General features: G+C 46.6%; 1 long non-coding RNA gene across 1 annotated transcript; it reads right to left on the bottom strand.

The window, feature by feature from the left end:
* Positions 1-26,439: 26,439 nt before the first annotated feature.
* LOC144149915 (uncharacterized) lies at positions 26,440-122,705 on the bottom strand. The gene is made up of 2 exons (XR_013318387.1): positions 122,435-122,705; positions 26,440-26,567 (listed from the first exon to the last, which is right to left on the bottom strand). It is a non-coding gene; the product is annotated as an uncharacterized LOC144149915 (long non-coding RNA).
* Between the last annotated feature and the right edge of the window lie 21,474 nt (positions 122,706-144,179).

The following is a 144,179-nucleotide window of genomic DNA, read 5'->3' as shown; positions in this document are numbered from 1 at the left end:
TGGTGGTTTGACCCAACAGTACGCCTCCTGGACATCTGCAATGCCTATTGCTGTCGATTGCTGGAAGTCTGCATCACGTAACGCTGCTTGCTGGGTGGGGATTTTTATGCGTGCCAAATTATCGAACACACGGACGGTCTTGCTTCTCGCCTCAATCAGAAAAGTTGCCGCCACGGCTGGAAATGTAAACCGCATCCTTGTGCTCAGCAGTACAGCCCCATACCCACTGAGCCACCGCGGCGAACATTTCGGTTTTCATGGTGGAATTTCCAAACAGGTTATTCCTATCCCGCAGAAAGAATTCCGCTTCTACTTGCAAGGAATACACACTAGACAAATGCTAAGCGCACCAACAACGCGCGGAGTTAGGGTTATTATCTAGATATACAAAATCCGCCTATATATTCCGTACAGATGGTAAATCAGCTGAGGTTAACCTGCGGCCAGTGATGGAAGTATTATGTTAGCACTTCAACGCTTCAACAACCATAAAGTACCGTTCCTCTGGTAGCGCCGCCGCTGCTCCTACCAACCGTTACTGCTTGAACGGTTCTTTATGCGGTAGCTATGGGCATGCGCTCTAGTGATAGATAGACTGTTTAGGGGATAGCATTATCAGCCTCATTTTTAAAATTTTCTGTGACGGTTAGCCAACCATATTCGGCCGTGCACCGAAAGCGTTTGTGGAAATACATCACGGCTGCCAACTGGAAGATACGACCAAACCAGGCTGATGCGTGAGATCACCCGAATCTGGCACACGCGCAGCCGCAACTGAAATGCGAAGAGGGCAATGATTTTATGGTCGAAACAAATGTTATGTGAGTAGATGGTTATGTGATGGTTATCTGAGTCGATCCCCTGGAATGCGTGTGCCGGGAAGTTGTACGCTCTGGCCGTGGTAGAATGCTAAGCTGAATGTCACAAACTCCAGCGTACGACGTCTAAAAGTACCGTATAAATTTTTCATTTTATTGTACAGCGCCTAATTCTTCTTGCAGTCATCCGATTCATTCAGTTCGGTTCTATTCGTACCGAGACAATGCAGAAACTTCCTCGAACGAAGGAGCGGTAACACGACCACTCGCTGGCTCGCCGGCAAGAACATACCAAAATAAAAGCTCCGCCACACAGCTTACACCGAACCTTCGAGCACTCTCGTGGAGGCACACGTGGCCTTGCCAGTGCTAAAGCGTGCCGAGGATTCTAGAAGGGAGAAAGAGGGAAGTTATTCACTGACGGCGGCGGGCGCGTTGTGTGTTGTGCCCTCTCTCTCCGCGCCGGCGCGGTTAAAAAAAAAGAAGCCGCGCCTAAGCCACCAGCTACGTTTGGAAGTCGTGATGTGACCACGGCACCTGCTAGTATGTGCATCACACCATCGGCGACTGCGCCCTGGAGGACTCCATCGTACTCCCGGGACTCGAATCACCGTGATCGTCTCGGACGGCCTGGCCTTCAACGAAGTTACGCTTCGCAGGCAGCCGAATCGCCTCCGACAGCGGTGCATCGTCCGCCAGGGTCGGTGAATATTGTGGGACTCTGTCTCTCATATGCATCGAACTCTTCGTTTCTTTTTTCGTTTTTTCTGTTAACTGCTCCACTTCCTAATATTATTTTGTTAACGCTCCTGTTTGTTTCATTTTGCATAATTTTGAACTGTCTATTGCATTTGAATTCGATCTAAGTTGTCTGTCATTATCGATTCGTTACCTCAAGTTTGTGCAGTATTTTGCCGGTCTAAATATAAGTCTCTGTGCTGTTTTCGTTCAGGGCTCTTGCTCATTCTTGCCGCTCTGGTCGGCGAAAGCCGCGCACCAGACGGCCACCACCTTTGTCACCTGTGCCCTGTGGATTCGGTGGGGTTTGTTAGCTCTCTTAAGTCGACTCCCCATATCTTCTCACAGTGCACCCTATTAAGGAGATGGTGACACTCAACATCTCCAGCCATGCAAACAGCCTATTTGGGCAGACCAAGTGGCCCTCTCACCATTACTACTACCAGCCGCAACATTGTCTCAGGAAGCTAAAAAAATATATCGTATTACCCAAGTCACGCAATGTCACCGATGCAGAGTTCGAAAGGCTTCGTGCCATACGCTGGCGAGTAGCAAGAAGAGCGGGCAAAACTTTCGGACATGAGGACATTTGAGCATCCAGACGCGTGCAGAAGCGCATTTAGCGGCCCATGTGCAAATTGGCTAGGCGTAAATACACATCATCGTGCTCAAATTTGGACCCCAGAAAGCCGCTTACTAGAATATGGAGCCTGGTCCGAAGGCTTCGCACAATACCTACATGTTTCCACCAATTTGATTATATTTCATTGTGCAACAAGCTCCCAATACTAAACGTCACAGAGATGTTCTTTACAAAAATAGCGGCTGCATCAACGTCGCGTCCATTACTTACGCTCTGATATTGAACGCCTATCCGATAAAAAGCCCCTTCTTGATGACCCATTCAGAAGGTCGGAAATCGTCATGTGTTTATCATGGGTTAACAAGTCTTCTTCCCGTGGCTCCTGTGGCATGGCCTACACAGCACTCTCTCATTTAGGGGATGCGGGGAAGAGATTTCTTGTGGACATTTTCAACCAACCTGGATGACTAGTCGCCTTCAGCCCACCTTGAAGACTGCTCGCATTGTGCCAATATTATAACCAGGCAAAGATCCAGGAGACCTTCAATCGTACCGACCTGTAGCACTTTTGAGCTGTGTAGGCAAGCTCATGGAAATAAATAGTGCTGGTTCAATTAGATTGGGACTTCACCACGAGAAATGTTTACCCGCGACAGATGTCCGGCTTCGAAAAGGGGAAGAGCAGTATGGACAATGTTATCGCCCTTGCAAACTGTGTCAAGTGCGAAAAAGCACAGTGTAATCCCGTCATAGCGGTGTTTTTGGACGTGAAGGCTGTGTATGACTCTGTAATGCTTGAGGCTATTTGCTTTCTAATGAATGTATTAGGTATTGGAGGCTGTATGTCTGACTGGCTGTCGAATTATCGCAGCGACAGAACCATCTGTATGACCACCTCTGACGGTGACACACAGAAGAAGAACGTATCTCGTGGCGTTCCGCAAGGTGTAGTATTTAGTCCAGCATTATTATTGTCTCCCTCATCGGAATCAAATAGTGTTTGCCACCACCTGTCACGATATCCTGTTGTAATCCGGCAATAGTGGCGGGGGACAATCCCACGCGATGGACATGTGCCGGCTGAGGATGAGGAAGTGGCGCGAGAGGAGCGTGGATGGAACATGGCGGACTCGGCTGGGCGACGTGTGTGCAGCCGGATCGGCTGAGCGGTGTACCTTGGCGTAGCGGGACTCCAAGTAAAGGTGTGATCGAGGGGGCTCAGTGTCCTTCTGGGGAACCGCGGCCGGGTGCAAGAACCCCGGTACCACATTTGGCGCCCTGAACGTGGGGCCGGCCGTGGTTCCTGGGAAGGGCATTGTGGTCTTCTTCCTCGTTTTCGTGTTCCGCGGCGAATGTGACCGACAGCTCGCTGAAGATGCGGTCAGACACGATCGGCCTGGCGGACCAGTCTCTGGTGGTGGACATCTCGGATGCCCTCAGCGAGAGGGACAAGGTCAAGTTCACTGTCCACACCAAGACGACGCTGTCGGACTTCCAGAAGCCGGAGTTCTCTGTGCTTCGGCAGCACGAGGAGTTCATCTGGCTCCATGACGCCCTGGAGGAGAGCGAGGACTACGCCGGGATGATCATTGCCCCGGCCCCTCCGCGGCCGAACTTCGACGCCTCGCGGGAGAAGCTCCAGAAGCTCGGCGAGGGCGATGGCTCCATGACCAAGGAGGAGTTCGCCAAGATGAAGCAGGAGCTCGAGGCGGACAGCTGCTGACGACTGCGCCGGACACCACCCCCGCGGAGCAAGGCCCGCGGACAGGACCTTGCCACGTTTGGACCTTCTGCAAGGACCCCCGGGTCTTAGGAGGCCACCTGTGGCACCGGTGTACTGCCATCCGGGCTGAGCCGTGGGAGTCCCTCGAGAGTGCCGACGACTGCAGCCGAGGGCAGCCAGCGTCGGCCTTTTCTTCGGAGGGGGGGAGAGTGTGGTAATCCGGCAATAGTGGCGGGGGACAATCCCACGGGATGGACATGTGCCGGCTGAGGATGAGGAGGTGGCGCGAGAGGAGCGAGGATGGAACATGGCGGACTCGGCTGGGCGACGTGTGTGCAGCCGGATCGGCTGAGCGGTGTACCTTGGCGTAGCGGGACTCCAAGTAAAGGTGTGATCGAGGGGGCTCAGTGTCCTTCTGGGGAACCGCGGCCGGGTGCAAGAACCCCAGTACCACAATCCCTATGGCCGGTATTCAATGGCGTGGAATGCATGCAGGCAACCATGCGAGTGCACCGCCAAATCTGTGGCCAAGCGTCTGTTGCTAGGCGACGTTGTCCGCACGGCCCCCCCATCAGGCACCCCTCTTCTCCTCCATGCAACCGTGTGAGTGCGCCGTCACTCGTTACGTCGGCCTCCGCGGGATAGCGGTACTTGTCCATGTCCGTGGCATATCAGCCATGTCTGCTACCGTTTCCAGTGTTGCCATGCGAAGAAATTGACCGCTAAACTTTTCAACGAAAACCATCTATACGCAGATGATATTACCGTATGGTGCACCAGGCGTAATCGGTATGTGCTCCGAGCGAATCTTCAGCAGAGCTCATCTCATCGTTCCTTGCCGCGCAAACTCGAAATCTTCACTATAAAATTAGCAGCGACCGCTTTCACGAAGCGAGACGTTACACCTTATGAGCTCACTGAATTGGGAATCCCACTACCGTACATCGCAAATCCCGAATTTCTGGGCATTACATTTGACAGATTATTGACATCGACACCCCACATCTGCACTTTGAAGGAAAGGTTCTTAGCATTTTTCAACATCTTCCGAATGCTTTCTCGCCACTCTGGTGGCTGCACAGTGTACTGGCTTCTTCGTCTCTACGATGCTCTCTGCGAAGGTCTACTACGCTGCAGCCTTCCTGCCTTGTTTCCTCTTGCAGGAGTAAATATAAAGGCTATAGAAAGCATGCAGGTGCGCATACTGCCTGTGTGTATTGGAATCCCAAAAACGACATCCACTGTGGAGACTATCATTGAATGTCGACATTTGATGCTGATAGCGCTGCGTGAACAGGAACTGCTTTTTTCGCGTTTACGTTTCATGACGAGACAACCAAACCAACCATTGGCTGAGACCAGTGCTCCATATCTGGAAGACCTCTTCCTGCAACAATGCAAGGCCCCATCTGTGCCGTCGTACCCGCTATGGTTGCTTCCTCCCATAAGCATTCACACAGCCGTGCCAGAAATCAAGCAAAGAGCGGATTTTTTTGCTCCAGCTCCTAAGGTATTTTCTCTGCAACTGCTACATAGCAAACACGTATGCCATACCCACATATGTAGCGATGGCTCAGTCACCGAAGGTTCTTCCACGATTGCTGTTTATATTCCGGCGTCACGAACCACAAACACCAAAATACTCAGCCACGGGACAGAGAGAGAGAGAGACAGAGACAGAGAGAGAGAGAGAGAGAGAGAGAGAGAGAGAGACTTTAATCACAGTTTAAGTGAGCATATTTGGGGTCGGGGTCTTCGGTCCGAGACTCCGCCGACAGGACATTAACTGCCGCGACTGAGCTCGCCGCGATTCGTGGAACTCTTCAATACATCACCACCCGGCCAGCGAGTCAATGGGCTGTTTTTACAGACTCCTGCATAGCCATTCAATGTCTTCGGTCTTTTCCTAATCAACAGCTGCAATGGGACATTCGGTTTTTACACTATGAAGGCATCAGTGCTCACCACCTCGTCGAACTTCAGTGGATTCTAGCTCAATGCGATGAATCGGACTATTCTACAGTAGACGCTACAGCTTCCAAGGCTCACAATCATTATGTTCCTATTGCGGCCGTACCGTTATCCAGGAAAGATGCGGCCGAACTGGCGACTCGGGTTGCGCGGCAGGTACGGCTTTCCACATAAGCTGCTTCATTACGCCGCTACGCACCGCTCTTGTCTCTTGATGCAGCATGTATTTTCAAGTTACTGCCTGGTCTCAACCAATGCAATAAAGCTGTAATACACCTTATGGTACCGAAATCTTGGAAGAACGCGAACATCATCCTAATCCATAAGAAAGGCGACATGAAGGACTTGAAAAATTACAGGCCGATCAGCTTACTGTCAGTCGTCTACAAGGTATTTACCAAGCTAATCGCTAACCGAATCTGTGCAACCTTAGATTTCAGTCAACCTAGAGAACAAGCAGGGTTTCGTAAAGGTTATTCAACATTGGACCATATTCACACTATCGATCAGGTGATAGAGAAGTGCGCGGAGTATTGAGCCTTCATATTGAGCCTTCAGATTATGAGATTGTGAGATTATGAGCCTTATGAGCCTTATGAGATTATGAGATTATGTTTATGAGATTATGATTATGAGATTATGAGATTATGAGCCTTCAATTGAGCCTTCATAGATTATGAGAAAGCATTTGACTCGGTCGAAACACTAGCAGTCATTCAGGCATTACGGAACCAGCGGATAGAGGAGCATTATGTAAGAATACAAGAGGATATCTACAATGGGTCTACAGCTACCATCATCCTCCATAGAGAGAGCAGTAAAATACCCATAAGGAAGGGTGTCAGACAAGGAGACACAATCTCTCCAATGTTATTCACAGCATGCTTACAAGAAGTATTCAGAACGTTGGATTGGGAACAGGTGGGAGTAAGGGTTAATGGAGAATACCTCAGTAACCTCAGATTTGCTGATGACATTGCCTTGCTAAGTAACTCGGGGGACGAATTGCAAGGCATGCTTTCCGCACTGGGTTAACAGAGTAAAACCGTGGGCCTGAAAATTAATATGCAGAAAACTAAAGTAATGATCAATAACCTCGGGACAGCACAGCAGTTTGAGATAGGTGGCGAGGCAGTGGAAGTTGTAAGCGAATATATCTACTTAGGCCAAGTTGTGACTCCAGATCCCAACCATGAGGCAGAGATAATTAGAAGGATCAGAATGGGGTGGGGTGCATTGGCAGACATTCTCAGATAATCAATAGCAACCCACCATTGTCGCTGAAGAAGAAAGTGTATGACAGCTGCATCTTACCGGTACTCACCTACGGTGCAGAAACTTGGAGGCTCACTAAGAGGGTTCAACTTAAATTGAGAACGACTCAGTGGGCAATGGAGCGGAAAATGATAGGTGTAACATTAAGGGACAAGAAGAGAGCGGAGTGGGTCAGGGAGCAAAGTGGTGTTAAAGACATATTAGTAGAAATTAAGAAGAAGAAATGGACGTGGGCAGGGCATGTAATGCGAAGGCAAGATAACCGCTGGTCATTAAGGGTAACAGAGTGGATCCCTAGAGAAGGCAAGCGTTGCAGGGGGCGGCAGAAAGTTAGATGGGCAGATGAGATCAAGAAGTTTGCGGGATAAATTGGTCACAGTTGGCACAGGACCGAGGCAATTGGAGAATAATGGGAGAGGCCTTTGCCCTGCAGTGGGCGTAGATAGGCTGGTGATAATGATGATGACACCTTATACGTCTGAACGTCGCTTACACACGCCTTTTCCGTTTTAAGCTGCAGCATACCAGGTCACCCTTGTGCGAAGACGGCCACTTTCCAGAAGACATCCACCATATGTGTGTGTCAACGATATGATACACAAATACTCTCGAGCTTTCCCTGGTTGCAGCTATCCCTGGCGTCCAAGTCACGGCATATGCCGATGATATCACTATATGGACCGAAGCTGCGGATCATTCCTCGATAGAAAGCGCTGTGCGTAGTCTGCAACAAGCTCTTAATACGTCCACCAGTCTCCTCCCCGCTACAGGAATGGAGGTTTCCTTGGCAAAAAGCAACTTTATTGTAATTAGAGGTAGACCAGAAGAGCAAGCCCTAGTTGCTACCACTATGGGAGGTCAAACACTTCAGCGGGCCCCAGAACGGTGGATCAGAGTGCTGGGCATTCCAATCCACAAGTCCGGAGGAGCTTCAGAATAGCTTCGACAGTTGAAGGCGCAATGGACTCCTCTGCTAAGCTTAATCCGAAGAATTTCTAATACCTTCGGTGCAGCGTCCCAAAACATCGCCCGCCGACTAGTTCAAGCCATTCTTGTGAGCAAAGCCTTCTACGTGGCTCTGTGCTTCCGTCTCACGAAACGTGAGACGGAACAGCTCGAGACGCTTTACAGGGCAGCCCTTCGAGTCATCACGGTGCTTCCCCGACACACGAAGGTCACTGAGCTGTACCGCTATGCTGGCCTTCGTACTCTCGAAGAAACGGTCGTTGCCGGTCCCTAGGAGTCTCCGATCGCCACTAGCTCACACCGCAAGGGCGCCGATTACTGACAGCTGATGGCCATATTTAACCGGCGGACACGCCGCTTATAACGAAGCATATCCCGCCATGGGAGAACACGCTTGTTACAGCGCAACAAGCTGCACCCTTTAAAGCTCAACGCCGGAGGCACATGTCGCTGCCGACCTTACTGTTTGTAGCCGGTGCTACTTCTCCGAGCACTACAACACTCGATATAGCTGTGGACTCGTCTTTGCAGGCCGAGTCCTGCATGGCGGCAATAGCCACTGTGTCCAACTGCGATGAACTCCAAAGCATTCAACTAATTTCGCTGGACGCCGACCCCGATATAACGAAACTTGAGCTTTTTGCCATAGATGAAGGTATTCACCTTGCACGCCCGGTTGTCACCGATCACCCAGAACGGCGTTAGGTCCAGGTGGAAATATTGACTGACTGCACTGAGGCACTGAAATGCCCCATTGTTCCACCCTCGGCCACTCTACTCATCTCATGTCTTACGTTCCATGATGTGCTTGCCCCTAGTCATGTGCTGAAACGGCCTTATATGTGACGAAAGCCTTTCTCAGCTACCTCCGTAGTTCTGGTCTAGACAACACTTTAAAAGTGTTGACAATCGATGATACGTCTGATATAAGACCACGTTCCTTATCTTTCAACTCCTAACCTCTGTGGAAAATGAAAGTGCACATTTGCCGTGTGTGTGTTTAGCATGGCTGATATCGTAATGCTGAAAGTGCCGCGTTTTCCTGAGGCTATTCCGCGGTTTCAGAACTGTGTTCAACTTGAAGCGAACATTTCCTCGAATATACTTTAACATTTCCTGTATACCAAACTACTGAACTTGGTTGCGACTCCAGTTCTCATTATGCCTTTTTCTTATTTTTATTTTTTCTTCTTTCTTGCTTTTGTTTCTGCTTTCTTTATATTTTCTTGTGTTTCTTTTCTTTCTCACTCATTTCATTTTTTTATCTGCCACAGCATGTCAGGCTGTTTGCTGGACAAACGTCGTCAGTATCATTAAAACATTCTTTCTCACTCTTTCTCTGAAAGTGGTGCTGGATAATATAGTCAGAGTCTAAAAATCGGAGGAAGTCCTACATTAACAACCAAAGTGTCGTAAATGTATCCCAGTAAGAATGAAATCCGAGTATCTATCGCCAATTCAAAACAAACCTTAGCTTAATTTTCGTTGTTCCTCAAGTCTGTCACCGCGGCAAGGTGTCCGAGAGGAATAAGTGATGGCAGCCAGCGCAAAGTAAAAATAATTACCGAAACGTATTTAATTCTTCTCCCCGAGAACACCCTCTTCAGAAAATTTCGTACGGCGCCACTAAGACGCTGTCGAGAGATTTAAATCCCCTAAGTACAGAAAACCTTTAGCAAACTGCGCGATAATGTAAAGTGTTTAACAAGGGCAACAGGAGGATATCAAGAAGAAATCATAACACTGGTGTAGGGACTGAATATGACGAGTATATTGTACAGCCTGCCGTACCACAACTTATACTCGCCCAGCAACACAAAATAGAGGCCTTCGTGACGACAGCAAATTAGGAAGACCTCAAACTGGTAATTTTATGGGTCCCGTGAAAGATGCTAAAATATGGCTTCACAACTTTGTTGAAAACATTGAGGAAGTCACTCCCCCAGCGGTAAAGAAGCGAATGAAAAAAAGATCAAGACGGGCTATCTCATTCAAGATGTTCATCTCCACTTTATAAAAGGAACTGGACAGCATAATGAATATGGCAATGTTCCAGCGACGCCTCATAACAAGGACTTCCCTACCAAAATCTTGCATTCAAGACCCGCTGAGATACCAGGGAGAACCATGAATATGTGTTTCCATTATAATACTGAAATCATACACACACAACATGCACAGACTTCACAACAAATTCAGACATCGATTATCGTGCCAGCATACCATTTCAGCCTTCTTTGTTACTGCAAGTCACCCCCACCGAAACAGAAAGAGAAGAAGTAAAACTTGGAGCAATCATCTTCACAATGAAGCAGTCTAAACTATGATAAAAAAACCACCATCATTAAAAAAACCACCGCCAAATGGTGATAAAAAAACCACCACCAAAATACGTTACCCAAACCACGCATCTCAATAGGCGTTTAGTCCGCCGCACGCCGACGGGTCGTCGCAATTCGCTCGATCAGTTGAAACGAAGCCAGGACACGTTTGTGAATGGAAGAATGTGCCTTTCTTTACTTGGTTTGTTTGTACACTGTATCTAGCTCCAAGTCAAGGTCGCTTCACACAAGCGCTGCACAAGCGCACATGCGACGCTTCGCTGACTGGTACGCCAGTAGGAAAATATAAGGCTTCTTGAAGGCGGAAGAAGAGTCAGCGAAGTCAATATAGGTACTAAGGAAATAAAATCAACTGATATTTTTACCGTACAGCTTAAAACTAGGGCGCGGGAAGAACTTTTTTGCGCTGGGCGAACAAGCACAGCGGTCAGCAGCACGACTACGCATCTGCGAACGCTTTTCCGTCTACAAAATGCAATTGCTAGACGTGAGCTACTGTGGAAACTCGGGCGACGCTTACTGCACGATCGCAGTACAACAAATAGTCACCTAAGCTGCTTGAAATGCCAAAACTAAATAAAAGTGTAAACTCGTTATACAATATATACCCTATATTAGCACGGCGTTCGCGTCCCGCTCCGTGGCTCAGTGGTCTGGGGCGCAGGTGTGTCACCGCAAATGTTTTGCAAGTCACGAGTTCGAATCCCCGCGGGTACGTGCTTTTTTTTTTGTAAGTTAACTTTTTTGTTTTCCTCCGATGTTTTCTATATTGAGTTCACCTTTTTTTGGGCCGCAACGTTCATGGCTACACGAACTAGTTCACAAAACGCGCGCAGGCTGGCACTGGCGCGCTAGCGAGTTCTCGTTGGCGTGCTGTTGCCATAAGCACCGACTGCTTGCAGGCAGTGGGCACAGGCCAGAAGGAACAGACCCTTGGCCTGGTGCGAACACGCTTTTTACGATACAGGCATGAGGGGGACAAACTCCAAATATGGGGGAAAAGCGCATGACATTTGGGCGGCTGCGGGTACGCGGAGGGCGTTCATGCACTGCGTAGGTCTCGGCTAGTGAATGCTACGACTACAAGCCGTCCTGGGAGGCTTATCTTGTGCATTTTACAGCCGACAACATGGCAGAAGCGTGGTACGATGATTACTGAGATATTGAGAATGCCCATCCAACAATGCCATTGGTTATGTTTTACAGAACCGAAACCGAAACTTGTGTGATTGCTAATCTTGGGCATCGTCCAATCACGGCGCCCCTCCTCCCAACGTCACAGCCTTAGTTGGTGCGGCCGCCGCAAACCGCGCATGGTAGTTTTTCTTCTTTCGCGCTTTGTAAAATAATTACTGATTTGTCAACCGGATAAACGATGAAAAGTGTGCTAATTTGAGCCAGTCTACGCAGTGCAAGCAAAAACGGGAGCTTCACAAATTCACTTCAGTGTCCCTTTAAAAAATAGGGAGAACATCGCCTCGTTCTATGCATAGGAGCATGACCCTATGCGTGCAACAAGGGGATTTTAAATATAAGCATTCGCAAATTGCCCGCAGGACATTAACCCAATTTTCTATCCACAAATCTCTATGGGTATCGGTGCATGGATGTACAAAGCAGAGTTTAATTTAAAAGACGGCTTAGTTGAAAAAAAAACCTGCGTGCTCTTCTCCACAATCTAGCCATGCTTATGGACGAATAAATCAAACAATATATCTTACGTTTCTCTCAAGAAATGTGCGACATCTTTGCCTAACAATTCACTAACCATTACTAACTCGAGAGCACTGTGAGCTGATTGAGAGGGCAGGTAACAAGTTGCTGGATTGGGTACTCTGGGTTTGGCACCCACCCTGCCGTAACACCTACACTTTATTACTGAGCATAGTTATTCTATTTCTCTTTCTAGGCAAATGACCAACCGTTCAGACAGGCCATGGCATGAGGAAATAGGTACTTGAATGGTTGGCGACTCACCAACAGCAATCAGTCGCTACTTTTCACGGCCACATTCTAAGCAGCCAAACGTAGGTGGTCTCTGTCTTTACAATGCCACGCCCTTTAAATCTTCTGATGCCGGCTTTGATCTCCTCACTGAACTGCAGTATACTTCGACATCAGAAATCGTGAACGCAGAACTTCCTTTCAAACACACTCATCGGTGTCGAAGTAACACTATCGATTCGTGCATGTTAAAAACTAAACATAGATGGCATTGCAACTCCTTCCTTCCATTCGTTGCGCCGTTTTCACATACCGCTGCCGGTAGAATCAAGACTATGTTGTCACGCGTAAACCTAGCACATCCTTCTTTGTATTTCCCCTCCAACCTGGTTTTTGCGTCTATGTAAATGGCGTCGCCCTGGGAGTGTTTTCCGTGAAGATGTGCTCACGGTAATTTCCGTTAGCATAGCCGCATGAAGCTCTCAAAAGCAGGAAAAGTAGCAGGTGAAAATATCAGACAAAGGAGTTTCATCAGGGCAATTCAGCTCAGTTGGTAAAGTTCTTTGTACACTGTCTGCTACAACGAATGTATGCAAGGACACAAAACTTCTGCGAAGCTGAATATCGGTTTCAAAACGTCCTTCTGAATACTCATGCGCGTACGATCACGGCAAAATTAATGTCTGGTAACCATGTAAAACATCCCTTTGTAACTACGTCACCTTGCGTAACTTGAAGAGTGAATCCAGCGAATATTCTTGCATCGCGGCAGCTTGGCCGAAATTCAAATGACAGCTTTACCATCGTCAGAGCTCGTCCACGCGTGTAGCTCTTTTCTGCCATTGTCTTCTCGTTCATCTGCCAGAAGCCCCGCATCAGGGTAAGTCTTGTTGCTTCCTTCACTGTGCTGGGTTAGGCCATAAAAGTGCAGTAGGTGGTTGCTCTGGCGAACGAGGCTCAAATACGTATGAACTCAAGTGTTTTAGCTGTTTATTTTTGCTTAGCATAAGCTATCATTTTAAAACCATTGATGTTGTTTCTGACGATGACTACAGTATCAATAGGCGCCAGATTTTATCACAAAAGCTAAGCAGCTGGGTACAAGAAATTTGGTTGTTCTGCATGACAAAATACAACTGCTGTGTTTTTATTTTATTAGAGACAAGCAATTACAAAATGGCTTGAAACTTTTTCAAAATACCTTACGAATTACAATGGAAAATAGGTCACCTAATATCTCCATGTTTGAGCAATCGGTAATACCGTAATCGGTAATACCAAGCAATCGGTAATACCACCTTTTTGTAGTCGCTGAGCGGATATTCCAATGTGAAATCGTGGCTTTTCCATTCCTGCGCAAATTACAACCTTCCAATGGACATAGGGCATTGTGTCGGAGCGGGAGGGTCTATGTGCTGATCGTTACGCAGCACCACACACATGAAGAATGTTCCAAGGTAATATAGCCTACGTTAACCTAACAGAATCATATGGTGACAAAACCTGAGCCTCACCTGAAGATCCCCAAACCTCAACAAAACGCATTCGGGCATAATCTAAAAGCTATTTTTTCTATTTAATTTCGCCGGAAGGAGCATCATGCAAAGGCGCTACTCGCTTAAGAACGATCTCTTTCGGCGTGTACTGTTAGGGAGTAGCATGGTACACTCGAAGGCAACTCGAGCAAAATACCCTCGGTACTTTGTGTTCACATGATTCAGAATAGTTTGAAGAATTGTAACTGTACCTCGCGGCGAGTAAAAAACTAAGCATATACGTTACACCGAATATGTTTTGAAGCTCCACATCTCTGTAGTAAAACCTAAGTAAAAGAAATAACAGACTATTCAAAATACAAGAGAAGACCTATTCTCTCTTCCAGTAATCGCTAACCGAAGGCCAGGAACACTGCCGCAAACTTCTTCAGATAAATATCTTTCGCCATCTGATCAAACTTCGCCCTTGCAGTACTTCCCGCTTTTTAAATTCTGCGCTGCTCTTGGAAACTTCGAATAAATTTTAAAGGAGCGTTCACCCAAATCGAAGGTTGTCAATATGCCCACTTTTACGCTGTTGCGCAAAAGATCGAGCGGTGCTGCTGCAGACTTTACTCTCACTTTCGTCGGTGGAGAAGTCCGTTGGAGGAGGAGTCTCTAAGGAGGCCCTGAAGTCAGGACATTACTGGGCATTTTCGTGCTCGCAGCAGTCTTTTCGAAGCTTGCATAACGAAATGGCTGCAAAGTCATAGCGTTTAACATTCTGTTCAGATTCGCGTTGAAGAAGAAGTGAAACCTGTGACATAATCGTATTGCATTGTTTTGAAAGGAGCAAGGGTACTACTTACGATCTCGCATGTGCTTTCATTACAGAATAACGAACATTAGACCTAAAGCTACGTCGATGGACCACAGTACATATATTAGGCACCAATTTGTCTTATTTACAATAAATCTGTTGCAAAGTATACAAACCAATTATTCGCTTTTCGAACCGAAACGTAAAACATTTGGTAATCAATTGTTAAATCCCGAATTTCGATCCTGCAGTGCAGCTTGGGAAACAAAGGGTCAGTCTGGTGTTTGATATATAAATGGTCTCTTTTTTGAACACTAGGACAGTTTTCGCCTACTTTTGGGCAAAATAATAGCAACACGAGAAAAAATTATCATTCGCTCTGCAATCTGCAAAAAAACCCGGCGTCTCCGAACAAATATAAAAAAGATTCCTCAACAAAATGCCAGATTGGAGCAGAAACCCAAATTACGAAACAAATGGTATAGCGTGATACACTATTCTTTGTTTTATTTCATTCTACTCGCATACTCTGCAGGAAAATATCACATGAAGCTATAAGCATGCATATGAACGCCACGCCCTCTGTATACCCAGAAAGAGGAATGTATTCGGAAGAGAAAATGAGCTGCCATTGATGTGAACGCTTTTGAGAAAACCGCTTACGGAGAAGTTGTTCTCACTTCGCAAAATATTGAAAGTTGTCTTTATCGTTTACCCGAGATCTACTGAGTTTCGCAGGTGGCTTCGAAGCCCGCCTGCAGCAGGTAATATTTTGCACGCTCTTCTTTGTGCACTGGATCATTTAGTAGGTTTGATAGGACGATTCATAGAAAGCGTTACTTTAATGCTGCCCTTTAAAACGTTCGTCGCACATCGGCGCACTTTGCAGCATATATATCCTAAAGACGGTAGTATTATGACGCCTCTGCGAAGGAAGTGGCTCTTTTCTCTCTTCCACCCACGTCCGATGCTGTACCTCTTTCTTTCGGTCACCCAGGGCAGCCCTAAAGTAGATTTCCTAGATTCCATTCAATTTTCCCCGTTCCCCATCTCACGCGCATTCTGTTGTAAAGATGAGTGACGGTTGAATCTGGAACATCACCACGTTGTGATAACTCCTAGCGTGCTGTATTTATTTTAGGTCAAATTATTGTTTCCGCCGTGTTTTTTCGCACTTGCAAATACAAATCGCATAAATTGTTTTCAATAAAAAGACACCGCGAGTACAATCAGTGCCTTCACGTTAGCTTGAAACACGCCGAGTGTTTCCCATTTGCTCACAAATAGCAAGTATAAATTATGTGTGCAGACTTGTGGTTTCAAAACAATGTATATATACTTCTCCTTGCGGAATTCTTCAACTTTTGGCACAAAGATTAAATCAGGGTCTGAGAGAAAGATGTACGAGCGGATAGACAGATGTGTCGGAGTTAAAATTGCTCAAGAAATTTTATCGTCTTTAAAATATTCTTGTCATTTAAACGTGGCCCCCTTTCTGTCAAACAAGCAGTAAGCGAAAGGCTATTTGTTACTGCCATTTTCAGTGTCAATGCTCATTCCACTGTGAATACGATAACGATGGGGTGCTTGCACTTCTCAGCCTTACGCAATGCAGAAACCAGCCAATATTGTGATGCGAAGTTCTCTTTTGATAGAACCGAATTACCACCAAACAATTATTTGTTTTTAATGCATTTTCGGGCATGCATATACTAATAGCTTCCGTAAAGAAGTCGGTGAAGCCTCTCGAGACATCGTGTAGTTCCTTGCGTTGACTCTCATGGATGGGCCAGAGCATAGCCACATTCAGCTCGTCTCCCCGCTTGCAAGTTCGAAGTGACACTTAAAGACAGTTGCGGGGTATTTTTGTGTTTTAATACATTTTGACGACATGGTTTGCCGCATGTAATTTCAGGCACAAAAGTGTGTTTCAAATTCTTTGCCGAATAAAGGACGACATTTTGCGGATCCTGTGGAAGGCTGAAAAGCCCTGTCTATCAGAAACGGTGCTAGTGTAAGGCGCTACTCAAATGCCTGGCTATCGATTGGGCACACTTGTGCCGTATTGCCTTATCCCGATTGCAGGGAAGGGCGAATGGTAGCGCGCGCACCCTTTTGCGAACGCATAACCCGTTACTCAGCTCTATAATGTAGCAAAATAAATTTGAATGAAACATACTGGAATGGGATTTACAATAAGAGTAGCGGTGTCAAATATTCAAGATATTTATTTGGTCAGCAGATATTCCAGCTATCATAATAATCCCGCTGCACACATTCGGGAGATAAAATTCCTACTACCGTTCTACGCAACCCTTCGACAATGGTAGATATCAAATTATCCTGGTAGACAGGGGCGAGCACAGCACCGACCACTCTCGTAATAGAGGCCACTAAATTACCAGCACCCACAAAATAGACGCTCGTGGATCTGCACCACAGAGGATCTATGTTGAGTAGTCGTAGTGGAAACTCCTTACGCTCATCTAAAACTTCCAACGTGAAAACAACTTCTAAAGTATTCGCCGATGCACCCACTCTTGCGGCAATGTTGTCGCAAAATTCAAAACCAATCTCCAATCCAATGGCAGATTTTGAGCGCATTGCAAACTCAATCATCTGGTTTCCTTGCACGCAGTACGTCCGTATGGGCCCTACTCGGCGTAAATACGTGAAGCCCGAGATTATCATTTTATGAAATCTCAAAGGAAAATATCTACCAATAGTTCTCTCTAAAACTATTGAATAGAACTCAATCTCGGTCGAGTCTGGAAGTTTAGACAGAAGGGAGTTCACAGTGCTTTCCAAGAGTTCATCCGGAACCGGGCTGGAGCATGGCTCTGCGAAAATATATCAGCAAAAGTGTAAACATACAGTGTGGAAAAGAGCTGCGGCGTCTAGTAGTCAAAATACAGCAATAAATTTGCAGGTTCGAAGTGCCATCAGGCTTGGAACAGAGGCATCCGGTAATTGCCACAATAAAGGGCGCAAATAAAACGTAGATATGTTACATTACCAGCGCATGAATGTGCACTACGTATTCTTTTTTGTTGCTGTACATCACGTATTATACTAAGAAAAAATCTAGCACTGTTTTTAGCCTTTAATTTTTGACCTTATTTTCGTGAGATTAATTCGTATGCCTTGCTACAGTAGATAATAATCGTACATTGAGAACCAGTTCCAAGTGTACACCATTGAAACGTTTACGACAGACGACCAGTGCAGTTCTTTTCACAACATTTTACATGTTCTGATTATAGCAGAACGGTCATAAAACAGAAATGCGGCTAGTTGGTGAAAACACCAGTCCATTTGGCTTGCTCTCAAATGCTTATCATTAAAAAGATTGCCTAAGTCGCACCAAACTTTAACAATGTTTAGTGATACCCTTTCAAATTACACATTCGTCTGAGCGGATATTTCGCTTTAGCACGTATTTCTTCTGCAAAGACAAATTTGGTAGGGCAGTACATAAGAATGTTCCGCTTGTGTTCCTTTTCACTGCAAGAATATTCACCCGATTGTAACCTCGGACGGAATTGCAGAATTCGCCGTCAACCCGGAGAACACCGCTTGAAGCGACGAGTCAGCTTTGCCCACAAGAAATCGTAGAGAATGCAGAAAACCCACTGCAGCAATAAAATTGAAAAATTTCTAAAATTCTGCGGCAATAGCAGCTTTCTAGGGCTTCTGATATTGATTTTTCCGATTACCTCTGTTCAACAACCCACCAAATCAATGGCACGTGGTTAGATGCAAAAAGTGCGTTAAGTACAAAGAGTTTTTTGGAGCATGTGACCGAGAAAGCCAGGGGTCCCGAAAGTGTTTCGAAGGGGGGGGGGGGGCACTGAAGCAGCAGCAGCTAAAGACAATCAGTTATGCTGATGTCGATGGTTGCGGTGCTGGCGCTGGAAGTAATGGTGATAATCATATTTTTAGACTGAATGATGCACACAATATTTTTAAAGCCGAAAGCCACAATTTTGTTGGTTACATGTTTCGGCTACTAAGATTTTATACTGGCCAACCGTTCGTCTCTCTGCATCTCGTGGTTCCCGAAACAAGAGTGCGGCGTTTTCGGCTCCTGAATCATTTTTTCACGGAGTCAGGTGAGTGCTTCCAACGGAGACATCGTAAAAGTCGGCTTTTCCAAAATTAACTTTTTTTACACCGTTTATTCCAAACACCAGCTTTTTATTCACTCTGAATGTGATCCACAATTGCTTCATTTTGAACCTTAACTCGCACAATCAGTAGGATGGCGGTGGGGAACTGAGCTAATTTGTTTGAAAAAGGGGGAAGAAGGCAGTGACTGGAGCGCCCTCTTACCCTCCTCAGCCGGAGCGTCCAGCGATGGCTTCCATCACACAGTGCTATTCAATATCAATTTAATATCCCATTTTTATACAGTGACACGTTGGGCGAACGCCCGGCCGCCGAGAAACAATGATTGGAGTTTCTCCGTGGACGAGGATAGTAGAAAGAAATATAAAGGGGAATCTGCGTGTTTTTGTTTCAAAATGAAGGCAGGCATGACTGTCTCCGAAGAGGGACACCGACATCCGTATAAAATTCTCTCTCGCATGGCAGTCTGGTTTGTCTTAATCGTATTTGGGAGAATTTCATTTTCAAGCCATTAGGTATTAGGTATAATTATGCATAAGCCATTAGGTAGCCATTAGCCATCAAGCTATTAGAAGCGCTTCATCTCATCGATGTTTTTTTTTTCTTGCCCCGGGTTTATTTTGCACTTCCGCCAATGCCATTAGGTAAGTGGTGACAACCCCAAGATTGAATAGCCTACTTACTTTCCTGGGCAAAAGCTGCCGCTGCCATGACCACCAGATATACCGCTTCTTGGCAAGTGTGAGACCACGACATTCTTGAATTTACTTTCCACACGCTGGAAGCAATGTAAATGGTTTTCTGTTTATGTTCGATAAACGTCTGAGCGTTCATCGTGGAAAAGCATATAACTCGTTCTTTCACGTCTGCGTTGTAGTGTTTCATACGCTTTAATCAAAACCATATTGATACGTTACAGAAACAGTTGGTTCATAAGCCATCCTTTTGGACAATCCTAATCTTGGCGAACGCTCACAAAACACCTCATCGTTGAGCACTGAAGAAATCCTTCTCTAAGACGGACTGTAAAATCTTTGACGAGTTCCTATCAGTGGTGCTTCTAAGTACAGAATATTTTGAACAATTTATGCGAGAAGATTGTTCACCTAATAAAACAAGATTTAACGGCTTTAATGGGCTGCTGTTTTTTTACTACTAGTATATGTAGGAAAACACCGGAGGTGTACCGCCTGTTTAATTTTTCGCAAAGAGTACGCAACAATAGTAGAGGGAAACAATTGGCAAAACTAAAAAAGCTGTAACGAGGAAGCATTAAACTGGGGAATGAATGTCACTTCAAATAAAGGGATCATAGAAAGCTCGTTGCGAGAAAACGTATACAAGAGCATATTCCCAGGTATAGGAGTACGTATGGGAGAACATCTCATTGTCATGCTCACAAAATACGCCAAAATAGCCAAACATCGCCTCGCATGCGTCAGCCCCCAAATGATCTCACGATATCGTCGAACCACACCGCACGGTTAACACTGCTGGTAAAAACATACGAATTTCTGCGGAAGCAGTGGGGCACCAAATTCAGCCGCCGAATGGCCGTGTCGGGCAGGTTGACGAACTGGCCGTTATGTCACAATGCAAATTCTATCCTTCCCATAACCTGAGTAGTTCTGCATGCGCTGTCCAAGCCGGTATAGTTGGTCACAATGAATATTGACGGAGCGATTGACAGTTGTGAACAAAAGACAGCACGAAAAATAAACAGTTTGACCTCTTCAAAGAAAAACAAGAGTAATGCGAAGTCTACAGATCGGAGGGAACAAAATTAGTGCCATTGCACTCTGTAAAGAAGGATGACCTGCGAAGCTGGATGCTGTGCAGTAAATGCACGAAACAAAACGCATTTGTTTGTAATTTGCGATCCAGCATGTAGCCCTTAACCAATAAAACTTTGAAAGACTCGAGATACATACTAGTTGGCAAACATGGAGCTGTCTCTTCCCTTACCGACTCGCAGGCGTGTTTCTGCATGTGTACCACACCAACCTTATCCGCTCGACCACTGAGGACATCGGAAGGTTGGAATCGAGGTGGTGGACGTGCACTGTCTAAACCTCCCGCCAGCACACTGGACATGTCATCAATGGGGGCATGAAACCTATATCTGTGTGTGCATGCCGCCCCTACCTCAACTCCCCACTTGCGCCTGATACACTGGCAACCACTTTTGTGTGTGCACTTAGAAGTGAAACGCCCAGCCATAATTGTCGTTCTGAAGGCCTTTCAAGCTGAACAAGAAATATTGGCTCACATTAACGTTGCTGTTAATCTGGGAAAGATTCCCAGCTTCTCGTCGAGTTGGAACGTAAGGTGGAAATGAGGGCATGAAACCTATATCTGCCCGTGCGCGACTTCCCACTTCCCTCCACAACCCCACTTGCGGCTGATACAGCGGCATCCAGTTTTGTGCACGCGCTTAGAAGTGAAAGGCACCGCCAAAATTGTCGCCCTGAAGGCCTTTCCAGCTGAAAAAGAAATGTTGACTCACGTCGACGTTGCTGTTCATCTGGCAGACATTCCCAGCTTTTCGTCGAGTTGGAACACGCAGTGGAAATTAGGGCATGAAACCAATATCTGATGATTATGATGATGATGATTGCTATTGGTTTCCCGTATGTAGCCGGGTGATGAGAAGTCATCTCAACAAAAAGGACTAATATACCTTAGTTTTATACACTTAGTTCAATACTAGCGCTGATTAGCGCAGGCACAAAGAGCTTATTATTCGCAAAATACTTTTTTTTCTGTTACAAGTGGTAACTGTCCTAGGCAATATCCCCCTCTCTGCTTTTCGCCATGCAGCATTCTAATATTCCTTTCGTCCCCTCGACAGCTTTGAAGTTAACTTCCTCGTGCTACCCTTAAATCCTAAGGATTCTGGAAACCGAATATTTCCCTCATGTAGACTTGGATAGATGCCATCATTTTCTAACACTATGTGCCGCACATTTTCGGTTTATTTTCCACAGACCACACATAACCAATCATTTTGTGAATACTTCCACACAAAGCTCTCACTTTGCAAGCAACCTGCTCTAGCCTCAAAAGGCAAAGCACTGCCCTCCGTAGTTCTGTAGAAATTTTCCTTTCTGATGTTGAATTTCGAAGCCCTCTACATCTGTAACAACGTTTTAACTTCCATTTTTTCTCTCCAGTTATTCGTTTTGCCTCGCCTCTTCTTAGCTTACCTTGGTTGGTTTGGATCCTGCACTCTTCTTTTCGTATTTCATCATTAGCCGTATAGTCTTCCTTAACAACTACGTATCCACGCTTTTCGAGTATAGGTACCAAAAACCTTAGCTGCCCACCTTAAATGACCATTGCTGTCCACCTCAAATCAAAACATATTTTACTCTGTGCTTCTCTAACTTCGAATTACGCCCAGCCCACATCTCCATGGACTGCTTCGTTAGTTGTTTTTCTATGCGCGCCTAAGGCCAAACGTCCTACCGTACTCTGGTTCACTTCAAGGCTTGATATTTTGCAGTTCCCCAAGTATTTCATTTTCTTCTAAGCGTGATTGAATTTCTGATGTTATCACCTGCATTACGAATATATACACCACTGACGTTACTGTGAGTGGTCCGTATGAACGAATACTGGCTTTCTCGCCTCTGCCTTTATATACTAAATTGGTCCTACTTTCTAGCCAGTCCCCTGGTATTTCTTTGGTTTGTATCAACATATCTGTTGCCCTCATCAAGGATTCCTTACTTTTAGGACCAAGCAGGTTTATCGGTTGCATTGGTATTCCGTCCGGGCCCACTCCCATCTTGGGGGAAACCTTTTGCTCTGCTTTTTTCCAATCTAGGTTGCTCAAACCTATTTCCCTTTGTGATGTCTTCTGTGGTGCTGATGTTATCGATGCAGGCTTCCCTACCACTGTTGCCCTAAACGTCTCACTAATAAGTCCACGAATATTCGCCAACGAATGCTCTCCGTCTAAATGTTTTCATTCTTCATCAATAACAAATTTTGATGGATATCGTTTTTTGAGCTTAGTAATTTACTTGGTTCCAAAATTTCTTGAATGCGCTTTTGTCCTTCTTCCGTATTTCTGTACTCCACTGTTCGCTTTTCTGCTTGATCTTTGCTTCCACTATGTTCTGCACTTCTGTGCGTGCATGACTCGCCCCCCCCCTTTCCTTACACTTCCCACTTGTGCCTCATACAGCGGCAACCAGTTGTGTGCGCACGCTTGGAAGTGAAAGGCACCGCCAAGATTGTCACTCTGAATTCCTTTCACGCTCAACAAGAAATATTGGCTCACGTCGACGTTGCTGTTCGTCAGGGAGAGATTCCCAGCTTTTCGTCGACTTGGAACGTGCGGTGAAAATGAGGGCATGAAACCTACATCTGCGTGTGCAGCCCCCTCCCCGCTTCCCTCCACACGCCACTTCAGGATGATACCCGGAAACCAGTTTTGTACGCGTGCTTAGAAGTTAAAGGCCCACTAAAATTGTCACTCTGAAGGCATTTTAATCTGAACAAGAAATGTCAGCTCACGTTGGTATTGCTGTTCACCCGGAAGAGATTTGCGGCTACTTGTAGAGTTGGAACGTGCAATGGATATGGTGGCAGCAGCGGATTTGTGTTGTTTTCGCAACTATTCGCGTTTCTGTTCCCCAAGACTACCTTTCGATTCCCGCCGTGCTTCCTCCCAGCGAACATCACGTATCTGTCCATATGGAGGTAAAATCTGGGAAGGACTCGAGCTTTATTGTAGTGGGCGCACATGCGGCTGTCTGTTTCCGTTCCACGTCATAGGCATCTCACTCTCTTTGTGACACACAAACCCGCACCCAAACTGTTTGACTATTGAAGAGAGCTTGCAGGTTGCATTGAGCCACGACACTTCCACATTTACATTTCCCGCCAGCCCAGCGCGTATATCATCGGTAGCCGCATGAAGACAAGCTGTGCATGCACGCCCACCCCCAAACTTTAAACCGCCAACCGGTGATGGGCTTGTGCTTAGGCGTGAAATACGCTGCCGAAAATGTCGCGTGGGCGCATTTCACACTTAAAATGAATTATGTGCTCACGTAGGCATTGCAAGCGGGCAAGTTGCTCTGGTAACGTCTGGTGAGAATGCTACCTACGTTATCCGCCTAATGCGAAGCATCTGAAACAGGCATCGCTGGTGGCAAGCCGAACAACAGTATTGAAGTCCGTGTCTGCGGTTGCTATGAGGAGTGACGAAGCGGCGCCGAGTAGATCGGCTTAGCCGGAATTAAGACTATAAGACTAGGGTGCCTGTACATATACTGCTTGTCCGTGAAAAGTATGGATCAGCGAGATAGGGAAGTTCAAGCAAGCGAAACAACATAAGTGCATGCCATAGTGACAGGAATAAAGAAACGGCAAAATAAAAAGGTTGATTTTCTGGAACGATTTTTTTTCAAAAGGTGGATTTTCTGCAACCTTGCAGTTCCCAAACAACGAAGCTGCTCGCTCAGGTTCAAAACTGTTAACACTACTCCCAAATGCGTGTAGATTACGTTATTAAAGTATCGGAACAGTTCGCTACAAAATTGTACGCTGAAAAGGTAGGGCCGATAAACCAAGGAATACTATCGGTAGATTTAATCAGTTCGCATGTATGCAACAGTTATAAGAGGGGATGTGGAAAAGACGATAAGGAGAAAGACGGGGACAGCTGTCGAAGATAACAGAGCAACCTTTGTTGCCTGAAGTTTATTGTACACAGGGGATCGAGTGCCGCTACATTAAACGCTAGCACGGCGAAATCGTTTCGTGAAATGCCGGTTACCGCTGGACGCTTTATCAAGGATGTTATATTCGATTAGTTAGAACTGAGCAAAGGTGACTTCTCTGCTTCCATGGATATAAAACAACTGTGATTTATTTTTCCCCAGAGGCCCGTCATCATCGTGCAGAGCTTTCCATGCCCGAATAAATGTTCAGCTGCTTAATTCAAGCCTGTGTACAAAGCATAAGAAGAAAGAAGGATTCACTTAGTTGGTGTGGAACGGGCATGTATACACTTGCGCGCATTAAAAATAAAATCAGCAACAACTACGCCTTAATAGAGAAAGCTTTATTTAAATGGCTACACATTCGCATTCGACAGGCGCGTAGACAGGAGGTTATACTGGCAAATTTTAGGGCTACGTTAAGGGTAGGCGTCACTCTGTAAGAAGGTAGTAATAATCACTAGGCGATCATGGATATGCAGAAGACAGAAACCTACCCATTTTCTTCTATGACCACGTAGGATATGGGCTACAGAAAGTAATATTTTTTACTAATGCTATCCCACAGGAAGAGTATGTATTTTCTAGTATAGCCAGATACTGACGGCAGAGGCACTTCCCTATCTATACGGGTATACATAGGTTTTCTCGTTTCGTAATAAATCATTTCTGACTCATCGGAATTGCAAAGTTATTTCTGTTGAGGTCCCTATATTCTTCAAAGATGCATGAAATTTATTCATCACAAATTTCAATTCCTGCAAACACTGTGCTCGGAATGTTTGACCTCAACTTCTTACTACCGATGTTGCATTATACGGATATCTTAGTATACTAATGCCCGTTCTTCGGCCCTTCACTCTAGCGGCACGGAGCAGAGGGGAAGAGAGAAACAACTTTTATTGAGCCCATTTTATGTGACCCTTGCCGGTGTCAGACGGGTTGGAGCCCTATTCGTGAGTCCATACCGGGGCAGGGGCATTTGGAAGTCGATGGGAGAGGTCTTCGTCCTGAGGGGTATCTAGTGGGCTGTTGTTGCTGATGGTGAGGCTATGATGATAACGATGGCGGATGATGATGATGAATTATCGAAGCTATGCAGCACCCGCACCTTGTACCTACTTTGAAACTCAAACAGCTCATCGCTTTTTACTAAAAGCACCTCGTGAATACCCGGAACAGGAACAAAAAGGCAAACTTTACCGCAAGAAGTATCCGATGAGTTTTTTCTTGGTGGCGGTTCGCTCGGGCTGTTTATCGAGTCGACAAATCAAGCGCCAAGACCTAACAAGTTTTTGTAAAAGGCTGTGGTGGCTTATATACCCAGACACACAACACTATTCTACAGAAAACAGAATCGACGAGAGACACGATGTATGGCGAACTACTGCACTCTTCGTGACCTCCTTAACGAAGCTTTTCCTTGTTTAGTAACGTAATCTTTTGAATTTCCGGCCCTTTGTATAGCTGGGGCCCAAAACCATTGCGGCCGCAGTTGCATATGTGGCTGAAATACTTTTAACGTCCTCGTATATGTGCATGCTCTCCTTTTTGAACGGAAAGCATTCAGAGCCACGGAACGAAGCGCACGCAAACACCATGGTTCCTAAAGGGCGCGATTTTACATATCCTTACTCAATTTCAATAGGACCCTTTTCCCGCCCAGTATTAAAACTTGGAGAGAAAGAGCTTGAGGGATTCCCATTTCCAGTATTAAGAACTTCTCTGCGTTCGAAACACCATGACCGTCTGATGGCTGTGCTACGGAAAATGTCGCATTCAGGGGACGTGCTGAAAGTGAACAAAAAATGGGGAACCTATTCGTTGTTTACCTAAATGCGTGCTGCATCAAAGTCGTATACAAAGCCCAGGAGGCATCCTCACCTTTTTTGCTGCACAGTAGATCGTGCACACGCAGTATCTGCTATTACGTCTCTGCCAGCTGCTTCAAGCGGAACATCATAGATGGCTACTTTGTGTCCTAGGTCGCGGCTCAATCAGGATTCCCGTGCAACCAAACTTCTCATGGTGTTTCGTCGCAGCACAGAACTGGACAGATAATTGTGAAAAAACGTTTGTATGCGACACGGATATTTCTCCGTAACATTCGACGCTTTGCAGATGAAAAAGGTTACCTAGCGGGAGCACACGACGACACAAACGCAAAAAACGACAGTACAAAGCTTTTCGTCCTATTGCTTCTTGCTTTGTGTCCTCGTCTGCATGCTCTGGCAACCGTTGTATTATGCCTCACCAACTACCCTACCATGTCATTTCTGTGGACGTCTTTTCATGTTGGCGAATACATTTTGCTATTTATTTTTCTTCTCTATTCTGGGGAGTAAGCCCGCGGAATGGCTTCGCTAACATTACAATTTTCCATGAACTTTATTTTGTCTCGCCGTCTTAACTGCGACACCAGCAGCGCTATCGACCTATTTCACGGCGCTTACATAGGGTAATACATGAGGGTAGAAATACTTAGTGCGAAATTCACAGTTTTCTTGAGGTGAAAATATAATTTGTCCAACCTAACGCACGTCGTCAATGCAGAAAAATCCACACTGAGGATGCAGACAACTCCAAAATATGTTTACCGTGGTTCATGATTAACAAAGGTGAACACTCAAGATAAGCGGCACTCCCAACTTTACGTGTCTTTGGTATTGGCTTTATCGGATTTCATAAAAAACAAAGGCACGGATAAGAAATTATCTCGTGAAAAACTCGCTTCGAGCAATTCATTTCATTGGTAAGCGTAAGACAAAAATGGAGCTTCAATCAAGGACGGCAACGGTGGAATAACTTCCATACTACTTTGCATAGCACCCGACCACACCCAGAGCCAACGGGAGTCAGCTTGCCCAGATAATTTCAGCGTTGTGCCTGGGCGGCCCATCATGGGCGCTAAGTTTATTGTTTCTCTTTGCCAGGTTAGCTTTTTTTAAATGCCGAGCATTTCAGTAACTCACGATGTCACTCGCGTTGACGTCCGTAGTCCGCACCGCACCCCTCCCTACTATATAAAAAAATACTATCCGGCGCCCGTTTTCGATCCCTCTACCCTGCGGGCGGAACGCAATGTACATGGTGCTCTACCCACTGCGCCACAAAGCCGACACAAAATGGGATCTACGAACGCGCCTTATATCGTTGACTCATTCAAATTACTGCTGACGCGCGCTCTCTCGTCAGCAGTTGCCACAAGTGCAACAACATTAACGTTACGCAAACTACTTAACGTCGTGCGCCCCCGGAAATGCTCTGCATTTGATCATGCGCCTCGCAAGGGGGATGTTTCACTGCGTCTTCTCTCGGTCGCGGGACCCGTGGCGCCATCTGGCGGAGGCGCGGCACAACTCGTAGCACTTTCTTTGAAAAAGCGCCTCGAAAGCGAGGCAAATATGAAATAGGGATGACGCGCTTTCGAGCCAATCCGCCGACGCGGCTGCTTTGTGTACAGACTCGGCGGCCAGCGTCCCGGGATTTTGCAGTGTGGCCGGTGAACACCGGTCTTACTCCAAGCCTTGGTTAAAGAAAATACCGCTCAGTAAACCTAGAACGCGCAGTAAAAGCGCCTTTCTACTAGAGCGATACATTCACAAAAAGAACAAGACAGCCTACGGCTTCCAGTGGACGCAGCGTTACTTGTCGAAGCGCCACGTAGGCGTGATACAAATTAGTAGTAAAAGTTTGCATAGAACTTGAAAAACGAAAGACCATCGTTCGGGCCGTAATTACTATTTGTGCTACAAATGCTTTCGACGCCACTTCATGCGACTCTTATCAACGTTTTCCTAAAACACAAAACAACCTAGCACCTTCGTATGGGGTTACAATCTTGTGAACATTCCGGCAGATGTTTTGTGGAGATCTCCGCATAAACATAATAAATAAAAATAGTGTATTGATGCTTGCGGTTTTTAGCATACCTGCTCAGCTCCTCAACTAATCAAGCGGGCATGCATAGATAGGAACCGGCGGATGTGAAAGAAATAAGAACACCCTGCTTAAACAAAGTAGCCTCTAGGCCCAATTATATTGCAGCGCAGTAGGAGCAGCTCATGGAACATGCAATGCAACTGTACGCTCAGCATTGCCAAATGAGAAAATAAATAATCGGGGGCAAATTGTCACGATCATCGTAGGGTGGTGCGAGTAACTTTACGACGTTTCTGTCGTATCATTTCCGTCAGACAAGCCTTGATGGCGTATCACGGAGGCGATGTATTGCTTGGCTTGCGTAATTGGGGTTTGATCCCAGTATGTTCGGCGACAAGTTTCCATGGTGGTGAATAGTAAAATAGGCAGCGGAGCAATATGCTCCGCCTGTCTCGGCCAAAGTAGTTTCTTGCCAGTTAATTTAAATTTCAGTATTTGGCGTGAGAGATACCAATATCGGGTCAGCTATATGTACATGTGCTGAACTTCATGTGAGAGGCAGAACGCAAATGGGTTGATAGACCACGTCTAAACATTACACCGAACTAAAGATATCCAAACGTTGTTATATACAAAAATAATGCGGAGAATGGAGCGAATAAAATATTTTACAATAAAAAAACACCCTGATGAGGATGCAGAGCATGATGGGAGTTCCGTGTGGACCCATGGTGTTACCGTTATGTTGAGTACGCTGGTGTTTAGTAGCGCCAGAGGGAATTCCACGTCCGCGTCCACACCGGTGCCAAAGGCACGCAGGTACTGTTGTGTGACGGGGAGTAGGCTGTGGTTCTCCAGGCGCGAAACTTGTCCATCATGTTCTTGTCAATGTTGTCGTCTCTGCGGTAGAATCAGTAGTCTCCATCAGAGTTGGTGAGGTAAAGGTTGTTGACGTTGGTGCACCGGCTGAGAGCAACGTACACGCCCTCCTCTTCGCAGCTTTGTCTTCTTCTCCTTCTTCTTCTTCAGCGGTTCCCCTACGGGAAGATGACGACGGTGGTTGAACGCGAAGCTATGTCACGATGAATTAGCAACGTACACGCCCTCCTCTTCGCAGCTTTGTCTACTTCTTCTCTCTTATATTCAGCGGTTCCCCTACGGGAAGATGACGACGGTGGCTGAACACGCAGCTATCTCGTAATGGATTTTTTGGTTGGCCAATCCCTAGGGGCATCCGGCCACAATCTTCATCAGAGGCACTGCGGACGGGGCATGGACAAGCGACATCACCCCGACCAAGAGATGCTCCGCATCTAAAAAACGCTCCCCGCAAGAGAACTAGCAGTGCTGTATTTCTAACCCTGGGCGTTCCCTCCAGAACCCAAGATAATATCACTAGACTACTCAGGCGCAACCCCTGGTTTTTACTAGTGCCTGCTTAAACCCAAGGGACATCGGAGGAGGTTGAAAACATTATCAGAAAACTCAGAAAAATCACTTCTGGAGGCCTCCGGCCATATATAGTCCGCGATGGATACGTGTACTGGAAATTGTATTCGTGGCTCGTACGAAATCGTCACAGCACTTTCTTGTGAGCCGTCTCTAGCGTTTTTTTTTTGTTCCAAAGATAACCGCAGCAGATAGGATTTTAGCCTTTCAGCGTGCTCACGGGTAGGAACATTTACAGAAGTGATGACGTCAGCGCCAGCTACTTTTATCAGCAAAACCAATTCGAATGTGTTTTTTATTCTGCATCTTCTTGGCGATTTCCTATAACCTTTCGTATCACTCTATCTATGTATGTTTGACATCAGGGCGCCTGGTCCGTGGTGATACGAACCGCCAATGAGTCGTCTGCAGCATATCACAAAGTGAAAACTGCTTTGAAGCATGATCTGCGCCCTGAAAAATATTCCCCCATTTTGCAGCTTCTAGGGCCATTGAACATAGTAGAGCTCATGAAATCAACATAAATGAACAATAATGCTTATGCAATCATTAAGCCGCGTTCAGACTGTTCCTGCAACGGTCATAACAACGTTAAAGAACAAATTCACTTCCCGTCTCAGCCAACCGAGTTGCCTAACATGCCGTTTCTTTATGTCCAAAGATGACTATATGGCTTTGGCGTCGGTAGTCGTAAAATAGCCCTACAGTGGCGTTACGACGCTCCGCTGACATTGTTTGATTCAACATGTACTTACGTAGCATACACATATTTTTTTTACAAATTCAAATTGTTTATTATCAAGGAGTACATACAGCGGTAATGTTGGCCTGAATTGTGCAATACCAAATAACATCGCAAGCTTGGGAACATGCTGCAGCGAACCGAAACCACAACTTTTTCGTACAACACTACAAATATATAGCACACGAACTTTATTCTGCTTTACAGTAAATATGGTTCTTCACAAAGGAACTAAAGTGTTTCACAAAAATAGTTGCGCTGCTGAGCACGAGGTCGCGGGTTCGATTCCCGGCCGCGGCGGCCGCTTTTCTGATGGAGGCGAAAAGCAAAAACGCCCGTGTGTACGAGATTTCGGCGCACGATAAAGATCCCCAGGTGGTCAAAATTAATCCCGAGCCCTCCACTACGGCGCGCCTCATCGCCTGCGTTGCGTCGGCGCGTTAAACCCCCCAATCAGATCAGATCAGTTTCACAAAAATAACATGCCGACAAATGCAAGTGCTTGTCTATGAAGGTTAGAATCTTGCACGTACTCTAATAATATCGCAAAACGACTTGTAATCTTTACACCTCACTGCTCTGGTTGTTGTAGCCGCTGCAAACGTCGCATGGTAGTTTTATCCGGCAGATCCGGCTAGGTGAATGTCGCGAGTACTGCTTGATTTGAGTTCCATCAGGACAGCGTATCAGCATTAGTGAATCGTTCTGAAAGTGCCGTGCGCTTGACAAGGCCAACCAAACAACCCTAATATGTCAATTTTACATACTTGCGTTGAAGATGAGGGGTCCGAAAGAGATTGCAAGTGCAGTGTGATTTTAAATGTTCTTGAAAAAGACAAAAAAAAAGTTTCTACACAAAAACATGAATATTTTTAAAAAGTTGTTTTATAACTTATAATTTTGTTTGTTTAAGAAACATACAGAAACTCCCCTTTTAAGCTTTAATTCTTTTTAACTAAAATCCTTGCATAATTTTTAAATATTGCGTATGCAAAAAAACAAACGGAAAATAAAATAATTAATGCTTATGCTCTAATCTTTATGTAGGATGCAACCCCTAATTTTATCAAATTGAATGAAATAACACTCACATACGAGAGGATAGCCTTTGCACAGGTTTCGCTAAGTTGACTTCCGGTTTCATTCCCACCGACTTGGAAATCGGTAAATCTGCGCCCATCAGCGTAGTGTCGGGTCATTGCTCTCTTGGCAGAATCTCTTGTGTAGACATTGATGTCTTGTCAACGTCGGAGGTGCACATGAAGAGGTTCTTCAATGAAGTAGTCCTAAACTGCGATTGTTCCACATGTTGATGCGCACCGAGTCAAGCGCAAACAGATACGTAGGGGTAGTACCTTCGCAGTTTGAAGCACTCCTAGTGATGATCGCTGGAGTTTACAAAGTATTGGTGCTCTGTACCGTAAATAGCCAATAAAGAGCGCCTGGTAAAGGTGTAACAGCCACGAAACCGATGAACCCCATGATTTCTCTGCCACATGTTGAAGGACGTGGGTAAAACTTTAATCCTTCATAGTGCAGAGGCATGTTTTGATTGCGAGAGATCTCGATCAATCGTCGCGCCGAAAAATTTGTGGTGTGTGATCCACGGGATAACAGCACCTAGCTTCGATGTTTACCGGGTAGCATATCAAGGGTTTTAAGGCAAATGGTATTCTGGAACTCTCGTCCGTTGACCTTTCAAGTCCGTGGCAGCGTACGTACATCAAAGTGTCCAGTACAGTAAAAGCTGGTTAATTCGACACCCGTGAATTCGGAGATTCGGATAATTCGAATGGCTGTAGAGGTCCCGGCCAAAGCGTATGTTGGTCTAAGGGACCAAACCTTCGTTAATTCGTCAGAATTCAGCCCCGCACCGCTTAATTCGGGCAAATTCCTATAGCTGCCGCTAAACAAAAGTGTGGTAATTTAGCAGCGCTGGCGTCACTGGAGTAAAACGGAAAGCTTATAGGCATCGCCATCGTCATCAACTAGTGGGGGCGATCGCAGCGTCCCCGAACCTCGGTATCTTTTTTTTTTTGCTCCACTGCCTTTGCATGCCACCAGCATCGTGCGCTACAGTGATGGCAACACCGGCAAAGCGGCAGAAGTACGGAGCCAAGTACTTGAGGACTAAAGTGGAAATTTTGCAAGCTCTGAAGAACGGCGAATCGCGACAGCACGCTTTGACGAAGTACAACGTGAAACGGAGAATGTTGGGAACGTACGTTAAAAATGAACAGATTCTTCAGGCCTTCGAAAGCGAAAAGTTTCATGCATCAAGAAAGCAGTTGCGAACCGCAGCTCATCCCCAGCTGGAAGAAGCTTTGCTGCGGTGGATTACTGACTATCGCAACGCGAATCTGCCTGTGAGTGGACCTCTCATCATGGGACAAGGTGAGAAGTACGCTGCAATGATGAACATTGAATCGTTCTGAGTGTCATAAGGTTGGTTCGCGAGGTTTCGGGAGAGACACGAAGTGGTCTTGAGAAGTGTGTGCGACGAAAAGGCACGCGTTGACGAAATCATGACCGCCGAGTGGAGAAAGTTGACGCTGCTTGGCACATCGTCGCATAAGAACCGCGTGACGTGTTCAATGCAGACGAAACTGCTGTTTTTCTGAGCTCTTCCCGACAAAACTGTGACATTCAAAGGGGACCCGTGCGTTGGTGGGAACAAGTGCAAGCAAAAGATAACAGTGCTTCATGTCGCCAATGTGACTGGCCCGGAGCGTTTGCCAGCTGTTGTCATCGGGAAGGCGCATGAGCCACGTTGTTTTAAAAACATCAAAAGACTTCCTGTCGAGTACACAGCGAACAGGAAGGCTTGGATGACCTCGGACATTTTTCGAGGCTGACTGCAGCAGTTATACCGGCACTTCTTGTCTAAGAACCGCAAGATAATTATGGTTGTTGACAACTGCAGTGCCCATAACTGTACAGTGAAACTGAAGCGCGTCAAAGTAGCTTTTTGCCGTCCAACACTACATCTGCCCTTCAGCCGATGGACCAGGGTTTCAATCACTACGTGAAGTCAAGGTACCGCAAGCACCTGCTAGAGCGAATGATATTATTCTCAGAAGTTGGAAAGTTGTATCAAGTGGACTTAGTCGGCGCAGTGCACATCATTGCCCACGTGTGGGAAAATACACCTTCGCAAGTCATCGCCAACTTTTTTTGGCACACGGTTCTGGGAGGCGCGATCATGCGGCTGTAGCCGGCGTTGGGGACGAGGAGGTGTCCGCCGAGTCAACCGGCGATGACTGCCCGACCTTTCATGCTGTCCTTCCCACAGATGTGACCCTTCAGGACCACATCGCGATTGATGATTGTGTCGCCACGACTGGTCTCTTGACCAATGAAGAAATTATTAATTATGTCACGGGCACCCAGGAAGACCACGATTCTGACGAAGAGTCATCCGAGGAGGTGCAGCGGTGACCTCATTGCACCTCACGAGAAGTCTCGGAGGCGCTTTTGATATTGAAGGACGTTTGCCTGGGCAGTTTCGATAGTTTGCTTGCTGTTGGCCACTTGGAAGTGTTAAGAAAAATTGTAATATCAGCCGGAATCTGCGCGAAAAAGCAGACGACTATTACAAAATTATCCAAAAAAGGTATGGTATGCTTCTCCAACGTGATTTTAATGTTGTTTTTTTCTGTTCATTCATTATTTCGGCATTCGGATAATTCGGACATTTTTCCCGGTCCCGTGAAATGCGAATTAACGAGCTTTCACTGTACTGCTTTCGTAAGTCGCGCATGCACGTGAAGTCGCGTACACCTGTTGTCCAAAAGCATACATCATCAACATAACCCGATATTGACACTGTTTTGGGAAGAACTGTAGTGATACATCCCAGAGCCAGGGTAAATATCAGAGGACTGAGTACTCCTCCTTGTGCAACGCCATGAGTGACGGTGTGATGGAATGTCTCAGCCACAATTGTGGACATAAAAACGATCCGTCCGCGGAGAGAGCTGGCTATCCACTGATGCAACCGTGCCCCAATAGCCATGGGCTCGTGAGATACAATATCAAATACTCTCTTAATGTCTATAGGCACACGAAATCTGTCAGACAACAGCCATGTTTTTTATTCTCGACAAGGTCAATACCACTGTGTATCGATGAACGTCCTCTGCAGAAACCTGTGATGGTGTCTGGGTTCAAGCCATGCTTTTCCATAACCCATTCCAGATGAGCGAGGATGATACTCTCCATCACTTTGCTTACACAGCTCGAGAATTTTCCTGGCCCGTAGGAAGAAATATCTCATAAAGACTTACCATTCTTCAGTACAGCCACTAAGCGTTTTCTTTTCCAGTGGCTTGCGACAGACCCAGAACACCAGTAGAAGTTGTTGAGGGACAAATAAGCTTTTTTCAACAGCCTGCCGAGATGTCTGAGGGCAGAGGAAGTAATTTGATAACGCGCAGGACCTGTAGAACGAGTTGAAGCAGGCAGCGCTGCAATGAGATCGGGCAGCGTAAAGGCACGTCCAGGCGGCTATAAGGTTATCTAGCCTTAAGGCCGTCGACATGCTTTTCATGCATGCTAATTCTTTCTGATCCTTCAAATAATTTTTATTTTTACTTTTACCCTTTGTATTTATTCATGGTTTGTTCACCCATTTTTTCTTTCTTTCCCGTTGTCACCTCAGCAGCTTCCCCACCATCGTATGTAGCAAACCCTGTCATTAGTGATGATAACTTCTTCTGCATACATTAAAGCATTCCCTCCGTCCCTTCGTTTCACCTCCGGCTTCAAACACACTGTATGGGTCTTCCGAATTGCCTTTAGCAGTTCATTTTAGGGATGCTATTATTCTTCTTTACATGAGCGGTAGAAGAAAAACATATACCACCACCATTTTTCCAATTGTTCGGGGCATTTGGAAGGTATAGAAAGCGTCAATGTACTTTTACTGTGAATACAACAACGAACACTTAGGTGCTGTTGTCGGCGACGGGAAGACGACGTCGAGACACACAATTATACCAGGTTACCTCAAGCAAACGCAGCGGCACCGACTCGTTCTCATAAGGTGAATTTCTCTCCCTGCAGGTAATCATGAAAGTAGACAAAAAACTGAAACTTAGCTTTACCAACAGTTCGTCACTAAATTCTTATTGCCTGCTCGTTTAAAAAAATCACAGCACATCAAATGCAGCGACCCCAGTGACACTACAGATAGCATGTAGCAGCAGATATTGTACTTGAACGCGTTGTCATAATGAACATTTCAGCTCGCGACTCCACAAATGTAGAACTTTTTTTTCTTACGTTAAAAAAATAGTTGATACCTTTAGACTTCAATAACAACTATTTTTTGCGCTTTTCCTTTTATATACTTTAATGCGTGTTTTATGTCTTTAGAATGCTCTCTAAAAAGGCGAATTTAGTTGAATACCAAAAAGTACAGGATACAAATTGCGTCCCAAATATGCTTTATCACGATACTACAGCACTGAAACCACGGGTCGTATACGAAGGTCACCTCCCTGAGTATGTCTGGTCATTTCCCGTTACGCTTTCTGCAACATCCGTGTACTTGTTCGCACATCGGCATGTATTAGGGATTTGAAATCATGGAGAAAAAGTTGGGAACCATGCCACTTCTAGAACTCATGTGTAAGGTTTTTTTTAAACCCGTTGTTGTCCTTAATCATAAGCATTGCCATTTCTAGCTAGTTTGAAGCTGTTTTTATTCTAACGTAGCCCAAGTCTACGCAGGTTTGCCCAAGGAACAAATTTTATTGGAGCGAACTTGTTCTCTGCTAAAACTTAAATAAAAAAATGTTCGCCTTGCAATTCTTGAAAATGGATTCCAGCAAATGTGTTGTGAACCCCTAAATGTTAATAAATGAGGGTATGAAACGTTGCTGAAAGTCTCGGCAGGCTTGTCGGGAGGGCTCGTCTAGTGTCACTGGATAAGGGTACCGAATAGTTGCACTGTTTCCTTTTATCGTTCCATGCCGCCGCAATGATCATTGGTCAGTTCCAATTACGTGGCGTTTGTTCACGCTCTAAAAGTTCATGGGGACATACATTATGTTGTTTATCGGCTTTTGTCGGCCAGCGCTGGTAGACTTAGCTTGTGCTCCCTGCTCTGCGGCTGCGAGCGACTGACGTTATTCCGAATGCCAATCAAAAATTACTCGGGTAACATTCTTTCATCAGCTGGTGAGTGTCTAGAGGTGCAGTTGTGCTGGAACTTCGGTAGTGTTAATAAACGACCTGGTCGAAAGTAACGGCGAGGCCGTAGATGCGGCTATCTCACAACACTAATCACAACACTAACCATTTTCTCACTGAAATTGTTTTTGCCAACGGCGATGAAACCGTTGTGGTAGAGGTATACACTTTGGTATTAAAGAATACAAGCGGTGTAGAGGCCGTCAATGAAGTCACGTGCGCTGACTGCGGTCGGCGAAAAGAATGCAGTGGTGTTTGCGTAGCGAGCATTTATACCTGGGTGTTAAGCAATCGTGAACAATCGGTTGAAAATGTAAGAAGGTGGGCGATCGAAAACCAACATTCTTTCTACTGATAACAGCCGATACACCCATACTAAAAAATAGGTGCCCTTCCACTCCATAAAGGAGGATGACCTGCAAAGCTGGACGCAGTTCATGGAGTGAACGGAGCAAAACACGTTTGTTGTATTTGCGATGCAGCATACTTTCTAACCAATTAGCTGAATGAACTCTGAAAGATCCAACCGTTGTGCTTGGACACAAATATTGAACTCCGGTGTCTCAGCCATGTCGTAAGCATCGTACTGTTCGTGCAACACACAAACCCAATCCGCTTTACCACTAAGTATTCCGGGCAGGTACCATTGGGCCGTTTAACGTCCATGTTTAAACCTCGCAGAATTACAACGGAATGTCATCGATCAGAGCGGGAATGCAACCTATTGCTGCGCGTGTACACCCTTCTTCTCCCTCCCACTACTCTCCACACCAAACCTGCGCACTCATAAGCCGCAACCGTTCATGTGTGTGGGCTTAGAAGAGACAGACGCGGCGGAAAGTGTCTATAGAAAGCTTTCCGAAGAACTGATATTGGCTCACACCGGCATTCTGAACGGGAAAGTTGCTGTTCACTGGGGAGGGACTCGCCTCTATTCGAGGAGCTGAACTTGAGGTGGTAACGGCGGCCCTAGCACCTTTTGGTTGTTTTTGCTCCCATTCGCACTTCTGTTCGTGCCAACACTTCAATTCTTGCTGTTCTTCCTCGAAACGAGCGGCATGCATTTGTCCCATAACGATTTAAAACCTGGAAGCCCTTGAGCGCTATTCTCGCGTACAAACCTGTGGCTGTACGTTTCCCTTCGCCCTTGTAGGCATCTTACTGTCTGTGTGAGAGGTTTGTGTAACACATCAACCCACTCTCAAACACCGCGATTAAGGATCCCAACCGACTAAGCGCATTTAGCCATTCAATTTTGACCACTAAATCTCCCACTAGCTAAACGGGCATTTCATCGGTACTGGGATGAAGCCTAGCTGTGCGTGCCTCCTTTTTTGCACGCGCAAATCACGCCCGCATATACCGGCAACCGGTGATAGATAGGCGTGAAAGACACCGACGAAAATGTCCCTCGGAAGGCCTTCCAAGCTGAAAAAGGAATATTAGCTCACGCCGGTGTTCCAACTGGGCACGTTTCCCTTCAACCGGAAGGGATTCGCACCTACTTCGCCAAGTCGAATTTCAGCAGAAACGGGGACGGTGAATTTCGGTCGTTTTAGGGGGCAGCCCTTTGGTAGCCTTTTCCTGGCCCTCGCAAGAGCGGCGTCTGTTTATGTCAGCGTAACCTTGTGAACGAAGGCAGCCGCGACGAAAGAAAAACACCCGAGAGGAGTGTCTATCGAAGGGTGAAATGGAGTACCACAAGTGCGGCGAGGGCGCCAACTTTCTAAGTGCCTGTCCCTACACATGTCTCATGCGCCACCACCAAAGAGTGCCCTTTGGTTCTATTTTCCGCAGTTCCATCCTACGGTATCCCATACCACGTGGAATTTGCGCGGGAGGTTCACACACCATTTGCAACTACATGCTCACTGCACCCTCTTACGGTTCTTATCCGAACCACGTGACATTTGCGCTGGAGGTTCAAACGCGATTTGCAACTACATGCTCGCTGCTCCCTCCTACGGTTCTTATCCGAACCACGTGAAATTTGCGCTGGAGGTTCAAACGCGATTTGCAACTACATGCTCGCTGCTCCCTCCTACGGTTCTTATCCGAACCACGTGAAATTTGCGCTGGAGGTTCAAACGCGATTTGCAACTACATGCTCGCTACAGGAGAATAGAGAGAGCGCTGCAACTACAGGAGAATTGAAGAGAGCGCGGTTGGTTTTTTTTCCGCGTCTTTCACGGCGATTTGCGCGCTTACCGCTCCACGTGCACGTGTAATATTGGGCTTGGGTGTTCCTAGAAGTCCAATCTAAACGTCGCGCAGGTTTACTTGCACTGCACGAAGAGTGTTGCAGGGTCCCTTTAAGCACTGGAGAAGAGGAGAAGAACGAAATAAACAAATGCAAGCCGAGGCAGCACAAAAGAGCAAAAAATGAACAAAGCAAATGCAATTCTAAGAGGCAGTTAGTCACGAAAGCTTGCCACGAATGAACAGACGCTTAAGGAGAATTTTTTAAAAATTAGAAATTACGTACCCTATTTACGTCATTTACACACAAAATCAGACATATTTTAGTGATTTTTGGCAAGATGGAGCTGAAGTAGCCAAATCAGTTCTTGCCTTGAAGAAGCAGATTGAAGTGAATAAGAGAGAAAAACAGTCACGGGTGCTGAAGGCGTGTTACCTGCATGCAGCATCCTTCGTTTGCCCATTTTGTCGTTTTACCTGGATGTTTTATGCCTCTCTTTTTTTCGCACGTGGTGCTTTCTTTGTACTGGCCATTTCCACGCCATGTTTTTTTTTCTCCCGAATTTTTTATCCTTAATTTTATGCCAGTCTTTTCCTGTCCTTGCAGGTTTCCTGTTCCCATTTCTACATGTAGCACAGCCAGCAGGGCAGTTCTTCTTTCCTTGGTTAACCTCCCTAGCTTTCTTCTACAGTTTCTTCCTTTCTTTGAAGTCGCACATTAGGTCATCTTAGCCTTGCTCTTACCATCACAAACTTCCCTAGAGGTCTGGTGGTATTACTGATGGTGAAATAAAATTTGTTGGATAAGAATTGCTTGTACATATCACCCTCTTGCTTTTTCTGTGTTTATTTTTGCTTATGATACACGGGCTAATGGCATTGCGATGGCCCATTATTTTTGATGAAAATAAGAATGCTGATGACCACAATCTGAATGAGCACTAGCCAGAACGTTCATAATCAGCTACAGCATTACTGGAACCCAGCTTCGGTAATGCAACTTCATCATCATGCTTGTTGCTGTGAGCACGCTGGAATACAAGTGTGGAAATTCCACATGGTCTGGTGTGACACCTTTGCGGCCACCGGTTTAATGTTGGCATGAATGAGAAGGCTGTACTACACATATCGAATTCCTTCCTTCTATCACGTATCGCCTTTGCATATCGCATTCCTTCCTTTTATATTGTGTATACAGCTGAAGAATGTCTCCAGGTGGCACTGGCTGAACCGATACGTGCAGATGTAACTGTCGCTAATATTAAAGTTGAGAGTTCAATTTTTTGTCCGCTTTCTTAATGACTGTCTTATGCGATACACACTAAGTGCCTGAATACTCTATATTAGCGATTGATAGTCTCATGCTAGGCAGTCTGATTCACCTGCAATAGTTATGTTTGACAGCTGTTTCAAAATTAACCACTATGATTGAACTAATGAGGGGAAATAACAGTTTTGAGGTAGACTCAAATTATTTACTTTTCAAGCGAGACGTATATCCTTCATCAACGTCACCTTGCACAAAATACATAACGGTCCATCGCGACCCAAGAAAGCATATATCTGTGTTACCGCAACATGCTTCCTAGACGGTTTCTGTAGACAGTTTTTTGCGGCCAAACCGGCAGGCATTTCAGGCAAAAGCTCCTGCAGGCGGGGTGGTCCTGATAATTTGGCGTGAATAGAAGTGGCCGTTTCCGTTCATTTGCGAAGGCACCCAGGGAAGGACAGAATAATTTTTCTTAACCCCCTACCACACGGGTGCCCAGCTCACAGAATGAAGTCTACTCCACCCCTTTCTCGTCTGTGCAGGTATATACATGGGCCATATGAGACTAGAGGTGCAAGTAGACATAATAAAAGAACGTCGCTGATCCACCGAGTTTATGAAATGTGCCACGCAAAGCGTCAAATATATTCTCGATAATTTCAGATTGCGTGTTTCAGCGATCGAAGGAGCATGCACCAATCGCACACACGCATACAGGATATTTCTGCACCTACATTCGGTATTACCTTTCGGCTTCGCCTTGTCCTCCTCTAAAAAACCACCTTATTGTACAATTAAAGTTACCATTATTATTATTAGTTGGCGGTTGTTTTATCTCTCACTCAAGTAAAATACCGTTAAGTGAAAGTATAACAGCACTCGTAAACAAGAGCCTAGTTATACGCTAGCCATGGTAAAATGTTTCGTACATTTGGTTGTTTTTAATTTACGAATCATATACGTCAAAAGGAGCCGATCTGCCCAGCAATGTCTAGCGTAACATGATATGACCGGCTGACGGCGAGTTCAAATCGGCAGCAGCCACTACGGACATGTAGAGAAGGTGTCCTTAAAGATAGGCGGCGGCGGCGGCTTTATTCCGTATCGTCGGCAGTCTTCGCAAGCTTGTCTTCGCAAACAACGAAGTGACACAGCAGAAACTAAGGCGTGTTAGAGTGAACCTTCATAAGTTACCCCCACATGAGTGACGCTCCTCACAAAATACCGAAACTGACTTTGGCGCCTCAGCCCGGCGTCCTCGAATGCACTTTATAAGCGACCCCAAACCATCCACCGCCGGCGGCGTTGGCGTCCGCAGTGCCCCTCTATATTTGAAAAAGAAACAGCATCCGGCGCCAGGTTTCGATCCGAGAACTTTGCGGCCGCAGCGCGACGCGCTACCGACCAAGCCACGGACGCGACGGTGATATCAGTGTTAGACGCGCCTTATATCTTTAACGCATTCAAACTACGTCGTCAGCGGCGTGCGTTGGCGACTCAGCGGCGTTATAGCGGCTTGATAACTGCGTGGTGTACACGTGATACTACAAACCCGATGGAAGAGATGGAAGAGAAGGCGGTGAGGCGGTGGGCTGCGGGGGCCGAGCGCAAGCGCCGCAAGCGGGCCGACAACCGTGCATTCGCACTTTCACATTCTCCCCCTCGGGGAAATGCGGGGGAATTTTTTGCCTAATATTTCATTTATTTTTGCTCGTCAAGCATGAATACTTCGAGAAAACTAATAAAAAGCATACAAACTCGGACAAAACTCAGTTATTGCCATAAAAGTTGCCTAATTTTAGCTTAGAGCCTTAAATTTGTGCCTCCTTTTCAAGAAAAATTATTAGCCATATCTTCAACTACTGATCTGGCAACTACAGCGTGGTATCATGGCGGCATTCGTGTTTAGACACAATTTTGAGACAGCTTTACCCGCCTTGTGGCAGCCGTATTCCAACCTGGACAGAAGTCGCGGACACGTCTTGTTTTGGGTACCTGTCATGAGGGCACTATAGCATTATCTTATGTCGTGTCGGTGTTGCACGCTGCACAGAGCCGAAAACAAGCTTGCTGAGCCACCCAACAACCTATTTTTACGTATTTTAAACCACATACTAGTGCGCAGTGACCTGGTAACAGCGGTGCCCTAAAAAAACAGATAAAAATCCAATCATATCCCGAATACAGCGAGCATTAAACAGAATACAAGACGAACGATGGAAAATCCATAACCACTAATATAACATGTGTTCGCAGAAAAAGTTCACAACAAACTTAATGCGTGCATGAGCCACACAGTTCGCTTTAGACGTACTACTACTCCCCTTAAATTATGTTAATGCTTTACAAGGTGAATTCACGGCAGAGGAAAGGTGTTCGAAAAAAAAACACAATTTCAAATAAGTTCTATTTTATTGTAGTCTCAAGAATGGGGAGAAGCAGATTGACCTGTTCAATCCTTACTCGTTTGCAAAACAATAATTTGTTTGTTGAATATTTACAGCGCACAAAAAGGCGAACACAGAACTGTTTTTTTGGATTTTCAAAGTGTTTGCAAAGTTTGCCTGGCCTTTAAAAATAACTAAGGAAAGTTATTGACGCCCCTTCTATATTTAACAGCCAAGCGTTAGTAAAATGCACATTGTCACCCATGACTATAAGTAACCGGCAATACGAAAGAAAACCTTAAAAATATCTCGCCATTGCACATATCAGTTTTATTCACACCAGTTAGAAAATCCTGAGAACTGCGCCCATCAGAGTAATGCCTGCCAAAGTGATGGGCTGCGCGAACCACCAGTAAAATCTGTACTGGCTTAAGGACTATTGAATTGTGACTAGACAGCGGAATGTAAGCAGAGGGGACTTGCTGGCGGTGGTTATCCCAGAAGTTATCACGCCTCATTCGAGAGTTTTATCATCATTTGTCCGTTGTAGATAAATGCGCAGTTCTTGAAGTCGTAATAAATTTCCCGACTGCAATTAATCAACGAATGAAAGATTTATTTTATGATCTCGATTTGTTGCCGGTACAGGTACCTTCGGCACGCGAAATACCTATGGATCTGTTGTGGCTTCCATGGCGGCGCCGTAGTACTGAGTGACATGCGTTGAGTAAATGTGTGCGGCTTGTCGGCGGTGTTATAGGCGATCGGCAATTCGTAATGACGGCGTTCCAGGTGGTACTTGGTGAAGGCGATGAGGGCTATTTCGTCTTTCCGTTGCGAAAGTCCCACAATGGTTCCTTCTTCTTGTAACAGGTGAGGATGGCCCACAATCCCTAGTATTTCGAGCATTGTGGGAGTGGTCTTAATTGGTAAAAGGCAATTCGGTCTGGTGTTAGGAGGTTACCCGTTTGTGTGTTGTTCTATTCTGCTGTGTATGTGTGTGTGTGTGTGTGTGTGTGTGTGTGTGTGTGTGTGTGTGTGTGTGCGCGCATGTGCGTGCGTGCCCGTGCGCGCGAGTGTGTTTGTACGTGTGGGTGTGCGTGCGTGTGCGCGTGCATGCGTGCGTGTGTGTGTGTGTGTGTGTGTGCGCGTGTTTGCGTCTGTGTGTGTGTATGTTTCACTCGAAGGGCATTTTGGGCCAATGAATTAATGACCGCAGGGCATTTCCACGAAGCGCACCGGTATTCCGTCTGAGCGCAGTTTCTTACTTTTGACAACATTGATTACTTAAATACTACACAGCAGCTGTTTATGTGTAGACTTCGAACACGATTTCAGGTCGCGTCCAAAGAATTCTCGCGATCGTCGTGGAGACTCCCATTCTTCATCTAATGGCACTATTCGTGCTATCAAATGGTCTTATTCGAGCAGTATCGATAGCGACGGGTCTTCTCCTTTTCCTGTAACAACGCCAAAAAACTACCGCCCACTCTATCTTACCGCACTTCAACCTATCCAATCCTGAAACCTACTCTGCCCAAGGGGCCTTAAAGCCCGCTTACCAAAAAGGGCTTATAATTCTCTATATCGCTCTCTCCTTCAGAGTAAGGCATGCTACAGACCGAAGCCTCCCATATGTAGCATGCTCTGTACCTTGGCGGCAGCCGATGAAGTAACGTAGCGGCCGAAAGGACCCAGGCGAGCGAACAAACCGGCAGTGGAATCCACCATCACCGCCCAATTCCAAATACACAACACAGGAACGGGTAGCAGCGCAGGGCGTAAAAGACTGACCGAAGAAATTCGAAAGCCTAAGGTGAACCGGGATTTGAAGAAACAGCGTCAAGCAGATTATGCAAAGCGCTACGACTTGGACTTTGGGTAAAACTCAAGGCATACTGCTCTCGCCGCGCGTTGTTCGTTTCTCTTAGGCAAAAGGTTACTTGCAGTTGAAGTGCCCTTTGGATGAAAGTCACGGAAACTTCTTCATTTGTGCTCCGTCTGGACGGCCCTTCAGCGTAATTTATTTGTTCTGGCAATGCCGTACTCTTAACTGGGCTTCACACAAGCCTCCCAAAAGAGCAATATTTCCCAAGAGAACTGTGGCTCTTATGGTGTAACTGCGAAACTTGCGTTTCAAAAGTTTTTAATGGGGAACTATTCAACGTACATTAAAACAAACGGAAAATGTTTTGTGTGTATTTTTGAAAGATATTCACGTTTCATTTTGCTATAAGACTCCCTAAGGGTACTAATATTCTACAGTTTTCTCTCTGTAACTTCTAGACCTGTGTAAATGGCATTACTGGGTGGAAAAAAAGACGGAAATATATTTAAAGAAACATTCACAGTTTAAGATTCAAGTTATACTCGGGATACACGTTATCCACATATGACTTTCAATTGAATATCTGTCATATTGTACAGGCAAGGTCTTGAGCATATCGAGATTTTTCCATTCTGTCCTTCACACCGAGTTGGAAAATTGGATGCCTGGGTCCATCAGGGGTCTGTAGGGCACGCCAATAGGGTGCGTGGACCAATAGCTAAATATGCACAGCAGACGGACTAAATTGTACCTCGGTGCCTTAATGTATGCAGAGGGGACGTGCCGGCGGTTGCTATGCCAGTGTTCATGGGGCCTCATTTCAGCTTTTATCATCAGTTCTCCGATGTCAATAAATGTTCAGTTTTCGAGGTCGAAAGTCAGTTGGTGATTTAAAATGAAGTAACGTAGGAATGACTGCTTTGTTTGAATTTTTTTGCTTGTATAGGTGCCCTCTCTTGAGGGGAACCTACGTTACCTTTGCGGGTTCATAGGCATTGTTGTAGTTCTGTGTGCGCTTTGTTATATTCTTTGGGGGGGAGGGGGGGGGGCTTGTTGGACACATTTATGACGGTGTTCTAAGTGGTGCTCGATGAAGGCGATGAGGGTGGTTTTGATTCCCGTGATGAAAGTCCTACCGTGGCTTTTACACCTGGTTCTTTGTTGCAAGTTCCGAGTTGGTGACGCTGTCGGAGTACTCCCTGGCATTCCGTGCATCGTGCCAATAGTCTTTCAGAAGGGACCTTTCGTGCTCGGGTTAGGAGGGTAGCCGATTCGCCTGCCAAGACATGTTCTTCTTTGGTTTGGTGTATGTGTGGTTTAGTGTAATTATTCCAGCTGTCTTGCAGATATTTTAATGTGATGGGTCTTGGTAGTATGGGATCCGCCTGGGATTCGATGCGGCTGTAAGGCGGATCGGAGTGTAACGTCTTCTTCTGTTTGCTCTTCTGTTATACCCTGCATCTAGACATGAACAAGTACCCAGTGCACGTGATCGCTACTTGCATCTTTTAATGAAGTGTGAGGGCTGCGGGGGTACTGGATTGTATTTCGGTGCGTGAGAATGCGTGTTTGGAATAAGCGTAGGTGTTAAATACTCGCCGCTGCTGCTCCTCGGATGGGAAGCCCCGGTAAAATGACAACGCAAAGTGCACCTTTGCGTTGAATAATCGAAAATATACTGTAGATTTTTAAAAATGCCGAAGGATCTGGTTGTTGCCCCTCACGAACTTGAGGCTCGCCCCGATTTCGTTGCCGTGCTCCAACTAAAGAAATCCGCAACTCGGTGTTTCTCGTATGTCCGTCGTAGAAAGTTCCAACCATTCCTAGCTCTTTATAACAGCCCCAGTGGCCACGTTTGCTCGCTTTGGTAGCGGCATTGCCGGCCTGTCGCCCTCCATTGGTATGTCCACCACTGTCGCAATTTCGTCATCATCGTTCCCGTTAATGTGTCTATTCGGCCCAGAACTAGCTGCTAGTTAGGTTTTATACCGCAAACGAGCATTACGGAATGAATACCGTCGTGGTGAGGATTCAGGGTCTTGCAAGAGTGTTTATATCAAAAGCAACGACCCACTGGACGCACTGGCATACTCAATGGGCCATCGTTCTTGCCTGAATGTTTGAGCTCAAGTGTGGGATAAAATCACTCATTATAATGGTTATCCAATAAAAATTGCTTTATTTGTTTGCTATTGCCAGCTACGCATTCCGTTATCTTAGAAAGTACGTCGGCTCACGCTACTCCGATCATTTTGTATTTCCTGTTCCTGAACACAAAAATCGTAACGTCGCGTAGAGGTTCATCACATCACCCAGAAAGTTTGCTCTTTTGAATACAATTGATTACTTTGGGACTTCCTTCTTTTTCCTTTTTGCATTGTTTGTTTTATTTGTTCGTTCTTTTGTGTTCCTAGTCACTTTTAAAGGCATCGTACCCGCGCCTAAAAGTGGCTATGCTGTGGTCCGTTAGCTGCAGAAATGAATAATCCAGACCTCAGGTGCCATTAACCACTTCACTCGGCCTTTGACCTCCCTCCCCCCCCCCCCGCTGGAGGCGGCGTGGCTACGGCGTTATGCTACTGAGACAAAGGACGCAGGTTTGATCGTTGGCTAATAGAGGGAAACGCGAAAAGAGGAAACACCCGTGTGTTCGAGATTTCGGTGCACGTTAAAGATCCCCAGGTGGCAAAGTTAATCCTGAGACCACCACTACGGCGCGTTTTATCGCATGTGGAGACTTCTCGGGTTAGGCCTCATAAAAATAATTTCAAAAGTGTGGCAAACTGGGCCAGAAGAATGCCTCAATTGGGAGCTTGCGTGAACATCGAAACATTCTCAACGGCACGCCCACGTCATATTCATCATCTCATTGTAGAAGTTGCGTCTGCTATCTGTTGTTTATGAGTACTACAGTTTGGATGACACAAAGATAGGAGAACAAGGGAGATATCTGATGTCTTTTGTATGAAAAAGGATTCATAAGTTTGTATTATTTGCCCGTCCATATCTCTACTTGACTGCAAAGTAGCCTATCTGGAGAGATGTTGAATGAGTGATTGTTCTGTGCACCTTTGAGATATACGTCAAGACGTTTATGGGCACACACGCTCTTACGTACTTTTTCACTGTGTAATAAATATTTCAGTTGTTAGTCAGCGCTCGTGTTGTTGTACTCTTCTTTCTGTCCTGTTTTTTTGCGCACTGTTTCACAACTGTGAAAAAAAATTGTTTGGCGTGTTAGTTGGGTAACGTGGTACGTCCCGCGGCTTTCTTTGAAGGTAGCATCTGTGGGGAACGAGGGGCGCCAAAAACTCACAAACTGTAGACTAACCAGTTCCGGGAAGCCGGCGGGACAGGTAATTAAAAGAAGGAACGTGAGATCGGGATGCAGGAAAAATGGAGAGATGTCTGCAAACCTTTCTCAAGACATTGACAGACAGTGAACACTGATACTCTTTTCTTTACGCGCTTCTAGAGTCAGGAGTGAAAAAAGGACAACAGGTTGGAACGACAGGGAAACGCATGCGTAATACACTTACGTGTTGTTTCCGCGTCGTTCGCGATTTAAGGCAGATATTTTAAATGCACAGGCGAGGGGATATTCTCACATACGTAAGAACGAAAGTTCGATGAACGGCGTTTCATTATCATCATCATCATCAGCCTATCTACGCCCACTGCAGGGTAAAGGTCTCTTCCATTATTTTCCAAACACCTCGGTCCTGTGCCAACTGTGACCAATTTATCCCCGCAAACTTCTTAATATTATCTGCCCATCTAACTTTCTGCCACCCCCTGCAACGCTTGCCTTCTCTAAGGATCCACTCTGTTACCCTTAAAGACCCGCCGTTATCTTGCCTTCGCATTACATGCCCTGCCCACGTCCATTTCTTCTTAATCTCTAGTAATATGTCCTTAACACGTGTTTGTTCCCTGACCCACTCTGCTCTCTTTTTGTCCCTTAATGTTACATATAATATCATTTTACGCTCCATTGCCCGCTAAGTCGTTCTCAATTTAAGCTGAACCCTCTTAGTGAGCCTCCAAGTTTCTGCCTCGTAGGTGAGTACCGGTAAGATGCAGCTGTCATACACTTTCTTCTTCAGCGACTATGGTAGGCTGCTATTCATTATTTGAGAATGCCTGGCATATGCACCCCACCCCATTCTGATTCTTCTAATTATCTCTGCCTCATGGTTGGGATCTGGGGTCACAACTTGGCCTAAGTAGATATATTCGCTTATTACTTCCACTGCCTCGCCACCTATCTCAAACCGCTGTGCTGTCCCGAGGTTATTGATCATTACTTTAGTTTTCTGCATATTACTTTTCAGGCCCGCGGTTCTACTCTGTTCGTCCAGTGCGGAAAGAATGCTTTGCAATTCGTCCCCAGAGTTTCTTAGCAAGGCAATGTCATCAGCAAATCTGAGGTTACTGAGGTATTCTCCATTAACCCTTACTCCCACCTGTTCTCAATCCAACGTTCTGAATACTTCTTGTAAACATGCTGTGAATAACATTGGAGAGATTGTGACTCCTTGTCTGACACCCTTCCTTATAGGTATTTTACTGCTCTCCTTATGGAGGATGATGGTAGCTGTTTACCCATTGTAGACATCCTCTAGTATGCTTACATAATGCTCATCTACCCCCTGGTTCCGTAATGCCTGAATGACTGCTAGGGTTTCGACAGGGTCAAATGCTTTCTCATAATCAATGAAGGCTATATATAGGGGTTCAGTATACTCAGCGCACTTCTCTGTCACCTGATTGAAAGTTTGAATATGGTCCATTATTGAATAACCTTTACGGAACCCTGCTTGTCCTTTACGTTGACTGAAATCTAAGGTTGCAGAAATTCTTTTAGTGATTACATTGGTAAGTACCTTGTAGACGACTGACAGGAAGCTGATCGGCCTGTAATTTTTGAAGTGCTTGATGTCACCTTTCTGATTGATTAGGATGATGTTCCCGTTATTCCAAGATTCCGGTACCATTGCGGTCATTAGGCATTGCGTATACAGGTTTGCCAGTTTTTCAAGTACAATTTATCCGCCATCCTTCAAGAGGTCTGCTGTTATCTGATCCGCACCAGGTGCTTTGCCCCCTTTCGTTTCTTTCAAAGCCTTCCTTACTTCTTCGGTCGTTACTGGTGGGATGTGTATCTCCTCTGAGCTACTGTCTCGTTCGGCATTACCCTGGATGTCCCGGCTACTGTACGGATCCTTGTAGAACTCCTCGGCCACTGTGACTATTATACCCGTTTTTGTGCTGACATTGCCTTGCTTATCTTTACGTGCATACATCTGATGTTTCCCCACGCCAAGACGCATCTTCACAGCGTTCAGGCTACCTCCGTTCTTTACTGCGTATTCAATCCTCTCCATAATATACTTCCGTTTGTCAGCCGTCTTACGCCTATTGATTAACTTCGAAAGCTCTGCTAGTTCTATTCTGTCAGCTGAGGTAGAGATAGCTATGATTTGCCGTTTCCTAATCAGATCTTTCGTCTCCTGTGAAAGTTTGCCAGTATCCCGTCTAGCCATAGTGCCCCCGACTTCTACTGCTCTCTCCGTGATAATACGTGTAAGGTTGTCGCCGGCTTCCTGTGTCGTAAGTCACAGGAAGCCATCGTTGGGGGAGGGAACAGCGTTTATTCAGGGCCAACTTGGACGCAACAAAAGGAGAGAGACCAGACTAGTCCTCACGATGCGAAGCCCTGCGAAAGTGCGCTCGCGTGACGTGGAGTTCCCTTTTCACCTTCTTATCCGCGCTTGCGTGATTCATTCCACCTCAGAGCGCAGGCTAAGCCTGCGAAAAGAATAAAGGGCGAGGCGTGGGTTTTACGCGGTTCCTAATTCAGAGGCGTATGCGTCAATAGACCCACTTGAAGCAATTCCTTTACTCAAATAAAAATGGCAACCATGTGTAAGTGCCTGTAACAGCCAGATGGGTCGCCACAAGCAATTTTGCATCTTTTATACTCAAATCGGGACTTTTTTACGCACGATACTGGCTATAGGCATCGCCTACCGTAACAAGTTTCCTGAAACGTACTGTGTAAAATTACGAAATGAACTAGTCAAGCATTTCGTAAACTGAAGCAATGCATAAAATCAACTTACCACAACACACGTTCAAGAAACTAGTAGTGGCGAAACAAGTTCGGGCAACTCCACATAGAAAAAATTGTCCAGGGTCGTCACCACTAAGAATTCCGCTTAGTGAAATGGTGTAGAGAAAAACGAGAGAGAAACGCTTATGAGAAGAAAACTGAACGGTGTCGCCATTGTCACAGGGGTGGTGCCCTCAATCCAGGGCCCCAGATTCTTCTGCTTCTCTCCGGGCTCGAAGAATGAATTTGTTTTGAATCCCAAAGTCGTAGCTAGCCAGAGCTTCCCCCATAGCATGACCGTGTTTGAAATGGTGTTTCCAGAAGGCCAGATGATAGGGCAGGCACATGTTGGATGAAATATTTTTGGAAGGGTCTCCGCGTTTATTGCATGCGTCTGTAAGTGTTTGTGGGAAAAATTTGGGATAGCCGCGATTTGTGAGGGTAAGGGTTTGGATTGGCGTCGGTGTTGGCGCTTCCCCGCTAGTATGGTTCTTGTCGGGGTTGAGGAAAAGGGCTCGTTCACCTTTTTGGGTAAGGACCCATTCTCCAAAGCCGCTTGGGGGGGGGGGGCTGTATATAGATAGGACTGTTAGACGCGCGGTTTCTAAGATATCGCGCAGCGTGGTTGGCCCTCTCCTTTCCCTCCAGCTGCTCGCGTTCTCCAACCTAGACGGTGGAACTGGTTCGGTGTTTTCGGCTTTAGTTTTTAAGACATTTGTGAATTCTCCTATTTAATAAATTCTGCATACCACCTTTGGAAACTATGACTATGTGAAGGCTGTTGTTCTTGTGCTGCCCATACCTTATTGACAGGAGGAGAGCACCAGTATCCGCTGCGTCAGTAGTGGTGTGTGCCGGCGTGGCGCAATCTTTTATGGCTCCTCGTACAACAGCGTGTTTCGTCAATGAAGGACTACGAAACGACAGAAAACACAGACAGATGGGATGAGAACATAGACAGATGGGATAGGCTGATAACATAGACAGATAGGATTGACCATAGGATGAGAACATAGACAGATGGGATTCAAGTGGAAGCAATAGAGAGAACAATTTTGTAAGAAATAAAAAGAGACACCGAAATGGGAAAACGAAAACAAATGCAATAGATGTTTATCAGCTGCATATTATGCAGGGAGGCAGAATGCCTCATAAGTGGGTAGGAATTCGAAGTCAACTTGACCGGGAATAAATAACGTTTAGGCTTTAGCCGAGAATCCCCACCGAGACCTGGAAGCCCCACCTGTCAAAACAATTATGTCTGGGAAGTATGCAACCAGGCCACAAGAATTAAGAAAGGGGGAGGCGTCAGCATGCCTACTAAACAACCAACCGACTGCAGAGAGTGCATGGAAGCTGTAAAGGGCATCTATGGGTTAGAGGCAGCATAGCGGTAAAAAATACACGGTTAGGAGTTGCGTATCTGTGGACTGGAAGCAGAGCCAAGGAGCAAAGTGAGGAAATGGTAAAATGTTTCAGAAGAGATATAAACGACCTCAAATATTCGGGTGAAATAATGTGAGTTATTTGAATTCTGACATAGAAGATTTTCACGGATACACAAATCACAACGGTACTACAGTGACAGATCTATGTAACGAAAACAGTGTTGTCAGAGAAAAAACAAAAAACTAGAGGGGCGGACGAATAACGGGAGAGAAAGCGGTAACAACAGTTCAGAATAAACTATAGTCTAGTCTCCGAAACAGTGTACTGAAGGTTGCGGGAAATGAGAATAGATGAAAACCGAACACACAGATTAGGAATCGACCACAAGCGGCCTATTATGAACAGTGGACGCGCAACCAGGACCAATGTTTAAATCGGTACAAGCTGAAGAACCAATATGAATGGTAAACAGTTAAAGATAATCGCCTGTATGGTAGAAGAGTAGATCGAAAGTACCCAGCCAAGATTGGGAGTTCGATGAAATGATTGCAATCATGAGGCATAAGAAGACTGAACCGTAGCAACAAAAACTGGTAGAAAGGGGAGAGTAAGCCCGGATACTGGTGGTATAATTAACTGAAACAACCTATTGACCAGCGAAAAAAGGCGTCGAGACAACATAGTGAGGCAAAAAGAACTGGTATGGAATCGTTGAAAGTGAAGGAGAAATGGGATATCTACCGGCAAGAGAAACTAGAAGTGTAGAAAATGGTTTAAGCAAATATCAATCAGAAGATCGAACAATGCATTGCACAGATCCTGAAGAAGGACAAAAGTGAATCTAAGAAGCATTGGAACCAGTAAGAGAAGATATCCATCAGACATTCTTCATTGATGAGGAGGAAAAACGTTTAGGAGGATATTAGGCACTGGCGCATATTCATCCAGTTTTTATAGAGAAGTTTAGGGAAATAAAGGTCGAGAATCCTGCATCGATAACATCAGCGCCACAGAAGAGTGCGGAAAAGGAATTATTTTGAGCAACCTTCATTTGAAAAAAGCGGAGGAAAAGGATTACCTTCAAACAACAGTGGGCCCCTACGGCATAACAATGCAGCTGATAAACTCGCTTGCACCTAAAAGTGAGGCATCGTTTATGAGGGCAATAAATAAGGTGACACAAACCAATCAAACACCCGAGGAGTAGCTACAAAGTAGGATGAATTTTATTATATAAAGGTAGAAGAATGAAAGTCAGTATTGAATCCTACAGATCACCCAAAGTAACGTCAGTAATGTATAAATTAGTAATGCAGGTGATAATATCAGACATTCAAGCCTGGAAGCGAAGAAAATGATATCCTTGGAAAACTGGAGAATAGACTTAAACAAGACAGCCGATTTGATGAGAATTCGCTCCTGAGAACACAGTGCATTGAAAGTGTGAGAGCCCAGAATAGACTATTATGGATTACGTTCTTGGACATTAAAGGGGCATATGACAACAAAAAGAGGGAACATCTGTGGAGAATGCTGAAACTCCAGTGAATAAATGACGAGCTGATACAGTTCCTTAAAGCGATCTGTACAGATTATAGAGTGCAGATGATATGGGAAGAGTAGAAACGCGCAGAGCAGGTCAACACCCATCGACTACTGAAAGAAGGATGTCCGTTGAGCCCAATACTATTCATGCGGTACATGACATGGTTAGAAAATAAACTAGAAGCCACCTAGGCTTGATCATAACGCATCTGTTTCAACGGGAACTGGTACAACAGCGTATCCGGGAACGTTATACGTACACGACATATTTCTTTTAGCGGATATGCACCAAGATGCGAAAGCTGATAAATATTAGCGGTGAGGAAGCCTCCGATCTCGGGCTGAATTTTACCGCATAACAATCGCGAATGGTTTTCAATGACACTAGCACTGATGCAGTGTCAATCGTTCATTTCGAGCTAGCCAGAGTCAAGGATTATAAATATTTGCGAGTGTGGATAAACGAAGGGATGACTACTTTAGAAATTACGAGGAGCAATGTAAGGGTAACGGAGAGCGAAACAAAGCTATAATCAAGCATAGAGCTCTGGGGGGGTATAACAAATGCGAAGTAATCAGAGGAATGTTGGAAAGAGTAGTGGTTCCGGGTCTCAGGTTCGCGAGTCCAGTACTCTGCTTAAAATGAGACGCTTGAGCAGGGCTTGAACTGAACCAGAGAACGATAGTATGTTTTGCCTGAGGACCGCAGGGAAAAACAAATAACAAAGCAGTGCAGGATGATATTGGCCTTGGTGTCGTTTGAAGTTCGTCAAGCTCAGATTAAAATATGCTTTGAGAAGAGGTTGAGAGCAATGAATCAATATAGGTGGACATATAAAGCTTTTGGGTACCTATACACGAAAAGCGGGGACACGCCGTTCCTAAAGACTAGAAGGCTAACGATGAAATACGGAAAGAACAGTCGAGAATCAAAAACAGCCAAGGTAACCAAAAAGAGGCAAGGCCGAGAGAAAAGAAAAAATGGGGTGAAAAATGGAATCTAAAAATTTCTTACAGGTGTACAGGGCTTAGAAAATAGGGAACAGAAAGGAAAATTTCTACGATAATTCAAAAGGCAACTTTGCTTTTTGTGGATAGAGGAGTTTGCTGCGAACTAAAAGCTTTGTGGGTAAGTGTACACAAAATGGTGGGAAATGCGTGGCCTGCAAGACAGAAACTATGCGGCACAAAGTGTTAGAATGCGAAGGTATGCATATAAATTTACATATAATATTCGGCTTCTAGAAGCCCTAGGATTTAAGGGGAGCATGCTGGGAGTAACTTCAAAGCTGTCGACGCGACGAAAACAACATTAGAATGGCAGTGGATGAAAGCATACAGGGGAATATTGCTTAGTACTTCTACCACCTATAACACAAAAAGTAAGTATTTTGTCCCTAACGAGCTTTTCTGCCTGCCATAAGAGTAGCACTAGTATTGAACGAAGAGTGTAAAGCATTGGTATAGTAATTCCTTTTAGTTGTTTGGTAAGATTACACGTCATCACCCCGCTACAAACTGGATACCCCTATCAATCATCATCGTCACCATCACCAACGAGCAGGTGTAGGAAGGTCGGCTTCTGTGCGCAGGTGTTTGGGTGGGGATGTGTGTTTAACCTAGTAACCACGTAAGCTCTGCACCTAGTAACCACGTAAGCTCTGAAGTGGAGGTGTTCTCCTATATCGGAGAAATGGCGAAAAAGGCTCCGCTGTTTCTTCAGTATTCGTATCCCTTGCGAAGGTGGCAGCTTGTGTTAGGGGCGAAGCAGCTTAGGACCTACCTATGTCCATGGCTTGTTCTTTGGCGTACGTGTACACAGTGGGGCACAATGCGGGTGGAGCTTTGGATTGGATTAGATTTCGATTGGATTATATTCGATGGGATTCGAGTAGATTCGAATAAATTAAATTGTAACGAATTGGCTTGGATTGAGACTGTATATACTGTACCCACGTTTTGTCACTCATTTACATGCGCGAGTGGGTGATGCCACGGGTTATTTACGGTAAGAACTTCGTAAGTGCTTTGGTAAGTGCTTCGCCAACTCGTCATGATTCACTTCCTGGAGATGCGTGATTTTTCCTCCCCGAACTGCCCCCAATTTACACACCTAGAAGTTCATGCTATGGTCGTGCTTTTTCAGTAAGGCAGGCCAGTGGTGCAACTTGTTTAAGATATTCGTTTCTAGTGGTACGTGGGAGACATGTACAGTCACTTAACGTTGCTTGGTGGAGGATTTAAATACGATCTTGGGGAACTGTTGTCAGGTCGTCGGCTTCCGCAGACGTGTGGGGACGGAAAGGCAAGCAGCTTGCTTTACTCGGCCTTATTTCTTATTCGTATAAGTCAATGTATTGTGTCCCTCCTCCCGTGTATGAGTTGTAGACTTCTGGGTGTGGCACTATTAGGTCAACTGAGGAGGACGCCCAAGCGTGTCAGCTGTCTGTGTTGTTGATCCACGAACCTCCAGAGCATACCAAGTATTTGGCGTGCATGCCGGGTTGGGGGTTGTAGACGTCATGAGCAATGAAAAATACTGTTTTCTGCGAAAAAAGCTCAAGGCAATGGGCTGGGAAACATCGTATTATCTATCGCGTTTCTGTGGGCAGAGTTCTGCCGGGATCTTTACAAACAAAGCCGTGGCAAACGGTCCCCTCAGGACACACATCCTCACAAACTCTCCCTCTCCTCTAAACCTATTTGGTCTTTTAAGTTGCACTTAACTGCTATCGAACCTGCCTAACAGTAATCCTGCATTACAAGGATTTCCAGGACAACTGCGAAAGTGTATCTTGTGAGCTCTCGCTAGCTCTTCTCTGGAAAATCCACTTTAGCATGATCCTGAAATATGTATGGATTAGACAATCATGCCAAATTCGAGCGAGCTCCGTGAATTTATTTATTTGACCTCACCTGGTTGCACCAAGGGTCCCGCACGAACCCCTTTCAACTACACCCAACGGCTTGCTGTAGTTTGATATTTATTAGTTATCATCTTCATAGTCCAGGTACTATTTAGAGCATCGCCAAACACAAAACAAAAACAGAACAGAAGGACGCCTTGCAAACAGTAGTGTTCGCTTATTTAGACCCCACAGCTGCAGGAAACTTCTTCCCGCAGCATGAAAAAATAGCGCAGGAAGACAAATCAACATTCCACTACGATTCCAGAATATATTACTATTGCCCGAGGGGGTGTTTCCGGCGAATTTGTGCTCTCTCACTTACTCGTTTCAAAGACTCAGAGCTGCTGAGACTCAGAGACGCTAAAGATGCGGATACAAGACATAAATACGAGTGCCCGTGAACTCTTCATGGTTTACTGCACGCTAATAAAGTATAGCGTGCTCTCAGTTTTCTGAAGGCTTTTGGGAGGTCTCGCAATGCAAGGTGAGCAATACATTAGTCGGACGACACAGATACAGAAGAGCACGTAAAAATAATCGGCGGAAAACGCATTCTCTCAATGCCATTGTATTGCGGGCATAAGGTATTTTAAAAACAGCCTTAAATGAGTTGTAAACGATTTAGAAAGAAAACGTGTGACCGGTTCTGTAATATAATGTTTAATGAATTGGGTAATGTCAGCCTGATAGTATTATCGCAGGTTTATTATGTTGCTCACACGGATGGGTAATGCAAAACAATCGCCTCAAATCGTGTTGGCTTTTTTGCACCACTTTTACTTCCATATCAGCAACGAAGCCACCTAACTGACGTAACCTGCGCTGTCCTGCTTCGCCATGTGCGCTCAAAGTCTAGATCAAACGTAATAAAACGAAATGTGCGTCAATGTCACCAAGTGTTTATAGGCGCATCTTCGTGTGGACAGTGGCACACCCGAAAATACCTGCTCTAGAATTGAACAGCCGAAGTTCAATGCAGGCTTTAGGAGTACAGAATGTCTTCCTCGTGGACGCACCCTGTTCCAGGACCTATTTTTAGGACCTGCTTGTACCGTAACGAAAAGTTCGACAAGGTGCTGATGTGCATGAAAGACGGGTTTTCGTGATGAACCACACTGACACGTTTTAAGAAACTGAAGAGGTCTCCCGCGGGGCCGTCAACGTGCGTGTATCCTGACAGTGGAAAGGTGGATGCAAGACCAGGCTGACCAGCAGCCGTAACTCTCATGTGGCATCGAAGCAAAATTTCTCACGACGCGCAGCAGAACGATGGACATTTCCGTGAAGGTTGAAAGAGTTTCGGGACACGTGGGTGGCAGCGGAAGTGAGGCTGTCCGCATTCAGGCAAACGACGAAGCGAGCACCCACTAGGAGCCGTCGAATCACATTCCCTAATTAAACCAGGGCGCCCTCACCCGGCATTAGAATCGCCGCCAAGGAAGAGGGCCGGGCAAAGGTCCGCACACGCCACGCACCACGACACTACGACCGCAGAACGGTCCATGGAGGAATACGAAGTGAGACCATTGCCCCGCTTGGCTCACAAAATGCGGCACAAAATCTGAGCTAAGGCCATCGTTATGAAAGGAATGATTACTAAGGGGCGTTGAAACATTTTTTGCCGCTCCAGACATTTGAGGGACCCCACGAAGAACTAGACCCAAACCATAGCCATGAACTGCTTCTCATGCCACTGACCAATGGAGCCCCAAATACACCACTTGTGGGAATGGGCTTACTGTGGAGAGTAGGAGCCATATTCTACCGAACATTAGGTTTCTCCAAGGCAAGCCTTCACCTCCCCCGGCACGGGGTAACACCAAGAAGACTGCCATACCCATGTGGGCTTTCGTATCAACACAGGGGTAGGAGCAAAAAAGTAGGCGCGAATTTACCCACTTTCCATGACCCATGCGATACCTCAAAAACCTCCTGATGCCTGCTTGCTACGCAACGAAAGCACGTCATACAGTTCACAAATTTAATTTTTTTTAACTGGGTACTCGCTCAGATCGTAAAATTTTAAGAAGCATGAACTGTTTACAGAGCGGTGTGATTGTTTTCTCGGAAAAATACGAATTTATCTCTGACACCTCCCATATCTGAAGGACCACAACAATAAATAAAGAGACGCCATCGGAAAAGAAAGCGCAGCCGAACTGCCATTGTTTCACAGACAAAATCAGTCTGCAGTGTAGCTAGTTCTATACCATAGGGGCTTACGGACCATAATGTATTGTATTTATCGAGCGCATAGCGATTGTGATATTGGGATACCAAATCATAGAATTTTAGATGCGACAGCATCTTATTGACTCGCCTTGTCCCTCCATACGGCGTTGTCGTTGTCCGTCCACACCCCTCCCCCATTCTCCTCGCTGTGCGAGCTGCGCTCTGCGCTGCTCACCCCCTCTCCTCTCCGATAGCGAACATTCCCTCGCGAAGAGCATTGGATTGGATTCGATTGGATTGGCTTGGCTTGGCCTGGCTTGGCTTGGCTTGGATTGGATTGGATTAAAGTGGATTGTGTTGGATTGTGCTGCGTCATAGCCGCGCCCCGTTGGGTCATAGCCGCGGCAGGGGGTTCACGACACGTTTCACGCGATGGGAGAATCAACCTAACGGAAACAACAACGGAACCCCCAATGCGTCGCATCTACCCAGGTGTTCCCGCAAGAGGAGGTGGGTGTAATTTTTGCATAAACATTATCTGAGAAGCCACGTGTTACGGGTTAGAAGCCTCAGATGAAAAATCTGTTGGTATTCCATCAAATTAAGCCAATTTAACGCATTTTTCACGTTCACCCACACCAGTCATGCCCACGTTCGACCAAAATATATTGGTGTCTACTATTTAAATTTATTTTCGAAGTTACTGCACGTCGGCTTGCAATACATCTAAACAGCTGCACATGATCTTATTAAGACCGCATTTAGTGCTTGGGGCCTGCACCTTGGAGTACCAATGAGTTGGTTGCCCAACCAGCGTTTTTTGCAGTTACCGATATTAAATATGCTTCCTAAAGGGAGACGGATATTTTCTTATGCTTCAATAAGTGTTATAAAACGGGACAAATAAACATTTCATGTCTTCAAATAAAAAGATAAAAACGAAGATTCCATACAATCCTATATACAAAATGGATATTTCTTTTCGATTTTGTCATCACTATTGGCGTCAATGCATTGCGAAAAAAAAGATATATCCAGATGATATTTCAGTGTGGTTCTACACTTTCTGCGAGCTGCATATTGCTGTACTTGCGCAGTTCATCCGTGTGGCCTTGGAAATGGTGTAAAAACAATGAATATTGGCATAAGATCCCTATGGCCTGAAATCAATACAGCTGCTTGCAAACTGCTTCTTTCATGAATCGTCAAACGTAAATCAATGAATGTTTGAGATCTCGCCGTTGCTCGTGTAGAGATATTAATGACACTTTCTTTCCGATGCGGAAAAATAAAGTTAAACCGGAATATATTGAAGTTGTCAGAAATTCTTGATTTTTAGTTACGCACAGGTTTTTCATTACATGCAGGTTGGTAGTTAAGGCTCACGTGAAAGAATTAAAAGCGAAAGCAAAATGGAAGACATTGGTGATTGTGAACTAACCCTTCAAGAATTCATTTTACAGTTAAAAGATGCGTGATTCCCGCCTGCTGCTTTCTCACGAGCTTAGTCACTACACAACACTCCAAAGGAGCCAGGTCACTTAGTCCTGTATTCACAACGGCAACTTGAGTATGACTTTTGCTTCGACCTATTTGGGTGCCTGAACACGTACCAAGAATAAATGGCAGACTGAAATGTCGCCTATTCGTGAGCTTGATGCTCTTTTTCACACTCAAAATTGGTGATAGGGCGCCAGCTGGAATAGTGTACCGGAAGGCGTTATTCTTGTTTCTCGCTTGCGGAGACGCCATTTAAAATTGTGAGCTTGTGTCGAAAACATTACACATTTTGTTTTCTGGCAGCAGAAATCATCGCCGACGAACCGACACCACAGATAGCAGTGGGCAGGAGGAAAGACACGCTGACCGACAAACCTAGCACGTAATCGACACCGCACTCACGCGTGAAAACGCACGGCAGTTTGGGGTTCGAGCGAAAGTCGCTAAGGTAGAGAATTTCTTCAGCTGATTTTTCAGCAAAAGGGCGATAAACAACGGCCCATTCGCCCAGCGAATTAACTATATCCAGGTTAACTGTCGCCACACCTTTCTTACATAGAGGACGCAGAAACATGGGTTTCAATATGGCTTGGAATGGGAAATTGAAAAACCTTGTTAAAGCGAAGAATTCGTAGCATACAGGTTCGTAAATCTATGTTTAACGGTAAACCTAGAATATTCCGTGATAGAGTCTCGGAATAATAAATCGATATTAATATCGCCAATTATGATTACCACCTTCCTCCAACTTTGGCCGTACTTTCATTGTGCATCTTGCAAACTGCCTGCAGCGCTGCTCTCTAAGCATTCTATAAGTTTTGTTAACTTGAGCGGAACAAGAAAGAATCCCGGGACGCTCGCCGCCGAGTCTGTACACAAAGCAGCCGCGTCGGCGGATTGCCTCGAAAGCGCGTCATCCCTATTTCATATTTGCCGCGCTTTCGAGGCGCTTTTTCAAAGAAAGTGCTACGAGTTGTGCCGCGCCTCCGCCAGATGAAGCCATGGGTCCCGCGACCGAGAGAAGACGCAGTGAAACATACCCCTCACGAGGGACACGATCAAATGCAGAGCATTTCCGGGGGCGCACGACGTTAAGTAGTTTGCGTTACGTTAATGTTGTTGCACTTGTGGCAACTGCTGACGAGAGAGCGCTCGTCAGCAGTAATTTGAATGAGTCAACGATAAAAGGCGTGTTCTTAGTTTCCCATTCTGTGTCGGCTTTGTGGCGCAGTGGGTAGAGCACCATGTACATTGCGTTCCGCCCGCAGGGTCGAGGGATCGAAACCGGGCGCCGGATAGTATTTTTTTATATAGTAGGGAGGGGTGCGGTGCGGACTACGGACGTCAACGCGGGTGACATCGTGAGTTACTGAGCCGCGTCAACAGAGCCGCGTCATCACTTGAAGGGGCAGCGCCAACGTCACGGGCACCGGGCTAGCGCACCACTCCGGAGCACCGAAGCCACCGACTCTACAAGTGAGCGAGTACTAGTTTAATTGGGACTTTCTCGAATGACATTTAGCCTATCGATTATGATTTGTGTACTTGTTCATGTACTTGTCTCGAGAATACAGTTCGCGTCTGACGTCACCTGCTGTGTTTCCTCTCCGCTACCTCGCAACTCCTTCGCACCCCCCTCCCAAAACCGTGGCTGACTTCGTGACCGACGTTTCGATGATCGAGAGGATCCTGGACATGCAATCGAGGCAGTACGATTGATCACTCAACTCGTTTTTGGCGAACCCCACCAAAGCTCCTGGATTCGCTACGGAAGAGTTAATGGAAACAATTCACGCCGTCTTTCGCGAAGAACTGAGGAAACGCTTCCCAACCACACTGCAACCCCCATCGCCTCAATGACGGACGTGATAAGAGAAATCGAACACGCACAGGGGACATTATATGCCGTCGGATGCACCCCCCGAACCACAAGCTATAACCTATTTCGCGGCGGTCCATCGATGCCGCCCTGCTACAACCCGTCATCAAGAAGCCCCGCCATACCGCCGCACTCTGGTCCCGAACGGCCCGCTGCCGCCAAAAACAAGACGCTGAGGATGACGGACGTATGACGAACCCCCAATAATGGTCAGCTTTGCTGTTACTGCGGAGAGGCCAACCACATATATTGTCGCTGCCCATACAAGAAAGTCGGAATGTGTCGTTTCTCCGTCGACACACCTTGCCCTCTCCCTTCCAAACGATACGTGATATCGACGAGTATCTATCTCAAACCAGCCATTGCCCAGGCAGTTTCGACCGTTCGCCGTCGCCGTACCCATTCGAGTCCCCGAACCGCAGTAGCAATGCTGATCTCGCACATGGAAAGTCCCCCAGGCCACGCAGGGGAAAATAAAAGCAGCAACTTCAGGAGGTAGAGGTTCACAACAGCGGAAAAATGAAAACCCTCCAACCACGCAGCGACTGACTGAAGACCATGATTCACGGCATGCCCCGAGCCCGACGACCAGATCTAAACTTGACGTAACTCCGGAACAAGACAAAAGCAAAACGTCGCGGAACGTATCCCATGTAACCGAACCTGCTGATGATAATACGACGAAGACCACGGCCGACAGTGCAGAACCGTCAACACGCACAAGCCGAGATACGACGCAAAGACGCACCCGAAACTCGAAGAAGGCAGCCTACGACGTTGAGCTGTCCATCGACGGCTTTGATGTATTCGTCCTCATAGAAACAGTAGCTGAATATTCAGTCATGAGTGGACCATGTGCGTCTGAATTGAAGAAAGTTATGACCAGATGGGACCATCCGCACATACGCACAGCAAGAGGCCGTCTGGTAACACCAAGTGTAGCGTACACATCACGCGTCCCCATAGACGGCTCAACGTACCCTGTGGCGTTCCTCATTTTGCCTAACTGCTCCCGCGACGCAATTCTTGGGATGACATTTTTGGCGGACAGTGGTGCAACAATTGATTTGCAGGCCAAGACCATAACTTCTTCTTCCGATTACTCCAAGACGCTGGACCCGAACCCTGAACACCGTGCTGTGTGTAAGGATCGGCGATGATCATCTCACCCTGCCACCATGCGCAAGCTTGATGATCACCGTGTACTGTGAAGACGCTGTTCCTGCAAGATTGCTCCTCGACCACAGTGTCTCCGTCGCAAGAAGCATTCCGCGCTTTAAGCAACACCAATCCCAAGTTTTGGTCCCTAATTTCAGCCGGAATAACAGCATTTAAGCAGAGCGCTGCAATTGAGTTCCTCGACAAAATTCAAGAAGCAAGTGACGTGACTTCGGTTGCCGACCCACACCCGAAGATATCTTCAAGGTTCCGACTCCCTTCGGCGTGAATCCGGCGTTACCGAAAAAAGTGCGGAAAAGATTGTTGGCTTTTTTGTGTCGCCACATCGTCGAACTCAAAATAACGCCAGACACCCCTAAAGAAGCCCCGAATTATAACCAAAGATGCAGCCCGACCCACCCCACAGTCACATAATCATGCGCCTTCCCACGAACGGGAAGCGATCCGGGCACAAGTCGACGACATGCTTACGGGCGACATTATACAATCATCAATAAGCCGGTCGTACTTGTGAAGAAAAACGATGGAACATTATGTTCTGCGTTCACTAGCGGTGACAGATAAAGATCACTAAAAGGGACGTGTACCCGCTGCCACGAATCGATGACGGCCTCGACCACTTTGGCCACGCAGAGTACTTCTCTTCGATGGATTTGAAGACAGGATACTGGCCAACTGAAATGGAGAAGAGAGACCGAGAGAAGACTTCATTCATAACTCTCGGACGGCTATACGAGTTCAAGGTGATGCCGTGTGGGCTGTGCACGGCCACAGAAACATTTCAAAGGGTCATGGACACTGTGCTAGCTGGTCTGAAGTGGCACACCTGCCTCGCATACTTCGACGACGTTGTGGTAAACGCCCGGACTTTCGACGAGCACCTTTCAAAGTTGGAGTCTGTACTCAACGCCAATCGTACGTCGGGGTTAACGGTGAAGCCTGAAAAGTGCCGTTTCGCGTACGAGGAGCTCAACTTTTCAAGCCACGTCGTCAGCGCCGCAGGAGTGCTGCCTCACCCAGAAAAAACTTCAGCCATAGCGAACTTCTTAAGACCGAAAGACAAGAAGGACGTGCGAAGATTTCTCGGACTGTGCGCATACTACCGACGCTTCCTCGCAAAATTCGCATGCAATCCCGAACTGCTCCGGCTCTTTACGAAGCATAGCACCTCTGCCAGCTGGCAAAACGCCAACGAAAAGGCATTCTTCGAGTTGCAACAACGCCTAAAATCATCCCGGGCACACTCATTTTGACGAGAACGCTGATACTGAGATGCTCATAGACGCGAGTGTTATAGGCTTGGTCGCTGTCCTCATCGAAAAGCAAAGCGGTTGCGACAAAGTATTTGTCTATGCTAGCCGTGGTCGGTCGAAGGAGGCCACAAACTACTCAGCCACTAAGAAAGAGTGCATCGATATTATATTGGCGATTTCAAAATTTTACCATACGTGTATGGTACACCATTCAAGGTTTTGACAAACCGCCATGCGCTGTGTTGGCTCGCGAATTTGAAGGACCGCTTTGGGCGTCTTGGGCGGGAGAGCTTGCGCCTGCAAGAGTTCGACGTTACAATCATCTATATACCAGGGAGGAAACACTCGGATGCCAGCTGCCCGTCTTGCGTCCCGGTCGACCCACCGCCACAAGACTCCCATGAAGACAGCGCGTTATTCGTAGTCGTGACTGTGAGCAACCTACCCGTCCAGCAGCGTGCCGACCCCGACCTACGCGTCCGGATCGACTACCTGCAAGGAAGCAATGTGACCGTGCCCAGGGCCTTTGAACACAACTTACCTGCATTCAGCCGGAAAAATCTATCCTCGTGAAGAAGAATTTCAGCCCTGGAACAAGAAAGAATTACTTTCTTGTCATCCCGGCTGATCTTCATGAAGAATTTCTGAAGATTGCCACGACGAGCTGTCTTCCAGACCTCTCGGCACAATTCGCGCAATTGGAAAAATCAAGTCCGCCTTAAATCTGACGTCACCCACTACGTCCGGAGCTGCCGTGACTGCCAGCGACAAAAAACGCCACGGACGAGACCAGCCAGGCTTCTGTAGCGGATCGCCGTCCCATCAAGGCCCTTTTAACAGATTGGAATCGACCTTCTTGGCACGTTCTCTACATAACGAATTGAGAACAAGTGAATTGGTGTAGCGACAGACTACATGATGTGCGACGCATACATCGCCGCTCTTCCTAGTGGTACTGCACAAGAAGTCGCAAAGTTCTTCATAAACCAAGTTGTGCTGCTGCATGAAGCCCCCCCCCAAGTGCTAATCACGGATTGTGGAACGGCCTTCACTTCAGAGCTTATGCAAGGAATCTCACGCTACCGCAACAAGGATTACCAAAGAATAACGGCGTAACATCGAGAAACGAGCGGACTGACGAAACGTCTCAACAAAACGATCGCGGATATGCTATCTATGTATCTCGACGCTGAACATAAGACTTGGGACGAAGTCCTCTCGTATGTCACGTTTGCGTACAACACAGCGATTCCAGGAAACTACGCCAATGACACAATTCGAGCTTGTCTATACAAAAACGGCCGACTACGAGGCTTGACACCATGCTTTCGTACGTAGAAGACGACGACCTCAACGCCGACGTCCAAGGATACCTTCAGCGTGCGGCGGAGGGCCGCCACCTCACTGGAGTTCGTACAACGGACCAGGAGGAGTTGGATGCGGAACACTACAACCTCCGATGCCGAGACAGCGAGTACCGCCGTGGCGATCGTGTGTGGGTTAAGACTCGCCTCTGATGACGCGGACTTTGTGAGAAGCTTATGTGACGTTATTTCAGACCCTACCGGAATCAACGACGTGTTTGCCAACTTGCCTACGATGTGATCGCCGATGGTGATTCCGGCATATCACGATGACGCACGCGCCCCGAAGTAGTCCACGTGGTTCACCTCAAACCTCACTGGGCGAGATGACGGACGTTTTTACAGCGAAGCTGTTAGCCTCTCGTTGGTCGCAACATTTCGTGTCGTAAACAAAAAATCCAGGCAAGACCCAGCTGTTCTCGCCTAAGACGCAGAGCGCATGCGTCAGGCTAATGGGGCATACAGCATATGACTCAGTAATCATTTAAAAAATCCAAAAACAAGCATCTGAATCGCATTATAGATTATAACCCGCCTATGAACAATGGGACTCCCCAACACCATGTGTTCCTGGTAAAGATTATATTTGCAGAGTATGTTTTGAAGGCTAGGCAGGACTAGTGTTCCTAATAGAACAATTCTTCCTCAAGACGGAACAATTCTTCCGAAACACAGAACCAGATATTGTAACGTACACAAAAAAGCAGTTGGATGAACGGGGTTTCTTTAGAGACAACATGGGTCCTACAAAAGAAGTGAGGCGATCCTGGCACCACGCCCGGAAACCCTATACAACGGCACTCGCGTAATGGGATACACCCTTTTCGCCTTCTAATCCGCGTTTCCTAAGAGCGCGCTCACGTGGCTCACAGCGCCGCAAAAACGCCGCGTAGCCCGCTGCAAGGCAAGTCAGCATGCCATGAGACTTGGGGACTAGGCGCGTGCTTTATGCCATTTCCACTTTGTAGCCTGTATGCATCAATACGACCCAATCGGGGCCATTGTTTGACGCCGTGAAATTTGCCAACTGTGCACGTGCTTCTAGCCATCAGGTGGGTTCCCACAAGCCATATTGCAACTTTTCATTGCTCTCGGCACTTTTCATGCAAGCTTTGACTACAGGAACTGCCGCGCGTAAATGAAGCCTGAGGCGTACTCCTTTCTGTCAAGGTTAAAAAAAAAACAAAGTACTCGAGAACGTGGCAACTGGGAACAATGAATACAGTCAAGGTACCATAACACACGTTCCCGAAACAAGTAGCCCCGAAACTATTCCGGGAAATTCCCAAGAAGGGATAGCTGCCGAGTTTTGACACCACGTATGTACGCTGGATGCAGACACTGGCTAGGAAAAATGGCCGATGGAGGTTCAGCCGCGAGTTTTCCCGAGTCTTGACCATGGTGCAAGAAATAGATATGGAGGCGCATCACCAAATGTTTCAGCTCGTATTTTCATAATTGCGTTTTGAATGTGTGCGATGCACCGATCTATGTGCGTACATGTACATATAGACCCAGCCACACGCACAAACACACACACGCACACGCACGCACAGAATATTATGCATCACAATCCTATAACTGCCATTTTATCATATCCATGTTGAAACACCCACATCTCTTATTGAGATTTCCCAGTAAATCAATTGTTCAAGGTTTATTGCCCTTCATGGTAAAACATTTGTTACGGAGAGACAGCAACAATACCTAATAAAGCTGTACAAGCCCGGAAAATGTGTTTGTATTAGTGAAGATGCTTACAATATTACCTAATCCTTTTAGCACAGATCAAATAGAAGAAATATTAGCACTGTCAACCACTTGTATTCGTTGTAGTTTTAGTTAGGTTGAATTATACTGCATATATAAATCACATAACACGAGAAAAATAAATTAATAAATTTAGTTCTCTGCCCTACTCGCAAAATATAATTAAAGACTACTTCAAACCGTTTAATGGAGTAATTCGAGGAAAACTGTCGCGACGAAGTTCGCTCGATTCAGACCATATTTCAAACATACGTAAAGCAGAGTTGCATGAGCGTTTTTGAGCAAATATTGTGGGACGTACACGTATTCGAATGTCTGTAGGTCAGCAGCACCAACAGTGCCTAATTGCTCTGGAACCGGCCTTTTGCCCGCATAACAAACGAGATGAGCAATCAGACTGTCTTCAAGACATGTACACATTTACGAGGAGTAAGTAAAGTACTAAAGCGTTGGAAGAAATTTGCTAGCCGAACTCATTGGCAGGTGACTTGCTCACAACGTCACATATGGTCTGTGATATATCTGCCCCTCGCTTAAGTTCCCTGCGCTTCAAGTGTACAAAACATTTTGGACGTAAGGCGAAGATGTTTACACCGAAACCTGTACAGCTTTGTGCTGAAATCAAGACGCCTCCATGCCCCACCTATCCGTTCAAGCAATCCATGCGTTCGAGCAATCCAACAACTGCGGCTGCATCTTTTAGGGTGGTGTTGTCAATCGAGAGAGCTGCATAGCTGATACATGGTTCAGTGTATACTGGGTTGGAGTTTTAAGGGCCATTAGCGAGGAGAAATTCTGTTTGCTGCAGAAAATGCTTAAGACATTAAAGGAGCCATGAAGAGAAAATGCAAGTTTGTTTTATTCGAAAGAGTTCGTGTTTTATAGTGCCCCTAGTGCTTCTCCGGATACAAACGGTGCTTTATTCACTGAGAAATTAAACAATTTAGGTTAAAATTTTGATTTTCCCGCTCAATCGTGCGTTTTCGTGGTCCCAAGTGACACCACTGAAACCGACCGCTCTGCAGCCTAGAATACCTTCATTCACGCATCCGCCGTACAGGGTAGAGACACGTATACGCTGGCGCCGCCATTTTCTGGTGCTCGCTCGCCGCCGAAGCACGTCATTGTGTCAAAACCGCGCTAAAATTATCGCCGCAACGCGGTTTACTGAAGAAGTTTGAATCATATTGTCTGTTTCGCGTTGCTAGGTCTCGTGGGAAACGAAAAGAATAACGCGTTGAGCCCGTTGGCCCAATTGCGGCGGCACGGGACCGTTCAAAGGTTGTCTCCACCCTGTACAGAGGTGTTGGTTTGTTGCCGCGTTTCTTTACGTTCCGTAACCTAGATGGCGCCACCATACAGTCGCAAGCGTTTGGTTTGTTTTTGCCCGCATTTATACCTGGCTTGTTTTTGTTCTGGGTGAAAATATTCGTTCCCTGAAACAGTGCTCGCTCGACAAATGGGGTCACGTAACACACCGTTGCTTGCGTCAATCGGCCAGTGTCGTCTGAGACCACCCCAAGCCCCGTAGTGCTGTGCAGCGAAACCAAGCATGCTGTGCGCAGTACGAACAGCAGAACGCATCAGTACTTCTATGTTTACATGTGCTTTCGTAACTTCCACTGTTTGTCCCATCATTCTTATTGCTTTGTAAACAATGTGCCCTAAATTTAAGCGCAAATCGCTCGTTCGTCTAGTTTGTAAGTTCTACCTAATTTGCGTCTGCTTCTGCCAGCCTCCGCCAATCGCAGAGCTTAGCTCATGTGACGACATAGGTTCTGTTGCGGGAAATGAGCTGGTGGGTCGCATGACCATTCCCGTTTTTCCTAATTATGTAGCTTATTTGAGCGAAGTTTACGTTAAAAGTGGTGTCAGTATTATTCTAACGAGACAACCTTTTGAATAAACCAAACTTGTGTTTTCTCTTCATGGCTCCTTTAATGGCTTCCTCAATGCCCTAATGGTTATTGCTTAAGGTCTGCGACACCTTATGTTATTGACGGCATCCCCATGCGTGTGCCAAGTTACTCCGAGAATGTAGCTATGACAGACTCTGCTCTCCCTCAACACATGCTTAGAAGCTCGCTCTGGCCTGCTAAGCCGGAAAGCTATTTGTACTTTTCGTTTGCTCGTACCAGCTATCGGACGGGAACGGTAATATTCCTGCATAATATCATTCCTTTCGCTGTAGGAACAATAATATACCCACCGGGTAGCATACATCGTGATCTCCTGCTGATTCTTGTTTTAAAACCACTTTACCATGATACTAAATATAACCATCAACTAGGCTACTATGTCCTCACGACTGGTTTGGCAATCGTTACACTCGTGTGCAATATTATGATAGCGAGCTGTGTCAATTCATGCAGTTGTCCCTATTCAATGCACCAAAGGTCCCACACCCACAACTCCCACTTCCCCCAAACAGCTTCGAGGATTTTTATATGAGCGATCGTAGACATCATCAACGTGGTTTTGCAAGCATTGAAAAACTTGACAAAAACAACACCAAAATGCTGCTGCCAAATGTACTGCTGAGTTGTGTTAAACCTACAGATCAAGGAAAATTATTGCGGTGGCCTGGTAAAACGCCTGAGAAAGACGGGGCAAAAGTGAACGCTAGTTACAAAGTATGACCATTCCTAAAGAGATAGTTTAGACCGAATTTGTTCTTCCCTGTCCTTGTTGTTTCTGCTCCGGAGACATAGTTTATAAGCGCCGTATCACTCAAACCTTAGCCCTATGGACGCCTAGGGGTCAGGAAGAGGAGATCATTGGTAGGGCGGCACTGTATCTGCTTTATACTTCATTTCTAGCGCATTGGGACCACGTACCTGGCCCACTCACCATTTATTCTATTGCCTTCCGCATTGGCAAGGTTTTCCCGAAAATCTAGTCAAGGGTGGTGTGGCAATGGCGGAGGGGGGGGGGGGACAAGAGAGGAACAGGGTACATAAACTAGAAAACTCTTTCACTTTCAGTGCCGTAGAAAAATAATAGATGTGTAATACACAAAGGTTCATCGCCGTGACGTATTTTGCTTTTTTTCTATATACACCTTAAAGGCGGTTGCTCCATTTATACTCAAAAAAGTTACTTTTTAGAACTTTGGTTTTCACCGAAAAAACGTCAATGTTCAGTTTTAAATGCCTTATCACTATTAAAATTATAAATTATTTCTAAACTTGTCGCCAGGGCCAATGATAGGATTTGTGTTTGCGAAACAACGTTTATGGAGTACACGACCTAAGCAGAACTTATAAAGCGGGCACCGATTGCCTTGGGACGCCCGCAACTATAAAAGAATCAGGAGTACTTTCCGCATTCCTTCGCCTAAGCAAATTGCCATTTTTAAATGCAAATTTTCAAGAGCTTCATCAAAGCTCAGAGCCCTAACAAAAGAACTTCCCTGAATCAATGGAAAGAGTATATTATGTGTCCTTTCACTACAGTCAGAGTCAAAAATGGCCTCATTTGATATAATTGTGGGGTACAGCTTGTCGACATACGCTTTGCTCGTACTTATTCGCGGGTTTGTCCTTATTCTTCTGTACCAGAGACGACTGATGAATCAGTATGTTATTATAGTAGTTCTTACCACTAAATTAGGACACTTCTTACTTGACGCATCGTGAAAGCAACGCTAATTAAACAGGTTATTTAGAATAAAATCAATTAAGGACCGGATAAGGGACCAAAGAACGACGCCGAGAAAGTCTTCGAATCTCGAAAATTCAAAATCTTGTTTATACGTACAGAAAAACATCGAAGTGTTTGTATTGCTTACGAAAAAATTAAATCTTGCTTCTACATGCTTGCTTCTACACGCAATCTTGCTTCTACATGCTTGCTTCTACACGCAAAAAGTAAATCTTGCTTCTACACGCAAGTAAATCTTGCGTGTCTACATGGGGTAACACATACGCCACTCATCTTGCGCATGTGCAACATTTACAAACCCAAGCGTTGCGGCTCATTACGTTTAGTTCTATTATGGCTCACGCGAAACCGATATTTCACAGTTTAAATATTTTGCCTGTGATAAATATTTTCCAGCTAAAGGTAATCACACTGATTTACCGTGCTCGTGCCCAGGAAATATTTATTGACAGCCTAACAGCCACTTCTCTGCTTAATTTCAATGACACGCGGTTTTCCGAAAATAACAATGTTTTACTACCCAAAGCCAAAACAAACTATGGTCAATTCACGGCTTACTTCATGGGCATTTCAATATGGAACCGGCTCCCTAACCATATAAAATCCTCTCGCACGTCAACACAGTTTAGTAGAAGGGTGAAGCAATATTTCGTTACACTCTTATTACAGACGGATGGATAACTTCGCAGGATCCCCCAAATATCATGTTTTCTAAGTTTCTGAGTGATTCGTCATTGCTTCATTATTCTTGTTTGTACGCAGTTTTTTGCCTCAGCTTTGATTTTACAGTTAACTTTTCAATTATGCTCTCGGTATGCTGATGACTATGTTGTTCAAAAATTCATGACATATATTATTCTTGTACAATGTCCAAACTAATTTGTCTATGAAGCGTTTTTTCGTACTAATCACGTTACTTTATTCAGCAATGTATAATTGTCGCTGCTTTCAAATGTAGCAATATTTGATATCTTTTCATGGGAGGTCCCCCGGACAGTTCTTTGGAACTTCGGGACCTCCTCCTGTATTGCGTTTGCTTTTGAACAATAAACAATAAACAAAAAAAAAGTGAAAATGGGAGTATTTTTGCAGACTAGGACCTTGTAACGCCAATACATATTTGCCACCACCTAATATGTTTGCTGTACACTGCACCCGTTTCAGACAAAATAATCGATAACATGTCGGTCAATAAAACACGTCGGTCAAATATTGTTTAGATTGTATAACTTGTTTTCCAGAATTATTAGGATTTTTTGTATTGAAAATATTCTCTATTTATAGTTTTGTGCCGCGAACCACATCTTTTCGTTTTTATTTTCGCCTGACGTCCACAGCAGCTGAAGTTTTCTACTAGACTTCATATTTTCAGATGAATTTGGTCCACCGTTGCAAGTAAAATTACTTAGACGATAGTACACAGGTGCGTGTTTTCTCTTTTTGTCTAGATTTATATGGTAAAACCCGTCGTGGTGGCTCAGTGGCGAAGGCGTTGTACAGCTGAGCACGAGGTCGTAGCTGCGATCTTCAGCCGCGGCGGCCGCTTTTCTGAAGGGGGCGAAAAGCGAAAACGCCCACGTCTACGACATTTCTGCGCACGTTAAAGATCCCCGGGTGGTCAAAATTAATCCGCTGCCCTCCACTACGGCGCGTCTCATCGCCCAGGTTGCGTCGGCGCATTAAGACTTTTAATCAATCAATTTATATGGCAAGGTGTTATTTCACTGCTACTTTCATTGGGTGTGTGCATACTTGTCTGCGGTGTGTGCATACTCCGCACGCCGGACTGGCTGCCATTCCGATGAAATAAAAGTAGGCATTTGTGGATGCGGCCGATAGTTTAAAGCCAAAGATGACAGGAAACACTTGCATCAGATGGTGAAAATACCTGGACGCTGATGATGGTGGTCAGTGCTACTAAACGATTGGTAGTCCACATAATTAGCATCACAAAAATTATTAAAGCACTTTTTGCACGTCCCGCTTTGTGCGGTGTTGGCAAGCAATCGGTTGGCAGTGCGGGACACATACAAAACAGCACAGAGAAATCAGTGGCGGAAAGCCTATGCTCTTAATGTTATTGTATTGCGCGAGTGAAGTATGATAAAGAACTACCTTAAATGTGCTCTAAATACATTTACAAATCAAAGGTGTGATCTTTTCATTGATATAATATGCAGCGAACTGGCATAATTTGAAGCGTTATGGTAATACCACAGCCAAATTATGTTGGTCACACTAAAGCGGAATGCACAAATTTCAAAAAAAAAAAAACATTTGGACTTTTTTTATTCCATGGACTCCGCTGCCAGATAAGTAAAGACGCCGCCTATCTGGCGAATACTCTTATGTACTGAGTCGCTGCGCGATCTCGAATTCTCGATCAAACGTAATAAATTAAAGCCCGCTCAAATCACCACAGAGTGGTCATACGCACATTTTCTGTCGAAACTGACAAACCCGGTAATCATGCTTCAGCATTCAACAGCCGCTGTCTAACGTATGATTCAAGGGCACAGTATTTTTTACTCACAGACGCACAATGTTTCAGTCAAAATACATCAGGACCGCATATTAGGGTAGCAAAGGGTTCGACTGGGCGCTTGCATACATCAAACACGGGAGCTCGCGGTGGACCCCAGAGATCAGTGGCAACAAACTGAAGAGAACTGTCCCTGCGACTTCATCGTGTACCTCGACAGCGGAAAGGCGGAGGCAAGACAAGGCAGCGCCCCTGCCGTCACCTTCAGGTGCCACCGAAGCAATATGGCTGAAGGCGCCGCAGAAGAAGGACGTTGACGTGAAAGTGGTACGGGTTCCGGGACACTTAGGCGGCATTGGAGATTAGGCCGCCCGCTCGAGGTTGAGCGACCAAGCTAGAATCCGCTCGGAGCCGTCGCACCCCGTTCCTTGAAAGAAAAGGCCCTCACCCGAAGGTAGCACCAACGCCAATGTAGAGCTCAGCGCAACGCTCCGCCGATGTCCGACCTCGCGACCGAAGAACTTTCTTTCAAAGATTACCAAGTTAGGCCCGTCCGCTGCTTGGCACACAAGATGCTACGCAACACCCGAACCGAGGCCACCCTCACGGAAGACCTGCTTAATGAGTGCTTGCATGTGTTGTGCCCCGCTGCAGACATTTGAGGGAATCCAACCACCAGACCCAAGCCATTCCCATGTCCGGCTTCTCATGCCACTGACAAATGACGCCACAAATACACCCTATTGTCACGAAGCCAAGGACGACGCAGTTGTCCTGAAGGAGAAACAAGTTTATTTGGAGCGAACTTGTGCTCCCCTAACAACTCAAAACAATACAGAGGCGGCGAAGCAGCGGTCAAAAAAGTGACTTGCGTCGGCGAGCGTAGCAGAATCGAATGCCCCGGCGTCTGCTCTGCAGGCTTATTATCTTTCGGCGCGCGTGGTTCTCGAACCGTCGATTCGCATCGAGAACATTGTAGATCGAAAAACATTATTCCAGGTTGTTCACGCTAGATCGGAATGCTCTCCCTATCAGAACAGATAACACATGCGGCAAAGAAAGAATGGAACACGCGCTTCCCTTGGCACAGAGATAACACAGACGGGTGCAGCCGGGCGGTAAAAGCAAAACACAAATAAACAAACCCAATGCATGGTTCGCGGCAATATGCTGTGGGTCCCCGGGCTTCCGGTTGTGACGGTCGTGTGTGTGGGCCGGCTACTCCGAATCAGATGGAAGAACTTCGGCCACAGGAAGTTTTGCCGTTGGAACGCGCGGCCGCTTCGCTAAGGACACACACTCTAAACTTTTTTTTCCTCCCATATACTCCCTAGAGGTTCTTTTTCGCCTGTCCTCTAGTGATCCTCCTTGTAGGAGTTTTTTTACTACATAGAACAGGGAGGTTTTGTGTACCTCCTCAAAACAGGGCGTTTTTAGGTGATAGAAAGGAGGTAGTTAGGGAGTGTTAAGAAATGTTTGGGAGAATTTCAGGAGATCAAAATGGAGTATTCTTTACTTCCTGAAGGCGTTTTTAAGTGATGTTTATGGACTTTTTAGGCGGTTGAATAGGAGCCTATTATGGCTCCCTTGGGAAGTACTTATGTTATTTTAGGGGCGTTTTTAGGGGGTTCAAGGGAAGCATTTACTTCTTTTGCATGGAGGTTTACGTTTTGTAGGCCGCGCGATGGGAGTTTTTAGGAGGTTCAAGGGAAGCATATATTTCTTTTGAATGGAGTTTTGCGAAAGTTGGGGCGGTTCTGTAGGCCTTCCGAATGGAGTTTTGCGAAAGTTGGGGCGGTTCTGCAGGCCTTCCGAAAGGAGTTTTTTCAAGGCCACAAGGGAGAGTTTCTAGTTCCCTGCGGGAGTACTGATTTCAAACGGTTTTTCTCGGTTTCAGGTTTATTTCAAACGACCTTTCGCATACAAGTTTACATGGTACATGGTGTACACAAGGAGGTTCCGAAATAAAAACTTAGTGCGACCTCCTATAAGAAAGCAAAAATGGTACATTGCTAAATAACACGCCAGTTAAAAATGGAAGACAGCAATACAATGCTAGTTGCACAAACCATAGAATTAATATTACTACAAGAACTGGAAATACGCGAAAAACAAAGATAGGCGCAAACACAACCGCATGGTAAGTGAAACCATTATATAATACGAGCGGATGGAGAACGCGTCAGTACTTATCAGAACTAATCAGTACGCATCAGCACTCAGTACACATAGTGAAAACAAATGGTTGCAGTGGTTTACAACAACAACAAAAAGTTCAGTTGGTTGATTGATTGATTGTAGGGTTTAACGCGCCGACGCAACGCAGGCGATGAGGCGCGCCGTAGTGGAGGGCTCCGGATTAATTTTGACCACCTGGGGATCTTTAACGTGCGCCGAAATCTCGTACACACGGGCGTTTTTGCTTTTCGCCTCCATCAGAAAAGTGGCCGCCGCGGCCGGGAATCGAACCCGCGACCTCGTGCTCAGCAGCGCAACGCCTTAGCCACTGAGCCACCGCGGCGGGTAGAATTTCAGTTTGTGGTGAAATGAGCGAGCTGTGTGCTAGTTTAACAAACTGTCAACAAGGCTTGTGAACAAGGCTCCCGTGCGGGAGCCGAAACGTCTTTTAAGTTTTTCTTTTTCTTTTTCGTTACTTGGTCGGTGCCCTCTTTCTCTCTCAGTTGAACAAACTGTAGAAACAATATTACTACAAGAACTGGAAATATGCGAAAAACATATAGGCACAAACACAACGGCATAGCAAGTGACATCATTATATAATACAAGAGGATTGAGAACGCGTGAGTACTTATCAGTACGCATCAGTACTCAGTACACAAAGTGAAAAAAATGGTTTCAGTGGTTTACAACAACAAAAACATTTTTCAATTGGTGGTGAAATGAGCGAGAGCTGTGTAACGATTTGATATTGAAAGGTAACGAGCATTTTGTAGATGGTAAAGGCACAAGAGATAAATGATGTAGGAGACAGACAGCAATGAGATGGCTATGGATAAATTAGTAATATAAAGAACGAGAAATATGCTGCGGAAAATACCAGTGCGTTTTGATAAAGACACAAATGCGCCAAGAAAAGTGACCGAGTCTGAGGGGTTAATTGCAAGGATTTAGAACAGAATGGGTGGTATCGCGACAGCTTCTTTAGAGTGAGAAGAAAAAGCCATGTAATTCGTGTTTTTCGGATAATTTTTAGTTGATTCATTAAGAACCTGTTGCCAACATTATTTAGATAATTGATTCAAGTTAAATTAGTTCGTTAATATTATTGCTTCACTAAAAGATAGCTGTATTATCAGTATACCGAAGGGCCCATCAAATATCCCCTGTTCAGTATAAAAAAGAAGAAAGAAAAAGTCAGAAACGTAATACTCAATTCTTTTAGACTACTATCCAATGATTACAGGATTGAAAACAAATAAAATATTAGTGAGGAATATTGAGGCGATAAAAGTTAATTAGTTCTAAATCCTTCACACGTGGTTTGGTGCTGGCAAGGTCCAAAAAGGCATGTTCCACAAACATTAGAGCTCTGTGTGCCTTCTTGGGATATTGAATGTTGAAAACCCAGAACGATGCAAACAGACTACACAGTCCTCCCAAAAAAAAAGGTGATGCAGTCAAGACACTCTGGCCATCGATGCGGAGGCTAACTTCCCCGTTCACGGAATACAGGCAGGGAGTCAAAGGAACATCTGCCTGAAAAACCAAAAAAGAAAAAAAAAATGCCCCACATGTAAAATTCAAAACAGACACTATGGGTAAATGAACTTAATAATTCGGTACAGTAATAAAATTGTTAGGGCAGGTTCCCTGCGAATTCCAGTACTTAAATTAGCAATGCAAAGGCTTCATAAAACCAAGTGCCAGTACATTAACCATCGTGGCTTTTGCAGCAATAAAAAAGATGTTACTTCCGCACAATATACTCGAGCACAACTTTAAACGTCAGTGAAGTTAAATTGTTAAAATGCAAGCCTCTCTAGGTTGATAGATTAGCTCACGGAGAACACTATTATACCCCTCTTACACCTGGCTTTTTTTTAAAATAAGGTTGAAACTAGCAAAAACACGGTTTCACCGGAAGGGCTTAAATGGCCTGACGCGCGCAACTTCTTTCTCGGCTGCCGCTGGATGGTGCTACTCGTCCATACTTGGGATGGCAGTACCGCTTTCCAAGGGAGCATGCGAGCTACGCACGAGAACATCGTTCGACGCCAACAATTGTGGGGCCTCAAAAGGCCAATGTTTTTCTTCAGTGAAGCGTAAATACTGATCACGGGTTCAATGGAGAAACATTTTGCTTAGTGATCTCGAACGGCAAATGACAGGGTAGTTTGGTTCCCGGAAGCATGAGCGATTTGACCGAAACCGACCGAACTGCCTGGTAGGTGGTAATGTTGTATTCAGTTGCTTGTATACTGCTATTAATCACCGCTGCTTCACTTGCTTCCGGTTTATCCTGATGCAAACAGCGACTGCAGTCGTGTTTGCGTCACGTTTGATGAGCATTTGAACAGCGATTTCTCAGCACTTAAGGCATCTTGGCACTAAATCAATGCTGAAATGGCTATGCGGAGGTCCGACTTCCGTTGAAACCAACTTGCTGGTTGCCTTCAATGACCCTTTAACAACAAGTTACCCTTATGCCTCATCACTGCAACCGATTGTTCCTCCGTGTGGTGCAAAGTGTGTTACTGTGAGTATTTTCAACGTGAAACGAACCGTTTCTGTGATTTGTAGGACTGATTCTGCTATTAATTACTGCAGTGACAACAAGCTATGAAAGAAAATCCCGCGATCTCCACGAAGTGAATGATGATGAGAGGGGCGAAGCTAAAATGCTTATCAGCAGACAATGAGACGCATTAAGTGCAAGCTGCTTTCATAGTGTGTGCATTGACATTAGGATATGGCCCCCTGGCAGAATGATGCGCTGCGCGAGATTTTGCCGTACCTAAAAGGACAGGCAGCTCATTTTTACGGAGTATAGGATCTGTAAAAGGGTTGAGAGTTGGGCGAGTTGGTAATGATGCATCTCGAAAAACAAACTGCGCGCAAATTAACGAGGACAAGAACACATGAAGACGGCACAAGCGCAGACTCGCAACTAGTTTATTATTGCACGATTCAAAGCTTTAAATGCCCAAGCGCCCAATTGCCGCGCCCCCAATGCGTCACAGTTCTCGGCGCACTCAGCCGAAAATACTAAAAAACCGTAACAACAAAACCACAAAACGAACTTTGAGGCGCACGAAAGGCGAAAAATCAGCAAAGATAACCGCTTCATACATGGATTAAGACCCCCCTCCCACCCCCAACACGCATGCCCAGAAGAGGCACCGAAATAGCGCTCAATGTGCGTCTAAATATGCGACTTCTCGAATAAGCAGGGCGATAGAGGGATGACTGATACATTCGGAACCAGCTTTTCTGATGTGGCTGGCTTCTACAATTTCTCGCGTTTGCAGGTTGTTATATCGGAAAAGGATGGCTGTGCGCTCAAACACAGGGACACAATCAGGTCTGCATGCGCGGCAATGAGAAGATAAGTGGCTCAGCTCACGTTGAAAAATGAAAAAAATATACGGTACTTTTAGACGTCGTACGCTCGAGTTTGTGACAACGTACCCGTGTGCGGCTCTGTCCTAGAGTTCGGAGAAACGCAGGCGGGTTGCGTTCCATTTCTCGTCTTCATTACGCTTTCTTTTATATATTAGCGCCCTCTTTCCCGATCTATCTACCTTCCTTCCCGCTTGCGTCTGACTGCGCTGATTTTCGCCAGCACGAAGTAACCGTCACGTTGCTTTGAAACGACGCCGCGCGCGACAAACCATTTTATCTCGAATGCCCTGTTACAAACCGGCCTACAAAAGAATGCGAATGCATACCTCAAAACCCACAAACAAGTAAAATAATACGAGTGTGCGCTTTTTTCTTTGCCCGTGCGTGTACGTGCTGTTAGCGGCACGGGTACCCGGGTAATGCGCGCTGTTAACCCTATCCAAACGTTTGACAAACGCATCGACTTATGACAGACCACTTACCAGCGAGCTGTCCACAGCTGTCGGCGTATCCAAATGCTGTTTGCGGCCGTTCCTCGTGTGACAGGGGCACATGAAAATCTTTCCACCAAATCGCACTACTAGTCCTTCACAAATAAGAAAAAAACGACGGCCCAAGGCGAGGCTTGAAGCTCCGGCCGCACCGAGTCACCGGCCGCGCTGCGTTGATAACACAGAGGCACAGAGGTTGTTTACATCCGGGCAGACAGTCGTGCCGCCAGGGCAAGTTGAGTCGCTGCAGTCGGGTGCGTTGGCGCGCTGGCACGAGAATTTAAATCGTCTATGTATGCGCAAGCAAGCGAAGCAGATGAACATTGCAATTGTTTGCAACGGCGAGAACTGTCTCTTCGTTAGCAGCAGAGTTTGACAACACCTATCGCCAAAATAAACAGATTGAAACAACACGGCCGCGCTGTCTGCCTGTGATCGCGCTGGTTGAAGCATCTATACGGGCATACGTACGGTATCGGTTTTGTAGCTGCATGCGACCATCGCGTCCTGCTTACTCGTTCTAATTAGCATTAGGCCACGGTTGAAGTGCTGATACACGGAAACAACACAAGACTAACATGGCGACCGCCCGCTTGAGATGATTACCTCTGATGGGGAGTTTATTGTGGACGTGGTGGTTTACAAGGAACCGAACGCCATCTCACAAATGGTGTTAAGTGGTTCTAAATCCTCCCTTTTGCTACATGAATGGGCAAGGGTACTACCATGGAGGTTCGTCCACTTTTTTAGATCATGCCTAGGGAGTACATTTTTTGGTATAGGTACTTTTCAGGGCACATTACTTGATTATAACTCCATTTCCGGCTAGTTTGCGTTTACAGTGCATGGTTCCTCTTTGCCTCGGGGCGAGCCCGGCTTCCCTCCGCTCGATGCGTCTTTGGCGGGTGGGCAGACACCCACGTCGTCCACCGCCGCTTGAAGCCGGCCCTTTTACCCCTTTTCCCCGCCGCTGCTCGGAATTACCAGGAGGAGGAGATAAAGCCGAGCGAATGGAGGGGATTGGTGTGAGACTTGGGATGACCGTCTTGCCATTCGGAGGCAGCCATAGAAGCAATCCGAAAGCGCGTCCCTCCCAGGATCCCGCTCGCTGCCTGCGTTTCCTGCCCCGCACTACCTCGGTGCGGGACAGGAAATGCAGGCGGGACAGGAATCTGTCTCCCTGCGCTGCCTCGGGGAGGCGCAGGGAGACCGACGAGCTGCGTGCGCGCCATGGAAGGGTTGAACAGCTTTTGGAGGCTAGCATCGAACTTCAAAACAAACAAATGCGCGAGTGCGACAGCCGGAGGAAGAGTGCTCCGCGACGGGGTGCCTCTTACAACTGCGGGAAGTACGGCCACTATTCGAGGAACTGTTAAGAGAACAGGCGCGCTGACGGCGGCACCCGAGCAGGACGAACCCAAACACAAGCGCTTCCGAGACGAACCATCGAAACTATTAGGGCCCCTTTCCTCAGACAAACGCGCCGAGGCAGAAAAAGAAGGGGGCGCTCAGACTAGTGTTATAAACGTTTCTGCGGAGGCAAGCCCGATTGTAGATTGCGGCTTGAACGGAGCTCTGTTGAAATGCCGAATAGACACTGGTTCCAAGGTCAGCCTTTTAAGTCATAGCGCTCTCGATGAGGCTATACCGGACTGGAAGCAGAAACTTAGGCGGGTAGAACAGAAAGCGAACCTAGTCAGCATCATGGGCGATACCTTAAAAACGGTCGCGTGTTGTGAAGTGCCTCTGTCGTGGGAGATCGCTATTTCACGGCAAAGTTTTTTGTTTGCACGGAAAAAGCCATGTTGCCGGTAGCCGGCCTTATCGGCCAAAACATTCTCTCAGAGCAGGGAATAGACCTGTTGCAGAGCAAGAGGCCGACAGGACAAAAAATCCCTGATTGGCTCACGACGGGGAGAACCACAATCCGCATTGCAGAGGAAGGCATACTACCGCCGTTAGGCGAGTGCGTTCTGGCAGGCCAGGTCACTTGTGAACTGGCGTATGGGCGCTTGGGCGTCGCAGAAAGTGACCTAGTAGATGTATCTGGGCTTGCCGGAGCCTACTGCTTAGTTAGATGTTTCGAAGACGGCCGGTTGCCGGTGCGCATTTTAAAAACTACGCTTCAAGTAGTCAGATTACCTCGCAACGAAGTGGTCAGGGTCCTCGTTACCGCCGTCATGACCCAACAGCCAGTGGAGGAGGCAGTTTGCAGGCTTATCAGCACGGCCGACTTGTGCAGAAAGTTTGACCTTTCCCACGTCAGCGAACACGAGAAATCCCGCATTCGGGATCTGATCTCTGAGTTCTGCTTTTCCACGGACAACACAGACATCGGCCACTGCGAGGTGGTAAAGCACCGGATTCCCACTAAGGACACAGCGCCTGTCTATCGTTGGGCATACCGAATTCGTTATGCCAAGAGAGACGATCTGGAAAAGCAGGGTAACGATTTGCTGGACCAGGGGATCATTGTCATTGAGCACTCTCCGTCTCCGTGGGGTGCGCCGGCGCTGCTGGTAGAGAAACCAGACAGTTGATATCGTTTTGTCGTTGACTACCGCGATTTAAATCGTGTTACTCGCGTCGACGCGTACCCGCTACCGAACGTTTCGGAGACGTTGTCAGAGATAGGCTCCGCCAAGTTTTTCACAATCGTGGATATGCCTTCCGGCTATTGGCAGATAGAAATGCACGAGAATGACAGAAAAAACACCGCTTTTAACACGCCGTCGGGCCATTACCAGTGGCGACGTATGCCAATGGGGTTAGTTAACAGCACCGCCGTATGGCAACGCAGGGCCGACGTCATCTTGGCAGGACTGTTGGGCAAGGTCCGCCATGTGTATCTCGATGACACTATGGTGTACAGCAGCTCATTTGAGGATCACCTGATCTACCTGCGGAAAGTATTCCAGAGAATACAGGCGGCGGGTCTTAAACTCAAACCTTCCAAATGCCAGTTCCTTAGGCCCGAAGTCCAATACCTCGGACATATTGTATCGGCAGAAGGCGTGCGTCCCGACCCGGGTAAAGTACAGTGCGTGCGTGACTTCGCCGAGCCCAAGACTAAGACCGAGGTGCGGCGATTCCTGGGCCTTTTGTCATACTATCGGCGACACATTGCCAACTTCGCTGCGCAGGCTCGTCCGTTGAGACAACTTACCACCAAGAAACCGTTCCACTGGGGCGAAGTAGAGCAGACGGCCTTCTCTTCTATAAAAATGAAGTTGACAGAGGCTCCAGTGTTAAGGTTCCCCGATTTCAGTAGACCATTCACGCTCGCGACAGAAGCGTCGAAGGTGGGTGTAGGTGCGGTGCTGTCACAGCAGTTTAAGGGGAAGGAAGATCCGACAGCATACGCGAGTCGCCAGTTAAGCTGCGCGGAGCAAAAGTATGGAGCCACGGAACAGGGATGTCTCGCCGTAGTATGGGCCGTCCGCAGTTTCCGGTGTTTTCTGTTCGGGCGGCAGTTCCGCATTTTCACTGACTGCCAGCCCTTAAAATGGCTGATGTGCGCACGCGACCCGAACTCAAGGCTAGCGAGATGGAACCAGGGCAGGGACAGCGAATCAGAACGCCGACACATTTAGTAGGGAAGCAGTCCGGGTAGTCGAGGGTTTCGCGCAAGTAGTTGAAGAGGCCCGTATAAAACGGGAACAGGACGACGACCCGCAGCCGCAGCCCGTACTCAAGTCACTTCAGGTCGGCGGTCGTGGTGCGCAGTACTATGTGGATGACAGAGGACTACTCCGGTTCAGAGACAAACGAGACGATACTAAAGGGCGTCTGGTGGTACCGGCCTCCATGAGAGGCGAGCTGTTACAACTTCACCACGATGCTCCGTGCGCGGGTCACCAAGGGGCCCGTAAGACGCGTCAAAGGAATATCAGGGCGTATTTTTGGCCCGGGATATGACGAGACGTTGTGGAGTACTGTCTCCAATGCCTCTCCTGCGCCGTTCACAAACCCCCAAGAATCAGAAGCGTGCTCCTTTACAGGTGTTTGAGAGGCTAGCTCCCCATTTCAGCGCACGGCCATGGACATAGCGGGTCCACTGCCGACTACCTCAGCGGGGAGCAAGTACATATTGGTCTTCGTGGACCATTTGAGCCGCTACGCGGAATCTGTACCCTTGGTTGAACAGAAAGCAGAAACGGTTGCGAGAGCATTTCTAGAATAGGTAGACTGCGACAGGGGGTGCCTGAACAGCTGCTGACCGATCAGGGTACACACTTTGTCTCCGGGGTGATGAAAGAGGTCTACGATCTCTTAGGTATAAAAAGCTACAAACTACCACGTATCTTCCTGAATGTAACGGCACCATAGAAAGGCTGAACCAAACGTTGGTGGGCATTATGCATCAATTTGGCACTCATGACCAACGAGATTGGGATCAGTGGCTTCCTTTCGCGATGTTCTCTTACAACACCGCGGTTCATGAGGGCACCAACGAAACCCCCCCTTTTTCCTCCTCCATGGGCGCTATGCAACGACGCCGAGCGTCGACAATAAGGCAGGAAAGGTTCCTTACAACGCCATAGAGGACTACCGCGCCGAATTGGCTCGACGCCTCTTGATATCACTCCGGCTGTTGGCCGAGGCTCTCATCAAAACAGCAGAAAAGAGAGAGGCGCGCTCTGACCTAAAAGGACAACCCAGCTGTTGCGAGGTAGGCGACAAAGGTTTCGTGAAGGTGGAGTTTGGAGCACCCGGACTGACCAAAAAACTTTCGCCGAAATGGAAGGGTTCATTCCGCGTGGTCAAGAAGCTCTCTGACGTCAGGTGCAAAATCCTTGGTATCCAAACGAGAGAGGAGAATATTGTGAATGTAAACAAAATCAAAATTGCGGTGTGTGAAACCGGAAATGAGCAACAGCCCGTAACGGTGGCTGACAGAGACAGGCCACGACCCCCGTCCCATGAATGCAGTAGGGCAACAGCAACCCCTTTCGGGGATATGCCCCCCGAAGGTGTAACCGATGAAATTATTCAGAATTCCATCCAATCGTTCCTTCCAGTCGTGGGAGGCGGCCGCCCTTGCACGATTTTGCCTTGCAAAGCAGGGGTGCTGCACCATAACCTCCCTAACACGCGATGGTGGGTGATGCTTCTGCGGCAAACTTCCGACGTTGCTCAACCCGTTATTTTTTTATTATTTTGTGCTTGAACAGTTGAAGTTTTTGCGACGATCTCTTGGGTCAAGTTTATAGAGGCGACAATGCGCCTTGTTCTGTGCTTTAGTGGTGCCTCTTCCCCTGTGTTTTTATTGCCCAACCTGCAAACTGTGCCTTGCTCCATGACTGGACTTTGCATTTCGCAAAATGTGTATGCCTACACGGGTGCGATTCAACACTTTTACAGTGGCAAAAACCTTCTCCTAGAGTGGGCGGATTTGAGGGTCGTGTGTGTGCCCCGGCTACTCCGAACCAGATGGAAGAACTTTGGCCGCAGGAAGTTTTCCCGCGGGAACGCGCGGCCGCTTCGCTAAGGACACATGGTTCCTCTTTGCCTCGGGGCGAGCCAGGCTTCCCTCCGCTCGTCGCGTCATTGGCAGGTGGGCAGACAGCCACGTCGTACACCGCCACTTGAAGCCGGCCCTTCTCCCCTTTTCCTCGCCGCCGCTTGGCCGTAGGAGGAGGAGTAGATAATAAGAGGAGCGAACGGAGGGGATCGGAGAAAGACTTGGGGCGATCATCTTGCCATTCGGAGGCAGCCGTAGGAGCAATCCGAAAGCTCGTCCCTCCCAGGAGCCCGCTTGCTGCCTGCGTTTCCTGCCCCGGTCTACACCTCGAGCCCGCCGAGCTACCGGTCCTGTCAATCCTCCCTTTCCTGAGCGCGGCCTACACCTCGAGCTCGCCGAAATACCGGTCCGGTACTGGCTCCCGTCTTGCCCTCGGGTGCCGCGCAGACCTTTCAAGCCACCGGCTCGCGCTGCCTCCGCCTCCTGGCCTCAAGACCCACTTGGCCCATCGGCGTCCCGTCGACGATTGACCCCTCTGCAACTCGAATGATTCCGCCCAACTTGGTGAGGAAGCCGGGACCACTGAGGCACCACATTAAACTAATTCGCACCAGGCCAAGGGTCAGCTGATTCTCGCCTGTGGCCACTCCGCGCAAGCAGTCGGCACTTATGGCACCAGAACGTCAACGAGTACTGGTTAGCACGTCAGTGTCAGTCTCCGCGCGTTCTGCGAACTCAGTCGTGGAGCAGTGAATGTTACGGCCCATAAATGTTGAATTCAGTGTAGAAAACATTGGCTGAAAACAGAAAAAAATCAGTAAAAAAAAACTACGCTCGGGGGTTCGAACTTGCGACAAGCAAAATATCATACCTAGCGCTCGAGACCACGCGGGCACGGGCCAGCGCTGTCGACAAGCGAAATAGATATATGATGTTTAACCGATTGCACTTTTCTCTAGTTGTAGAGTTTTAAGCAGTTTAGATGACTATTTGTTGTTTAGCGCTCGTGCAGTAAGAGTTTCCAAAATTTCCACATTATCTCAAGTCTAGCAATTGCATTTCTTAGACGGAAAAGCGTTCGCAGATGCGTAGTCGTGCTGCTAACAACAGTGCTTGTTCACCAAGCGCAAAAAAGTGCTTCCTGCTCCCTACTTTTACGCTGTACTGTAAACGTTTCGGGTGATTTTCATTACGTAGTATTTCTATTGGTTTCGCGGACTTCTCCCGCATTCAAGTGGCCTGAGATTCTCCTACTAGCGTACAGTAAGCGAAGCGTGTCCCGTGTGCTTGTGCAGCGCTTGTGGGGATCAACCGGGACTTGTAGCTTGATACAGTGTACAAACGAACAAACTAAAGAAACGCACATTCTTCCATTCAGAAACGTGTCGTGGCTTAGTTTCAACTGAGGGAACGAACTGCGACGACCCGTCGGCGGCCGGCAGACTAAACGCTGTACCATGACGCTGCGCCGACTGACTCTGTCTAAATGTGGGCGAGCCATGCAGTAGCACAGTCAAGCCAAGTCATCTCCACCTGACGCCACACGTAAACAACAGACAAAATGGGAGAGGATGAAGAGAGTAGGACAGCAATTTCTGAATTGATTTTTCTGCTAAATAAATTCGCGTAAACGCACTCAGATGGGTCGAAACATGGCCTGTGGGCTCCGGACTTGCAATTTGTGCTAGTAATCCCGTGCGTACCTGATGGAGATGGAGGTATGCTTACGGTTCAAGAAGTGTTAGAAATTCGAACCAATAAACAATTTATGTGTTCACTTAATAAAGAAAAAAACGAAAATTGCATAGAATCGAAATCACAAAATGGATATTTCTTTTCTATTTCGCAATCACTGTTTATTTCAATGCCATTGCGAAAGTAAAGATGGTTCCATATGATATTTCAATGGGTGCAACTGTTTCTGCGAGCTACGTAATGGGCATACTTGTCGCAGTTCGTTTGTGTCGACTTGAAATTATGGGAAAACAAGGAAGATTGGCATATGATCACTAACATGTGAAATAAATGTACCTGCTTGAAAACTGCTTCTTTCAATATTCCTGAAACATAAAGAAATCAATGTTTGAGATTCTAGCATCACTCTTGTAGGGGTAATAACGATATTTCCACACCGACAGGGAAGAATGACATTCAGAAGATTTTGTGAAAGAGTCAGGGGATCATAAATGGACTTCAACATGGCCAATTATGATTACCTCCTTTCTTTTCAACTTCGGCCACACGCATGGAGGGTAGCTTGCAAATTGGCTTCGGTAGTGTCCTCTACACTCTTAATCTGGTTCCATATAAGTTCCAGTTAAAAAGGGTGATCCATATATTTTATGTGGATTCGAACTAAAGAATAACTGGAACGAGGCGTATAGGTGGATCTTATCTGGAACCGTCAGCTTGTTTTCTTTATGTTCGTGGTTTTTATCTGGAACCGAAGAAATGGGGTCATGCGGTGTCGGCGGTTCCGGTTACTGTTCCACTTATGTCCCAGTAAACGGTTGGGAATAGTGCGTTTGTATATTTTTTGCTCGTGTCTTGTTCCACATAACTCGTGCACGGCAGTGAATTATGCATTCTTTCATGCATCAACTGGAACAATGAACCGCATATATATTAGGTGCTTCTTGACCCAACATGCACGTGCGCGTTTAATATACACGCGCACACCGCACATAAAATTTAATGAACTTCGCCGACATCTATGAAACTGCCTTGCAGCAGTTAACTTTCATATTACGGCTAAGCTGTAGCAGAGTCTTTCAATGTTTTACTGGTCACGAAACTTCGACGCTCGTTTCATATAGGGACCGCGCGCGCCGCTACAGGCGCCACCGCCGCCCGAAGGTCATCCAGCCGTCGCGCGTGCGGCGTATTGGCCAGCTCTTGGCGCAAGGTAAATATAACTGGTAGCGAAGCTTCCATAGAAGTCCATACGTTTAGAAAATGGCGGCTCTTAAGCTGCTCATGGGGCTTAGCGCCATCTGTGTGAGGAGGGAACACTTCCGGCGGAACAAAAAATAAACAGGATGTGACGCAAGATCCGGTCAGACGTCATTTTGGTGGCATTAGCGGGAAAATTTGACTTCAAAATAGCCTTAGCAGGCCTCTGATCGCTGAGGGCTCATGTCATTGCCATCTGACGCAAGTTGGCGAGCCCTTGGCGTGTGTGCTTCAAGTCAACGCCAGCTTATACTCGTGACTAGAGAAAGGTACTTTAGCATACTGTCGCATAATTCGCCTTGGTGTTTATAAAAACATCTTGCATCTTCTCTGAACCTTTATTCTGTATTTATGCCTTCCACTGCTGCATAAAAGCAAGGAGTTGTTTATTTTTATTGCAGTGGGTGGAAAACGTACCCCCCCCTTCCCGATTGGACTTTTTTTCTGCCTTGGGATACAGAGCACAAAATGACAAAATGACCCCCCGGCCCCCCTTTCATATAGAAAACGTGCCCACTCCATACCCCGATACCAATTTCTACCAACGCCACTGCTGGGTTTAATTGCGTCGCACATACGCAGCTTGCGTGCGTGCCTTAAGTATAGATCAAGGTTATATAATGCTTGCTCAGTTTGTGTACTTCTGTTCTAAGAGAAGAAATAACGCATAGTCATGTTATAATCAAGACATTTGAATTTTATTCCAGGATAAACATAAAACAAATTTACCACACTGCACAAAATCAGCACGTATACAATAAGTACAAAACGTTCGTGGGCACTACATGCATCATGATTTTCCTTACGCGCCGAAAAATTGACTTTACCCGTAACACATAGCATTATGAGCAATGAAAGCGTCAACAGCAGAACTACTTCGAAACAAGAGAAAAGAACTAGGCACTGCATCTTGACGCAGAAAACTGGGCCGCAGGAATGCCGATTCACGAAAGTGCAGCGAGCACACCACAGCTGTCCCGGGGTTTCCACAGAAGTTCACTCAGCATTCACGCCTGCAATTTCCTGGTTGCATTATTAGGCAAGTGTCGCAACAGATACGTAAAAAGAGGAAAAATGGATCAATGCAAACGAAAGTGACGGCAGCATGTAAAAGCACATAGCAGGAAAGATCTGGCAGCAGCGCAGCACGGAGCAGCACAACATAGTACTGCGATGGAAATAATGCTTGCGCATACAAGTGCGGGAAGCAACGAGCACTACAAGCGTTGTAATACAATAGAGAAGACACTGAGATAAACAATTAAAGCGACTCGTTTAAATTCGAGTGGTGCTACTCTGAGAAGTCCTAGAGTAATTGACACCACTTGCTTCGAGCCAGCCTGAGGTGAAATCAAGAGATAACTGTGACATAACCAAGCTTTAGACCCATTTTTTTCGAAGCACCACCACGTCCCCTTACACAACCCCTGTGCACGTATTAACACTACTATAGTTTTCCGTTACCTGTGGAAATGAGAGGAAAATGGTGCAGTAAAACGCCAGGCGTACGGGAGTTGCTGTTGCAACCTTGTACAGCACATCGTTTCCGTAGGTACCGAGGAAAGCGCTCCGCTCCAACCGTTGGCAGCATCGTCCCGTAGTTCACCGTGCCCGCCGGGCACGGTACTAAACGTGTTCACCGACGATACAACGCACCTCGCATCTCCACCGACAGCAAAAATTAAGTGCACACCAAATTAACAAGGAAAAACGAATGCAGATGCGCACCACCAAAACACGCGAGGGGCGTTTCCTAGCAGACGAACTTTAGGAGCGCCTTTCCGAACACTACAAGGACTGCATCACAGAGCAATGACATGTGCCATTCTTCAGAGGGCGCTACAAAAAAGGTTTTTGAGAATGAACAGAATTTTCATAAATTATTTACACAAATAAACGTGATTCAGAAATAAATATCCTTCGTGAAATATAAATGTTGTTTTATTGTCGAACAAAACTTGGTTTTTGTTACTAGTGTTTGTTCCCTCCTCACCTAGTCGCGCTTCAATCGCCACTCCCATAAGCCCCCATGCTGATGTCGCTGGCAATAGGTTCTGAACCGCTTTTTGCCCGAAGCTTCGCTACCATTTATATATGCCTTGCTTGGCGTGCGAACGCTTGCTACTTTTGATGTCTGCGGGCTGATTAAATGTTTTAAGTGCGAAGCACTTCTTAGTCGGGCCTACTCCTGCTTCCACCGCCGTCCTCCGTCCGCAGCCTAGCAACGGAGCTAGCTACCGTGCCTAGCAACTGCTAGCAACGGCGCCGGATTTCCGACGCATGAGGGCGCTCGCATAGCGCCTCCTCTCCCCCCTCGCCTACTCTCCTAAAGCCCCTTTACTACTCTCCAGCTCGCAACACCCTCTCTCGGCGCGCCAGCCACACTACACTATATAAAAAAAAACAGCATCCGGCGCCAGGTTTCGATCCGAGGACATTGCGGCCGCAGCGCGACGCTCTACCGACTAAGCCACGGACGCGACGCTGATATCAGCGTTAGTAACGCGCTTTATATCTTTAACGCATTCAAACTACGTCGTCAGCGGCGTGCGTTGGCGACTCAGCGGCGTTATAGCGGCTTGATAACTGCGTGGTGTACACGTGATACTACAAACCCGCTAGTTCTGCATTCTCTCACGTGACTGCGCCTCCTCTCCCTTCACTCCGGTCGGCGCTTCGCAGCTGCGGTGCGCTGCGGTGCGGTGCGCTCCTCCTCTCGAACATACACGTTAATTCACCAAGATTTCCGCAGAGGGACAAACGAGGCGTGTTAAGCCGAACGTGATCACGAGGGGGTGTTAATGTAACTAACGGGCAAAATGCCATCAAACTTCAACAAACTCCCCCTCATAGCATCACCCCGTGCTTCGCACTTCCTCATACTCCCCTTCGGGGAAATGCGGGGGAATTTTTTTTTTCGTAGTAGTTAGCGATGAATAGTCCAGCCATTGTGTATATCACTTGCCTTCAATGGGGTTTTATTTTTCGAAGTAAATTACCGTTGGCTTCGGCCGCGAACGGCAACGGCTTCTGTGTGCTCTGGCACAAGCGCTGCGCCGTCGTGTTTACGGATTTTTCAATCTATATTGCTTGTTTTCGTAAAGTAAAGCTGTAATTACCACATATACGGTAGCTGTGTAGTCACGGAATGCTGCGGGCCTATCGATAATACAATAAAAAAACTGAAAGAAACCAAGTACGCGTCGTTCAGACTACGCTTAATGAATCCGTTGATTGCTCTGGAATGCACAGAACGCTAAAAGAGATATCCCAATAGTATTGTCATTTCGATGAGTGGTTACATGCTTGAGAACATCTAAAAACGCTGCAGAAACGCGAAGAATCAAAATACGAAGAGATATGTGTTGCACCATGTGTCTTTCTGCATACACGCTTTGCAATACTTGAAAAAACAGGAAGCGAAAAAAAAATAAAATTGATTTTATCACACGCAACAAAAAATTTCAATGTTACGAAGGGAGACAAAAGAGCGTGTTGCAGCGTACAAAAATTTATTTTTTCGCGCTGCGATGTGCAGCACACGGAAAAAAAAACCCGGGACGCTCGCCGCCGAGTCTGTACACAAAGCAGCGGCGTCGGCGGATTGCCTCGAAAGCGCGTCATCCCTATTTCATATTTGCCGCACTTTCGAGGCGCTTTTTCAAAGAAAGTGCTACGAGTTGTGCCGCGCCTCCGCCAGATGGCGCCACGGGTCCCGCGACCGAGAGAAGACGCAGTGAAACATCCCCCTGGCGACGGGCACGATCAAATGCAGAGCATTTCCGGGGGCGCACGACGTTAAGTAGTTTGCGTTACGTTGATGTTGTTGCACTTGTGGCAACTGCTGACGAGAGAGCGCTCGTCAGCAGTAATTTGAATGAGTCAACGATATAAGGCGCGTTCGTAGATCCCATTCTGTGTCGGCTTTGTGGCGCTGTGGGTAGAGCACCATGTACATTGCGTTCCGCCCGCAGGGTCGAGGAATCGAAACCGGGCGCCGGACAGTATTTTTTTTTATATAGTAGGGAGGGGTGCGCTGCGGACTACGGACGCCAACGCGGGTGACATCGTGAGTTACTGAAATGCTCTGCATTTAAAACAGAATATTTCCACGTAGCCAAGAACGAAGCAAAGCTTTTCTGAACGCAGTGAGCTAGCGATCTCCTGGTAAAAGACTAGAATGAAACACAAACGTCGAAGAAGCAGTCCGCAGTGTGAGCCCTCATTCCCACAGCCGTTTTTCACCCCGTCACGTCACCGTCCCGTCACCGTCTTCCGTCATGGGCGCCGTTTTTCGACCGATTTCTCGCCGAAAACGGTGCGACGGTGACGGGAGGCCGAGCTCTACGTTTCCGTCACTTCAACGTGACGGGACCATGCCCCGCGCTAAACCAGCTAATCAGAAAACAAATTTTTACGGCTAAATTTCGCGAAAAGTGAGCCCAAACCCTTTTCTTTACTTTTTAAATTAAAAACGCTCAATTCTAGGCTAAACTGATCACTAGGCAGACGACCCTGTAATCTGACGGAAAGCTCCCGTGTAGATCCAGTCCGAACACTTCTCCGTTCCGTCAACGTCGCTTTTTTTGACGTGACGGTGCCGTGACGGAGAAGGTGACGGCTGTGTGAATGACGGCTGACGTGCACAGATGAACGTCGATAAAGTGAGTTGCGCGGCGTTTGCTATGCATGCATTACTCTTGGAACGTTAATAATTTCAGATCCATGGAAATGGGATCGAGAACATTGTCGAAGAAACAAAAAATCAAGTTAGCGACAAGGTGGCACCCTTTCCATATCAAACAGTATTGCCTGACGGGACGTACTACAAACAGAGCAAATGGGCGCTCCGGTTGAAACGCCAGATAAGAAACCGGAATCGGCCACGCGCGGTTACAAAACAAACAAAACGAACCCTAAGTGATAATTCGCAGAAATATGAAAAGTAAAAACACAAGGACGTCCCAAAGCTTTTTACACGCGAGCCTGAGCGCAAGGTAATACAAGTTTGCAAACACGTAATGGAGCACCGCTACAACCTGACTGATATGACAAAAATCCGGCTTTAAGTTAGCCTTGTACAATTCTAGGTCCACGATGCACTCAAATTGGTACATTGCTTTTTCCATTCTCACACACAGTACATTTCCACACACTGTCGCACACTTATAATCGAAGCTGAAATCTCCCTTTGCTTGCCTTGGAATGGGGCGCCTCCAATTCTTACGCAGCTGCCCGTCGCTCGGTCAACAGGACAAGGAAACATTTTCTGTGGTATCGTTGTACAAGGAACGACATCCCGGGACGCTACACATGTTCGACATCAATCACAAGAGCGCGATATGCACGTTACATTTTTTCCCGCACAAAACAAACACAACTCGCCGCGGCTCCGCCGTTTAAGCCAGCGCAACGCCGCCCGAGGAGTGACCTCAGTGAGAGGGTGGCGCTACCGCGCGGCGGCCAAACGCAGCATATGAAGCTCTCCCATTGAGTTACAGAGCAGTTTCGTGACCAGTAAAGCATTGAAGGACTCTGGCTGTAGTTTTAGTGATGTCCTTTGACAGAAAACCAAATGCAACTTTTTTGTCAACGCCGTACAAAGGATTAAAAATGTCTCGAGAAAGATATCTTAGGGAAAAGACGAAATTGAAGGAACACATTCTCTGGTTTTCTGCGGCACTCAAAGCGCTTTCGTGACCACCGTATTTTTCTAATTTGAGGCGTGAAGTACAAAATCACCAGTGACGTGAATTTGAGAAGGACTAAACCTCTTCCCTTTCTCAATCTGCGTTCCGGCGAAGCCACAACTGCTATAGTGCTGAAGAATTCGTGGTGCTTTTGTGAGCACCTTCATAACGAAATACTTGTTGAGGCCACTACATTTTATGCATTTGGTTTAAAGCTTCGCAGAAACGGCAGTTTTTGTTCAACACTCAGTCATCATCTCGCTGTGGTGTATTACGCGCTCCATGGTACTTAGTCCACGTTACTTATGTTGTTATGGGGTACATACATAATGGTAACCGACTGCGTCACATTTTACACCACACGCATTATGCTACGAGCAGTTATATGCTCAGAAGTTAGTTTTTGTATTTTGTCTCGTCCCGGCTAGTAATTTTCACAAGCAAAAACGAAAGCCTCTTTGCAGGAGGAGAATGACACAAAACCCGGAAAACTAAATCTACCCCGCGCCATCTGCCTTACATTCTATATATTTATACTGAAATGGCATTCTTATTTCAAATTATGCATTGCAGTATCGCGAAACGTCGCCGTGTTACCCTAATGTTGTTACTGGCCGTAGTAATTCAAGTTCACCGAATGACCTGCCTTCTCCTGCTGGTCCACCCGTTGCTGTTTTCCTGCACTATTGGTGTTCATGAAGAAAAACTGCTGGAAAACGGGAAGATGTATTATTACTCGCTAATTAGCGAGTAATCACACTGGATTCACTGTGCGGAAGTAGTTTTCTATAACGTGGGTATCAAAGAGCGTCGCAGTATATATTATTGGTATTGGAAAGACTTGTTGTCAAGAGAACGCAGTCAATAAAGACGCGTCGTTTTGTTTTCACTGCAAAGAACGAAATAAAGCTGTCATCAAAGTTTATGCACACATACCGCACGCGCTCACCGCCCGCGGAGAGAAACAACTTTAGCCCAACTAACGTTTTAAATTGGCTAATATCTGAGCTCTTTGTTCCAGCCTCACAGCCGCGGAGACGTCCGCTTAGAGGCCTATAGTCCCATTTTGCAAAGCAAGTATAAGCGATCAAGGGTGCCGAGCTTGTGATCTCTTCCGCGGACTGGTCACTGGCCACGGCGTGCATCGCCAAAGGCACGGAGGAAGAAAAAGTTGGCCGAAACGATTACGAAACGACCGCCACTTCAGTGCGGCATGCCATGCGCATGCGTTGACAGCATGGAGGAAAGAATACAAGGCAGCGCCGCTTGGGTTGATGCATGGTATAGTGGGACGGCAACGGGTAGAACGACGATGAGGGAAAAACGGCACTGCGTGAACACTTTTAACGACATCAGCGGCCCTACGTCTCAACGTTTCCGCAAGCAAGTTTTTGTTCGTCCGCATGCAGCGCCACCAGTGGCCTTCTATAGCGGTTTTCTCGATTGCTCGCGTTATGCGCCTGATGTACTAAATGAACTGTCGGTCAGACTGGCGGGAACGGTTACCAGTTTGGTTGGGGCGTGAAACTGCGGATTTCTTCATGTCCTTGGGCTGTATTTACTGTTCGGCGAAGTGAAGTTTTGCCGGGAGGCGCAAAAAAGGTCAGTGCTGCTTATTTGTGTTCTCGTAACGGTTGTTGTTCTTTGACTTGTTCATCACTGCGTCCGATAAACCTCCCGCTCCGCTGCCTGTTCGATGCGAGAAACGTTTGCGGCCGTTATTTAAGCTTGTGTATTTGTGGGTCGGAGTCGGCTTGACATTTCTGACTGCGTACGTTAGCTAGTGCTATTTAGAAAGTGGCTGATGCACGCATTTCTCGAGTGTGCATGTCCCCTTATGGTGTGGTGTTGCTTAGTTGTATCAGAGTCCTTCAATGCTTTACTGGTCACGAAACTTCGGCTCTCGTTTCATATAGGGACCGCGCGCGCCACTACAGGCGCCACCGCCGCACGAAGGTCATCCAGCCGCCGCTTTCGCGTCGTATTGGCCTGCTCTTGGCGTGCAAACGCTCGCTGCTATTGGTGTCTGCGCGCTGATTAAGCGTGTTTTTTTAAGTGCGATGCACTTTATAAGCGACCCTGAATCCGCCGTCCGCATTGCTCCTCCTCCTCTCCCGTAGCAACGGCGCGAGGAGCGGAGAGGAGCGTCTGTAGCAACGGCGCAGCGACGTCACACCCCACGTGACCCGCGCGCGCTCCGCCTCCCGCGCCGTGGCTGCGCGCGCCCGCGCCGGCTCCCGCACCGCTCCTCGCGCCGTGACGTCACACACCCACGTGACCGCGCGCTGGTGCCTTTGCGTCTGCTCCCCCTCTCCTCGCGCCGTGACGTCACATGCTCTGCAGCTGGCGCGCCTCTCCCCCCGTTAGGTTTGCACTCACCCTCGGCGCGCGCCTCTCCCCTCGCCTGACAGCTCCCCCTCGCCGGTACTGCGCCTCTCAAGGCGATGGCAGAATTACTACGCCGTGTACTCTCGGCGCAAGAAATGCATTCGCACTTCCTCACGATTCCCTTCGGGGAGGTGGGGGCAATTTTTTTGTAGTAGTTAGCGATGAATAGTCCAGTCATCACCTGCCTTCAATGGGGTTTTATTTTTCGTATTAAATAACCGTAGACTTCGGCCGCGAACGGCAACGGCGTCTGCGTGCTCTGGCACAAGCGCTGCGCCGTCGTGTTTTCGGGTTTTTAAATCGCTATTTCTTTTTTTCCTAAAGCAAAAGTTGTAAATACCACACATACGGTAGCTGCGTAGTCACGAACTGCTGCGGGCCTAAAGATAATTCAATAAAAAAACTGAAAGAAACCAAGTATGCGTAGTTCAGACTACGCTTAATGAATCCGTTGATTGCTCTGGAATGCACAGAACACTAAAAGAGATAGCCCAATAGTATTGTCGTTTCAATGAGTGGGTGCATACTTGAGAACATCTAAAAACGCTGCAGAAACGAGAAGGATCAAAACACGAAGAGATATATGTTGCACCATGTGTCTTTCCGCTTCCACGCTTTGCAATCCTTGCAAAAACAGGAAGCGAAAAAAGAACAATCAAACTGATTTTATCACACGCAACAAAAATTCAATGTTATGAAGGGGGACAAAAGAGCGTGGTCCAGCGTACAAAAATTTATTTTTCCGCGCTGCGATGTGGAGCACACGGAGGAAACGGAATATTGCCACGTAGCCAAGAACCACGCAAAGCTTTTCTGAACACAGCGAGCTAGGGAACTCCAGTTCTACGGAAGACTAGAATGAAACACAAACGTCGAAGAAGAAGTCCGAAGTGTGACGTGCACATATGAACGACAATAAAGTGAGTGGCGCGGCGTTTGCTATGCATGCATTACTCTCGGAACGTTATTAGTTTCAGATCCATGGAAATGGGATCGAGAACATTGTCGAAGACACAAAAAATCAAGTTGGCGACAAAGGTGACACCCTTTTCATATCAAACAATATTGCCCGACGGGAGGTACGACAAAAAGAGCAAATGGGCGCTCCGGTTGAAACGCCAGATAAGAAACCGGAATCGGCCACGCGCGTTTACATAACAAACAAGACGAACCCTAAGGGATAATTCGCGGAAATATGAAAAGTAGAAGCACAGGGACGTCCCAAAGCTTTTTTACACGCGAGCCTGAGCGCAAGGTAATACAAGTTTGCAAACAGGTAATGAAGCACCGCTACAACCTGACTGATATGACAAAATTCCGGCTTTAAGTTAGCCTTGTACAATTCTAGTTCCACGATGCTCTCAAAAGGGTACATTGCTTTTTCCATTCTCACACACAGTGCATTTCCACGCACTGTCACACACTTATATTCGAAGCTGAAATCTCCCGTTTCTTGCCTTGGAATGGCGCGCCTCCATTTCTCTCGCAGCTCGCCGTCGCTCGGTCAACAGAACAAGGAAACATTTTCTGTGGCATCGTTGTACAAGGAACGACATCCCGGGACGAAACACATGTTAGGCATCGTCATTGCACTACTTAAGTCGCATCACAAGAGCGCGAGATCCACGTTACATTTTTTTTCCGCACAAAACAAACACAACTCGCCGCGGCTCCGCCGTTCGAGCCAGCGCAACGCCGCCCGAGGATTGACCTCAGTTAGAGGGTGGCGCCACCGCGCGGCGGCCAAACGCGGCATATGAAGCTCTCCCATTGAGTTACGGAGCAGTTTCGTGACCAGTAAAGCATCGAAGGACTCTGGTTGTATATTGACGGTTGCTGTACCTGTCAGCGGTACTGAATCTTCTCGGGTTAGTCGCACGCTATTGTCTCCCGCGCACACACTGCACAACATGTTTGTCGGAGCGTCTGTCGTTAGACTTATCGGAATTTTCAAAAAAACTTCCGTGTTAATTGCGTTGTGTTGGTCTTCTGAGAGCCATAAATTTATTCTGCTAATCACGCTATTCCGCCTAATGTTGATGTGGGTTCAAGGCGTTGGCGGCAGCACTGTTTACGTTTATATGTGGTGTGTGTGTAGTTGTTCCTTGTTTCTTCCAACGCCTTCGATGAATTCAGATGGTCTATTTACACTAGTCAACGTTAGTTGCCTCCCTGACGTGTAGTGAAATGCCAGGGAAAGTGGTTGTCTGAGCAGTAGCGTAGTAACAAAACGTTCCTTTTGTGGAAGGGAAGACAGGTGGAAACCCGCAGAAAGTGTGGTGCCGTTTCTATGCTGTCAATGTCAGTGGTAACCAGAGACCTCAGCATAATTACCCATAAAACTCACGTGTGGATTATTAGAAATTTTAACGTCACAAAGTAAGTTTAAAAATAATCCATTCCTGCCATTTTTTGCTATCAATGTCAGTGGCAGCTCGAGAGTTGGAATAATTTTCAAAACGCTCGGGTGAAAAGTTGTTGTATCATGATGTGCACCAAACATTAATCCATTTCTGTTCTCCTTTGAACGTAGAAATTATACTGCAAAAGCAGATTGCTACATTCTGTATTCATACTCTATGACCTGTTCAGAAAGAGTATATGGCTGACTGTGGAGACATTTGGCCCTCCATTGATAGGTTGTGACAAATGTTTTTGTTCCTCTGCAAAAAAAATGAAAACAAATTATTTCCTTTCTTTACATGCTCCTGCGAAGTCATGGCTGTGGCATACACTGGCTGAAGACATATTTGGCATGCTGAAGGGTCGTCGGGGAGAGTGTGGCGGATTATGAATGCACTGTGGAGCTAATAAGCCACAAAAGAGTACTTTTTGAGTCGTGCATATTGTGCAGATATTCACCAGTTCGCATAGACCAAGGACAGGTGAGCTTAAAGTATGTTCAAATATTTTCATATCTCAAATTGTGCAGCAAGAAATGATTACCATGGCTTCTGCCGTAAAAAAGACATTCTACTTTCGTGGAACTAATCAGACATTGTTCAATATTTTCTCGTGCTCCCTGGGTAAAGCAAGGCATAAATTTATTCTCTGATATTTTTGTACTGTTTATTTTCTAGGCAATAGGGCGAAGATAGACCTAAAACAGAGGTACAAGGAATGCATATGACCATTTTAATTGTATTTGGACCCCTTCTTGGAAGTGTATCATCAGAAGGCAACACATTAAAGCTCTTGCACGGGATGGATTCATTGCATTCTACAAGTAAGTACGCACTGCCATTTTTGAGTCTTTCATGGCGCGTTTTTAGGTAGTTTCTTTATAACTTATGGTTTGAAACTTATTTTCAGTGACAGCTTGGCCTGTGGCTCAAGGTGACAGTAGGAGCTTTTCGGAACCCGTTAGCGAAACTTTCCTGGAAGTGCACTATGAGACAGCCCTGGCAGAAACACCCGGGTCTTACTTTTGGTTGGGTAAGCTCGCATTTTGTTTTTGCGAGACTCAATATCTGGGTCTGTTCGTCCTAATAAAATCTCACTGTTAAGAAGTTATCGTGAACGCCAATCTTGGCCATTGTGTTCACATTCCGCCTATTATGGATGCTCCAACAGTGGCCAAGAAAACCACTATTTTGTATTTTAGTTTTGTAAATATTTAGCATTTACACCTTGAGAGTTGTTGCTGTGATTGGCCAGCACAACGGACACGTCCAACGTGATTGCTGCTACAACAATACGGTGGCAACATACGATTTAAATTTCCCGCTTTTAATACGCCCGTAGCACCAATAATACTCCCAAACACAGGCGTAGCATGAGTAATGCTTGCATTAGATTTTGACAGGTGGTTAAATAAGGAGTAATTTTTTTAGGGAATTGTTTAGAGCACAGCAAGTGACGTCTGCAAGAAAATGTGCTATAGTTGCGATTTATGAGAACATTGTGCAACAGCCTAGTTCAGCATTAGTCAGCTCAACTTCTGCCTCTTACCACTACGAACCATGGAGGTAATACATATCGAGAGGGAAATATTTTAGGTGGAACTAATTCCACAAAAAATTTCTGCCACAGTGCGATATTTATGATTTCCTATGACTGGCCATTTATTTCTTAAAGGTAGAAACATCGTTTAGGAGTAAGTTATAATAAGCCAGCCTCACTACAGCATTCTAGGGAGCACATTATACAGTACAGAGAACATTTTTTGCAGAGAGAAGGTGTGTAAAGTATAATGCCGAAAGGTGATTATAGTAATTATTATTTGTTTAATAAACGAAACCTCTCAGGGATAAAAAAACCTTATATTCAGGATACCGAGGCAGCAAAGTTGGATACTTTCCAGAATCAGGGCAATTTCATTGATTGTCTGTGGTGATATAGTTTAGCCCACTTTCACCTTTAGCAGCACTCCCATAAAAAACCCAGGAAATCACTGATTTTAAATCAAATACTGTGTTATGAAAGGGACTAGGCAACTCACTCATTTAAAGCAACCATGTAACAAAATTTTTTTGTTTCCTTGAAGGTACATGAGGTGAGCAGTAGGTCTTCTCGAGGCCCAGTTATTCTGAGAAAAGGGACTGGCGGCATCTATATTGCCCGCAAGAAACACATCACGGATTCGCCGCCTGCATTGTCACTTCAGGATGGGGTCATCCTCTTCTCCGCATATGTCATCTTTTTCATCGTGTCATCATGTTCATATGGTTGTGTGCCTTTGGAGAGTTCTTGGGACTGTTGCAGGGAGTTCTTGGAAAGCATGAAAAATTTGACAGTGGCCTGGTGTCATTCAGGTTGGAGTCTCGGTTGAAATACTTGAAGTGTTCAGCTCTACTTGGGATTTTAAATTATTGGTAGAGGTCAAAGTATCTCTTGAAAGGCATGAATGAGGTGAGATGAAAGGCATGAAGGAAGTCAAATCAGATGAAGAGGTTTAAGTTACTGGCACATGCAAGTTTCATGTCAACTGAACACTGAAGTCGTGCCTTATTTTTCATCATTGGCACAAAGCGCAGGCTGCCTTTGAATCTATAGTGGGTGTTAATGTAGTTCATGGTACCGCATTGTAACGTCCTTATTATTCAAGTGTAGCTCATGAGATTTTTTTTCGTGGCAGTGCTGCTGCTGATGCAAAAGTGACCGTGATTATTTACGCAGATGGCTTCCGCCTTCATTAAAGGGGTCCTGAAATGCCTTCCGCCGATGCATGGATGTACATGTAACCAAATAAAGCAATGTATTAGCAATCTCCTCCTGCAAGAATTTTGTTAAAGCGATGAGTATTAGCTGAGAAATCGTAAATAAAAAACCGCGAATTATCGTCGCGCCGTATTTCCTCCTCCTTTCAACTGTTTCTTCGCTGTTGGCCTCCCCTCCCATAATGCTCCGCTCCTCAGCGGTGACGTACTTCCGCTATTGCGCTCCCACAGACTGCCGTCTGCTACGGGCCAGCTCTTTCGGCTTTTTCATCTCTGTAGACACCATGGACACAGGCTGGAAAAGCGAACGAATGACCTGGCCGCATGTGTGCGGCCTGGCCTTGCCCTTTCGCGGTGTACGTAGCTGCAGTTGGTATCGGCGGCGAACTCGCAGCCGCGTGGGGAGAATCGTGCGCTCGTTCCCTTTGGTGCACGCGCACTGTTTATCCAAAAAGCGCGGTCTCAGATGTGGCCCCGCTGGTGCCGGGTGTTATTTTGCGGTGGTTGTAATTCCTACTACCGGCGGCATGTGAAAAAAGACATTTTCAACCGACACAGAACCCGTGCACAAAACGCGCCGGATCGGATCGCTTTATCAGCGGCGATGAACGTGAAGGCGAAGAGCAAACCAACGCTGCACTCGATCAGCGACAACCGGTGTTCTGACAAGCTGCACCCATGTGTTGCATTCAACACTGACGGGAAAGCGTTTGTTTGCACTTGTTTGGATAGTCGTAAAATGTCCAAACACTCTGGCACTCCGCTAGCAGATCAGCCGGCGAGACATTTCCGAAAACATTTGACAGATGGCGCCGTATGCATTAATGTGTCGCTACGCAAAACTGATGAGACGCTCTACTAAAACTCCCATCGCGGTGTCACGTAGCGGGACGCAAAAATTTAGCGTTTAGCGTATGCAAAGGCCACAAACGCTGTACTAAAACTCTATTAGCAGCAAAATAGCGTGCGTATGTGAAACCGCTTGCGTTTACAAAGCTGCACGCCGAGCGCGTGGGTTTCGAACCTAGTGACATCGTTTAAATACACTGGCAAGCACAGTGTAACGTAGTCAGATATCAACCGTATGCTCAGGCGACAAGCAAGAGCTTGTTTTATGTGGGGCGGAGATTGCGCATAAAGGCCCGTTCGCACTTGCGACGAAAGCGAGTGAGAGCGGCAGGAATTCCGTCGCTTTGTCGCGCGACGATCGTTTTTGTCGAATGGTCGGGACAAATTTTTTTTTGCGCGACAGAATTCCCGTCGCTTTCGCTCGCTTTCGCCGCAAGCGGGAATGGAAAGTTCTGCCGCTGCCGTCTGCTACGCAGCTCGGAGGTAACCGTGCGATCTGCTCGGGCCGGATGAACGCGCACACTCCCGCACGGCAGCGCCCCAAGCGGCAGACGGCCGCGTACATCGCTCCCGGCGCCCGCCTGGAGCCCGCCCTCGGCACACTAGCCAGTATATTTCAGGCACTATAATGGAGGAAAGATTTTTTGCTTCCGATGAACCTAGTTCTTTGCCCCTGTGTTTTTAAATACGTGAAGTGGTTAGCACGTCGTCCTCACGCAGCTCTGTATCGTCGTAGCATCGCTGATTGTCCGAACGAAGCTTGCAGCTAAGCCAATGCAGCGACCGAAGCTGTGTGTGTGTGTGTGCATCGCCTCCTGTGTGTTGTGGACGCGTTCGTTTCGCGATGAAATGCGACATTGTACTTCTGCGGGTGGATAGTGCTTCCCATGGTCTGGATTATCTTTCTCGAACGACGTACCACTCAACCTCGCATGGGGTATGTGCAGTGTGCCTGGCTAAAAGCCTTCTCGCTTGCGCGCCAGAGTTGTGACTTGCTGCTCGTCCCCGCAAACCGGGTGTGAGGTGAGTGCCGAATTTACGACGGGCAGGAGGAGGCAACTCATCGTCTGTCAATCGCGGTTCAGACTTGCAACGCATGTTGTGACGTTGCGTTCGTTCGAAACGAATCTCTGGATTGTTTTGAAGTTGAATAAAATGTACGCGTCAAACCCGGGCATTCGGCTCAGGGGCGTTCTCTGCGATTGCACCAAAGAAGTGCCACGGGACTTTCTTTATGGTACGTACTCACGTAAGATAAAATCCACGTCGTGTTATGGCCGTGTTGCATTCAATACAAACGGTTAAGCGTTTGTTTACACTTGTTTCGTTTGTCGTAAAATGTCCAAGCACTCCGGCACTCCGCTGGCAGATCAGCCGGCGAGCCGACGCTGAGCAGACGACTCATCTCTTTGCCGGAAGTGCGTGAAAAAGCCGCCCAATAGCAGGATGTCTAGCTCATGACGAACATCTGGGAATCGATGATGTAGACATGTGAAGATGGCGGCGTCCAAAAACACGAAGGAAAGGGTGAGAAAAAAGCGACAAAATTTGCAACAAAAGTGTGAGCTTTCCGCTGCGCGTAAAAGAGTAATACTTGGCACAGGTGATGTTGGCGACCCAATCTAGCGATTGCGCTAGTTCATTTAGTGTGCTCAAAATGCCTTTCAGGGCCCCTTTAATAAATTTTAGTACCGGATGTGAGCTGACACCCATGACCTAGAAAAATTGAAAATGTGCGTATTTGGCTTGAACAAGTTTTCTTCTTTGAACAAAGCTGCATTTCTTGATTGGTAGAAGCAGGGCTTTGGTCACAATTTCACTGATAGCAAGACGGGAGGGTTTTTATAGCACGCAACTGTGAATTTCACCTAAGGTAAAATGTTGAGGCTGGAAAAAATGCTTTCAAATCTGTTTTGTAAAACTGGTCACCTGTATGATTCAACGCTGGCTTGTTTGCTTCTTAAGGATGTCTGACTTGTTCCTGCTTGAATTGATTACGTATATAATTAGTTTGCATGTTAAATTTTAATATGTGTAACATGCTTCCAGCTACCTGGTTTGCAAAATTATATAAGATTCACGCTGGCTTTTGTGAGATTTCTTGGGATGAATTATTTTAAACAACTACAAATTGTTTGGGCAAGTAACGTGCCTTAAGTCAAAGGCCTTTTCAGGACGCTCATAAAATCTATTTTGCCTACAAATAGCTTGATGTTACACTTACGTCTGGGGTCAGTATATGTTTTAATGGTGGCATACTGCCACATGTGACCTCTCGTGTCAAAATGTTTTATCTTTAATCTTGGCTCGACCGTTGTTTTCCTAAACTCTTGCACTGCACTGTGGTAGGTTTGTGATAATACAACCGTGTATAGCTTGTTTTTAGGCCTTTCCCTACAATTTAATAGCAAACTGCATTTTCTCAAACAGTTATGCGTAAACATAGTATGGCAAGCGCAATGAGTCATTCCGTCTTTGAATTGCCTTGGTTTATCTGATAAGACAGCATATTTGATGCTCACTCTTGTATAATGCCTGTGTCAGTGCCGCGGTAGACGCACACGTCTATTTATTTATGAAGCAGTTGCCCCTAATACCGTCTTTATTAACCATGTTTTTGAGTAAAGGTGAATATGTGAAAATGCCACTTGGAGCCTACTGTTATCGTTATAGTATTTATTCCTTGTACGTTGGTCATTTTCTGTGCAATTTAAAATAGACAGCTATTCAAATCTGAAATGTATCATACTAACACCCAATAAAGTTGTATAGTATGTTGAAAAGTAGTGTATGAGTCATAATAGTTAGTTTCGTGCGTATTTTATGCAAGTATATTGTTTCTTTTACATGCAGCTGAAACCCAGAACAGGATTCTACCGGTGAAGCCAAAGACTGTGTACCGCTCTAGGTGCCTCACACCAACTTTTATATAGAACTGTGGTCCGATAGGTTGGGAACTGTCAGGGACCAGACTGCTGCGGTGGTTTCTCCTTTCTGATTGTTGGTATCACTGCGGGTCATATATCAAGGCTGTGTTAAAATGGTGCTTGCGTTTTCCTGCTGATACCAATGCATCCGCCAGCCTGGCATATGAGCTAGGTGTATACCGACAGGAAAGCAGAAATATTGGAAAAGTGGAGTCCCATAGACAGCTTCCCAATGTCTATAGGAACACTGTTTTATATAAACAGCTGGCCTGAAGGTACCTGGAACGACGCACCAGATAAATTCCATAATCATTTTACATGGATCAATGTTCCAGTAACTTAAACTACTCTTTTATTTGGAACAGTGATCCGCATACTTTTATTTGGAACACTGATCCACACAATTCAGTTGCAAAAATATGTGGTGCACTGTTCCACTTATTTTCAGGATATGTGGAACACGGTTCCAAATATATAACTGGAACTTTTTTGCAAAAAATTCCAGTTACTTAGTGGATCTTACGTGGAACAAGATTAAGAGTGTAGGTGTTCCATGGGTTTTGTTAACCAAAGCGCAACAAGAAAAAAATTTACAGCGCAATTTTTTTTTGGTTGCCCCTGTTTGCAGATAATAGAAAGTGTTAATGCCGTTTCTGTGCTGAGATAGGGACGGGTCTCTGCTCAGAGGGTGCGACGGATAAGTACATCTAGCGCCGTCCCGCGGAGGCTTTACAAACTTTTGGCCGGTGATAACCAGACAGAAGGAGCGTGTTCATATGTTCGACACCTCATGGCTATTCGTTTTCGCGATTCTGCAACGTTTGTGAAAGGTGTTTCGTGCTCGAAAACTGTTCTGGTGAATATTTTCCCCATGTTTCAAGTGCTTCGGGGCGTTTTTCTGTGCGTTCTGATAAAAAAACGCGGCGGCACTACTACTTTCGGCCTCGGCTGCGCGAGAAAGGACAGAGATTGTACTTTGCCGGGCACGTGTGCGCCGTGAAAGAAATCGATCCCAGGCGGCACAGAAAGTGTGCCCCAACACTGGCCCGTCTATGACCGCTTTCTGGCATGTCCGGCCAGCATCCAGGTTCTGGTAGCCACTGATCATGCGTTGAACGGCCAACATTCGGCAACCAGCACTTCGCTATTTTTCCGTCCGCCCGTGTCCGGACGCACAACGCCAGCTAACCGGCTGCCAGATATTCAGTTCTCTTACGGCTGCCGATTTTGAGAAAGACAACGGCCGAAGTACGGCCTTAAGGCATCCGTTTTTTCTTCGGGAAGCGGTCATCGGCCGAAGCACGGCAAGCGACCGGCAACAGAATATGCGTATTCTTGCGGCAGTTGGAGTTTGAAAGGAGACCGGCCGCAGCGCGGCTGCCGTGCATTCGTTGTTTCAACGGTGAACCATGCGTCCGGCGGTAGAATAGTCATTTTCTTCGGGCAACCAGTGTTATGAAGGATACCGGCCGACGTACGGCCCCAGAATATGTTTTTCATTCGGTTACCTGTCCTCGGCCGAATTACGGCAAGCGAATGGGCACAGAATATTTGGCAACCGGTGTTCAAGAGGAGACCGGCCTACGTGAGGTATCTGGTTATACGTCATTTTTTCGGCAAACGGCATACAACCGAACAACGGCACGCGCCTGGGCGCCGAGAATTCATGCACAGACGTGTTTGGAAGGAGACCGACCGGTTTTTTCCTGGGGGGAGAAAAAGCCGTTAGGGAGCCGAACGACGGGGACGCGTTTTTCATCCGCTCCGTGTTTCTACGTTTTAAATGAACGACCATCGTTTGTCAAACAGTAATGAGTGTTCTCGGTGAACGGACAACGTGCAAGGACTCACTGGACATTAGCAGGGAACCTTTTACGCCATCGAAATGTTATTTATTGCCACAAGAAGACTGTGCCACACCGACGGGTGAGCACCCGTCTCACCAGTCATCGCCGCTACCACGCCTCTGCCGCGGCTTCGTCGACGCATCAGCTCGAGGCTATTGGCCCCCTCAACAAATGGAGAGCATTGGAGACATCGACCCGGCAGAGATGTCCGATCCGAGAGAGAGATGGTTCACCAAAATAACTGGCCTTCAAGGGCGTCGAGCAAGCGGCAACCACGCAGGAGCTAAACCGCCACCATGTCAAGGACTCTCCACCAAAGAAAGGCAAGTGCGAGCAAAAGCGCAAGTTATTTTGCGTACAATTAAACTGCGACAAGCAATGTTGCACTATGTTGTTGGTGATAAACGTAGAAGAGACTCGCTCGTGCATTGGTAGGATAGACTTCATGCCCTGCACTATGTTACTTCATGGGATTTTACGACTGCCTATTTAGAAACAAAATTATTTTAAATTTGCGATAACAGCAGAGCCTTCTCACTGACGAAGCCTACCTGTTAATTTAGTTCCGATGTTTGAAGGTGAGCTCAGCTACACCTGGGATATGACTCATTTGGTTAAACATAATCGCCAGCATCGTAGCAAACACGGAATTTTTCAGGATTTTCTTGCTCAACGCAGATTGTTGAGTTCACGCACGATTTGGCTCTTGCAATAGATAAGCTTAAAGTGGTTTACTGTATATTCTTGACAGCAAAAAGCAAATGATGGTGTTCCATATCACCTTCTGCATAGTACATTTGATCCTATGAACAGAATGAATCGGTTTTCGCATTGTTATTATTATTGGCCGTATAGCTTTGTTCAAAAGTACTGTGTAGTTTACCGGACTATAGCGAATGAACGTGATTCCGTACACCTGTAGCTTTATTCGAATTTAATAACATCCTGGTGTGCTGATTCAGAAAAGCTTTTTGATGTTAAACAGTGTGTTAACGGCACCTTTACAAGAAAACCTTCATTCCAATTGAATACGTATACCGTAAATTATGCTGCTGTGACAACGGCCGAGGAATATAAATACCTAGGAGTTTATTTATGGAGTGGTTAGAGGGTAAATAGGCAGGTTCACACGATAAAAATTACGGCTGCATATGTTTTTAGCTTTCTGAGACGAAATTTCAGTGAACCTCCACCTAACTGAAAAGAACAGCTGTATTTCACTCATGTGCGCTCAATCTTGGAGTACGCATGTGTTTTCGTGGATGCCTACACCAAAGAGCTGGTTGATACGCTCGAAAACATACAGAACATGTCAGTGCGATTCGTATTAGGTAATTGGCACGCTCAACTTAGCATGAGAGAAAGTAAAAGTAAACTGAAATGGCAGGACGTGAAAGATCACAGAGGAAACCACAGGTTGAACTTTTTTCGTAATATCTATCATTCGAAAACTGGAGTAGAAGAGGAGAAGTATGTCCAAGCGCCATTCTACATATCGGAAAGTGGTACCGCTGGCTTAAATCAAATTATTAACTTTCCTTTAAAGGTGACGCCTTGCGCGATTCATTTTATTTTACATCAATACTGCAGTGTAATTATCTTCCGCGTATGATTGCATTAACGGTTTACATTGGCGATTTTCAGCGCTCTTTGTACAATAATTTTGTTATTTTGTCTCATATTTATTGCTTAGTGTTATGTATCTCCATTTTGTAATGTATGCAAAGGCAAGCAGGCATCATATAAATATATAAATAAAAAAATAAAACAATCAAAAAATAAATGATTAAAAGTAAATAAACAAACAAACAAATAAATAAATAAATAAATAAACAAATAAATAAACTTCCAGAGGCGCAATTTTGCGTCCGACGGGTTGAGAACCCTACGCATTCAACCTTGACAAAGTGAAATATTTATTGCCCTATTCGTTGCAGTATGCAAGGTTTCCTGTATGTATGCTACCATGGCTATGTTATTGCTTTGAAACAAATTGTGTAACTCTAATTTTACGCCTTTCCTTGCGTGAACACAGAGGGACACAACTGCAGCCACCTGAAGCAGGGCGTCATTCGCAACGCGTCTGGAAATTTTTTGAACGTAGTATCACATTAGAAGAACATTAAGCTCTTTTGGACTATTAAGTGGTGTGGACGTATACTCATGAAAACAACATTAAAATAGATTGAAAATGAAAGTACCTGTTCGCTTCTTCTTAGGCTCAGCCCTGCGCAAGATCATCAGAAAAGTTGATCGAGTAGAAAATGTCGTTGCAAGAAAAATGGGCAAAAACTGGACATACTTTTTTGCGAAGGAGTTATATTAAATGCTCCTGAGTGTTTTGTTGAGAACCGAAACGCTTCGTAAAGGCATTCACGCAGGTTTTATATACATCAAATTGGTAAAGCAACTGTTATAAAAATAGTTTATGTAGTCATAGCATGAAAGTGTTCCGGAATATTGCCCTTAAAGAAAATGACTAAAAGTTGCGCAATTTATCTGTCTGAAATTCAACCCACTAAAGTATGCGCCCTCCACCGCCACCCCCCTCCCTCCTCTTTCCCCGTTTATTAGAGCTAAGCCGCCCCACAGAGGATATAAGGACCTGGACAATACATCTATTCAAGCTCTACAAAGAAATGAATATTTTCTGTGTTCGGCAGTTAAAGAGGCACAGCAATTAAAGGAACGACAATTTGTGACCACGGTTTAATAAATGAATTTTGCTGTGAACTGAGGCCGGTAATTAAGCAAGGCTGCACTGAAAGCTTGAAGGCTGGTGGTTGCGCGCTAGCTCACTTTGATGTGGCTGCATTGGACCCAAAATGCTGGGTTTGTGCTGCTTCTGCACTGCTCGAATGAGTCATCTGCTCGCGCGACATGCAGTGACCGGCCTCAGTTCAGTTAACGTACTGTGGCTGAACTCCAATGCCCGTAGCACGGCCGTATTTCCGGTAGCTTTAGTCAGGCTGGAGTCCGACGACCGCATATCGGCTGTCCTCCGGCGGCCGTACTTCAGCCGTACACGGGTGGCTTTGGAATGGCCAGAGCCCTGGAATCTGGCTGGAATCTGGCCGTATGACCGTAAGCCGGTCGACTGGCCGACGGATACTGGCCGTTGGACAGCCATGGGAGTGCGGCCGTATACGGCCAAAAGGCCCACATTTGGACATGGGCCGAACATGGCTGCCGGAAAACGGCCATACAGAAAATCACCGGCCTAAGTACACCGGCCTGTTTTAGGCCGAACAGTCCTGTGCTGCCTGGGCAGACATCGTTGCGAAGTGCCATTCTCAGCAAGGGAAGCGTACCCACAGCGCTTCTCTCCAGGTCAGTAACAAGTTTTTTGTGTATCACATCCTAATAAACTGACTCCAGTGTAGACAACGGCGCTCCACGACGGGGCATGTTCGAGTTGAGGTGTTCTCAGTTCGCGTAATCACACTAGTTACTTTTTCTGTGGCCCTTCTTCAGCTCGGTGGGTGTTGTCACTGATTAACGACGCATTCTAAACAATATTAGCTGATGACAATGTAAACCCAGTTCAACTCATTGTGAAATCTGCTGATACAGAAGAGCTGGGTGTTGTGTTTACGAAGAATCACTTTAGTTTCGGCTTCTTTATTGTGAGTAATGATAGAGTCGTATTAGCGGTATTTGTGACAGAATTTGCTGAGGCCGTTCAAGTATTTTCTCCTTCCTTCCATCCTCTGCTAAAAAAACACCTCAACTTTCATAGCACGCAAAACCGCTTTAAAGGGGTGAAATAACGCGTGTAAATGCCACCTTGGCTTTGATACCGTGCCACGCACTCGCTTGGAATGCGTCGCCGAACTCTGTACACTTCGGGGAACCAAGAAACCAATAGGTGGAATGCGTCTTGACATTGCTTTTGGCGCCACCCGCCAAGTGCTATGAACATATTCTGGTGCCGCCTTTTCGCATCCATTCGGTGCCATGAATGTTCCTGAAAAAAGGGGTTACTGCTGAGAAAACAATAGCGACGAAAGCCGTGATACTTTGTGTTATGCAAATAGTACGGGATGCCTTTCACTAATATCGAAGTGTGCGATGTGTTTGAAACAGTGAAAGCAAGCGTTCTAGTTTCGCTGCGTTTCGTGTCGGCGATGCACATAAATGGTAATCGTACACCAAATTTTACTCCTTCTACTGACAAAAAAATGTCGTGGCTTTCTTACTTGACTATTCGTACTGCAGAAATCCATTTCTTGCGACACTCCTTCTCTCACGGCTGCCAAGAGAACCAGTACAGAACGATGCCAGGCTGCATTTCGCGTTTGTGGCAGTCCTGCACGCAGCGGAATCGGCGCTGCAAATATTCTTTCCTGTAGTATTTTGATCTTTTCAGAAACTGCAACTTCCCATTGTCAATGTGTTTCTTAAAAAAACTCCGCCACACAGCGTCGAACCGCACCCAGCCCGAGAGTTTCACGTGCGCTGAACGGCTGTCGCGACACCCACCGACCCAAAGTTGCTAAGCGGCGGCGAGATGCGGCGCTGCAGTCGGGAGCGAACTTCAGTGTCCTGTGCCTATACATAATAATGAAGACAAAGTGCAGTTCTGGGCCACCGCAAGACGTTTTTGTAACATACCTTTGTTCCAATTTACCTCAAGCAAATCTGTCGGGCCCGATTGATGAACCACCTTGGCTTCATGTGTAGTCGCTTCAAGGAAAACAACGCAACTCCTCTGCCCGCCCGCTATGCTTCTACGTTTCCAGAGTCTGCTCCTGCGCTGTTTGGTGGGCATGAGACGGGCATTACAACCTGACCACTCGTGAGAACGTTTTATTTTGGGCCGCGGCACTGTGAGGGACACTTGGACTGGTTCGCGCTACTTCATGCATCAAGCACTGCAGTAATTTCGGGACGAGATGGCGTTCTAAATTTTGCTACGTAGCTTCGCATTGCTGCAAATATATTTTTCTAGTTGCCTTTTCATTACCCTTTTCTGTCATTGTAAATATACGCGCCTTTCTTCTCTGAGCCTTGTCACGTTAATCGGACATTACATACAAAATGGTTTACAAAAATGCGATTTTAGTGAAATAAAAGGTTCCAAAGGAAAACTGCATTCCAAACACACATCTTCGAGGTATCACTGTACTGATATAAGAGAAAATATACGAAAGACAAGCACTAAGAATAATCTCTTGCAATTTCCCATTTTTCTTGCTGAAACATCCAGGTACTTTCTGGAAAATCTGGGTGGATAACGTTGTGGATTCATGGAGAAAAAATTCCATTCCTTTAACTAATCTGTTTTCTTGTGTTTGAAACCTCCGTGTCCTCAACTATAACCACGGGCATTTCTAATTTATTTAGGGTTTATAATTTTAATTGTATATTTCATACAATTTGAAGGTAAGAGAAAGTGGCTCTTTAGACGGCAATTGCTATTGCCCGTCGCTTCCTTGGCACACATTTCGCACTTCGCTTTCCACGCTTCGTTCCAGAAGGGCGCATTCTAAACAGGTTTATTGACTCCAGCAGTTTTATTGATTTGCAGCGTCCACCAAATGCCTGATATAGGGCATGCTAACTGCCTCCGTCGTCAGCACCGACTGATAACGCGAACTACTTACAGAAGGGGATCGGCGGACGCTGCTTATCTCGAAGGGTTGCGCACGTAGCTTAATACTAATAAATATGAAAGGAAAACTGGTCCCTGCATTGGCAGCGAACGACGTCCCTCACTTAGCAGGCTTGGCTACCCGCATCGATTGTTTCCGTTGATGAAGCACAACGGATGTCTCTTTTAGAAGCAAAGCATCTCTTAGTCGAGGCTCCGTCGTCCGGGGTCCAGCGTCCACACCTCTCCTCCTCTCGACAACAGCTGTGACAACACCGCTCTCTCTCCCCTCCTGCTCTACACACCACCTGTGCGCTACCGCGCGCGCTGCACCTCCTGTCCCCCTCTCCACACCACCTGTACGCGCTCCTCCTTATCTCCCTCCTCCTCTCCCCTCCTTGTCTCTACTTCAGATAACCAGGTCCGCGCCGTTGCTCCCTTCAGTTGCTGCTTTCTGTCGAGACAACGCTGCGTGGTCCGATGAGCTGACAATGGACGGCAACGATTCCGGAGGTGAACTGGCTGTCACGCCTTCAACCAGCAACAACCAGTCCACTTTCAGAACCGCAGGCACCTCTGAAGACAAGGTTGCGCAGAGGAGAGCTCGCGACGCAGTACGCAAACGCCAGCGTCGCGGAGCGGATCCCGCGCTTCGAGAACGCGAAGCCGCTTCGAAACGTCAGGGTCGAGCAACGGATCCGGATGCCATTCGTCAGCACGACAACGCTTCGATACGTCGCCATCGAGCAGCGGATTCCTCGCTTCGAGAACGTTAAGCCGCTTCGAAATGGCAATATCGACCAGCGGATCTCGCACTGCGAGAAAGCGACACCGCTTCGAAATGCCAACGTCGTGCTAGGGTAGGCGCCGACGAACGCGTCAAACGCGAGTTCTTGCACCGGAGCTTCGAACAGAGCTGCAAGGTGTGCGACAGACTCTGGTTCAACAACAATCTTACTCGCGTCGGCAGCATGCACACGACCGTCAAGGCACTACCGCCGTCCAAGTTCTTGTGCAAACCGAGATGCTTTGCATCTCCTCAGGGTTCCCGCGTGGGGAGATGGTGTAATTTTTTTTCTTGTTCACCCTTCATACACTTTATAAATACTTTTTGGCGAATAAACAATTGTTGCTATTATATTGCTATAACATTTCTCCACATTTATATAGTCTTTTACAACAAAATTTTTGCTCTTTTGGAGCCTCAGGGAAAAATTCAACTTCTTCATGAGCCATTCCTAGTACAAATGGAATGTACCTCACGTGTGAATGACCGAAATCTCGCTGAACCGCGGCTAACATAAAACCTGGCGGCAGATTCCCTGCAGTATATATAAGTAAAATAACACTATATTCCAATGCCAAGGAAAGGTGCCTCCCAGAATGAGAATATCCTTTCGCTGATTACCTGCTATTAAACAAACTTTACCATCGGTTCCCAAAGAAAGTCGAGAAAAGGACGAAACCTTTCTAACATCAAAGCTGCGAAGAATGAGAGTCGAATACAGCGCTGAAAGTGCATCCAATCAATTGTTAAAACTTCAAAGACCCACATCGCAAGGAAAGAACAAACACATCCGACAATTTTTCGCACCCTAAGAAACTACGTGTTACAATTCTGCACGCCGCTACTATTTGCCTGCGTCCTGCATAGCTTTGCGAGTGCAAGCCTGCCTCGGACAGGTGCCAACTTTCCCCAGAACGGCTGGCGTAAGGGTGCCGTGATATTTCCGTGGTACAATCTTCGGTGGTGGCAAACGCAAAGTGCAGCGACTTGCCTGAAGGACGCGGACGCTACAGCCGAGACCTCCTTTTTCCCATTCTCCAGACTCTGCGTGCGGTGCAACAACAAACCCCTGACGAGACATATCTGCCCCTAGGCAACTCGAAAAATGTTGTGTGTGTCATGTGCAACAAGCAGAAGCAGCGTTGTTTGACATTTATCTCTTAGGGCATAAATAAGGGCCACCGCGCGTGGAAGATCACTGGTTTGGAGCAGCAAATCAATGCGGTCACTCTGTGCGTGTCCTGAACTGTCCCGTCGGACGGAAGAGTATTGTACTTTAATACTTCGGCTCAACTCTCCCATGGAGTAAACAAGTTCATTTTGCCTTCGGCTTCTTTTTTTCATCTCCAAGGCCGGAGCATTTGCCGGCCGATCGACCACGACGTTACTTTACATAACAGAGGCACCGGGGAGCGCTGTGCTGGGACGTCTTCCCGTATGCAACAGCATCTCCAAACAGTGCAATGCATACCGATACGTGGTTTTTGACACACGGGTATAATATTGTACTTCTTCGTGATCGTCGGGTGAAATGTCTCACTGATAACCGTTCCTTTTTCGCAGATTTTAAAGAAACCGTTTTGACACAGTGGAAGATTTGTTTCATGCAGCCATCGTGTGTGCAGAGATATGATCAGAGGTTCTCCACGGGGAAATGAGTTAGGTTTTTGATAGAATGCCATCAGTTTCACTAAGAAAGCTTTCGGTTAAGTAAAAAGTTCAATTTCTTTTTCTCTCTCCCTCGTAGGAGTGCAACGGTGTTGGAAGGTGTTATATAAAGCCCCAGCATCAGCTCGATCAACCCACGGCTTTAGCAATGGCTTTCCAGTGATTTTCAAAAGCAGAATGTTTTTTTTCCTCAACTTCGACGCATCTAAAACGAATTTGCGCCATTGAGCATTGTGAGGGGCGGTATGCTCAATAATTCCGAGAAAAGCAGAGGGGATCCAACATTGCTAGTCGGTGCGGTGGTGTGCCTAAACGATTGCTATGATTCCGTGACGACTCCTTCCAGGCCAAATGAGGAAGGCGCAATCTGCGTCCCCCTCCCTATCTCTGCGCCTTGAGCTCTTCGAAGAGCACCTATGCAACGAGTCATACTCGCCTGCCAAAGACACGCGCGTTCATAGCCAAGTCGCTCGTCGGCCCCAATGGGAACGTAAGGCTGGCCCATATTCGCTCTCAGAGCCAATGAATATTTATGTGCAGTTTCCTGGTGAAAACGGTTAGCCTAGCTTTTTCAGTCGATGGGCCTTTTAGGCGTTCCAACTAAGTACCAGAGGGCCTTTCCATGAAGTGCATCGGTATACCGCCAGGGCGTAGTTTACCCCATTTCTCTCGTCATTTCTTATCTAAATATTAGCGAGCAGTTGTTGATGCCTAGACTTTCATACACATTTGGTGGCCGCGTCAACATAATTCGCAATTAAATGGCGAGATGTTCGTGGACACTCCCTACATTCGGACAACCCACAGGTGTTTTCCAGCAGCATATCGAACTACTGGTTTTTCCTCGTTCCTCTCTTCCTATAATGACCCCCAGGAAACAATGGTCCACTTTATCGTACTCCACTTCAAATTACCCGATTATTTACCCTCCGTTCCCCAACAGGCTACAGCCACCCTTACAAATCAGGCCCTCTCTGTCACTCTCTCTCTTAAAGCGCAGTATATTCTATAAAACGACTGCTTCTCATATATAGCGTGCGCTGTAAATCGGCATCACCACATTAAGTAGGGAAGAAGCAGAATCCGTCGAGGCGAGCCAACAAACCCGCCGCGAATTCCACCGTCTGCGTCCACTTTCCAAATACACGAAACAGGAACGCGCAGCGGCGAAGTGCGAGAAGGCTGAGCGAAGAAATCCCAAAGCCACAGGGGAAACGGATCTTGAAGGACACCATGTCAAGCAGCAAGGCGGAAAAATTCTTCCGGAACGCGATTCCGCAGCAAAACGTACCAGTTGGCCTCTGGGTAAAATCAAGACATACGGCTGTCGCCGTGTCTTGTGTGTTGCCACTAAAGCAGCTTTACTGGCAGGTAGAGTTCCGTCTAGGCGTACGTCGCAGGTTCTTCTTGATTTGGGTCCCGTCTGGATGGCAAGCCCGCAGTACTGAACCGTTCATTCGGTACCGCGCGCCTGACAGACGAACCCTACCTACGAAATAATTTCAACTGCACGTTTGAACGGCGGCCAGTGTTCCACAATGTGCCACAGCTTAAAAAAAAATTTTGATATTTTTACAAAAGCAATTTAGCACTTCTCTACAAAAATTTTAAATATTTTCAATATCTGTTTCACAAAGTTCTATTTTTGCGTATTTTTGTTTACTTTTGTAAAACGCATTGCCTTGTGCGTTTTGATTTGTAATAAGTATTTTGTTAAACTTTAACAAAACAAAACTTCTTTGTATTTTTAAATAATTTATTAACGCAAAGTTTAAAGTTTACTCAGGATGCAGGCCGTATTTTCAAGATTCAATTATATAACTGCCATATACGATATGCAAGCTTTTGCACATTTCGCCTTATGTGGACTTTCGGTTTCATTCACACCGAGTGCGCAACTTGGATATCTGCGCCCATCAGGTAGCCACAATGTCTTGTGAAGACATAAATGTCTTTTGTCAGGTTGGAGGAGCACACAAAGAGGTTCTTGCCTGAGGTAGACCTTAACGGCGATTGTTCCACATGTTGATGAGCACCGTAGCAACCTTAAACATATACGTAGAGATTGCGCCTTTGCATTTTGATGGACGCCTAGTGAGGATCGCTTGAAGTTACAAAGTATAGGGGTGCTGTACTGTAAATAGCTAATAAATAGCGCGTTCTGAAGCCTCCACAGCCACGAAACAGATGGGCACAATGATTTCTCGGCCACATGTTGAAGGACATGGGTAAAACTGTAATTTCCTTGTCAGTGCAGAACCATGTTTTGACTACGAGAGATCTGGATCAATCATCGCGCTGATAAGTTTGTGGTGCGTGACACACGGGATAACAGCCCCTGGCTTCGGTCTTTAAAGGGTAGCCTTTCATGAGTGTTCAGGCAAATGCGAATATGGCACTCCTGGACGTTCGCATTTCGAGTCCTTGGCAGCGTAAGTGCATCAAAGTGGCTCGTACTGCTTTGTGAAGTTGCGCTTGCACATGAAGTAGCGTTACAACTGGTGTCCAAAGGCGTATATCATCCGCAAGGCAGATATTGACACCGTTTTGGGAACAACTTTAGTGAAACCTCTGAGAGCCAGCGTAAATAGCGTAGGTCTGAGTACTCCTCCTTGCGCACGTCCGAAGTGGCGGCATAATCGAAAGTCTCGTCATCAACTGTGGACATGAAAATGATCCGTCCGCGGAGATAGTTCGCTATCCACTAAATTAACCGTCCCCCAATAGCCATGCACTCAAGAGCATCCAGAATGGCATCGTGAGATACATAATAAATTGCTCTCTTAATGTAAGACGACAGCATTGTTTCTCACTCTCGATGACAGTGACATGGTCAATAACGCTGTCTCTTGCTGAACGTCCTCTGCAAATACCTTGCATGGCGTCTGGGTACAATACATGCTTTTAGATGCAAAGAATATCTTGCTCTCGGCTCCGTCGTCCGTCGCCCGTCGTCCATTCATCTGCCGCCCCAGGAAGACCCCGGCAACACTGCCGTTACAGGAGCCCTTTAAGGAAAAGCGTGCTCGTCTCGTGCCGGCCCAGAAAACACCGGCAACACTGTCGCTGCAGCATCTCAAGGTCAGGGTTATGTCCCTCCCTTGTTGTGGCGCCGTCCACACCCCCACTGCGCATGCTCGGCTCATCTCAGGCAGGCCCAGGAAGACCCCGGTAACAGTGTAGCTCCAGAAGCCATTAAAGGGTAAGACACCATTGGGCGTTCAGCAAGCCGAGCATGCGCAGTGGGGGTTTGGACGGCGCAACAACGACAAGGGACGGACATAGCCCCGTCGCATCTAATAAAATTACACCATCTTCCCATATGGAAACCCTGAGTAGTATGCGCAAGAGCCATGAGCTCAAGACAATTTCCCATTTCGTAGTTCCGGTAAGTGAAAAGTGTGGTAGTTACCATTGAAACCAAACTGTAAATATAACGGTGGCTACGTGCCTCAACCTAGCGGAAACGACGAACTGAAAACTAATAGGCCCTAGAATCGACCCCACGGCTGCTTTGCATACTAATCAGGGTTCGCCTACGGGACGATGGTGTAATTTCTTTCAGAAGCCATTCCATACGAGCAAGGACAATATGCTCCATCACGTTGCTCAGACGGCTATACAATTTAATTCGCCTGTACGATGAAATATCTCAATGAGTTCTTTTCCAGTCAGCCGGGACAGACCCAGAAACACAGTAGAAGTTCTGGCGGTCCAACTTAACTTTTTCCCACCGTGTGCAGAGATGGCAGAGGGCACGGTATGCAATCCGATCAGGTGCAGGAGCTGTAAGAAGATTTCCAGCAGGCAGCGCTTCAATGAGCTCGAGCAGCGTAATGCACGTGGAGGCGGCTATAAGGTTATCTAGCATTAAAGCCGTCTACGTGCTGTTTCCTGTATTTCAATTCCGGCTCATTCTTCCGCATAAGTTTTATTTTACTTTTATCTTTTTTGTTTATTTATGGTCTGTTCACCCTTCGATCCTTCATTCCCTCTGTCATCGTGCGAACTTCACTGCCGTCGTAAGTAGCAATCCCTGACATTAGTGTTGCTAATCTCTTTAGCATTCAATAAAGCTTTCCCTCCCTCCCTCCGTTTCTTCTTCGGCTCCACGCCTCCAGTTGTTCGTTTTAGGTAGGCTCTTATTCTTCTTATCCTAAGTGGTAGATAAAAGCATATAACACCACCCTTTTTCTATTCGGACGGCGCGTTTGGAGGGGAGAGAAAACGTCAATGTTCTTTTTCTGAGCAAAAGTGTGGTTGTCGGGCATGGCAAGACCATGATAAACCACACCTTTATTCCTGTTTACCTCATGCTAACGCAGCTGCTCCGACTCGTGTTCGGAAGGTGGCTTCCTGTTGCGCAGGTTATCATGAATCGTACAAGGTACAACCGTAATAATAAGAACGAAAAAAACTGGAACCACGGTTTCCCACGGCTTCTCACTACCCTTCCATTGCAAGCTCGTTTAAAAAATCCCAGCACATGAAACGCGGCGCATCTAGTGACACTGCGATATAAAGTAGCAGCAGAAATTTACTTGAACACGTTATGAAAATGGACCTCTTCAGCTCGCGTCTCCGCAAACATAGAAACTGTTTTTCTTGGGTTAAAAATTTGTCTAACTTTGTACTTTGACTGCAACTCTTATTTTCGGCGTTTCCTTTTATTCACTTTCCATTGGTGTTTTATGTCTGTACAATGGTTTCTGAAAAGGCGAATTGAGTGAAATACCGAAAGGTTCACGATAGAAATTTCATTCAAAATACGCGCTATTGGGATATCACAGCATTGAAAGAACTGGTCTTATACGAAAGAGAAACCTTTGAGCTTACCCCGACATTTCACATTTTGCTTTCTGCAACATCCCTGTACTTGTTCGCACATCTGCGTGTACTAGGAATTTCAAATCATGGAGAAAAAGGTTTTGAGCCATGACACTTCTAGAACTCGTGTTATATTTCTTTTGAAACCCCTTGTTATCCTCAATGAGAAGCAGTGCCAATTCCCACCTATTTGAAGTTTCGTTTTTAATATATTGTCACGTAGCCAAAAGAAACGCAGGTTTCCCCAATAAACAAGCTTCATTGGAGCAAACTCGTTCTCCGCTCAATCTCAAAGAAAAACATTGTTCGCCTTCCCGCCATTCGAAAATGGATGTCCAGCAAAGGTGTTCTGGTACCACTAAAATGGGAATAAATGAGCGTATGAAATGTTTCTGGTCGTCTCGGTAGGCTTGGGAGGTGCGCTCGCCTAGTGTCGCTAGATAAGCGTAAAGAGTATGCCACTCTTTCCTTCTGTCACTCCGTGCAACCACAATGAACATTTGTCAGCTAGCATTATGTGGCGTATGTTTGCACTGCGAAGGTTCATGCGTACTGACATTACGTAGTTTATGAGTTTTAGTCGGTCAGCTCTGGTAGGCTTAGCTTGTCCTCCCTGATCTGCTTCTGCACTCGACCGACGTCGTTCGGAATCTGAATCAGATTACACGTTAACATCTTTTGAGAAGCCTATTTGTGTTCAAAGATGCCGTTGTGTTGCAACTTCGGTAGTGCTAATAAAGGACACCGTCAAAATTAGAGTTGAGGCCACCCGCCGCGGTGGCTCAGTGGCTAAGGCGTTGCGCTGCTGAGCACGAGGTCGCGGGTTCGATTCCCGGCCGCGGCGGCCGCTTTTCTGATGGAGGCGAAAAGCAAAAACGCCCGTGTGTACGAGATTTCGGCGCACGATAAAGATCCCCAGGTGGTCAAAATTAATCCGGAGCCCTCCACTACGGCGCGCCTCATCGCCTGCGTTGCGTCGGCGCGTTAAACCCCCCAATCAATCAGAGTTGAGGCCATAAATGCGGCGATGCTAATGCACTGATGAACTGCAATTTGGCCGCCGCCGTTGCTGCCTTGCGTGCCAAAGGGGCGGTATTCTATTATCTTATCTACAAACACGGCACTAACACTGACACCACACTCGGTTTCTCTGGCGGCAAATGATAGGTCCTCCTTAGCCTCACGCATACGCTGTGCGTCTTGGCCAAGATATGCTCTGTTTATGAACAATAGTCCAAACCTGGCCTTCAGAGTTATCTTTAAACATAATCGTTACGGATAACAAACGGGGGAGGGGGTCCAATCCATCACAGGTGCCTTATCATGCATATTGCTGTTTCTACGTATAATTTGTGGTTGGCTTAAAAAATTATCAGCACAATGCTGTATGCCTGATTAGCCTGACGCATGCGCTGGTCTTCACAGGCCTTGGCGCGTTGGCGTTTTTGCCCGCGGTGATGAAACCGTTGGGAGTAGAGGTATAAAGCTTTGGTGAAAAATATAACAAGCGGGGTAGAAGACGTCAATGAATTCACGTGTGCAGACTGGCTTGGGCGAATACAATGCAGTGGTGTTTGCGTTGCAAGCATTTATGCTTGCCTGTTAAACCATTGCGAACGATCGAATCACATCTAGGAATATTGTAGATCGAAGAAAAAAATTCTATCTACTGATGACAGGCGATACACCAATTCTAAAAATTAAAAAAAAAATGAATTTAAAATGCGCGGCATACAAAGTGAGGAAACCACACTCCTCTCTTCTAGCGAACATTAAAAAGTTAGGTGCGGTCAGACGCCGTGTAACATATCACCCAAGTAAACAAATCGGAGGTAATTGATCGCGGAATACATTTGGTATAATTGCAAGACCTGCCGCGCGGTAAGCGAAAGTGCTGGATCTTACCACTACAGTTGCCTTTGACGGGGCGATTCCTTGGCATACACTTCGGGCTTCGCTTTTCAATCTACGTGCCCAAGGGGGCGCATTGTTAATACGTTCAGTGATTCTGGCCCTGGAAATCTGATCAGAGAGCACTTTTGCAGCGGCCACAAAATGCCTGATACCCGGCGTGCTTACCGCTTCTGTCCAAAGCGCCGACTTATAAACTGATAGGCCACCTCTGGAAAGGGTTCTGCGGGCGTTGCTTATGCCGAACCGTTGCCCACGAATCATGCATCGCAGAATCGTACCTCGCCGAAATGAGAATACCCCTGTGTAAGCAACTGATAACAAACATTTTACCACTCCGTCGTAAGAAAAGTTCAGAGAAGCACTGAATCTGTCTTGCACCGAATATGCATCGAAAGTTATGGTCATGGACCGGATGTTATGGTTCAAGCTCCCCAAAGTTGCAGAGTTTTGCTTGCTTCTTTATGTCTCGCAAAAATCTTTCAAAAGGTTCTGCCTCGTCCTGTACTCGAAGACGGAACATGTGCCTTTCACAAATTTCATTTCCTTTCTTATCACAGTACTCGTCAAACTCCGGAACAAAGTTGCATAATCTTCCTTGTGCTCACCTTCAGCGAAGATGAAGTTGTTGTATACGTCCAGGGCATCGTCGCCGGCGGTGCGGAGGAGTATCGCCGCTTTCACAGCTTCAGTCCTTGGCTTGTCCGATGATGTCGCTGTGATGTAAAGCTCCAGCTTCTGTTTAAACAGCAGCCAGTTTCTTCGCAATTTTCCCGAAAGCTGGAGCGGCTCCGGCGGCTTCACGGTGTCCATACTGCTGCCAAATAAATACTTCTGACACAATGTATCGTGTTAATCGTAACAGGCGAACGACCAGTAGCTGAGCAAGAAAGGAAATGACCCCACGGTCGTTTATTCAGTCGGTTATATAGCTGCGTGGGCAGCGAGGGGAAGGGAGAGTTGGGCAACAAAGTGAAAACTACTATCGGCGCACATGCGCGATAGCCCGATCTGATTCACATGGAGCACCGGAAGTCCTAATCACGGTGCGCGGAACGGCTTTACTGCGGAGCTGATGCAAGGAATATTACTCTACAGCAGCACGGATCACCGAAGAACGATGGCGTACCACCCCCAAACGAACGGAATAAAAGAAGGCCTGAACAAGACAATCGCGGATATGCTGTCAATATACGTCGACGTTGAACATAAGACTTGGGACCAAGTGCTCCCGTATGCCATCTTTGCGTACAACACGGCTATCCAGGAAAGTACGCAGATGACGCCGTTCGAGCTTGTCTACGGAAGACGGCCGACGACGATGCTCGATACCATGCTTCCGCACGTAGAAGACGACGACCTCAACGCCGACGTCCAAGGATACCTTCAGCGTGCGGAGGAGGCCTGCCAGCTGGCTAGAGTTTGTACAACGGACCAGCAGCTGGTGGATGCCGGGCACTACAACCTCCGACGCCGAGACGCCGAGAACAACCCGGGGGTCCTGTGTGGGTTTGGACTCCCATCCGTCGACACGAACTAAGTGAGAAGCTTCTGCGATGGCATTTCAGACCCTACCAGATTCTAAGACGTGTCGGCCAACTGACCTACGAGCTGATCCCCGATGGTGACTCTGGAACATCACGAGAACGCACGCGACCCGAAGTCGTCCACGTGGTTCGCTTGAAACCCTACCCAGGCGGCTCAGAAAGTGTGCCCCAAGACCGGCCCGTCTATGGCCGCTTTCTGGCATGTCCGGCCAGCATCCAGGTTCTGGCAGCCACTGATCATGCGTTGAACGGCCAACATTCGGCAACCAGCGCTTCGGTATTTTTCCGTCAGCCCGTGTCCGGACGCACAACGGCAGCTAACCGGCTGCCAGATATTCAGTTCTCTTACGGCTGCCGATGTTGAGAACGCGAACGGCCTTAGGGCATCCGTTTTTTCTTCGGGAAGCGGTAATCGGCCGAAGCACGGCAAGTGACCGGCCACAGAATATGCGTATTGTTGCGGCAGTTGGTGTTCGAAAGGAGACCGGCCGGAGCGCGGCTGCCGTGCATTCATTGTCTCAACGGTGAACCGCGCGTCCGGTGGTAGAATATTCGTTTTCTTCGGGCAATCAGTGTTATGAAGGATACCGCCCGACGTACGGCCCCAGAATATACGTTTTTCATTCGGTTAGCGGTCCTCGGCCGAATTACGGCAAGCGAATGGCCACAGAATATTTGGCAACCGGTGTTCAAGAGGAGACCGGCCTACGTAAGGTATCTGGTTATACGTCATTTTTTCGGCAAACGGCATACAGCCGAACAACGGCACGCGCCTGGGCGCCTAGAAGTCATGCACAGACGTGTTTGGAAGGAGACCGACCGGTTTTTTCCTGGAGGGAGAAAAAGCCGTTAGGGAGCCGAACGACGGGGACGCGTTTTTCATCCGCTCCGTGTTTCTCCGTTTTAAATGAACGAACATCGTTTGTCAAACAGTAATGAGTGTTCTCGGTGAACGGACAACGTGCAAGGACTCACTGGACATTAGCAGGGAACCTTTTAGGCCATCGAAATGTTATTTATTGCCACAAGAAGACTGTGCCACACCGACGGGTGAGCTAAGCCTCATCAGTCATCGCCGCTACGACGCCACTGCCGCCGGCTTCGTCGACGCATCTGCTCGAGGCTATTCGCCCCCTCAAGAAATGGAGAGCATTGGAGACATCGACCCGGCAGAGATGTCCGATTCGATATGGAGATGGTTCACCAAAATAACTGGCCTTCAAGGGCGTCGAGCCAGCGGCCACCAGCAGGAGCTCAACCGCCACCATGTCAAGGACTCCCCACCAAAGAAAGGCAAGTGCGAGCAAAAGCGCAAGTTATTCTGCTTTCAATTAAACTACGACAAGCAATGTTGCACTGTGTTGTTGGTGATAAACGTAGAAGAGACTCGCTCGTGCATTGGTAGGATCAACTTCCTGCCCTGCACTATGTTACTTCATGAGATTTTACGACTGCCTATTTAGAAAAAAAAATTATTTTAAATTTGCGATAACAACAGAGCCTTGTCACTGACGAAGCCTAGCTGTTAATTTAGTTCCGATGTTTGTAGGTGAGCTTAGCTACTCTTGGGATATGGCTCATTTGGTTAAACATAATCGCCAGCATCCTAGCAAACACAGATTTTGTCAGGATTTTCTTGCTCAACGCAGATTGTTGAGTTCACGTACGATTTGGCTCTTGCAATAGATAAGCTTAAAGTGGTTGACTGTATATTTTTGGACTGCAAAAAAGCAAATGATGGTGTTCCATATCACCTTCTGCGTAGTACATTTCATCCTATGAACTGAATACATCGGTTTTTGTATTGTTATTACTATTGGCCCTATAGCTTTGTTCAAAAGTACTGTGTAGTTTACCGGACTATAGCTAATAAACGTGATTCGGTATACCTGCAGCTTTATTCGAATTTAATAACATCCTGGTGTGCTGATTCAGAAAAGTTTTTCGATGTTAAACAGTGTGTTAACGGCACCTTTACAAGAAAACCTTCATTCCAATTGAATACGTATACCGTAAATTATGCTGCTGTGACAACGGCCGAGGAATATAAATACCTAGGAATTTATTTAGGGAGTGGGTAGAGGTTAAATAGGCCGGTTCACACCATAAAAGTTACGGCTGCATATGTTTTTGGCTTTCTGAGACGAAATTTCAGTGAACCTCCATCTAACTGAAAAGAACAACCGTATTTCACTCATGTGCGCTCAATCTTGGAGTAGGCATGTGTTTTCGTGGATCCCTACACCAAAGAGCTGGTTGATACGTTCGAAAACATACAGAATATGTCAGTGCGATTCGTATTAGGTAATTGGCACGCTCAACTTAGCATCAGAGAAAGTAAAATAAAACTGAAATGGCAGGACGTGAAAGATCACAGACGAAACCACAGGTTGAACTTTTTTCATAATATCTATCATTCGAAAACTGAAGTAGAAGGGGAGAAGTATGTCCAAGCGCCATTCCACATAGCGCAAAGTTGGATGGCTAGCTTAAAGCAATTTATTAACTTTCCTTTAATTAAAGGTGACGCCTTGCGCGATTCATTTTATTTTACATCAATACTGCAGTGTAATTACCTTCCACGTATGATTGCTTTACCCGTTTATATTGACGATTTTCAGCGCGCTTTGTAGAATTATTTTGTTATTTTGTCTCATATTTAATGCTTAGTGTTATGTATCTCCCTTCTGTAATGCATGCAAAGGCAAGCAGGCATCAAATAAATAAATAAATAAATAAATAAATAAATAAATAAAACAATGAATAAATAAATGAATAAAAATAAATAAATAAATAAATAAACTTCCAGAGGCACAATTTTGCCTCCAACGGGTTGAGAACCCTACGCATTCAACCTTGACCAATAAAATATTTATTGCCCTATTCGTTGCAGTATGCAAGGTTTCCTGTATGCATGCTACCATTGCTATGTTATTGGTTTGAAATAAATTATGTAACTCTAATTTTACGCCTTTCCTTGCGTGAACACAGAGGGATACAACTGCAGCCACCTGAAGCAGGGCGTCATTCGCAACGCGTCTAGAATTTTTTGAACGTAGCATGACAGAAGAAAATTAAGTTCTTTTGGGCTATGAAGTGGTATGGACGTATACTCATGAAAACAACATTAAAATAGATTGTAAATGAAAGTACCTGTTCGCTCCTTCTTAGGATCAGCCCTGCGCCAGATCATCAGAAAAGTTGATCGAATAGAAAATGTCTTCACACGAAAAATGGGCAAAAACTGGACATACTTTTTTGTGAAGGAGTTATATTAAATGCTCCTGAGTGTTTTGTTGAGAACCAAAACGCTTCGTAAAGGCATTCACGCCGGTTTTATATGCATCAAAATTGGTCAAGCAACTGTTATAAAAATAGTTTATGTAGTCAGAGCATGAAAGTGTTCCGGAATATTGCCCTAAAAGAAATTGGCTAAAAGCGGCGCAATTTATGTCTCTGAAATTCAACCCACTAAAGTCTGCGCCCTACGCCGCCCCCCCCCCCCCCCCCACTCACCTTTCCGCGTTTATTACAGGTAAACCGCCCCACAGATGATATCAGGACCTGGACAATACATCTATTCAAGCTCTACAAAGAACTGAATATTTTCTGTGTTCGGCAGTAAAAGAGGCGCAGCAATAAAGGAGCGACAATTTGTGAGCACTGTTTAATAAATGAATTTTGCTGTCAACTGAGGCTGGTAATTAAGCAAGGCTGCGCTGAAAGCTTGACGGCTGGTGGTTGTGCGCGAGCTCACTTTGATGTGGCTGCATTGGACCCAAAATGCTGTGTTTGTGGTGCTTCTGCACTGCGCGAATGAGTCATCTGCTTGCGGGAGATGCAGTGACCGGCCTCAGTACAGTTAACGTACTGTGGCTGAACTCCAATGCCCGTAGCACGGCCGTATTTCCGGTAGCTTTAGTCCGGCTGGAGTCCGACGTCCGTATCTCGGCTGTCCTTCGGCGGCCGTACTTCGGCCGTACACGGGTGGCTTTCGAATGGCCGGAGCCCTACGGCTGGAATCTGGCCGTATGACCGTAAGCCGGTCGACTGGCCGACGGAAACTGGCCGTTGGACAGCCATGGGAGTACGGCCGTATACGGCCAAAAGGCCCACATTTGGACATGGGCCGAACATGGCTGCCGGAAAACGGCCGGACAGAAAATCACCGGCCAAAGTACACTGGCCTGTTTTAGGCCGAACAGTCCTGTGCTGCCTGGGTACTATGCAAGATGACAAACTTTTTTTTGTTGTTCTTTCGGACTCTCTTTTATTTTAGCATCGAGTCGACGCACTCCTAAAGGGGGGGGGTAATGCCGCAAACTATGTATGATTTTGTATATTTGTTGTTTGTTTTTACTGCCGGTCCACGCCAGGCTATGTTATCTGCGTTATAAACGGAGCGCGTCTTCCTGTCTTTACTTTTATGCCGCGCGGGCTATCACTTTCAGATAAGCATACTGTTTCAACCTAACGTCACTAGCTTAGAATAATCTTCTGTGATCTACAATGCTCTGGATCTGAATCGATGGTTCCAGACACACATGCGCCGAAAGATAAAAGCCTGCAGAGCAGACGACGCGGCATTCGATCACCGACGCTCGCTTGCGTACGTCACCTTGCTGACTGCTGCTTCGCCGCCCGCGTATTATTTCAGTTGTGAAGGGAGACCAATTTCGCCCCAATAAACCTGTTTTTCTTGAAGACAACTGCGTCGTCTTTGGCAACGTGACAATATTTCGCTTTCGGCAACATCCGGGTATCCGTTGGCACATCTGCGGGAAATAGAGTCTTGAAATCAAAGAAAAATAATTGGGAGCCATTCCACTCTTGAACTCATGAGTTGTTTCTTTGAAAGCCCTTGTTGTCCTCAGATATAAGCAGTACTATGTCTTACCGAATTAAAGTTTGATTTTTTAATTTTAATGTCATGTACCCAAGGACAACGCAGGTTACTCCAAGTGAAATAGTTTATTAGAGAGACCTCGTTACCCGCTAAACAAATAAAAGTGGCGTATGAGCTGTGAACAGTGTCCCATGGGCAGCTGAATTCCGCGATTTGAATGCCGCAGTGCTCTGCCTGCGAGCATTTAGCATTTGTGCTTTGGCGTTACTCCTTCGCAAACCCTAGAGTAGAATATTCATCACCATTATAACACAAAAATTTTACCAACTGGCGACAGGTGATAGTCGTCGTCTTAACGGCATACCACAGACAGAGACCGAAACGAGCGCCTTACTTCCAATGAAGATAAGAAAGCAAGATGCGGTAAGGCGCCGGGTAAAGTATCGCGCAATTACAAATTAGAGGGATTAGTTCGCGGCAATATTTTGATATAATTATAAGACTCACCGAATCGTATGTGAACGTGGTGGATTTTCGACCATATTTGGCAATGTGGGGTGGCTCCCTTGGCAGATATTTCGCACTTCGCTTCACGTCTTAGTGCCCAAGGGGGCGCTTTTTAGACGTTTAGCCATTGTAGACACTGGAAATAGGATACCAGGACATTTTTCAGCGACAAAATGGGTGATTCGCGGTGTGCTCACCGCTTTCATCGTCAGCACCAACTGATACAGCGAGCGGTCACATGTGGCATCTGTTCCGCGGGCGCTGCTTACCGCGAGCCATTGCCCATAGAGTATCATACTAGCACAATCACGAGGGAAATCTGTTGCCGTAGCCGCAGTTTATTAAGGGTGCCGCATTATCTGCTGGCAACTATGGACCGACCTTCCTCAACCTACTTGACTTGACTGCGCACAGGGCGTACTTTGGTTCTTGAAGCTAGAAGCAACGACGGGTGTAAAGATTTTTTGTTCTTCGACCTGCTTAAAGTTTCTTAGTTATTCTTGATAAAGAAATCTGGACGCGACGTTATTTTTATAACAGGCCGTTTTATTTTCACCTGCGTGGTGAGTACACGTATGCAATGGTAAGAAGTATACCTAGTCCATAGAAGGATTTTGTTGGCGCAAGGCCAGCTGGGCAAAGAGCGCCAAACAAAAGTACACAACAGAAAACAGTGGCTACCAAAATGTGCAAGTCAGAATAACAGTAAAATCAAATAAAGACATTGGTGCTGGCTGGCTGGGCCAGTATTGATTAAGCATGATAGGAAATGCCGTTTCAAAAGTTAATATCAGACAAATATATAAAAAAGTGTTGCACAGAAACCATGGCATTTTTACCCTAAAACAATGAAAGGTGTTGCGGATTGTGTTGTCTGTATAGTTCCCTGTATTGTCTGTGTCTTGTTGTGTCGAGTGCCTTAAATGTGATTAGGATGTTGACTACCGATACGCCCTGCCCACACCTGCTACACACGGGTCTTGGAGAGCTGGGGAGCCGGTGTGAGTACGTCGCATGCGTGTCGCCCATCTGTAACCTGGCCAAGGCGAGTTCCGTGTGTACGTGCGTGCGTCCGTAGTGTGTGGCCCCAAGTGGGGTTTTATTAGGTGTAACTGGTTGTCTCTGTATTCAAGTCTCCTTTAAATGTATTGCGAAGGTGCTTGCTGATCTGTGGCTTGAATTCTGTGTAGGGTACTTTTGCTATATGCAGTGTATTTATAAGCACAACAGCAGCGGCCATCAGATCCGCGGTCTTATTACCGGCTATCCCAGAGTAGCCAGGCACCCAACGCATAGTCAGTTGAAGATTCGAGGCATATGCAGAGAAAATGATCTTTCGTACGAGATTGATGGCATAGTTTTTGGGTGAATTTGTGGATCACAATGCTTGCAACACACTCAACGAGTCGAAATAAATGACAGGAGTAGGGCTGTTATGTTCAATGATATGATTTGCAACAAGAAAAATGGCATACGCCTCAGCTATAAAGATACTGGTATTTATATTCATGGTTCTACATGCATTCATATTTGGACCGTGCGCAGCACAAGACACGGTGGATGATGTTTCTTACGCATCGCTGTAAAATTCTTCACGGCGATATTTATCCTGTAAAAACAAAAAGTGCTGCAGAATAGCGCTTCTTGGAACTCGATTATTTCCGATTTTTACAAATGACAAGTCGCATAGCACACGGCGAACTTGGCATGGGGGTAAAAGCGTGCTACAGGATGTTTTATAGGTATCTAAAAAGGATACAGTCAGTTCAGGCGCCTGCTCTTTGACTCTGATTGAGAAAGGTGTGGAGATGGTTGGGCAATTTACAAAGATCTGGGATGTGGAGGCATGATTAAAAATATGTTTAAAAGGATGGACATGCATTGATAAAACTTTAAAGGCGTATAGCAAGTCAGCTTAGGTTCGCTGTTGCGATAAGCACCATTGGTCACACCCTGCATAAAGACTCCGGACAGGGCTAGTCCGGAATGCGCCACTCGCAAGATGAAGCCCCAAGTGCAGTACAGGCTCGAGCATTTTGAGTGCTGTTTTTGTTGCCCACACATAGACCATACTCCCATTAACCAAGGGAGATCCCTCCAAACTGGAAAAAGCACGCAAAAGAAGTTGTTTGTCCGTACTAAAGGACTGGTGAGGTAGGTTTTAAGAATGTTGATTGTTTTCAAACAATTATGTTTGAGCTGTTTGATGTGGAGGATGAACGTGAATTTTTTACCTGGAACTACACCTAAAAACGTGTGTTCCTTTTGTACAGGAATTGAGTTGCCTTGAAGTTTATTGCCAGAATCTGCGTGAAACCCCAAGCCTCTTTGAAAATACCACGCAGGTACTTTTTGTAGGATTCAGTTTGAATCCATTTTGCCCTGCCAACAAGCCAGTTTATTAACGGCAAGCTGGACTTGGCGTTCGCAAATAAACAGATTGCAGGATTTGAAAGATATCGGCACATCGTCTACATACATAGAGTACGAGATCGTTCGAGGCAGTGCTTTTTCTAGCGAGTTTGTCTTCACAAAAAACAGTGTGCTGCTCAGTACTCCACCCTGAGGCTCACCGTTTTCTCGTACATGAACTCTGGAAAGTGCAGAATGTACTCTCACCCGAAATATTCTGTTAGACAAGAAGCTTTCAAGTATGTTCAATATGTTACCGGGTATTCCAAAAGATTTCGAGTCAATGAGGATGCCATAGCGCCATTCCTTGTCATATGATTTTTCAATGTCAGAAAATTTGGTCCAGCAATATTGGTTGTGAGCAAAGGCATATTTTATATACGACTCTAAGACCGCAAGTTGATCATTCGTGGATCCCTCCACCCTGAAGCCTGCGTGGCAGCTCTCGAGAAGACCGTTGTACTCTAAAAAGTACACAAGACTTTTGTAATTTTCTTTCTAGGAAGCTTGGAGAGGCAGCTTGTCACTGCAATGGAACGATAACTTGCTGGTAATGTGGGATACCTTCCCTCTTTAAGAAAGGCTAGTTCTATCGCTTCCCTCCAAGACATGGGAAGGTGCCCCGAACGCCATATCGCATTGTGTAAGTGCAGAAGTGTTTCTAGGGTGACCGCACGTATGCGTTGTATCATTGTGTATGTAATGATGTCTGCACCCGCAGCTTAAGGCTTACATGTGCTCAGGGCAGCCCTTAACTCATGAAATGTAAATTCGCAGTTGTAGCAAATCTCGATGTCTTTGTCATGTAAAGGCTTCTTTGTGTTGGAAGTGTGCGAGTGCGTTAGCCTGGTCTTCAAGTGTGTCACCTGTTGTGCTGACAAGGGGGCGGCTGGGTGTTAGTTGTCCGTTAAATCTGCGTATTCATGTCCATACCTTGTGTGTGTCTGTGGTTGAGTATATGGACGTTAGGAAGGGGCACCAACTCTCCCTTTACACCTCACGGCGCACACGTTCCGAAGTTCTTTTGCCCGTCTAAAGGAGATGAGGTTCTACGATGTGGGGTACCGACGGAGGATACCCCACGTCTTGTTCTGGGTCTCACGCACCCCGCCCACACTCGTCATTCTACCACGGCCTCCTTTGGCTGCGCTGGGCACTGGAGGAGTGAAGATGTACTTTTCGGCGGCGTCGAGGATGTGCGCCGTGATGGGTTGGGCTGCTTCCTCCAGGTGTTGGTGTTTTATGGATGTGTGGTGTAGCTGAGATGTTTCTGTGAATGTACTCCTGTTTGCTTTTCTTTCATTAAACCTCTGATGGGAAGATGGACTGCTTGGGCCGTTACCTATATACGTAAGTGAAGTGGGAAAACGGTCACTCCCACATAAGTTCGTGTCCACACCCACTCAAGACATGAAAAGAGAACTGCAGAACCAATAGCCAAGTGAAGATGTGAGTATTGAGTGTGTCCTAGGTTATGGCATTTAGGTTGTTTTTTTGTTGCAAAGACATGCTCCCGTTGATGCAAGAAACTTCTCTATCAGGCGACCTCGGGCATCCGTGCGGGAGGAGCCCCTAAGAGAGTTTTCCGCATTCAGGTCGCCAGTGAGGATGTATGGTTAGGGTAGCTGGTAGTGCCTTGAAATCATAGCTGAGAAGTGCAAAATCAACCGTTATCAACCTATTCGATATTAACGTACGGATTGCTACAGCCTAAAGGACAGTGTTTAAAGCGAGTGGGTGGCATGCTAATCATTTCCGGGAGACAATGGTCACACCGCCTGAAGAGTGTGTGAAGCCAACGCTGTTCTTTCTGAATGCCATGCACTTATTAAAGAAATTTGTTTGTGTGAAAGTGAGGTGATTTTTTTCGAGACAATTGATACTTGGCTGATTGGCATGCAGCATATCATACACATCGTCAAGAGTTTTAGGGATGCCTTTGCAGTTTCATTAGATGATGTTTTCGGTTCCCATTATTTGCATTTAAGAATGACTGAATTGTGTGTGATGATGTGTCGTCTTTCGGGGCTTTTTCTCGGAAGGGGCCTTTTGGGCCCCTCAATTGGGTTGGAAGTCAGGGTCCGCTTATTTCGTTGCAGGCTGGAATGGCCCGAGGTCCATTTCGTCGTCAGATGTCATGGGGGTGCCCGACGAACCGGGCCCCCTCGACTAGGCCCACCTTCGGGGCCCTTCGTTTGACTCGCCATCGCCGCCGACGTCGAGGGTGCCAGAAGTGGCACGCGGGGTGCGGTGGGGGTTAGAGCCCATGCGGGGCCCCGGTATCAATCCCCTCGGCACCCTCCAACGCACTGGAGGTTGGGGAGGCCTGAACGGGAGCGGCACCTGTCCCGACGGAAGCGGCTGGCACCACAACCGCTGCTGCCTCGGCAAGCGGTGTAGGGACAGGTTCGGCTGCCTGGGGCAAACGAGGGTGGTTGGCGGGACCAAGTGTGACTCACGGTACTTGGTCCCTGCCATAACCACACGCCGTCTCCCTCCCCGCCAACTTCATCGCAGTACATTTCCAGGGGGAAAGAGGCGAACCCCTTTCGCACCTCTGGGGAAGGAGATATTCTCTTTCACTTTTATGCCGATTACTTTCTTTTCAAGTTGAAATTTCTGGCATTTCCTGGAGTAAGCCGCGTGTGGGCCTCCGCGGTTATAGCAAGGGAGGGTAGCAGAGTTGCAATTGTCAGTGGGGTGGTCCTGTGCAACGCATTTTCCAGATCAGCAATTCCTGTCTGAGCTAAACGATTTCTGGCCTGCTAAGCAGCAGGCAGGGAGCCCATCCATTAGAGCTTGACCTGGGCTCCGACAGCCACCGTTCCTGGTTTCTAACAATTCACCTTTAAACACACGACCACGGTAGATTACAGCTTATGTTGGGGACGTGGCCACGCTGTCGCCCATACCGTCACCATGTTTACTCAAGGTGCTCTGTGCGGGGTAGCTCATGGAAATGACGTTTGAAGCTATTATAGTTACAAGTGCGGAATACCTGTATACCGTGCGCCATATACGAACAGACACAGACACTCCTGTAGGCACTCGTGATCTGGCTAGGCCGTAGCTATGACGACAGAATACGCTACTTGGTCAGGCTTAAGATCTGCATAGCCGCCCTTCTATCTAAAAAACCGTGCCCTTTTGGCACTTGAAATCTATGTGAGCGTAAGAATGGTGAACTTGAAGGCGAAATGAACAGCTTGCACGGGACTGGAAAGAGCTTGCGGAGCCGTGTGAACAGAAATGAACAGCTTGTACGCGAGCCTCCCCTTGCATGCGAGTGTGGGCATCAAACCCTCCATGAGTCATGAAAGAGAACATAATTTGTGTATTACGGTGTCAGAAGGCCATCTAAATCATAATCCTATATCAAAACGCCACCAGAGAAATAATTCAGGGTTCCCCATGGGAGGAGCACAGTGGAGACACATTTATGAATCTAAAAGCAGTGCCACAATTAAAAAAAATCACTGTGAGCGGCTCCCGCGACAAATAGGTAACAGCGACTAAAGCCCAATGGTGGCGCTCGCCACGACAAACCCCGATTATGCCGCGCGTAGCGCGAGCGAACTCGCGATGGGTGAGCGGGGTTCCTCGCGAGTTGCTCTGGCACTCACGAGTGGAGATTTGAGCCAATCATTAGCTTTCCAATCACTTGCCAATCATGAGCCGGGCTCACTGAACGTGGGGCTCGCATTCACAAGATCACACTTGCCAGTCCAGCACGACGGCAAAGCTTATTCATAGCTTAGTGATCAGTGGTGAGTGGGGGTGGTGTGAGTGCATTCATGAGCGAGGCTGCTGACCTATGTAACCGATTGCCATAATTTCTTGATGACTTCTCCGCCGGAAATTGACGCAGGTGCAATCTCCGTTCCCCTCTTTATGTTAGCCCTTCAGAAATTCGTAAGGGTGCTATGCACCAACTTATACTCGGCATATGCCATACTCACGTTCATAGCTACGTAGCACGTCGCTACCTATGGGGAGGTGAGGCTTGCCCGTATTCACTCTCACAGCCAACAAAATTTTAGGTGCAAGTTTTCTTCTTAAGACGCTTACGCTAGCGTTATCAGTCGATGGGCCTTTTAGGCTTTCGAATTAAAGACAGTTGAGCCTTTCAACAAACCGCGCCGGTATTTGGCGGGAGCGTAGTCTCTCTCATTTCTGTAATCAGTACTTATCTAAATCCTACTGAGCAGCTGTTTATGTGTAGGTTTTACACACGTTTTGTGGTCGTGCCAATAGATTCCACAATTAGTACTCCGAAGGTTCGTTGCACACTCGCATGGTTCCCCTAATTGCCCCACTGGGACTATCAACACCCCTACCTCGTTCCGTATAAGGAAAGACGGGTCTTCTTCCCTGTTCCTCTAATGATTCAAAAGAAACTACCCACTATATCTTACCCCACTTCATCTTACCAGATCCTTTATTCTCCGCTCCCAACAGGATTTCAGCTCCCATAACAAATGAAGGTTTATATCGGTCTCCTCCCTCTTTCTGTCTCACTCTTACCCACTCTCTCTCTTAAAGTGCAAAGCATTCTATGAAATGAAGCCTTCAATTTATAGGATTCGCTTTAATAGGCAGTAGCAGATAAAGTAAAGCAGCAGGTAAAACCAGCCAGACGAGCAAAAAAACCGCCAGCGGAATCCACCATCGGAGTCCACTTTCACAATACACGGAAGACGAACGCGCACCGGCCAAGCCTGTTGAAAATTGATCGAAGAAATTCGATATCCTCAGGTAAAGGGGATCGTCACGCAAACCGTGTCAACCAGCAAGGGGACCAAACCCTTCCAGAACGGGATTACTATGGAAAGTGTAAGCACTTGGCCTGTCAGGGATAAATCAAGATATACTGCTCTCGCCACGTGTTCAGAGTTTTCTATAGACCCAGCGTCCCTGCCAGCTGCGCTACGGTGTCACATAATAAAACTAACATATCCGATCAACATTACATTTTAAATGCGAATGCATTTATTAGCCGGGGGTTGTGTTGCTCCGTTGGCCGGCGTGCGCCTGCATTCCTCCAGCTCGAGCGCACGTGAGCGCGCGCCTCGTAGTTCTGCCTTCGTCGTCGTCGTCGTCGTAAATGCGAATGCATTTCTTAGTCGGGGCTCGAGACGCCGTTGCCGCGCAGCTGGACGCGGCTATGGAAAGTGTGCGCGTGCGCTCCAAACCCTCTCACCCCATAGTCTTGGCTGGCGACTTCAACGTTGACGTGCGGAAGAAGAGTGGCGAGTGGCTGGTCGAGTACATGCAGACCAGGCACTCTATGCATTGTCTCTCTGCCGGCTTCGAAACGTGCCCTACTACCATTCGCGGGAGTTGCATTGATCTGGTCTTTACGTAAAACTGTGACGCGCGTATGCTTCTCAAAGACCCTTTTACCGTGCACTTTAGCGATCACAAGGCAGTGATTGTGGCCGTCAGGTACAACGATAACACAAACTGGTGCTGATGAATAAATGATTACGTTCCCACTCTCGTCATTAATTACGCCATTACTCGCCACACACTCATCGGTGCACCCAGTGCATTCGCATTTCTGCACGATTCCCTTCGGGGAGGTGCGGGGGAATTTTTTTAAGTGAGAGAGACTGCAGGTGGTAGAGTTACTAGAGACAAATAACTTTTAGAACCTACAAAGCAAAAAACTTAGACCTGCATTTACACAATAGCGCAAAATTTTTTAACATGTTCCGACTAAGATTTTACTTTGCTTCGATGTTTAGTAAATAAATAGAACAAACTAGTTTGCAGTTTCTCTTTTGTAATTGCAGGCGACTGCGAGCAGTGTTTTTTTGCAAAAAAACGCATTTTAATAGTTTTTGGAACTACATAGTTTAAGATAGAAGCCTTACTCAGGATGCACGCCGTACAACGTATTTACATATCTGCTATATAGTAGAAGAGAACTATTGAACATGTCTCACAGTTAAGTATTTCCGTTGCATTACTTCACAAGCAAATTTTTACATCTGCTCCCACAAAAGCAGTGTTCTGCCGGCCAACAGGTTGCGTGAAGCATTGGCAAAATATTCACGTGCTTAAGGATTGAGTAGTAATTCCACGCCAAAATGTAAGCAGAAGGGACTTGCCCTCAGTGGCTACGAAAGCCTTCATCGCGCCCCATTGCAGATTTTGTTATTAGTTGTCTGATATATAAATGTACAGTTTCCGCAACAGGATTTCGGTTCGGCGCTTGGAATTAGTGCATGAATTAAAGCTTGATTTTATTATTTCTTGCCCGTACATGTCCCATCTCTTCCGACGAACCCTAGATTGCCAGTCGTGGATTCATAGGCGGCGTAGTATTCGTGTGTAGCCTGGGTTGACTGCTGGTCACCCTCGCGACGGCGTCCCACGTGGAACTCGATGAAGGCGTTGAGAGTAATTTCGGCTTCCAGTGCAGAATGATCTACGATAATTTCTTCTCCTGGTGTTTTGTTTGCATTTACCCAATAGGTGATTATAGTTCAGAACTCCCTGGCACTTCGAACATCGTTGGAGTGGTCTTACTTGGTATAGGCCCGTTCGATGTGGTGATAGGCTGTACTCAATTGCGTCGTCCCCACAAAGACCTGTTATTCTTTGGTGCGGTGTGTGTATGAGTTATTTGTGTGTGCGTGCGTGTGTGCGCGCATGCGTCGGTGTTTGCGTGTGCGTGTGCGTGTCGCGTGCGCGTGCGCGTGTGCGTGTGTACGTGTACGTGTGTGTGTATGTGTGTGTGTGTGTGTGTGGTTGGATTAGTGTATGCTTTCGAGTTATGCCATAGATCTTTTAGTGGGATAGATTTTTCTGGGATCGGATCTCTTTGGGATAAGTCGCGGCAGCAAGGAGCCCGGAGTGCGGAATCGCGGGGGAGTTGGTTTGCTCTTTCGTAAACCTGCATCCCGGCAAGACCAGGTACCCAGTAGCGACTGATCGTTCCTTTTATTTTTTTCATTCATCTTTCTTGCGCCAGGGGGTCTTCGATTGTTTAGGATGCGTGAACATGCCTTTTGGGAACGAGTGTACCATGGCTCACCATTGCTTGCTCACGGAGGAGAAGCCCCGGCAAAAAACATCGCGAAGTTTATCTGGGGACAAAAACATAACTTGGAATATGATTGTAGAGGTTCAAGAATCTGCCAGTATCGCGTTCCTGTCTTTTGCGAACTTGAGGCTCGGACCGATTCCCGCGCCTTCCCCTGGCTACAGAACTTTACTACATGGCGGTTCACAAACATCCCTTGTACCTAGTCTTTGCCAATCTTAGCGCACCATAACAGTCTCAGCAATCACGTCCGCTCTCTTTAACACCGGCATTGGCTGTCTGCCGCCCTCCTTTTCGATGGGTACAATTGACGGCATTTCGTTGTCACCTTAATTCCCGTTCTTTTCCTTTTTTCTGCCGTGCACTGGTTGCACTCTCGGTTTTCCAAATCGCACAAGCGTTCTGTGAAGTTACGAGTCCTCTGAAGACGTCATGTGCATGGCGTCGCGCCAGAGGCAAGTAGTGGGGAGCAACACTAAAACGTGATATCTGTTGGGAACGTGGGCTATCCCTCTAACTAAAAGCAAGATTCATAAGGCGGCGGGGAGTGTGGCCCCATCATATAGAGAAGGGGTGGACAACCTTTTGAGGTGAAGTGCGTAGTTCCATTATCCTTAGAGCGAGGGGCAGACGGAAAATAAAGACAGGTGGGTGAGGCAGGGGACATTCTGGCAAAAAAATATTGGTGAATAAGCAATAATGTACAAAACTGGAGAAGAAATCAAGTGTTGTTCGAAGTTTTTCGGTAGTTTAAAGTTTGATCCCTTTTTCTGCATGTGCGTACACAGAAAGCGAACACCTAACCTTTCTTTTTGAGGTGAATATTTCGGATGAATACTGCCACGGCGGCATTTATTTATAAAGTTAGAATGGAACGGGCGGTGCTTATGACGTTGGGCCATAAAGCATATTACGGCCCCACGGGCGTTGCCATCTTTTGATCTAGAGTTGATTTTTTACCTCCAACTTGCTACTTCTGGACCTGTTTTTCTTCAGTTTTGTTTGGTTTATTACACTTTTTCCTCGTGCTCTATGCTTTTTGTATTTGTGATAACCGCCCCGTTTCCAGCTAAGCTTAATATTGAAGTCCTTTAGAAGAAGGTTGCATGACGAGACTTTGATTGCCGATCCCCTACAAGGGAAAGATATCCATTTAACTAGGCCCTCCAGCAGGGCGACGTAATGTTACATCTCCCCGCTTCGCTTGAAATAAGGGTATGTGGGGTTGTAGGGGCCGCAAGAACCTCCAACTCCGTTGGTACCTGTTGGAAGAAGCCAGAGGGAAAACGAAAGAAATAAGGAATGTAATTCATCAGCTCGAACAGTTACAAAAAAATGCAGAGAAGTCAGCAATCTGTCGCCAAATGTTAGCGCGGAGTGATTATTGATAGCCTTATTTTTACACACTCACTTCTGGCAGCAGGAGTGGCAAACAAATAACACGTAGCAACGACTACGAAACACGTGCGTTACGCCGCTACACCCTTATAACCCGTCTGGCTTGCTTTATGGCAGGTACGTTGACTGTACACAGGGCCAGGTGTTACCGCAAATAGCAAGGAAGGGTGTTTGAGTGAACGACTTTAATTTAGTGCAAGCCTTGGCCCAACAAAAGAAGAGAGGTCAACGTGTATTTCAGGCTTGAAAACTTCGCTAAAAGTCCTCCAAGTGTCGCGCAACCACCCAGAGGATCCGGTGTAGGCGGCAAGGTGTTTAGCATTGTCCAACATGCCGGTTTCCATTATTATGGTATCTGATTAAAAAAAGACAGCTCCAAATTTGGTTCCCGGGCGTACATCGGTGCTTGCAATAAAAAATCTTTCGCAAAATCTTCGAAGCTTTATTGTGTAATTGGTGTAAACCCCTGTGCACGCCTGCCTTTGCGGGAACGAGGCAGCCCACCGAAGCGGGTCCCACCCATGTCTTATCATGGGGCAAATACAGTGAGAAAGACAAACAGTGACAGAGTGATATCGCCACTCAGTACCGCCTCACCCGTCATAAGTATCCCCTCGCCCATTCGGAAGTCATGAATTCGCAAAATGTATAGTCAGTAAAACCCCGCTGATATGGCCACGGATAATGACGACCCGCTTCTTACGAAGGATCACAGCGGTCCCGGCAAACTCCCCATAGAAACAATAACGATTCGGTCCTATGGGATGAGATGGGTTTTATTAAGATGAGACGTCCGGTACGCGGGGAATTGGTGGGCGGGGAGCGGTAAGCACACAGCGAGTAGCATGCAGAACCGTCTGTCTCCTTTTGTACCACTCGCTGCTGGTTAGTTCGCTTTCGTCATCTTCTCGCCTAGTTTGGTGGCGTCACTTTCCGTCGAAACATTTTCTCTCAGGGCAGACGAAGCTGCGAGTTTAGGGGTGCTAGAGTGACTGCGTTTTAGCCGTTCTACATGCACGATCTGGATCCTGCTCGAGCGGCGACCGTTTGACGTGACTTTGGCGACGAACTATTTCACATCATTGAAGTGGGAGTACACCGCGAACGGTCCGGAGGAAGGGGAGAGGACTTTTTTGGTGTTGTCCTATCTTCCGCCCCCGAGCCCATAGCCAAACTTCTTCACCTGGAGTGCAAGCGAAGGGAGGATGTCGGTCATCGGAGCGAGCCTTTGTACCAGCTTGCAATCTCTGACTACAAAGACGGGAGAGCTGGCGCGCTTCTTTAGCACGGCACAAAGTTTGGGCGAGTTAAAGGTGGTGATGTGTGGAGAAGGGCAAGATGCTGTCCAGAAATGTACGTGGCGCTCAAGCATACAGTGAGAAAAATGGAGTGTAGCCAGAAATTTCTTTTTTGGCGGTATTGTAGGCGTACGCCACGAATGATAGCACAGTGTCCCAACTCTTTTGGTCGGACGTGACATGCATTGAAAGCACATTGGTCAGCGTGCTGTTCGTTCGCTCCGTCGGACCATTATTTTGCGGATGGTATGCGGTGCTCTGGCGAGAGATAGAGCCACAAAGTCTCAGTAGTTCTTGTATAGAGTCGGCATTAAAGTGTCGCCCGCGGTCACTGACGATGAAGTTCGGAACGCCATGACAAAGGACAACAGAATACAGAAGGAAGGTTGAGCACTCCTGAGCTGTAGCTGCAACGACAGAGGCCGTCTCCACGTAGCGTGTCAAGTAATCGACGCACACACTAATCCACCGGTGACCTGTCGAAGACTTCACTAGAGGTGCAAGAAGATCTATTCCCACTTTTTCGAATAGTGACGTAGGTGTAGTCAGTCCTGCGATGCAGAGGTCAAGACGAAGGGCTCCCTGGGAGTTTATGACCCTGGCATTGGTGGCAGCCGGCAACGTATTGCTTCGTAAATCACCGCATTCCTAGCCAGTAAAAGTTCTGTTTGAGCCGAAGTAGCCTTCTCACACAGCCAAGGTCACCCGCTGTGGGGTCGTCATGCGTATCAAGCAAAATGGCGGTGCGAAGGATATCGGGAATAATCAAAAGAAAACGGGCGCCATGCACCGAATTGTTCCTCTTGAATAACAAGCCATCACGCACGACGAGCGGGCATGACGGCTGTGCTCTCTGCGCTGCATCAAACGTGGTTTTTAAATTATCCTTTAGTTGTTCTTCCTTCAAGTTGGAGGCAGAGGGTACTGCAGTCGACAGAAATGCCAGGCGGTCATCAAAGTGATCGTTATCACACGAGGCCATCGGGACATGAAGGCGGGACAAAAGGTCCGTGTCAGTGTGTCGCCGTCCGCTCTCGTACCACACAGCAAAATTCTACTCTTGTAAGCGCAATGCCGAGCAAGCTAGCCGGCTGGATCTGTCCAGCAGACCAACCAGCCAGCATAGAAAGTGGTGGTCCGTGTTGATGGAGAAGTGACGCCCATACAGGTATGGACGAAACTTTTGAATGGCGAAGTTCACAGCTAGACACTCAAGTTCAGTAACGGTGCAGTTACGTTCGGCTTTCGTCAACATTCGGCTGGCATAAGTTCTTACGTGCTGCGTCCCGCCATGGAGTTGGACGAGTACAGCCCCAACGCCGACTCCACAGGCGTCAGTGTGAAGTTCGATAGGGGCCTCTGGGTTGAAGTGGTGAAGACTTAGGCTTGAAGTAAGTAAAATCTTTAGTTGCTGAAATGCGGTTTCACATTCTGGCGTCCACAAAAAAGGGGTGTATTTCTGTGGCAGGCAATTCAGGGAATGAGAAAGTTGGGCGAAATCCTTATAAAACCTCGAAAATAGGAACGAAGGTTCAAGAAACGTCTGCGGCCTTTTAACGAACGTGGTGTGACAAAGCCTCTAAGTGCAGAGATCTTTTGCGGGTCGGGCCGAATAACGTCCTTGTCGACGAGAAATATCAACACGATCACTTCACGCACCGCGCAATGACACTTCTTTGATAACACATACATATCTCCCATTTAAAGCCGCGCAAAATTGCGTCCATAAACCTTTCAAACGTCCCAGGCGCATTGCATAGACCAAAAGGCATGACGTTGAATTCGAATAGGCCGTCTGGTGGCAGGAAGGCTGTTTTTTACTTGTCGGATGGGTGTACCAGAATAGGCCAATATCCTGACCTGAGATAGAGTGAGGAGAAATATGAAGGGGAATGAAGGCAGTCGATAGCGTCATCGAAACGTTGTAAAGGATATACGTCCTTTTTCTTTACAGCATTCGGACGACGATAGTCGACACAAAATCGACATGAATGATCTTTTTTCTTGACCATGAACACGGGTGCAGCCAAGGTGTTTGAAAACTGGTAGTTCACCCCTTTGGTCAGCATTTCTTGCGCCTGATCATTAATTATTTTCCGTTAGGAAGGCGGCACACGATATGGCTTTTGGCGTATAGGGGTCCCACCGCCGGTATTGATTCGAAGCTGGAGCCATTACGCAGGAACGGGAGCGGAATGATCGCCCTCTTTAAAGTCGAAAGTCGACACATAAGTGAGGATTTCCAGTGGTTGGCACTGTTCGGCGGATGAAAGGGAGCCATTGATCATGCGCTTAAAGGCCGCGGTATAGTCAGGTTCTTCTGTCGTGGTATGGTCGGGGTTGTGGTTGAGCGCTTGAATGACGACTTTGACATGTACTTCGAAGCTGGCAATCTTGAATCCACAGAGAAGAACTACTGGTCAACTAGATGCATTCACCACCCACACATGACTACGTCCATCGGTGGCCTCAACCAGAGCTCGGGGTACCGCAATGTTTTAGATGCCAAGCATCTTATGGTCGGGGCTATGCCCTCCCTTGTCATTGTCGTTGCTGTTGCGCCGTCCACACCCCCACTGCGACCGCTCGGCTTGCTGAACGCCCGGTTCCTTCTATGGCTCCTGGAGCAACAGTGTTGCCGGTGTCTTCCTGGGCAGGCACAAGGCCAGCACGCTTCACGCGCCTTCGACGTTTCATCGTCGTCGGCAGCGGCGTGCGTCGGCAAGTCTCGGCGGGCCGTGATTACAAGCAGCCCAAAACCATCCGGGGAACGTGCATCGACCTCAACATCGGCAACTTTAGTGTTCATCTACTACAACAGCCTTTGACTTTACATTTTACAGACCATAAGCTTGTCCTAATCAAAGCGGAACGCAAACAACAGCTCGACGTCACCTACGCTGAAAATGGTGATGATGATGCTTAAATAAAGAAAAACTCATACCACGTACAACGCCTCTCTCTCTCTCTCTCTTTAATGCCTCTCCACTTTGACACCCTCCACCCCCCTCCAATAAAATTACACCATCTTCCCGTAAGAGAAATCGTAGTACTATGCAAAACAGCCACGAGGTCAACAAAATTTCCCATTTCGTAGTTACGGTAAGTGAAAAGTGTGGTAGTTACCATGGAAACCAAACAGTAAATATAACGATAGCTACGTACCTCAACCTCACGGAAACGCAATTTCCCATCTCGAAGTTACGGTAAGTGAAAAGTGTGGTAGTTACCATGGAAACCAAACGGTAAATATAACGGTAGCTACGTGCCTCAGCCTCATGGAAACGATGAACT

Source organism: Haemaphysalis longicornis, unplaced genomic scaffold, assembly GCF_048455015.1.
Source record: "Haemaphysalis longicornis isolate Haplotype H1 unplaced genomic scaffold, Haemaphysalis longicornis Haplotype H1 scaffold_8, whole genome shotgun sequence".
NCBI classification, from domain to species: Eukaryota; Metazoa; Arthropoda; class Arachnida; order Ixodida; family Ixodidae; genus Haemaphysalis; species Haemaphysalis longicornis.
This window is presented reverse-complemented; position numbering and strand designations above follow the sequence as displayed.